Raw genomic sequence first — 144179 nt, forward strand, 5'->3', positions numbered from 1 at the left:
TTTCAGAAGATCTAAGGTGCCCATCAATGGGACACAGCTGCTGCATCAGGACACCCACATATGGGCCTCCCACAAAGGCCACGCTCTCACCCCTCTTGAAACCAAAGAGAAACCCTCCAATTTCAATCCTCAGTTTGAAAAGGACCATTCCCCCCAGGGGTAGTGCATAATGGAAGTGAGGGGAGACTGAGCATCCCCAAACCTTGAGCCACTTTGGGAGGGCAGTGGTGGATTTGGGGCCTCTGGAAAATTTTTCCTCTATCATGGCCCCATGGCAGGGACCCAGAGCTTTTCTGATCTTGGGGCCACAGCGGGGAGGAGATGGGGGGAAGGAGCAAGTGGGGGAGAAAACAAGTGAGGCCTCAGGGAAAGAGGAGCAAGTGAGGCCTCAGGCAAAGAGGCGGAATGGGGGTGAAACAGGGGTGGGGCTGTGGGGAAGGGGCAGAATGGGGTGGGGACATGGGCAGGGCAAAGGGCTTCGCCACTATCCCCACCAAGGCTGACTGGGTCGAGCTCTCAGCCTTGGTGGGGAAAGGGCTTCGCCTGACACATGGCGCTGACTGAGCTCTCAGCTCACCCCTGCCCCAGCCAGGGGGGAGTCTGAGAGCAGTGAGCAGGGGCAGGGCCTTGGCCAGAAGAGGTGGGGGCAGGAGGCTAGCCTCCCCAAGGGGAAGCTTCACCCGCTGCCCATGACTCCCACTGACACCAGACTTGTGCTTCAGGACTGGAGCAGAGGTCTAGAGGGAGAGATCTGCCCCAACGGTTGGAAGTGTGACAGTTCAATAATACCTCTGTAATCAGGGTCACTTTACCTTTGTGTGCACAATCCCAAATGGGACTCTCTCAGCTTCTGCCAGCCTATAGAATAATCTCAGAACTATGTAACCATTTTTTAAAAGAAAAAATATATCTTAAAAAATAAAAGGCAATGAAATTTGCAGCACCCTCTCCCAGCTTTGCTCCCAGCTGCAAATGTAAATCATGGCTGCTGATATGCAAGATATGTTCTCTCATGTGTACACCACAAAGAAGTTCTTATAAAAGCCTTTGTTGTAGGACAAAAATAGCTAATTTTATCACATTGTTCTGGAAAAAAATATGGAAATGTAATCTAAATTCATTGTATCTTAATGCATAAAGCCTTTGAGGAGAATAAAGGTAAAATGTTTAATGTCCTCTATACTCTGTGCCTACAGTTACACTAGCAACAACATTCCAGGATGATTTTCTGGACTAGGATGAACTGTGATAGCCAAGCATAGTGCAGCATCATACCCTAAACTAGGGCTCATTTGTGAGCCAACCTGTACTATCCAACATGGGCTCACAGTGAGGGAGCTGGGGGACACATCTCCAGTGCTGCTATTCTCCTCCTGGATATGTGGATGGGGCATGGATAGAGGCTTGATTCCACCAACCCCAATTCCATCACTCCAGCCAGCACAGCTGAGGGGCATAGAGGGTACATAAACAGCGAAAAAGAGCTGACATAGACTGCTTCTTTCCTGGAGCAGGGACTGTATTATGACTGAGTGAGGATTCAGTCCCTAGGCTGCTCTTTATTCTGGTGCCAGTCTAGTCCCAATGACTTGCAAAGAGTTTCAGGTTCCTGTAAATCTGGCTTCCCACAATGTCACCAAGGCCTTTATCCCGAGTGATGACAGTTAATTTAGAACATAGCAATATGCATGAGTTTTATTCCATCCAATGGCCTTTACCCTGAATTTGTCAGCACTGTATTTCATTTGCCAGTTGCCTAGTTTTGTTAGATCCTCTGGAGTTCTTCTCAGTCTTTTCTGCTCTTCATAAACCTATATAATTTTGTGTCATCTGCAAACTTTGCCACCTCACTGTTGATCACTGGAATAGAAGGAATCAATTGACCCAAACAGATTATTTGATCATAATAAAGAAACAAAACAAAATTATCCTTAGATGAGACTTTGGACGGTAGGTTTCAGTTCACAACAAACTTTTAGGGCTACATTATAAACCCCGTAGCATGATAGGTGTTTCTAATGAAAATGCTGAACCAGATCAGTTAAATTTGAATGGTGACTTCCTTCCTTCCTGGGAAGCTGTTCTTTTATTTTACTAGTTTGTCAAATCGCTGTTGACATATATCATGGTGCAAAGACAGTCTCTGCCCTGAAAAGCTAACTGTACAGCCCACAGTGGTTTTGTTTCCTATATTTCTGAAAAGTTGCATGTCATCTAAACAATGTAACATGCCACCAGATGCTACACTGACGTGGACCTCTATAAATACCCATCTTGAAAACAAATAATAATTTAGATTGGAACATAATGAGAAAAGACAGCAAATCAGATTGCAAAGGAGGTGTACAGCAGTAGGAGGTATATACCAGTAAAACATGGTGTGAAAATGGCCAATGATCACCTTTTATATGGGTAATCTGTTACCTGAATGATTTACTCACAATTTAAGAGTACAAAGGGCATTACACCATCTGACAGCTAATGGGCAAAGTGAAAGTTTGTGGTCTCAGCTCATTTCCTAGCAGACAAGTGTCCATAACGTAAAATCCCAATATTACAGTGGAGAGACAAGGTCGTCTTCAGGTCTAACTCTGTGTCAGTGTAATACCAACAGTCCCTGATCGTCAACCGGCAGGATCGAACTGGGGACCTCTGGGAGCTTAATGCATAAACCTCTACCACATGAGCTAAAAGCCAACTGACTGTAGAGCAGATTCATGTTCTTTCTGTCTTTAAGTGGTCTTGATGCTACTAGATGGGACAGAACACCACACCCAGGAGGTGTCTGCGTTACATACTTCCCCCTATCTGAGAAAGCGTGTCCCGAACTTCAGAGTCTTCCCACCTGAAAACCCGGATGAGCCCCCACTTGTAATGTCTACAGCGGTCGCCGGTGAGCAGAATCAAACTGGGGACCTCTGGAGCTTAGTGCATGAGCCTCTAACACATGAGCTAAAACCCAACTCGCTGTTAACTAAGGCTGTAGAGCAGACTCATTTAACTCGCTCTCTCTCTAAATGGTCTCGCTGCCACTAGATGGGACAGAATGCCACACCCAGGAGGTGTGTGGGTTACATCAGCTCAAAAGCTGGTCTCTCTCATCAAAAGAAGTTGGTTTGATACAAAATGTTGCCTCATATACCTTGTCTCTCTAATACCCTGGAATCAACATGGCTACAGCAACACTGCAAACAATATTACAGTTGTCATCCTCATTGGCAGTCTCAGCAGAGTAGCCAAGGATTGAGTGGGTCTTTACCCCTCCTGACACAGAAGCCCTTGGGTGAGGACACAGCAAAGCTTGTCTTTCTGAACCTGTTTTTGTATAAAAAAACTTTGTATTCCAGGAACGTCAATGTAGCCCTATTCACAAGAGCACCAAATTAACTTCCCAGGGAAAAAAGGACATCACTTTAGCATAAGCAAGTCCTACATTACTTAGTATTCCTTACACTAAGAAAGACAGAACATAGAGGCTTATAGCAATTCTATCCTCCTTGAAAGAAATGTAGCAGCAACATGACTTTAGCTGTCTTTATCTGCACAGTAATTCCAGATCCCAAATCCTCCAGTCTTTCCACCCTTTTTCCTTAATACACTTACCATGTTTCTGCTTCATATCCCCATATAGACCAGATTGAATTTAACAAACGTACGCAAAGAATGATAGCTGATTCTAATGTAATGTTCAGGAAGTTAAATCCAATCACAGTTCCTACGGTAATGGAGGTGGTAAAGGTATGCAGATCTTTGTAGAGGCAAAGAGATTAAATGGGACTAGACAGTTCCTTCAGCTATAGCCACTAGAAAGCTGCAATACCTTTTTTTAGATATGTTGCCACCAGAGTCCAAAGGGAATTTTAATAAACCAAGAAAGCACTATAGTCAAGCAGATGCAATAATTCTACAAACCCTCAAGCTGTTAGACTCAAGTCAGGAATGATGTTAGCCAAGACTCTTTATTTTGCATGACCTTCCCCCTCCACAGATACCGTATTGACCATGTACATCCCAGAAACCTGTCAATTTCAGCCAACGATAAAAACAAATTAGAATCAACCGACATTTGAATAGAAATCTTTGAAAGCAAGACAAAATCCAGTCAGTGGCTCTGTGGAGTATACATGTCAAAAATCTGAAAAACATGTGATTGAACATCTATAGATGAAAGCTGTGGACTAGTAGTTCCCCAGAGAGGCTACTATGGCCAGCATCTGATGGTAACGAACAGGGGACTGCAGCTGGAGCCTTTGCTAGCTCTGTTTGTAACAACCCTTCTATGTAGGATGGCAGGATTAGGGATAAGGCTAAGAAAATGGAATTTGTGCATGCCTGGTCTGATTGCTTGGCCTGACCAGAACATTGATATCATTGTGACAGCTGCTTTCTCAACACCCTCCCCCTGTAGCAAATGGTGGGCCAGTCTGTCAACTGCATATGTACATTTAGCAGAGACATATTGGCAATTAAGAAAAGAATGATTCACATTTGTATTATATATGGATAAGTAGTTTAGGAAGTATTTAGACATAGAATTTAAAGGTTTAGGATTGCTGATTCATAAAGGTTTAGGATCATTGTGATTTAGCAGGATTTTGTTTCTTTTACTAAGGTAATTGAAATGATCACTATATTTTAATATTGGGGTGCAAGTTGTGTATGTATGTATAACTATATTGACCTTTGACTTGAGTATCAGCTTCTAAATGGTCAGCAATTTTCTGGACCTAACCGTATATTTAGGTGCTATAATAGAATCAGAGGGTTAGAAGGCAAGGATCATGTAATCTAACCCCCTGCCAATATATTGTTTTCAGCACCCACTTTTGAAAACAATGGCTGTATATTTTGTGTGTCTCACACACAGGTCTGAGGAGGAGGATAGGCAATAATCAGTCCTGGACCAATGACAGGTTGCAGGTTTAATATCTACTCCTGGGGGAATTCTGTGCCACTGCGCATGCACAGAGTTTATGTCCACTGCAGATTTCGATGCTTCCCCACAAAAAAATGACTTTCTGATGAGGAAGAAAAGGGAAGCCACAAGAGTGGTCATGCGACCCCCCCCCAGCAGTATGCTTTGGGTGCCCAGGGCAGCCGGTAGAGAGGTAAATCACTGTGGGGCAGGAAGTGGGACTGGAGAAGACCCAGCTGGTGGCTCCAACCCTGTGCTGGACTCAGCTGCTAGTCCCAGGTGGGCTGGGGAGGACGGGACTTTCTCTTCTCCTGCACAGCATCCGGGGCTGGGTCAGACCCACCTCTAGATTTCTCTCCCAGCTGCAGGAATCTCTGAAAACTCTCTTCCCACACCCCTGCTTCCTGCACCCATTGCTCCTCAGCTGCAGGGGGAGGGATTCCTGTATGGGGAGCTGCTCCTCCATCCACTCAACCCCCATGCATCCAGACCCCTCATACTCAAACCCTCCCGCCAACCCTCAACACCCCTGATGAGCCCCACTCCCTCTGCACCTGGACCATCCCTCTGAGCACGTGTGCCTGGAGCCCCACCCCACAAAGCCACAACCATCTACCCCTGGATCCCCACCTCACCAGCATCTGAACCTCCCACTGAACCCCCTCTCCACTGCCAAGCTCTATCCCCACACTGCTGAGTCCCAACCACTTCACTTGGACCCCCCTGCAGAGTCCAATTGCACCCCAAACCTTCCAACAAGCCCCTGTGCACCCAGATCCCCCTCTGAGTTGCCAGCACCCAGATTGCCTCACACAGACCCCTCTCCACCCACACCTGTAACCCTCCACACTAAGCCCTTCCACACTTGGATCCTGCCTTGCTGAGCAGGGGTGTTTCTGGGGCAGGCCCGGTCCTTGCACTATGTCAGGGTTGGGTGCAGCCTCACCGCTGACTCTGAGTCCTGGGTGGGAGGGAAGCTGTACAGTGATCTCCTACCTCTGTGCAGCCAGTGGCCTGTGCTCCCCAATGACATGCTGGAGCCTCCACATTTATTTGACAAATACCTTTTGCAGAGTTTTGAGGAATTTTAAAATATTGTGTGCAGAATTTTAATTTTTTTGGTGCAGAAATCTTAATTTTTTGGCGCAGAATGCCCTCAGGAGTAAATATCTTGTGACTCAGCAGGGCTAGAAAGAAAAGCTTTAGATCATTGGGAAGGGTTTCTTGTTGGCTAAACTACATTTACCATAGAAAGTCTTGGGTATTGTGCCTTAATATCATAGGAACTGTTTTAGGCAATAACATTTTTTTCTAAAACCTTTTTCTCTCCCTCTGAAATCTGTGCACTGGGAGCGTGGCTTTGAAGGTGGAGTGTGTCACACTCCAATTGTAGCATGGGAAATGTGGGTCATAGATTCAAATACAGTGGAGAGAGATAAGGCAAAAAATGATCAGGATCTCATTGTCGTTAGTATCAGCATAAGGGACTTTTAATTTGAAAGCCCATAAAAAGTATATCTTAATTCAGAGAGTTCCAATACTAAAAACGTATAACCTAATTACCCCCTTTTGGACAAGGAGACAGTCATTAAAAACCCTTGATCTGAGATCTAAGCATTTCTAATCCTTATCTATGCAGAATTCCTCACCCGGGGACCATTCCTGCCCTGCAACAAATTCTAGGGCTCATTGGGCCCTTAAAATGGAGCAAGTTCCGAGTGTTGGAGACTAGCTTTGTCATTCCCAAGTTCCACTCTCCATTGGTTCTAGCCAGTCAGCTCCCTCTACCTTTCCTTGCAGTCCCCCACTTTTTTTTTTTAGTACATATATATTTTCCCCACCTCATTAAATCATTCTCCCATGTTACTCCTTCTAGCCAGGAAGAAGCCATCACCAATAAAGCACCCCAAACAAACCAACCCAAATAATAATTGGCAGTTTTCCATTCTTGAGTGGGGCACTGCAGTGCTGCTTTCCTTACATTCCTAACAGCATGTGGTGCCACATAAAATTATAAATAGCTGCTCTTACAAGCCCCCCTTGCCTGACCCAAAATGGAGTTCAGCACTTAGCTGTAAACATTATGGAGCCACTCTGACTCCAGAGAAAGACACAGTACACGTTGCATGCAGGTAAGAATCTCCAAATGTGTACTTTCCAAAATAAGAGGAGTTGGAAGATAGAGGTTTTCCTTTGTATCTCACCCTTAGAATGTTATTAGGACCTCAGTAAAGAGGTTTAATGCAAGTTACATACATTGTTACAGCAACCCTTGCACCAGTTGTCTCCTTGGGTTTACACATGGTCTGTTGTGACCTGCTTGGTCACAGAGGGTTTAAAAAAAAAAGCTCAAGTAAAATTTCTCTAGAAACTTTATAGAATCATTTTTCTGTAAATGAGGTAGAATATGCTAAATGCCTGGTTGTGCTGTAAGTTGGCACTCATGTGATAGTCTGTGCAACTCACACAACATGGCTTTGTCCTCTTTCAGTGCCCAGTAATGTACAGAGGTCTTGAGTCTTCTGCTGTCCTTGAACTGATGGACATAGTCCTTTAACTCAAGTGGTAGAGACTCATGCTTTTAGATACAGAGGTCCCAGTTGGTTCAGTCCCCACCGATGACCTATCCAGGAGTGTTACTGCATCTGCATAATTTATGTAATTTAAATAATGCAGCCACCCTAAATTCATTCCTAGATAACCTTGTCACCACAACTTGTTGTCACGTATTCTGTATCTCTTTCTGCTACCATTATTTGTTGTACTGGTTCTAACTTTCATTGGATGCCTTCACCTTGATCATTTCAGTTCAAGTTTGCATTTTCAGAATGTTTTCGAGAATTAGTCACAAAGCAGTTTCATTTCAGTAGCTACTTTTCAAAGTTTAGTATCCTGCATATTTATTCCACCCCCTCAATACTGGATGCACAATCTGTCTGACTCTTCCCTATTTTGATTTTAAGCTGCTTTTTTTTTTAACAGAGCACTGTCTTAGAAATAACCCATTGTATGTAATAGAAAAAGCAGTGCCAGCTCTAGGCAGCAACACTGAGAATATCAGGGTCTGGTTAAATTGTTCACTGTGAATTTTCCTGAACTGGGAGAGAGTGTTTACACACTTCACTAATAGATATATGTTACTATGAGGTTTTCTAGATAGTGGTGCAGGACATCCCCCAAAAGGCATTAGGGATTAATGCAAGAAATTCATGTTTTTACTTTAAGGCTAACTCTCTGAATAATGAACAATAACCAGTTCTGAATACGGTTTTGTAAAATCAATAAGGGTCTGATCCCACAAGGGCCAGATGGCCCTCATGCAGTAGCTTGCCATGAACTGCCATGCTAAGGTGACAGTCAGTTCACTAGGTTTCAGCCAGATCCATACTGAAACCCAGCATCAGTTTGCGTTCTTGGTTTCATCATCATGTGAGGCTGATGTAATGTGTATCTTTGCAATTTACCAATCTCTGTTGTTAACCAGGCATTGTGATTACTGATTAGATATGTACATGTGCAAAATTGCACCCATAAGGTTGCACAGCTGAGTACATATTACTCATCATGACAGATCCTTTTTATGGGTTTCTAAATTTTAGTAGAGGCAGAAGAAGCATTCTGCTTTCATAGATTATAAAGCTGGAAGGGATCAGTGTGATCATCTTGTATGACCTTCTGTATAACACAGGTCAGAGGACTCCCCTGAATGAATTCCTGTTTGAATTTGAGAGTAATCTTTTAGAAAAACATCCAATCTTGATTTCAAAATTTCCAGTTATGGAAAATCTACCACAACCCTTGGTAAAGGTGTTCCAGTGGTTAATTCCTTCACTGTGTTTTTTTTTAAAAAGCTTGTTTCTAGTCTGAATTTGGCCAGCTTTAACTTCCAGCCATTGGATCTTCTGATACTTTTTATCTGCTAGACTGAAGAGCCCTCTATTCAATTTCTGTTTCCCACATGTAGGTACTTATAAACTGTGATCAAATCATCCCTTAAACTTCTTGTTGTTAAGATGAACAGATTGAATCTTTCACTACAAGGCTTGTTTTCCAAACCTTTAATCATTCTCGTGGCTATTCTCTGAACCCTCCAATTTATCAACTTGCTTCTTGAATTGTGGACACCAGAACTGAACACACTATTCCAGTAGCAGTTGCACCAGTGCCAAATACATAGGTAATATCACCTCCTTACTCATGCTTAAGATTCCCCTGTTTATCTATTCAAGGATTGCATTAGCCCTTTTTAAGCAGCCCACCAAGGTTTGAATGGCATAACATTTCGAGGGAAATGTAATGTGATTTGTTTACATCTGTCAAGCGTTTTCCCCCCTTAAATGTATTTTCCATTGAATTAGGGTAGAGACTTAGATTCCTCAAGGAGCTTTCATATTCTTTCTTTTAAGGCTTTTTATGGTTCCCCCCACCTTGTTTATTATACAATTTCCAAGTTCTACAAAGCGTCTGAATATGATAACTCAGAGCCAAAATGTCTTTGGCATTAAACATTTGTATTTTTCACATTGCGCATTTATAGTTTGCAACTATGGTCTGTGGTACCTGGCTTTTGATATTCAACAATTTATTGTCAAGAACATATTACACAACAATAAAGTTCTGCTTATTATTAACCTTGCTCAAAGTGCAGCCTGCTCTTCCTTTTCTCCTCTTGCTCTCTCTTTCTCTTTTTATTTTAAAAAGGTTAAATAAAGGAACGTGACATTTTAGAACTGTAAGATCTTGATGTAACTGCAAGGTAAGACTTTGGATACAGAGGGACATCTTTTCACATTTAATTAATTCTTTTCTTTGACATTTTTTCCATCATGAAGCAAATTTGTTTGTGGTGCTTAACCTTTAAGTATTATATCAGTTTTCTTAGGAGTCATGCAGTGGTCAGAAGCATCTGGATAAAACAACATGTAACCTCTCTCCTAACTTGCATCCGATGAAGTGGGGATTCGCCCACGAAAGCTTATGTTCCAATACGTCTGTTAGTCTATAAGGTGCCACAGGACTCACTGCCGCTTATCCTAACTTGGTAATCAGAATAGGAAATATTTTTCTCTCTCTTCTCTATTATTTTGCCCAAGCAAGGGGATGTACAGTAGGTGCAAAGAGAACAAAAATTGGGAGCTCAGAATTTATGTCCCAGTCTGTGTTCTCTCTTTCTCTGTTTCTAGTCTTAAAGGGGGGAGAGGGGGAAAAAAAAGCCTTGTTGAAATAGTTACAGTTGTATAGTTTTCCATAATCTTTATGTTTCTGTCATCTGCTCCTATCATACAAAGGTAAATTAATATATTTTTCCACCCTAAAATCATTTAGTAAAAACATAGTACAGTAAAAGCTGTCAGAGTCATCTTGATAAAGCTACATGTTGATTGTGTCTGGCTCCATGGGAGGAAATGTGGCAAATTACCAGGAGTAGAAGGGGAGGTGGTAGTTCGTAGGACCAGCCTTAGGGGTGGGCCACCCGGGCGACCACCCAGGGGCACCAGTGGTCAAAGGGGCGCAGAAGTGTAGTGTCAGGAACTGCTCCAAGCCGGCAGAGGAGTGTTGTGTGTGTGTGTGTGTGGGGGGGGGAGGGGCACCCAGATTTCTCCCTGCTTTCTCCTGGCAGAGGAACTGGAGGTGCGGAGAGTGGAGTGGTGGCACACAGATACTGCTCACCCCCTCAATGTTCCTCCTTGCCCCCCTAGGGGTCGGTGTGTGTGTGTGTGTGTATGTGTGGGCAGGGAGAGTGAGGAGCCACACCCACAGGACCAAGGGCACCAAAATACCAGTTCACCCATGGTGCCATTTTCCCTAAGTCTGGCCCTGGTAGTTTGGATAATCACTGAGCAGCTATTGATGCCACTTCACAGTGCATGTGGTTCGGTATTCACTCTGTGTAAGTGTGTGCATTTGGGGGGTAGATGGCAATAGGGAGGGAACAGGATTTTTTGCTTTATGTTATTAAATGGGATCTAACACTGTTGACCACTGAAACAATGACATCAAAGCAAGGAATGGTGAATTGTTGGTTATATTGCAGCGTTGTCTGGAGGGCCCAAGCAAGCTCAGGCTTCCACTGTAAGAGAGAGTTCCCACCCTAATGAGGTTACACTCTAAAGAAGCAAGACAAAGAGTTGGAGAGATGAAGTATTATTCCCATTTTATGGAGAGATATCTAAGGCACAGAGAGACTTCTTTTGCCCAATACATAGTCAGAGGTGGAAACTGAACTCTGATCGCCTCAGTCCCAGTCTAGTGTCTTAACCAAAAGATCATTGTTCCTCAATATTGTCTTTTTAGCCCAGTGTGTTCTGAAAATCTGTAAGGCCCCTGCCCTGCAAAGATTTATGCATATGAATAACTTTACTCCTGGGAATAGTTTTACTCAGTCTCATTGGGACTATTGCATGTATTAAGAGTTTGCAGGATTCAACCCCAAGCTTCATTGTTACTTCAACAGTATCTTCTAAAGGGATGGCATGAGTACTCAAGGCAGCTTTTTAATGTTCTTCACCTTCATTGTGAGTTATTTGTACTTTGTGGCAAATAATTCTGATTTATTTCAAATTTGAAAATAGTATTTGATGCTTTTTTCTTCAGAGTGCTTTGCAGGCATTATGAAAACCAGGGGATAATACTTGTAGTATCTATGCACCTTAATGTACCCTCCAATAGTTGAGAGAGAGAATTTGGTATACTTGAAGTTTCTAAGCAAGTGAGATACTCCAGAAAAATTATGTCTGTTAACTTACTGGAACTATGCATTTTCCTGCAATATAAGTTCATAGAAACAAATCCAGGAAGGACCTCTTTGGTCATCTCATCTGACATAACAGAGGTGTCATAATTCAAGGTAACTGCACCTGTATTGCCCCTTCTTGGTTCACTCCAGGAGTTCCCAGTTAGGTTGCAGATCTCCACCTATCACCATGTCCCTTGTTCCATTCCTATCTGACTGGGGATTTTATACTATATCCTCACAAAACCAGTGTGCCTAAAGATCAGTGTTTGTGCTTTGCTTTCTGAAGGCTATGAACAGTTTATTGCCAGCAGTTACGACATAGCTCTTTAGAAGCAAGCATATTCATTGTTAAGGTAAAAGCAAAACTCAGGAAACATAATGAAAACAGATTTAAATACACACTAAACATAACAGAAGTCATCCATCAGTTTTATGGGACCCTAGTAGGCCAAAGTCTTTCCAACCCTTCTGCAAGGGTTAGGGTCCTCCTAAGACACAAGGTTCCATCCGTTTGTTGTATGAGAAAGAAGACCCCCAGTCAGTTTAAACACATCCTTTTTATGCCAAAAGCCCTTTCTTTGTCTGTTTTGTCTCTGGAAAACCCAGTTTGAACTAGTATATGTGAGCCTTCCCATGGGGGGTACCACTCTGGAGGTGTTTTCAACATAAGTGTTTCACCTTAATAACCCTTGTCCCTCCCCGCCTCACACACAGAGACTGGTTTGAGTTCCTAGAGGAATTGCGGTAACCCTTCCCTCTGGAGTTGCATACCATCCCTAGCCCACAATGATCCATAAACTTAACACAATACAGTCCCCAAAAGATACCACATGGGATTGCAATATCTGTCACATCAGATTTCATTAGAATTTCACTCCCTAATCCCTGCCATGGAGGGAATTACTATTCCCTACTATGAAAGTACATTTTAAAATTTAGATACTAGGGAATTTATGGAGGTACCAGCTATTTGGCCTGAAATACACATACTGTGGACCTGAATTGATCACTGGTATAAATTGGTGTCAACTACATTGATTTCATTGCACCTGGTTATACTAATGGGAAGTGTGACTACAAACTGGGTACAGTTGGAGAGGATGCAAATTGGACTTTATCCTGCAAGCTATCGGACACTTCTTGAGAGGCGATAAGCATGCTCAACTCATATGAACCAGTGGGAGGTGAGGGCACTCAGCTTGTCTCAAGAGGCCCTCTTTTCCCTGGAGGATCAGGCCCATACAAAAGTTACAGGGAAAGATGCATTACTTTTCTGTAACACTTGGGGAAATTGTTCACCATGATAGTTATTGTGGAGGGTGCTCTTCTGCACTGTGGAAAAGGCACTTATTTATTATTTATACAGAACTGTAGTTGTCCCTAGCATGTTACAGAGCAAATGAAAAGACAGGCCTCTGCTCTGAAGAGTTTATAATCTAATTCAGACTTCACAGCAATAACTCAAAAATGGGGTATGTGCGGGGGTCAGAGGTAGGTAGGTTTGTAGTTAGGCAGTGGGTGGTAGGTATGGGACTCAGATGACTTCTCAGATCTTCCTGGGAAAGGGAAGCAAGGAAGGAAATTTGCAAGCAAATTAAAAATATTAACATTGCTTTTTCTTTTGTGAAACTACTGAGGTATTTTGCCTGGCTTAAAGGGACATCATCAACTTGAAGTCTACTCAACAAAATCTACACCTACTGCTGACTCTCTCTGACAGTTGTGGGTCTTCAATTCAACTTTTCTACATTTTAAAATGATCTATTCTCCTCTGTTTCTGCATGGAAGACGCACACAAACAATGGGGCACTGACTTACCAGACACAGGGGAAACAATGAAACTAACTACACACACGCTGTGCTGTCAAATGCACAAAATATACTAGAAGAACTGGAGAGAAATATATTTTTTTCTCTGATCTCTTTCAATCATATTATTCATAGGTATTACTTCTGACGTTAGAGAGCAAAAAAATTCAGATTTTTTTTTAAAGTTGATTGTGTCCCTTAAATATTCAGTAACAACAATAGTATTGAAAATTCTATCATAAAACCAGGCCCTTCTGATTATAGTCTTGCTTTGACCTGCAGTTAAATTCTGGCATGACTGTTAGCAGCCATGGTTCTTGTGAATTGCTAGAGTGAGAGATGCGGACAAAAGGCATCACAAGGTTTTGGATGGTGGACAGCATTTGTTTTAGCTCCAAAAAGTCTTGTGACAATGAGCCCCGTAAAATCAGGTTAAACTGAAGTTGCAGAGGGAAAAGGCAGGATGGTAATCAGAATGACAAAAATTTAATATCCAGTATCTTTCTCACCAACCCTTAAAGAAAGTGCGTATAAATCTTTGGATAGCTGGGGCTCCCATCTTTCTCGTGATACATAGCATTAGTTGGAATTGCCAGTAATTCATGTAAAACCATTCTTTAAATTGGTCACTAATCCCACAGATCAGACTAAAAAAATAGTAGGCCGTTTACCAGACATGTTAGGGTGCTTTCAACATCCTGAATAGTCTGTCCCTGGTGGTACAACTGTAAACCACTGGTGAGTGTGTGTTACCGGGCCCCCTCTGCACCTGACCACAGAGGATACAAGTCTGTTACAGCAACCACCTACACAGCGTTGGCTTTTTAGCGTAGGCTATGGCCCCAGTTCAATCCCTGGTGCATCAGTCAAGATGGTGTCTCCCACATAAGGGGGAAAGAGCCAAGGCTGTTTAGTTGGGCTTGTAATAAACCCATGTCTTTTGTGGACTGGGCACAGAGGGGGACCTGTAACACTGATCAGTGGATTACATCACATCAGTGGCAAACAACCGAGGTAAAAGGATGCCACCTCTGTCAGAATGTTGTTGTTTTTTTTAAAAGCAGATTTTTAGGTCTAATGATAATTAACAAAAATTGAATTTGAAGAATTTAAATAAACATTTGGGGCAATTAATACTAAAAACAAAGTCTCTGATATATCTTGTCTTATGCCATGTAAATGCTCTACTGACTTAGACACTGTGGCAACCACAGTGTATGAACGCAGAGGCACAATAAATGATATATCTTGAGGGATTTATACATTGATGAGCCCCGACTGCATACAGGGGCCCTAATCCTGCATGTGACTCCATGTGAACAGACCTCAGTGTCTATGTGGAGTCCTTAATTTCCAGAGAGGGTGAACATAGTCCCATAGGAATCTGGTCTGTCCAGTAGTAGTTGTAATGTAAGAATTTCCCATTTATATGCTAACTGTAGAGAAATTAGGAGACGGAGCAGCAGGAAAGAAAGTAAATGGGAGGGGAAATATGTGAGAGTAGAAATGAAAAGTTATGAGACAACTGCTGTCACGATACTATCCTTGAAGAATTACCCCTAATTTATCATTTTATAGAGATCTTGCAGATCAGTAATTACTGAGGGTTCTTATTTAATAAAGGTGAGAGCACATGGGAGAATTCCTACTTACCCTGTTCCCATTGCCTCCTAGTGGAAATATATGGCTATGAATTCAAATATGAATCTAGGAGAGCTAGGTAAAAAGAACAGTTGAAAACAGATGGCAATAGTTATTACTGGCATATTCCCAGTTGGAGGCTCTACCATTTAGAAACAAGCATCTGTTCTACTTCCCCATTGCGAACTGGTTCTAACTCAGAGCTGTTAAAAATATGTAAGTTGCTGTTTTATTCCTTTTTTTGGTGTTTACTGACTTTAATGACTTGTATCCAATGAAAAGGACAATGTTTATCCAAGTGGCAATGGACTCAAAACACAGAAATACAGGTCTCTCTGATGTAGAACCTTGGATTGTAGAACACATAGGTATAGCTTTTATAAAAACCCCTCTTAAACTGGAAAAAGGGGGATAAAAGGCTGAAGCCATAGCAATCTGAGTCCTGTCTCTCTAATACTTGTACTTTCTTTAAGCATCCTTCTCTTTCCTGTAGCTATCAATAGATTTTTGAGTCTAAAGAGAACATGCATTTAACTGCTTCAGTGCTTGCCCAACCTAACCTGTACTGTATGTGGATTCAAACAAGTGATGGGTGCATCTCAAAAGGTCTGGAGCTAAATTTTGGTTTTAAGCTACAGCCCCAATTAGACAATGCTACTGAAATCATTTCTCTGCTCCACGTCCAGCAGAAGCTCCCAGAGACACTGTGCTTACGGGAGGCACTTCAGCAGTCTGGGAGAAAAGCAGCTGCTGCTAAACCTATTTCAGAGGATGTAGCATCCACTCTTATGAGCACAGACACAAGGGTATATCAGCCAGTGTGGAGGGGAGATGGGGCCACTCTCCATTCTTCCCTTCCCCCTTTGGTGTTTCTGGTACTACCAGTGATTAATGGAAACCCCTCTAGTTTTCTTGGCTGGGAAGGCTCAATGTGGGTCTGAAGTTGGTTCTCATTTTATCCAAGATGGACTTTAAAATAAGGTTGAGCTTATTAAAGTGGTGGCTGGGGGAACCTACTTGTAGCAGAATATATCCTGACTATATATGTTTTTTAGCTCCATCGAAGATTTGCTGCAAACACTATTCAAAACCCAGATTTTTAAGAGAATTCCTATGAATATATCTGTCCACTTTCAGCCGCAACAGCTTACAACAGGCAATAAGCCATGTAACCTTAGTTTGTTGTGTGCATGACTGAAATCATGGTGATTGTGCTCGTAGGCTTGGGCTTCAATCCGGCACCTAGACCTGTGTGGGTGCAGGGGGACCTTGGTGGATATGGTTGCAGTAATACCTGCATGACCAGAATTCTTTCCACTGATTCCTTTGATACTAATACTTTGTGGGCTCCCAATTTTTTGAATGTTTGTACCCAGGACATGGAGAATGCAATAGATTTGTTGACTAAATGGTATTGTTAATATGCTTGCAGATTCTGATAGGGGTAGATGGAGTTGTGTTTGCGTGGCTACCTTTTTCTTTATGAAAGGTGGGAAGGTAGCAATGGATGACTGCTCATCTGCTTTGAGTATTCTTTCATGGAAGGTCTGACAGGGCTCTGTTGTCTGACCCCTTCTGTTCACTGTCTATACAAAGTGTTGAGGGAGCTTTTGAGATGGTTTGCATTGCAGGGTTATCAGTTTCAAGATGATACTCTGTTGTTGGCCATTGGCCTATGGTTACTTGGCTTTCCCAGTGCCTGGCTGAGTATGGCTTAGCTAGCTTGTTAAAGCTGCATCCTGGTAAGGCAGAAGTAATGCTGGCTGGCTGAGGGGAACCAGGCGATATGATGGCAGTCATAGATACTACTTCAGTTCAGTAGTTTGCCTACCTATTGTTAACCCAGTTCAAGCCCTAAGGATCCTGTTGAATGTTTAGCTGTTTATGGATTCAGGGAACAGCAGCAGTCAAAAGTGCTTCAATCTGTCTTGCACTTGTTGAGGAGTTCGGTATCCTTTCTTTCAGATGCCAGCCTCAAAAGGGTGATCCTTATTTTTGATGCCTGGAGACTGGATTACTGGTATGTGCTATTCCTCAGGCAACTCTGAGGTTTCTCAAACTACAGCTTTACCCAGATTTTATTTGGGGAGGTTATTGGAGAGATGGTATAGGGTTTGAAAGAGGAGTTATTTTGCTTACTCTAACATAGTTTTGGCTGATATTAAATGGTGTTTTTGATTGTCAATGTACCTACAGGCTGGCTGATAGACACATTCTATATATGGAAGTATGATTAAATAAAAACAAACACTTAATTGTTTTCCATTTGAAATATTTTGTATCCATGACATGTACTATCTTTTATCCCTGCTTTTGGAATCCCCCAGAGGTAGCAGCATCTTGAGGATAATGCCAGACATGACCTGCTCCATAAGGTAGGCTTGTTTGCTTCTTGAATTAACTAGCCTCTCACAGTACACAGAAACAATGGTCTCCTAGAGACCCATTAGCATCCCCTTATTCTGGGAAGGATCACTTTACATTTATAATAGCACACTTTTTGGGTATGTGCTATGGCCGCTGCCTTCTTTCCTGCTATGTAAAGAAACTGTTTTCTCATGGAAACATAATTGGTATCAAAGTATTTGGTCAAAAGAATTCTGGTCATGCAGGTATTACTGAAACGAGTTAAATTTGTGGATTGATTGTGGGTCAGTAGCATTCACACCCATACTGGCCAGTGACAAAAGCTACCTATTGCGACATATAACTTCGATTCTACAGCAGCACCAATCACGATAGTTTCCTCAATGTTAATACAACAGTCATATATGGAGTGCTTGTGTTACTGTTCTTCCGAAAAGCACCTGTATACAATCACGACTAATTTGCTCACACAGTTACTGCCACTTGTAAATGCCCTCATAGAAACTCCGTATGAAAATGGCCAATTGCACATACACTTGGTTATTTGCACGTGCAATTGCCATGACTGTGTTCACACCAATGGCAATTAGCCATGAAAATGTATGTGCATATTTGCATACACACATTATATATCCATGCAAATTATATATAAAACTTTGTCCATGATACGCAAAATGGCTCAGCTTTTAATCCAAAAGCTGCCTTATTCTGCAGTGTGTTTAGTGGACTGTGCATACAATCATGGTGGAGGTGGACATGGTCTGTAATACTTTGTTTACAAGAATATCTTTCTGGTAATTGATGTCCTACACCCCAATGAAGTCTGTTTTCAATTTTCTGTTTGGCAACACTGTGCACTCTGGGTTTCAATCTATATTCCTCTTTGTCAAACAGTTGAGTTGGTTCAGAAGAGTGTGAGATGCCTCTTCTGTCTGCATTACTGCAACTGCATTGTTTTTATTTTTGAACTGGGTTCATATTAGTTCTAACAAGAGATGTAGGTGCCTCAGTAATGTGTTACAGTACTTGTCTTTGGGCTGTGTACATGCAATGTTGCATCAATTGAACTAAAGCTGCGATTTTTAAATTGATTTAATTAAAGCAGCTCAAAAACTTGTGTGCACACTTATTTCAGCCAAAGGAAGGCTTATTTTCTTTTAGTTAAAGTTGATTAGTAATAGGCTTAAGCTAAACTGAATAAGCCATTTTTAAATTGAAATCAAAGTGTCTACAAAGGTGTTTATACCTGTTTATCTAATTTGATTTGAAAACTAATTTAAATTAAACCAGTGCAACTTCTGTATGTAAACAAGATTAAAGATGCATTGTTGGTCTGATATGTATAGCTGTCTCATGTAGATGACAATACCCTGGCAGTTTGTCCAGTTTGTGCCAGCAGCATTAAAGAATATTAGAGTTACAAAACCTAGCTGGCTTAGTTGAATTTGTTTTTCATTTGCCTGGTTCATTTGAAAGTTTTGCAACTAATTCCAAAAGGGTTGTGTCCAAACTCTGATCTCCATACAGTGAGTAAAGAATGCACAAGAGTATGCTGTGTGCGTAACAGCATTCACCACAGACTGTCAGCAGATTTTGAGACTGGAACTTTCAGCACTGGAATCTGGTCTTCCACTTGAGCTACTGAAATAACTCAATTAGCAGATGGCAGTAGTAGGTTATCTGCAATGTGTATTGGCCAAAAGAGTGGACCAAAACACGCTTCACAAATGTATCATACATGCATGCTTCCTTTGCATAGATGTGGAATTTACTCAAAACCTAGGATATAAGTCTTGACTCAAGTGCGCAGCTCAAACATTCTCTATAATGGGCAGAATCAAATGCTGGGATTTAAATCTGGATTTTGCACCATCTAGTCTGGGAGCATTCAGATTCAAGGTTTTGTTTGTCCATTTTAGAAAAATGAAGTTTATTATCAGGTGTTTGGTGCAGGTTCATCTCTGCTGTTATAGCATGTGCAGTACTATGATGACCCTATTATTTGACAAGTTGTAATACCGTGCTAGAGACTGAAGAGTAAGCAAGACAGAAAATCAAGCTATAAAAATCACCATGGCCAGATGATCATTGGTGCCTATAAATGATGATGAGGACATTTTAAAAGCAGAAATAAATAGGTAGGCTATATATTTGAATGGCCATCCAAAATAGTAAGATCTATCTGCATGCAAATGAATGGGCAGAGCCAAGAGAATAACTTGTAATAAATAATGTAGAGTTGTGTGTCTCTTTTTATTCATGTGTATGAACAGATTGCCACTCTCTTCAATGTATGTGTTGTTTGAAATTATTAGTCAAATTTCTTCCTGTGCATTCCTAACTCTGACTTGCACTTTGAATTTTCAGCAGCTACTTATGATAGATCAGCTGAATCCATGGTATTGTTTCTGTCCTGGGATGGATGGGTGAAACACTCTTAAAATCAGGTTCCTGGTGTGAATGCTTGTGGAAGGTGCATTTACTTTCATGAACTTTAAAACAAATGAGCCTAATGTATTTCACTAGTACAAATGCTCAGTGTGCAAACAATTGCACGAATCTTCATGGAAAGAGTACACAAGAGGGCTGTGAATATGGCTAGTGTGAATTCTGTTTAAAATTCAAATGAATGCCGCTAGGATTTTTTCCCTCCACAAATCTCTCAGCTCTCTGTGTTTGATCTCTCTGCTTTATCACTGGAATTCAGTGCACTAAGAATAGAGCTTAGCAGTGTGTAGAAGAAGCAACAGCTTTCCATTCACTACAGTTTGCAAATGAAAAAAATAGTGCAAAAGCTTGATTCACAGCCACAGGTGCAAATGGCACTGACACTCTTGTAGATCACCAATAGAAGGGATAGATGGCAGATGTTCTGCCTCATGCTCTGGGCTATGCTAGTGCAATCCAGTATGACTCATGGTTGAATCTACACCTAAATGTTAAGTAGGAGGCTGTTCTTTAAAAAAAGAAAAGGAGTACCTGTGGCACCTTAGAGACTAACAAATTTATTAGAGCATAAGCTTTCGTGAGCTACAGCTCACTTCATCGGATGCATTTGGTGGAAAAAGCAGAGGAGAGATTTATACACACACACACACACACACACACACACAGAGAACATGAAACAATGGGTTTATTATACACACTGTAAGGAGAGTGATCACTTAAGATAAGCCATCACCAGCAGCGGGGGGGGGGGGGAAAGGAGGAAAACCTTTCATGGTGACAAGCAAGGTAGGCTAATTCCAGCAGTTAACAAGAATATCAGAGGAACAGTGGGGAGTGGGGTGGGAGGGAGAAATACCATGGGGAAATAGTTTTACTTTGTGTAATGACTCATCCATTCCCAGTCTCTATTCAAGCCTAAGTTAATTGTATCCAGTTTGCAAATTAATTCCAATTCAGCAGTCTCTCCTTGGAGTCTGTTTTTTTTTCCCCATGGTATTTCTCCCTCCCACCCCACCCCCCACTGTTCCTCTGATATTCTTGTTAACTGCTGGAATTAGCCTACCTTGCTTGTCACCATGAAAGGTTTTCCTCCTTTCCCCCCCCCCCCCTGCTGCTGGTGATGGCTTATCTTAAGTGATCACTCTCCTTACAGTGTGTATGATAAACCCATTGTTTCATGTTCTCTGTGTGAGTGTGTGTATATAAATCTCTCCTCTGCTTTTTCCACCAAATGCATCCGATGAAGTGAGCTGTAGCTCACGGAAGCTTATGCTCTAATAAATTTGTTAGTCTCTAAGGTGCCACAGGTACTCCTTTTCTTTTTGTGAATACAGACTAACACGGCTGCTACTCTGAAACCTGTTCTTTAAAAAGCTCTGAAGACCTACCTGAAGGGTTTCTTATCCCTCCTGTAAGCTAACCATTTTGTCAGTGGTATTGGAGATGAGCTTCAGAATTAATCCTGGCACATACCTGTGGCTCTTTCTTGATGCCCACAATGTGTCAAATTCTGTGGTCCTTAATCAAGTAAAACTCCTATTAAAGTCACTGCTGCAGCAGCCCTTGCTCCATTTTGGTATTATCCCTTTGCTTTCCAAATTCAGGCTTGGTTATCCTGTGCCAGTGGCACTGGCATTATGTCTAATTGTGTGTCTGTCAGAGCTGGGGCTGCATAGACAAGCAGACTGATGCAATTCCAGGGTAAGCAGAAGTTACTTATGTATTGACCTCAGCAAGTGACTCGTGGTTCCTGGAATGTTTTGTGAAGTCTGTATTGTGAGTAATACTGATCTTTCCATTTCCTACTATTCTTCAAGGAGTTGCTGTCATTAACCCTGAAGGGAACCCCAAAAGATCTCCAGTTTGGCAGTAGTGGGGAAATTGTTTGAGATCAGCTTTGATTATCAGTTTAAATTGGCAAGTTATGTGATACTAATGAAGTAATAGTGTAGTGTAGTGTAGTGTTGTTTGTTTGTTAGAAAACATTGTAGTTTTCTAGCACCTTGTATTTATTTTTATTTCTAGGCTTTCCTACAGCACTCATCACAGTTGACCCTTAGGGCTTTGTCTACTCAAGGAAATTTACCAACATTGTTATACTGGTAGAGTCCTACTGGTATAACTCCCCATGTGGACATTCTTACTCCACAGTGTTCATATGAGGAGTTATACTGGTATAACTACATTGGTATAGTTATGCTGGTAAATTTCCACATGTAGCGAGTCCCTTAGCAGCTCATAGCCATTGTGATATTTGTTTTTGCTCTTAAGAACCACTGTTCACTTGCTTTCATAAAGCCTGGTCCATCTAGCTCAGTATCCAGTGGTGAGCTGGAGCCGGTTTGCACTGGCTCCCAAGAACCGGCTGTTAAATTTAGAAGCCCTTTTAGAACCGGTTGTTCCGCGAGGACAACCAGTTCTAAAAGGGCTTCTAAATTTAACCGGCCAAAAGTGGCGCCTTGGGTGCCGACTCCACGGGTGCCCCAGCCCTGGAGCACCCAAGGAGAAAATTAGGTGAGTGCAGAGCACCCACCAGCAGCTCCCCACCCTACCCCCGGCCCCAGCTCACCTCCGCTCTGCCTCCGCCGCCTCCTCCCCTGAACGCGTCGCCCCGTTCTGCTTCTCTGCCCCCCCCAGGCTTCCCGCGAATCAGCTGTTCGCGCAGGAAGCCAGGGCGGGCTGAGAAGCAGACGGCGGCTTCGCACTCAGGCCCAGGGAGGCGGAGGTGAGCTGGGGCGGGGAGGCACTAGGGCGGCTGCCGGCGCTGCAGCAGGTAACCCGGTACGGGGGAGGGCGCAGGGGAACCTCTCCTCGGCTCAGCTCACCTCCGCCACCCTGGGCCTGAGCAGGAAGCCACTGCCTGCTTCTCAGCCCTCCCCGGCTTCCCGCCGAACAGCTGATTGGTGGGAAGCTGGGGGTGGGGGTGGGGCGCAGAGAAGCAGAGCGGGACAGCCCGTTCAGGGGCGGAGGTGGGGTGGAGGTGAGCTGGGGCCAGGGGTGGGGTGGGGAGCTGCCGGTGGGTGCTCTGCACCCACCACATTTTCCCCGTGGGTCCTCCACCCACAGAGTCAGTGCCTAAGGCGCCGCTTTTGATGTGATCAGTGGGAGGAGCGGCCGCTCTCCCCGCTCCCCGCCAGCTACGCTCCCCCGCCCCTAGGAGCCAGAGGGGCCTGCCAGATGCTTCCTGGGAGCTGCCCCAGGTAAGCACAACCTGGACTGCTGACCTCACCCCCCCGGTAGGTGCCTCTGGCTCTTAGGGATGGCACCCACTACTGTGGCCCATGAGACCCTCCTTCCCGGTTCTGGGGGCAGTCAGGGGACAGGGAGGGGGGTGGATGTGGCAGGGGTCCGGGGGGGGACTCAAGGAATGCAGGGGGTTGGATGGGGCAGGAGTCCCGGGGGGTGGGGCTGGGCAACGACCCCCTCATGAGGTGAGGAGGGAACCAGTTAAGATTTTGGCAGCTCATCACTGCCAGTATCCTGTCTTCCGACACCTGGCACTGGCCACTGCCCCAGAAGAAATGAACAGAACAGGTAATCATCAAGTGATCCATCCCCTATTGTTCATTGCTTCTGGCAAACAGAAGCTAGGGACACCATCCCTGCCCATCCTGGCTAATAGCCATTGATGGACCTATCCTCCATGAACTTATCTAGTTCTTTTTTGAACTCTGTTATGGTTTTGGCCTTCACAACATTCTCTGGCAAGGAGTTCCACAGGTTGACTGTACGTTGTGTGAAGAAATACTTCCTTTTATTTGTTTTAAATCTGCTGCCTATTAATTTCATTTGGTGATCCCTAGTTCTTGTGTTATGAGAAGGAGTAAACACCACTTCCTTATCTATTTTCTCCACATCAGTCATGATTTTATAGACCTCAATCATATTTCCCCTTAGCCATCTCTTTTCCAAGCTGAAAAGTCACAGTCTTATTAATCTCTCCTCATACGGAAGCGGTTTCATACCCCTAATCATTTTTGTTGCCCTTTTCTGCACTTTTCCCAATTCCAGTATATCTTTTTTGAGATGGGGTGACCACATCTGCACACAGTATTCAAGATGTGGGAGTACCATGGATTTATATAGAGGCAACATGATATTTTCAGTCCTATTATCTATCCCCGTCTTAATGATTCCCAACATTCTGTTCACTTTTTTGACTGCCGCTGCACGAGTGGATGTTTTCAGAGAACTAGCCACAATTGACTCCAAGATCTTTTTCTTGAGTGGTAACAACTAATTTGGACCCCATCATTTTATATGTATAGTTGGGATTATGCATTCCAATCCAATGTGCATTACTTTGCATTTATCAACATTAAATTTCATCTGCCATTTTGTTGCCCAGTCACCCAGTTTTGAGAGATCCTTTTGTAGCTCTTCACAGTCTGCCTGGGTCTTAACTATCTTGAGTAGTTTTATATCATCTGGAAATTTTGCCACCTCATTGTTTACCCCTTTTTCAGATTATTTATTAATATGTTGAATAGGACTAGGCCCAGAACAGACCCCTGGGGGACACCACTATTTACCTCTCTCCATTCTGAAAACTGACCATTTATACCTACCCTTTGTTTCCTATCTTTTAACCAGTTACCGATCCATGAAAGCACCTTCCCTCTTATCCCATGGCAGTTTATTTTGCGTAAGAGCCTTTGGTGACGGACCTTGTGAAAGGCTTTCTGAACATCCAAGTACACTATATCTAGTGGATCCCCTTGGTCCACATGCTTGTTGACCCTCCCAAAGAATTCTGGTAGATTGGTGAGGCATGATTTTCCTTTACTAAAATCATGTTGACTCTTCCTCAACAAATTATGTTCATCTATGTTCAATTATGTCTGACAATATTGTTTTTTATTATAGTTTCAACCAGTTTGCCCGGTATTGAAGTCAGGCTTGTAATTGCCTGGATCACCTCTGGAGCCCTTTTTAAAAATTGGTGTCACATTAGCTATCCTCCAGTCACCTGGTACAGAAGCTGATTTAAATGATAAGCTACAGACTACAGTTAGTAGTTCTGCAATTTCACATTTGAGTTCCTTCAGAACTCTTGGGTAAATAGCATCTGGTCCGGGTGACTTATTGCTGTTTAATTTATCAATTTGTTCCCAAACCTCCTCTAGTGATACCTCAATCTGTGACAATTCCTCAGATCTGTCACCTAAAAAGACTTGAGCAGGTTTGGAAATCTCCATCACATCCTCAGCCATGAAGAACGATGCAAAGAATTCATTTAGTTTCTCCACAATGGCCTTATCGTCCTTGAGTGCACCTCGATCATCCAGTGGCCCCACTCGTTATTTTAGCAGGCTTCCTGGTTCTGATGTATTTAAATTTTTTTTGCTATGACTTTTTGAGTCTTTGGTTAAGTGGTCCTAAAATTCTTTTTTGGCCCTCCTAATTGTATTTTTACACTTCATTTGCCAGTGTTTATGCTCCTTTCTATTTTCCTCACTAGGATTTAACTTCCATTTTTTAAAGGATGCCTTTTTGCCTCTCACTGCTTCTTTTGCTTTGTTGTTTAGCCACGGTGGCTCTTTTTTGTTTTTTTGGATGACTAATTTCCCTCCCAAGCCCCAAAATGAACAATTGTAGGTGATCTCTACTGATTACAAAACCATATTACCCAGCAGGTGCAAAAGGGAGTTATGGGGAGGCAAATAGTCTGAGATCTGGGTCTTAACTCAGGAGAGTTGGAATATGTTGTTCCCTTCCAGCGAAAACAAAATTCAGGCTAATGAAGATGAAACATTTAGTGCTAGGGGTTGTTTGTATTTTTTTACTAGGTTGGTTTGTTTCCAAGGAAATTTTGATAGAATCTCAAGCTGGAACTTTTTCTTATTTGTAGTCTGGATTCATTACAAACTGTTTTATAGAGCTACCATATTAAATATAGATGAAAGGAACTTCACACGGTAAGGTTCCTTCCTATGAATGACAGTTTGAATCCTTTGACAACTGCAAATTAATATGATAGTATTAGCTTGTGAATTAGATGCACTGTGGTCAGCTTTAGATCTCATCGAAAATTGGCCAGGGTAATTTTAGGCAAAGGATTTTTCTCCATAGAGGCCCCCCCTAGAGGCCTTTCTTCTTTGCTCAATACACTGTGCAAAGGGCAATGTGCTTCTTCCAGAAGAGTCCTTCCAGAAGAGTCCTTCATGGTTTCCAGACCCAGAGGGAAGTAATTTGTACCTTTCGTTTACTGGGTGCACTTTATTTTCCCTTGTGTGCCTTGCAGCTTTGATGGTGGGTTGCTTTGGATAGCAGTGCCTTGACTTGAACTTCTTGCCCTCCTGCCTGGGTAGGGAAGTCCCAGTCTTGCTCCCTCCTACCCTGAGCCCAAGTCAAGATGCAGGGACGCAGTGCAGGGAGCAGTTTTACTCCCCTTCTAGCCCTGCTATGAGGGTCATACTATGGTCTGAAGAGGTCTGACCCTATCTAACGAACCCTCACAACAATCCTCTGAGATGGGTAAGCATTCTTATCCTTATTTTACACAAGGAGAATGTGAAACAGGGAGGTTAATCCAAGGTCACACAGCAAATCTGTGCCAGGGCTAGGACTACAATCAAGGTCTCCTGTCCCCATACCCATCTTTTATCCACTATATCATGCTGCCTCTCAGGATCCAGAGCAATCTTTCCTTCTCACCTTAACCGCTGCCATCAAATTGTATCATCATCACAGCAGAGAGTTCTCATTTCAGGAAGACCTGTTTCTCTAAAACTGGCTGTGTCGATTTCCTTAAACCCAGAGAAATACATAAAAAGAAAAGGAGTACTTGTGGCACCTTAGAGACTAACAAATTTATTAGAGCCTAAGCTTTCGTGAGCTACAGCTCACTTCATCGGAGCTCACGAAAGCTTATGCTCTAATAAATTTGTTAGTCTCAAAGGTGCCACAAGTACTCCTTTTCTTTTTGCGAATACAGACTAACACGGCTGCTACTCTGAAACCAGAGAAATACATGGCACTGTCTTTACTACAGTCTCTTAAAGGAGAAGCAAGCTTTGTGTGTTGCAAGAAGGAGAGGGTGGTGTTTTTAAAGGAACGAGCTGTAAAAGGAGGTGATAGGTTAAGGCGCTACTGAGAAACGTTTGCATAAAATCCGTGATTGATTCATGAGAGACATCACAAAACAAAAATGGAGGAGGAAACGCTCCCCCTCTGTCCCCTTCCCAAGAGTTCTTATTTTTCTGTCGGAATAGCCTCATTTAACGGAACACATTGTGTTCAACCTTTCCTTTGCTTTTTTCCCTTCCTGTAAGTCTCATCATACTATTTTATGCCTAAATAGTTTATTTATTTTAAATGCCTAAATTTGAGTTTTGGATGTAAACAAATAATGACCTGACAGCTGGAACCCTGATATCCTCTTATTCCACCCTGCCTATCTGTAATCGTAGTGATTCAACGCCTTTAGGCTATCACCAGTCTTTTTGTACAATGTATCAATTAGGGCCCATAAAGAACAGGGTTTTTCGCTTTGTCTCTTGTAACATATTGTTTAGAAATGTGTCCAGAAAGGGCTTAGGAAAAAACAACAGGGACTGAAAGCCCAGCATTGTACATTCTACAGTTCTGCTTGTCTGTTTGGTTTCCTTTTTTTATTTTATTTTCAGCCATCTGACCAACCTCGCCGTACTGTGTTCAGCAGCTGAACAAAATACACAGGGCTATAGTCAGAAGTGCCCACTCATTCTTCACTGCTTTTATGACAAAGCTGTCCCTCCACATGTCTGTCTTGGCCTCTGACCCTACACGTTTACTTCAAGTAAACATGCCAGATGGCAGAGAAAAGTGGTAGGTCAAAGAACAACCCTCTGGGGGTCAGGAGTCATGAAATCCTTCTTCACAAAGCAAACTTAAAAGCAACAATTTCAACAAATGCCTTAGAGCAAGTTCTCAGTTGGAACTAAAGGAAGAGGGAGGAAAAAAAAAAGCTCAACCCAACTCTCAATTACATATTTTGCTTTCAGTGTCTAATTGGCTATGTTAGCACTAAAAAAATTATAAGTGACAATGGGGACAGATGGACTGGATGTTTAGATTGAGAGGTGGAGGCAGGTCTGTAGCTGGAGATGAGCATTCAGAGTTGGACTGTGAATATTATAACAAAACCCTGACATCTTTTTTCTCTGCCCCTACCCCTCCTCCACATGGGCATTGTTAGAGGGTGAGGGATGAAGTGACTGCAATTGTTGTTAAGTGTATTGCCCTTCCTTTCACAGTAGAAAGAATCTGAAAAAGAGGACCTCCCTAACCATCAAAAGTCACATGCCCCCAGCATCATGAGATATTACAGTGATTGGCATGGTAGAAATGACTACGGTAGAGAGTGAGATCTATATCCAGTTTATTCCCCATTTCCACAGTTAGGCACCTTGGTATTGGTTACCCAGCAGTTCCTGGATACACATTCCCTAAAACAGCGTTGCCCATGTCTTCAGCCTGAATCCTGGGATTAATGGTGCATAACACACCTTCAGACCAATTTTCAAATGTGCACACTTCAGTGAGCTAGTGAAATTCCCTAGCTAAGCAAATATCCATTTGAGCTCTAGATGCTGATTTGATTATCAACAGGTGGAATTGGATGCCCCTAAATTTGAAAGCGGCATTTTTTTCAGATGCTAAAAATAATTTGACCCAAGTGGAGAATTAAATATTCTATTATGTGAAAATAAGTGTTGTAAATAGCACTGTCATAAATATAAAGGGAAGGGTAAACACCTTTAAAATCCTTCCTGGACAGAGGAAAATCCCTTTCACCTGTAAAGGGTTAAGAAGCTGGATAACCTCGCTGGCACCTGACCAAAATGACCAATGAGGAGACAAGATACTTTCAAAGCTGGAGGTGGGGGGGAACAAAGGAACTGGGTCTGTCTGTGTGATGCTTTTGCTGGGGACAGAACAGGAATGGAGTCTTAGAACTTAGTGAGTATTTTAGCTAGATATGCATTAGATTATGATTTCTTTAAATGGCTGAGAAAATAAGCTGTGCTGAATGGAATGGATATTCCTGTCTTTGTGTCTTTTTGTAACTTAAGGTTTTGCCTAGAGGGATTCTCTATGTTTTGAATCTAATAACCCTGTAAGGTATTTACCATCCTGATTTTACAGCGGTGATTCTTTTTACTTTTTCCTCTATTAAAATTCTTCTTTTAGGAAAACTGAATGCTTTTTCATTGTTCTTAAGATCCAAGGGTTTGGGTCTGTGGTCACCTATGCAAATTGGTGAGGATTTTTGTCAAACCTTCCCCAGGAAGGGGGGTGGAAGGATTGGTCACCTATGCAAATTGGTGAGGATTTTGGGGGGAAAGACGTTTCCAAATTACTCTTTCCCAATAATAAACCCAGTTAGACGTTTGGTGGTGGCAGCGAAAGTCCAAGGGTAAAAGGTAAAATAGTTTATATCTTGGAGAAGTTTTAACCTAAGCTGGTAAAAGTAAGCTTAGGAGGTTTTCATGCAGGTCCCCAAACTGTACCTTAGAGTTCAGAGTGGGGAAGGAACCTAGACATGGTGGCAGAGCGGTGGGATTAACTTGAAATCATTTTGAGATCAATTTGAGATTTTTTTGAACCATAAACACAGATTTTAAAAGGGAATTTTTTTTCCTTTGGGCTGCTGGGAAGCAGATTTCCAACTGGAAGCAGTTGGAGTTTTTTTCTCTGCTTTGGGGCCAGAGCAGAGACAAAAGGGAATTGTCTTTTGTGAGCTGGAGTTTTCTGCACCTAAAGGCAGGGTAAAAAGAAAAGGAGTACTTGTGGCACCTTAGAGACTAACAAATTTATTAGAGCATAAGCTTTCGTGAGCTACAGCTGTTAGTCTCTAAGGTGCCACAAGTACTCCTTTTCTTTTTGCGAATACAGACTAACACGGCTGCTACTCTGAAACCTGTCATAAAGGCAGGGTAGTTAACCTCCTGCAGGGAAATTCACAAGTCTTCACAGACCTGAAGATTTTTGCTTTTTGTTTTTTTTTTCTTCTTCTCATAAGAGCAACTAGAGGGGTTTTCTGCCTATTTGCCTGGAGACAAAGGTGTTAGGGTTGTTTTTAAGGATTTCTCTGTAGGCTGACAATCACTATCAGAGAATATAGGTATCATATTTCAGCACAGCAAAATTTTACAAGCCAAGTTTTTTGTTTTGATTTGTTTTCTTTCTAACTCTCGGGTGTAAAGTTAGTTAAAAACAGAGAGGTTAGGATGACAGACTCCACGGTTCAACAAAAGCTGGAATTAGCCAGATTTGAGGCTGAGGAAAAACAAAAGGAATATGAAAGACGGATAGAACTCATGTGGATAGAGATGGATGCACATGCCAGGGAAAAAGAAATGGAGGCTGCCCACAGGAGGGAAATGGAGGCCAGGACAAAGAAATGGAGGCAAGGGACAAAGAGCTGGAGGAGAAGGAAAAAGAGAGGAAGCATGTGGAGGAGGAGAAGGAAAAAGATAGGAAGCATGTGGAGGAGGAGAAGGAAAAAGAGAGGAAGCATGCACTGGAAATGGAGAAGGCAAAGGCTCAGCAGAATATACCAACAAACCCTAGCAATCCTTCTCCAGGTACCACTTCCCAGAAAGTTCTCCACCTACAAGGCAGGCGTTGATACCGAGGCCTTCTTAGAAAACTTCGAAAGGGTCTGCCTTGGGTACAGTATCTCTACAGACCAATACATGGTAGAGCTCAGTGGACCCTTAGCAGAGGTGGCGGCTGAAATGCCTAAGGAACACATGAACCAGTATGAACTGTTTAAAATCAAGGTGAGAGTCAGAATGGGGCTAACCCCTGAGCATTCCCGTCGGTGGTTCAGATCCCTAAGGTGGAAATCAGATGTGTCATTTACCTGACATGCCTACCACATTGTGAAACATTGGGATGCCTGGATATCAGGAGCAAGTGTTAAATCTCCAGCAGATTTGCCCTTCCTAATGCAAATGGAACAGTTCGTAGAGGGTGTTCCTGAAGAAATAGAAAGATACATCCTAGATGGAAAGCCCCAAACTGTAATCGAGGCGGGGGAGATTGGAGCCAAATGGGTGGAGGTGGCAGAAAAGAAAAAAACTGGTCGCACTTGGAGCAGATACCAAAAGGGACAACCTCAGATCACCCCCTACTACCAGGGGCCACCCAAGGCCCCAGCTACCACCCAAGGAACCCTCCAGACATCTTATTGTCCCACCACACCATTCTCCAGCAACCCACCTCGCCCCAGTGACCCATCAGCTGGACAATGTTTTAAATGCAACGAGACGGGGCATGTAAAGGCCAACTGCCCCAAGAACCCCAACAGATTACAGTTCATTGCACCGGAATCACACTAGAGGTCCTCAGGCCCAGATACCTCCCAGATACCCTTGGAGCGGAGGGAAACTGTGAGTGTGGGCGGGAAGAAGGTCACCGCGTGGAGGGACACCAGAGCACAAGTGTCGGCTATCCATGCTTTCTTAATGGACCCCAATTTAATCAACCCAGAGATCCAAGTGATGATTCAACCCTTCAAGTCCAACTCTTTCAATTTGCCTACAGCCAAGTTGCCTGTCCAGTACAAGGGCTGGTCATGAATGTGGACTTTTGCAGTCTATGATGATTATCCCATCCCCATGCTGTTGGGGGAAGACTTGGCTAATCCTGTGAAGTCAGCCAAGAGGGTGGGAATGGTCACCTGTAGCCAGGCTAAACAAACCATCTCGCCTAGCTCTGTTCCGGAAATTTCTACAAGGACCGGGTCAGAGGTGATGGACCCGGACCCCAGGCCAATGTCTGCAACAGCAGTAGTGGATCCAGTCCCAGAGACCCAGACAGAGCCAGTCTCAGAACTGGAACCGGCAGAACAACCAGCACCAGACCCATTGCCCGCATTGAATCCAGTACTTGCAAGCCCAACACCCGAGGGCCCCACCGAACCTGAACTGGCAGCAGCCGATAACCCTATACAAGAGGCTTGGCCGGAGCCTGAACCCCAACATAGTGTATCAGCAGAGAGCAGTTCACAGTCAACGGAAACAATCCCATCCCCTACATCGCTTCCAGAGGGACCAAGCCTCGGTCCACAATCCAATGAGGAACTGATGTCTTCAGCATCAAGGGAACAGTTCCAGACCGAACAGGAAGCAGATGAAAGCCTCCAGAGAGCTTGGATGGCAGCACGGAGCAACCCACGTCTTCTAATCGATCCAGGTTTGTTGTAGAAAGAGGACTTTTATACAAGGAAATTCTTTCTGGTGGACACCAGGAAGACTGGCATCCTCAGAGACAGTTGGTAGTTCCAACTAAGTACCAGGTCAAGCTCTTGAGCTTAGCCCATGATCATTCTAGTGGCCATGCTGGGGTGAAAGGACCAAAGACCGGTTGGGGAGGTCATTCTACCGGGAGGGAATGGGCAAGGATGTTTCTATCTATGTCCGGTCTTGTGAGGTATACCAAAAAGTGGGAAAACCCCAAGTCCAGGCCAAAGCCCCTCTCCAGCCACTCCCCGTCATTGAAGTTCCATTTCAGCAAGTAGCTGTGGATATTCTGGGTCCTTTTCCAAAAAAGACACCCAGAGGAAAGCAGTACATAATCACCAGATGGCCAGAAGCAGTAGCTCCAAGCAACACCAGGGCTAAAAGTGTGTGCCAAGCACTAGCAGACATTTTTGCCAGGGTAGGTTGGCCCTCTGACATCCTTACAGATGCAGGAACTAATTTCCTGGCAGGAACTATGGAAAGCCTTTGGGAAGCTCATGGGGTAAGTCACTTGGTTGCCACTCCTTACCACCATCAAACAAATGGCATGATGGAGAAGTTCAATGGAACTTTGGGGGGCCATGATACCTAAACTCATAAATGAGCACTCCAATGATTGGGACCTAGTCTTGCAGCAGTTGCTCTTTGCCTACAGAGCTGTACCACATCCCAGTTTAGGGTTTTCACCATTTGAACTCGTATATGGCCACGAGGTTAAGGGGCCATTACAGTTGGTGAAGCAGCAATGGGAGGGATTTACACCTTCTCCAGGACCTAACATTCTGGACTTTGTAACCATATGTTTGGGGACAGCGTTTCTACGTGCAAACAGACCATGCTGCGCTACAGTGACTTCATACCGCCACGGGAAATAACAATAAAACTTATTTGGTGGAGTTTAGCTCTCCAAGATTTTGATTTCGACATCCAACACATCTCAGGAGTTTCTAATAAAGTGGCTGATGCACTCTCCCGTGAAAGTTTCCCAGAATCAACTGGTTAAAATCATCCTTGAGATGTGGAAAATATTGTTAGTTTTTATATATTTGGTAGTATATTTAGTGTGTATGTGTCTTATTAACTCTGTTTTTCCTAGAGCTCCAGGAAGAAATCCCAGCCAGCGTTTCACCCTATCTGTGATTTGAGGGGCGTGTCATAAATATAAAGGGAAGGGTAAACACCTTTAAAATCCTTCCTGGACAGAGGAAAATCCCTTTCACCTGTAAAGGGTTAAGAAGCTAGGATAACCTCGCTGGCACCTGACCAAGATGACCAATGAGGAGACAAGATACTTTCAAAGCTGGAGCGGGGGAGAAACAAAGGGTCTGGGTCTGTCTGTGTGATGCTTTTGCTGGGGACAGAACAGGAATGGAGTCTTAGAATTTAGTGACTAATCTAGCTAGATATGCGTTAGATTATGATTTCTTTAAATGGCTGAGAAAATAAGATGTGCTGAATAGAATTGATATTCTTGTGTTTGTGTCTTTTTATAACTTAAGGTTTTGCCTAAAGGGATTCTCTGTTTTGAATCTAATTACCCTGTAAGATATTTACCATACTGATTTTACAGAGGTGATTCTTTTTACCTTTTCTTCTATTAAAATTCTTCTTGTAAGAAACTGAATGCTTTTTTCATTGTTCTTAAGATCCAAGGGTTTGGGTCTGTGGTCACCTATGCAAATTGGTGAGGATTTTTATCAAACTTTCCCCAGGAAGGGGGGTGCAAGGTTTTGGTGAGGATTTTGGGGGGAAAGACGTTTCCAAACTCCTCTTTCCCAATAATAAACCCAGTAAGACATTTGGTGGTGGCAGCAAAAGTCCAAGGGCAAAAGGTAAAATAGTTTGTACCTGGGGGAAGTTTTAACCTAAGCTGGTAAAAGTAAGCTTAGGAGGTTTTCATGCAGGTTCCCACATTTGTACCCTAGAGTTCAGAGTGGGGAAGGAATCTTGACAAGCACATGCATAGCATTTTTCCTTCTTAGACCTCAAGAGGTGGGTAAACATTAATATTCCTCTTTTATGAATGGAGAAATTGAGGCAGAGAGAGAGCCTAGCATTTCATACTCCATGCCTGGTGCCCTGTCTACCACACCATGCAATTCATCGATAAAGTTGTAATAATTTTTTTAAAGATAATGTACTAACTAGTTAAGAAGAGAATAGTGCAATCTAAAGAACTGTGTTAGTTAGACCTAAGGCTGTATTTTAATTTTAATGAATTTTAATTCAGTGAGGTTAGACAGAATTCCAGCCAGAGCTCTGATATTTAGGTCAGGGCAAATCATTTTTCAAAGTCCTATCTTAAGCCAGATTGTTTTAGAGGAGGCTCGGCTGGCTCTTTGGATATCATGGCATGGCTACCTCAGCTGACCGTCTTCCAAATGGCCAGTTCTCATTGTGTCTCAGCTCGAGTTGTGGAAGGAGGGGCAGTCATGAGGAGGACCTGGTCCCTCCTTATGTAACTGACCACCACATTTATGGGTCCTTTCAATGTATGGATGGTTAATGTTAGACCCTTATACTGTTAGTCCCCTCCTTGGTGACTGACATTATCTCACTGTTGTTTCTCCCCTTCCGCTACTGGTATCAGACAGCTCCTTACTCCCATTGTACAGTTCATTTAGGACCCTTGGATATCTGTAGATTTTGTGTTCCCTCAGGGATTCCTCACTCTTGCAATCTCTATTTTAAAACCATCTTTTCACCTCTGATAGCAAACTTTGCTTAAAAAAGAGGCAGCTATGAATATAATAAAGTCCTGGGACCAAAATCACAGCTGCTGTAAATCAACCTACCTCCATTGACTTCACTGGAACCAAGCCACTTAACATCAGCTGAGGATTTGACCCATGTGGACTTATGTCCTTATCTTAACCCTCCTAGGTCAACATTATAAGGAAAAGAGTATTTTAACAAGGTTTTTAACCTTGCCAGAGTGTATTAGTCCACTTCACACTTTAGAGGCAAAACAATTAATCATTTTTATAAAAGCAAAAGCAATTTTTCTCAGAATAGATTTAATTGCTAAAATGTCTTGAAAATTGGAATAACAAGCTTCTAATTATGATTAGGGGCTCAGTATTGAAATACTGACACACTTGTTTAATCAAAAATAAATGTTGTTTTTTTCTTATGTGTTGTGATGAAAATAGCTTCGTTATTAACAAAATATAATGGAATAAGTAATGGTTAACTAATATGTTTTGCTTAGCAAGGTTATGATATTGCCTGACTATTGGTGTTGGTTATTTCATTATTTTGCAATTATATCTTTTACATTTTCTTCCTAAATAAAGATAACACATGAAGCAAGACACTTTTTGCGTATACGTACGTGTTAGAACATCCACTAATGTAAAATACCTCAGAAAGGCAGCTTCAGAGTCTCATAGCATAGTTATACATCTGGTCTGGGGGAGTGAGCAGGAGACATATGGAGTCATGTTGCTTAATGCACTACTGGAAGATGCTTGGATAGTGCAGTGATGAGTCTGTATTAAAAACAATACAGAACAGAACAAATGCCTGGAGAACTCAAAGGCATCCTATTGCCTTCTAATATCCTCAATAGCTGCCTCTGCCTTGATGCCAAGAAGAAACCAACAAGATAATAGAAAATTTAGGGACAAACCTTGGCACTTACCTTATTTATAATTATAGTTATATTTTGCATCTCTCTCTCCTTGTATAGCATCTATCATCTAAAGCCCAGAGTTCAATAATTATGAGTCAAGCCCCAAAATACTGAGATTGGCCTAAAATCATGAGATTTTTTAAAAAATGGTTCTTTTTGTCATGGTTTCTGAGCCTTTAAAGTGAACTTGAGTCATATTTTAAAGCTTTTCTCACTACCATGAGACCTGGAAACTTGCGTTTTTTTTAAAAAAAAGTGCTGAGAGTCTCATGTAATCACATGGCTACATGAGCTGGGGCTTTAAGACAGACATCAGCTATCATGAGACTTGCAACACAACTGTGAGAGCTGGTAACACTCTAGGCCCCACACCTACAACCCAGACCTGCTAGCGTGGAGCCCCATTCACTGCAGTGGAGTTCTGTGTGGGGGCAAGGGTCCACATTAGTGGCTCTCATTGCAAGGCCAGGACCTTGTATAGTAAGCTCTTCAGGGTAGAACTGTGTCACTGTTTGTATCTGCTCAGTGCAGTGGGTCCCTGTTCCTGACTGGGGGCTATAGGAGCTCCTGTAATATAAATATTAAAGAGCAATCGCCACCAGTGTGGTAGCTGACTTGAGTGAATTTAAAGAGGATGTGAGAAAAGGTCTATTTTATAAGAATATAGGATTAAGTTACTATGGCATGTAGTTTTGCCATGTGAGAGTGTAATCCCTGGGGCTGGTATATATTTTCCAGTTTTTTCTCCCAGATAGTGTTAATATTGATTTTTATTAGCCACAAATGATCAGATTTGCTTATGACTATATCACTTGTGGTTCTATCAGATAATTAGCTTTTCATCAAATCCTATAATTAGATACTTAGTTCTTCCTCTCGTTAGAACAGGATTAAGTATCATTGTACAAAACACTCAAATATTGCATTATCTTTTAGATGTTAACCCTTTTGCTCTTGACTTTTCTTTTAAATTCAGGATTTAGTGGGGTGGGAGGGGGAAGAACTTGGAAGTCTTTCTCAAGGGGGAATGGGGTAGACAGGCACAGCTGGTTTGAGGCTGCTTTGGAGGGAAGCTGGAGCAGTGTAGGCTAAACTCAAAGAGGTGAATGGGACAAGGAGATTCATTCAGGTGGACAAGAGAGGAGAGTTCAGTAGGCAGATGATCACGAGGAGCAGATGGCTGGTTGGGATTGCAGTAAGCAGCTGCAGCTCTGCTTTTAGTCTTGAGTGGAGCATTAGCTTCATGCAGCCCATACACAGTGGAAAGGCAGCATGGTGTTGTCATAAATATCAAGGGAAGGGTAACCAACACACAAAGATGGACTACAAGCCGTCAGGAACAGTATCCCCGATAATGTCACGGCTAACCTGGTGGCTGAACTTTGTGACTTTGTCCTCACCCATAACTATTTCACATTTGGGGACAATGTATACCTTCAAATCAGTGGCACTGCGATGGGTACCCGAATGGCCCCACAGTATGCCAACATTTTTATGGCTGACTTAGAACAACGCTTCCTCAGCTCTCGTCCCCTAATGCCCCTACTCTACTTGCGCTACATTGATGACATCTTCATCATCTGGACCCATGGAAAAGAAGCCCTTGAGGAATTCCACCATGATTTCAACAATTTCCATCCCACCATCAACCTCAGCCTGGACCAGTCCACACAAGAGATCCACTTCCTGGACACTATGCTGCTAATAAGCGATGGTCACATAAACACCACCCTATATCAGAAAGCTATTGGCCGCTATTCCTACCTACATGCCTCTAGCTTTCATCCAGATCATACCACTCGATCCATTGTCTACAGCCAAGCTCTACGATATAACCGCATTTGCTCCAACCCCTCAGACAGAGACAAACACCTACAAGATCTCTATCATGCATTCCTACAACTACAATACCCACCTGCTGAAGTGAAGAAACAGATTGACAGAGCCAGAAGAGTACCCAGAAGTCACCTACTACAGGACAGGCCCAACAAAGAAAAGAACAGAACGCCACTAGCTATCACCTTCAGCCCCCAACTAAAACCTCTCCAACGCATCATCAAGGATCTACAACCTATCCTGAAGGACGACCCATCACTCTCACAGATCTTGGGAGACAGACCAGTCCTTGCTTACAGACAGCCCCCCAATCTGAAGCAAATACTCACCAGCAACCACACACCACACATCAGAACCACCAACCCAGGAACCTATCCTTGCAACAAAGCCCGTTGCCAACTCTGTCCACATATCTATTCAGGGGACACCATCATAGGGCCTAATCGCATCAGCCACACTATCAGAGGCTCGTTCACCTGCGCATCTACCAATTTGATATATGCCATCATGTGCCAGCAATGCCCCTCTGCCATGTACATTGGTCAAACCGGACAGTCTCTACGTAAAAGAATAAATGGACACAAATCAGACGTCAAGAATTATAACAGTCAAAAACCAGTCGGAGAACACTTCAGTCTCTCTGGTCACTCGATTACAAACCTAAAAGTTGCAATATTACAACAAAACATTTTCAAAAACAGACTCCAATGAGAGACTGCTGAATTGGAATTAATTTGCAAACTGGATACAATTAACTTAGGCTTGAATAGAGACTGGGAATGGATGAGTCATTACACAAAGTAAAACTATTTCCCCATGTTATTTCTCCCCCCCACCCCACCCCACCCCCCACTGTTCCTCTGATATTCTTGTTAACTGCTGGAATTAGCCTACCTTGCTTGTCACCATGAAAAGTTTTCCTCCTCCCCCCCCCTGCTGCTGGTGATGGCTTATCTTAAGTGATCACTCTCCTTACAGTGTGTATGATAAACCCATTGTTTCATGTTCTCTGTGTAGGTATATAAATCTCCCCACTGTATTTTCCACCAAATGCATCCGATGAAGTGAGCTGTAGCTCACGAAAGCTTATGTTCTAATAAATTCGTTAGTCTCTAAGGTGCCACAAATACTCCTTTTCTTTTTGCGAATACAGACTAACACGGCTGCTATTCTGAAACGCACCTTTTTGTATACAGTGCTATAAAATCCCTCCTGGCCAGAAGCAAAATCCTTTCACCTGTAAAAGGTTAAGAAGCTAAGGTAACCTTGCTGGCACCTGACCCAAAATGACCAATGACGGGACAAGATACTTTCAAATCTGGAGAAGGGGACAAAGGGTTTTGTCTGTTTGTGTGATACCTTTGCTGGGAACAGATCAAAGATGCAAGCCTTCCAACTCCTGTAAAATTAGTTAGTAATCTAGCTAGAAAATGCATTAGATTTTCTTTTGTTTTTTGTCTTGTAAAATTCTCTGTACTGGAGTGAATGTATATTCCTGTTTTTGTGACTTTTGAAACTTAAGGTTTTGCCTAGAGGGATTCTCTGTTTTGAATCTGATTACCCTGTAAAGTATTTACCATCCTGATTTTACAGAGGTGATTCTTTTACCTTTTCTTTAAATAAAATTCTTCTTTTAAGAACTGGATTGATTTTTCATTGTTCTTAAGATCCAAGGGTTTGGGTCTGTGCTCACCTGTACCAATTGGTGAGGACATTATTATCAAGCCTTCCCCAGGAAAGGGGGTGTAAGGCTTGGGGGGATATTTTGGGGGAAGACATCTCCAAGTGGTCTCTTTCCCTGTTCTTTGTTTAAATTGCTTGGTGGTGGCAGCATACTATTCAAGGAAAAGGCAAAGTTTGTACCTTGGGGAAGTTTTTAACCTAAACTGGTAAGAATAAGCTTAGGGGGTCTTTCATGCAGGTCCCCACATCTGTACCTTAGAGTTCAGAGCTGGGAAGGAATCTTGACAGTTGTCTTGTTTGGTGAGGAAAGAGGAGACTTACTCAGTTTTGGAGGACAATAGATTGGCTAGTGGAGGAGCTCCAGAGCCATTGGCTTAGTGAAAGGCTTACAGCATAGGGGGAGCTTTGGGCATTTGCATCATAATGAGAGGTGTCTTTATTTAGTCTGAGGTGGTTTGAGGGGAAAAACATCTTACACAGGTGAAGAATGTGTGTATGAGAGTGTGGAGGTTTTCATTCTCCAATAAATCTGAAAAGAGCTAAAGTGATTAGCCTCAAACATCCCACAAAAAATAAAATTGTCAACTCTGAATTGGAACTGGCTTGGAAAATTTTATCCTCCTAGAAAAGCTTTTCCAGAAAGATAGGAACATGTGAAAATTGTGTGTGTGTGTGTGTGTGTGGGGGGGGGTGTATTGATAAGGACAGTCCTGAACGCCTGCAAAAGCTACGATGTTGCTGAGAGTGCTAATCAAGCCCAAAATAAGATGTTTAATAAATTTACTACTTATGTGATCACGAGTGCCAGAACTGCTCCACTTTCTGGTTCTAATGCATAAAATTACTCATGAAAACACTTGTACTCTAATTCATAATTTATATACCGTAATAGCTTTGTATCTTAGGAAATTTGACTAGGTTTGATGTAAGTGGCTATGATTAGAGAATGCTTATTGCAGCTAGCACCCAGCAGTGGTTGGCTAAATAGGAACATCCCTTCTGGGTGTCTCCACACTTCTAGGCATCCAAATATCACCAATAAATGGCTTCCTCCTGAGTGCTGAGTTATGTTTGGAGCAGGTCTAGCCACTGAAATTGTAGTGTCAGCTGGTTTTACATTTATAAAAATGAATAGGAGTTTTTTTTTCTCTCAATAGATACTGTAATGGAGAAAATGAGAGAGAGAGCCGGTCAAATGATACTCTGCAATTATTTCTCCCTCCCTTCAGACATTGAATGAACGCTTGCTCTTAAAATTTACAAAGAAGCTACACCAAGTCTTCCACAACAGTACTTGCAGCTCGCTGACTAGTCCAGCCGCCTCAGTAGAGGACTTTCAGGACTAAGTGGCCCTTTCAGACGTGCTCTTAATTGTCAATGGGAATTGCAGTTGGTATTCAGTTACGCACAGGATCAACGTCTTTACGATCTGAACCAAAGCCCATGGAGGTCAATGGCCAGATTCCCATTAACCAGGATGGGTCTGGATCAGCCTCTTGATGAGTATTTGTTCAGCTGCCTCATTTAATATCTTGACCAAAATGCTGGTGTGCATTTTGAAATAAATGTTTTTAACTTGTGCTTTATACATGGCCGTATCGTAGCCAGCCCCTGCCCAGCAACAGGTATGGGAGAGGATAAGGAGTCTTCAAACTCATCTTGCAACTCTGCAACGAACAGCCACAGGTGCAGCCCTTACCCTTCCTTATGCGTGGTAGCATCTCTGAAATATCTGGGGAGGAGGTGGGGGTCATAAGCTTCCAAAATTCTGTGCTGGCCAGTGGAGCAGCATGGCTGCAGAAGGGACCTTTGGAGTTTTCTCTGAGCTCTCTGAAGCACAGTGTGTGTGTTCAGGAGTGTGTTCTGGGAGGTGTAGCTCCGCACCACCCATTACTTGGGGACTGTGCCTTAATGGCCGACCTAAGGCCATGCTTAGTGTGTGAGAAAAATGAGCTACATTGTTCTGGCTGCTGTCCCTGACCCTGAAAATGTCACCCATCTTAACAAATGTAGTAAAATATGGAGAGGAGGTTGGGGAAAGAACACAGTCTGTGGGTTGTATCCCTAAGTCTCCCTTGGCTTCCTGGTCCAACTTGTACAAATCTCCTAATTTCTCTAGGCCTTAGTTTCCCTATCTCCAGTATCACCAAACTCTAAAAAATCATGGTTTTTTTTTTTTTTTTTAAATGTTGGGTTCTTTAATTTGCCTTCCAGTTTCTGAGCATTTAGGATGAACTCACTTCATGTTCTCCACAAACATCAGAGCCAGAAACTTTTTCAGTGAAGGCTGACCTTCTCACCTAATAACATGATTGAAGAAGCTAAGGATTTGAGAAAAAACCATAAATATCATGAGACTCACAATCAAAATACTGTACCTCTAAAATGAGTGATTTTTACCCACCTGTTCTACAGCGGCATTGTTATACTTAATTCGTAAATAATTGTAAAGTGCTTTGAGATCTTTGGATGGAAAATGTTAAAGTGAAGAGCATGATGTGGCAGGGACTGTCTTTGTTTCTATGTATGTACAAGGCCTAGCACAATGTGGTCCTGGTCTGTGATTAAGGCTCTTACCACAATACACGTTATTACTAATAATTGCTTTGAATAATAATCATTAATGATTAATAACATGACTATTACTAATGTTTTTATGTTGTTGTCATGACCTAGTTATGGGGCCTGGCACATTTCAGCAAAGCTTCTGCAGCATAAGCTTCCACTTCGTGTCTTAGGAACAGCTTAGGACTGTATCAGGCAGTAGCAATGTATGCCCTTTTCCAAACTAATAGGCCGATCAGGTTCTGTTGCTGGACCCCGCCCAGTGCTCCAACTCTCTTATTGTTTAGGGCAGGGGTCGGCAACCTTTCAGAAGTGGTGTGCCGAGTCTTCATTTATTCACTCTAATTTAAAGTTTCACGTGCCAGTAATACATTTTAATGTTTTAAGAAGATCTCTTTCTATAAGTCTATAATATATAAGTAAACTGTTGTTGTATGTAAAGTAAAGTTTTTAAAATGTTTAAGAAGCTTCATTTACAATTAAATTAAAATGTGGATCTTATCAGTTTAGTGTGATCCTTACCTTTGCTTTTCCTTGCTGAGTATTCCAGTGTTTGGCACGTATTTGGATACTTTAAGCTGCACACAGGCTTCTGAGTGGTCTGTTGTTAACCAGCTTCGAGAGGGACAAAGGATGGATTTTATGTGTGAAATTACCTTTTCAGATAGGTATGTGGATCCAAATGCTGAACGCATTGCAAACACAATTTTCTTCAAATAGTTAAATTTCACTGGCAGGGACATCCAGCAGGTCAGAATAGAGGCAACCATGATCTCACTTGGTAGCTTCAAGTGCACTCCACAGATCTCCAAACTTTGATGCCCACAATTCTGAGCTTTTTAACTGAATGAGCTGCATTTTGAAATCTTCAACACACATCCACTGAAATACAGACAAATCCAAGTAGTTTTCATTGAACTTTTCAGGTTTAATTAGAAAAGAATGCATTGGGCCAAATCACTGGAAATCTTGAAACCTGTCAGAAAATTCTGATTCCAGTTCTTGCATGTACATTCTAATCTCAACGTCAAATGCAGCGCGCTGTTCCATGTGGTGTGATAGTGATGTAAGCATCAAATCAGGACTTTAAAAATACCCCAGTACACTGGCGCTGGAACAATTTTTAAGGTGGGGGTGCTGAGCTGTGCCCCCCTCTTGCCCCTGTCTGCACTCCTCACTGCCACAGATGGGGGTGGCTGCAGAGCCCCTGGCCAATGGCAGGGCCCCCAGACTGGCAGCTGGCTGAGTGGGGCTGGCGGATGGAACCCCAGCTGTCAGGGAGCCGGTGGTCGGTACCCTAGGCCAGCAGCAGAGCCCCCGGGACCGATGGTCAGGACCCGGGCAGTGTGAGTGCCACTGAAAATCAGCTTGCATGCCGCCTTTAGCACACGTGCCATAGGTTGCCTATCCCTGGTTTAGGAGCCTTTTTTTTTCTTTGTGTTTGCATCAACAGCAGCCATGGCCTCACAGACCCACAAATGGACAAGATGGAGTTCACATGAGAAATAACTCAGGATGGATGAGCCATTGTCCCAAATTACACTCTTGCATCTCTTGGAAAGACAAGAATAAAGCTGGTGAAAGGCAGCCCTGTTAACTCCTGCTAGGGAGTTGACAGATCAAGCAATATCAGTATGGACACTACTGTCATCCATTACCAGGAGCAGATCATCTACCAGTCTCTGTGCTCTCCTCAGGACTTTATTGAGACAGCCAGATATTCCTGAGAATTGTCTTGTCCAAATCCTCTCAATAATCTTAACCCAGAGTGGAAAATTAACTGTCACTGGCAGGTGATGATTTGAGCAATGGTCCTATAACAGCTTCCTTAACAGAAGCTGACAAATGGTCCTTAAGGTTGATCTTCACAAACAACGGACCCAGTTGTTGGTCCAAAGCACGTGTTGTACAAAGTATTCCCATCACCTCTTAGTAATAGACAGCCTAAATTCAGTCAGAGATGTAGCACTTGTCCCATCAGAATTTGCCTTTGTGCCAGAGAGTTCTGCCCAAATCTGCTCTATTTTATCTGCAAAACATCAGTAAATTTCCTCACAATAGGCAAGACTCATTGGGGGGCTTCTCTACATAGGCGTGTCAGCACGCAACAAGCCAGGGTGTGAATCTACAGCTCACCAGCTTGCTATGTGCTAACTCACCATGTGGTCACTGCTGCAGTGCAGTAAAAAGTCTGGGATTGCAGCCCACCGTATTACTACTTTGCATTTTGCTACTTCACCTACTGTACTCATAAGAGTAGCTACATGGGGCTGAAGTGGAAATGTGACTCTTCTCTTTGTTCCCCTCAGTACAGAACTGATACATTTTCCCTCTGGGTCTCCCACACTAACTTTTCTTACTCTGTTGCAGCTCTGTCTGTAGTTTCATGTAATTTAAGAAATAAATATTTGCTTTTGTTCATAGGATTTAAGAAAAATATTATTATGGGCCCAATTTTCGACCTCTAAAAGGGCCTGGTTTTTGAGATGTTGTGCACCTGCATGTCTTCTTGAAATCAATGGGAGCTATCAGTGTGCAAACCTTTTGTAAACAGGCAATTTGATTTAGGTGCTGAGCTTTAGCTACATAAGTTAGAAATTTTTGGTCATACAATTTAACAGAATACCAGCACATTCCTACTCTCGGATGAAACAGGAAATAATTTTGCAGTGGGATTTGAAGGCAGGGAGTAAAGGTGGTGGGGTGGGATGTATTTTTGCAGAAATTGTGAATTTATCTCAGTGACAGCATTCCTATTTATTGGTTGTTTTGTTTATTTATTGGGGTCTAGAGCAAAACTCAGCTTGGCAGTGAGTAATTTAAAGCTGGAATGATCTCTCTGAAGAGTGTATTGAAAGTTACAAACATGCATGCAAAAACCACAGCATTTCTTTTTATAGAATTTGGAAAGTCTACATTTTCCCCTCAGTTTTGATTGCCTGTCCCCTTTAATTTATTCACTTTGGGAACCAGAGCAGAATCCATGAATGGTAAAGACGTACAGTATTTTTCAATTCAATCTTCCTCAGAGCACACCCAAGACAATGCTCTCCATGGCATGCCTGGGAGTAATTATGCTTGGTTATCCAGAACTGCTTCTCCCTCGGCCCCCTTTAAGGATTTTCCTTTTCTCTTTGATGAAGTTTTTTCAATGTTGTTTTATATTGCATCAGATTTTCTCTTCTCAAGCTAAAAATAAAAAAAGATAATTTCTGGTTGCAAGGTGGGACCCCTGTGCATAGGAGTAAGTGCTAAACTACACATCATGTGACTAAGGGTGTGTAAATGGGCCTTATTTTTCAGAGGCAATTATTTAGGATAATAAACCATTTCTGTAGGAGACAGTAAACCGTCACACTCTTTCCCTCTGGATTGTCATTTCCCGGCTTCTGTCGCCCAGTTGACTCCCTGCAGAGCAGCTGTGTTTGTGTCACTCACCCTAAGAGGCCAGACAACTTGCTGTCATCAAAGCCACTCTGTGGACTGGCCAGTGGCGAGCTGTGAGGAGCCATCTGCTCTTTTCTATTGCAGAGACTGAGTGTGTCTCCTCTGCAATATTCCTGGTGGAGAGGAGGATAACATGGTACTTCTTAATTTAGCTGAAAAAAGATGCACCAGTTCAAGTCAAGCAAAATAACAAAGATTCACCCAGAGCTAGTAGTCAGTTATAAATTAATAAAAAAGAAAAGGAGGACTTGTGGCACCTTAGAGACTAACCAATTTATTTGAGCATAAGCTTTCGTGAGCTACAGCTCACTTAATGGCAGGCAAGTAGTTTGATTGTCCAAGTGTGAAGGGTAACAAATAATAGCAGCTATCTGCTTACCTCTCATACAGCATTAAAAATTACAAATCCTCTGTTCCCATATGGTGTGGCCCGGTTTAAATCTGTTAGGAAACAGGTTTGCCTTCAGTATATGAAATGAGAGGAAACAATGCTTTAGTGCTAAACAGGGAGCTCCTGTCCTGCCTTGTGGCTGCTGGAGACAGTGCTCACTAGAAATCAAGTGCTCAACGAGTGTGAAGTGCTGTAGCTCCCCTGGCTTTGATGGAGTGATATGATTTATGCCATCTGAGCATCTGGCCCACCCTATAATTTGGCCAGATAAAAACCTATCTTCAGCTGATCACTTAAAAGCATTTATCTTCAGTGAAAGGCTCAGATATTAAGGAGAGGTGGCCAAAGAGAGGTTTAGCACTTCATCCACTAAACTTCTATCTCATCCATTTGTAAGCTAGATTGTTTTTTAAATAAAATGGCAATGAGATTAGAAAAATAATTACTGTTGGTTTGTGTGGCAGTAACACCTAGAGGATTCATTCTCGCTGTGGTTGGTGCTGTGCAAGCATGTAGTAAACAGCAGTCCTTGCACCCAAGAGGTAACAATCTAAAGTATGATGTGACAAGTGTGTGAACAAATGAGAGGCTGGATGTGGAAGGAGGGTGCCTGGGAGAACAACAACAATAATAATAATAAGAGATGAGGGTTGCCAATTCTCATGGTTTTATCATAAGTTTCAGGATAGTTGATGGTTTTTGTTAAACTCCAGCTCCTGGAGACAAGTGAATGTGAGAATCAAAAAGAAAAGGAGTACTTGTGGCACCTTAGAGACTCTAAGGTGCCACAAGTACTCCTTTTCTTTTTGCGAATACAGACTAACACGGCTGCTACTCTGAAACCTGTGAGAATCAAAGCTTTCATTAAAAAAAAAAAATTCTAGCCTTCATGGTTGTGGATAAAAGCTTGAATATGCAATCCAAGTGTACCCAGATGACTGGGAAAAAAAGAGAGAAGGTAAATAAAAATAATTAGGGCTGTCAAGTGATTAAAAAAATTAATCGCTCTGTTAAACAATAATACCATTTTTAAAATATTTTTGGATGTTTTCCACATTTTCAAATATATTGATTTCAACTATAACACAGAATACAAAGTTCCACAGTAGCAGCCGTGTTAGTCTGTATCCATAAAAAGAAAAGGAGTACTTGTGGCACTTTAAAGACTAACAAATTTATTTGAGCATAAGCTTTCGTGAGCTACAGCTCACTTGATGAAGTGAGCTGTAGCTTACAAAAGCTTATGCTCAAATAAATTTGTTAGTCTCTAAGGTAACACAAGTACTCCTTTTCTTTTTACAGAATACAAAGTGTACAATGCTCACTTTATATTTATTTTTATTACATTTTTTTACAGTGCAAATATTTGTATTTTTCAATTTACCTAATACAAATACTGTAGTGTAATCTCTTTATAATGACAGTTGAACTTAAAAATGTAGAATTAGGTACAAAAAAACCCTGCATTCAAAAATAAAACAATGTAAAACTTTAGAGCCTAGAAGGCCAATCAGTTCTATTTCTTGTTCAGACAATTGGTCAAACAAACAAGTTTGTTTGCAGAAGACAATGCTGCCTGCTTCTTGTTTACAATGTCACCTGAAAGTGAGAACAGGCATTTGCATGGCACTGTTGTGGCCGGCGTTGCAAGATATTTACATGCCAGATGCGCTAAAGATTCATATGTCCCTTGCTGCTTCAATCAGCATTCCAGAGGACATGTGTCCATGCTGATGACAGGCTCTGCTCCATAACAAGCCAAAGCAGTGAGGACCAACGCATGTTCATTTTCATCATCTGAGTCAGATGTCACCAGCAGAAGGTTGATTTTCTTTTTTGGTGGTTTGGGTTCTGTTGTTTCCACATCGGAGTTTTTGAATGTGTGGCATTGGCAATACTGGAATGGTTAGATGACGATAAATATGACTTTCACTCTCCTAATTCTCAAAAACAAGTGAACCAGTTGGGTTGAAATTTAAAAAAAAAGTCTCTCTTAGAGTCTCTCTCTCTCTTAGGCAGACAGTAGGCCTTTGAAGTGTCAGCCCAAAGGGTGAAAGTTTCAGCAAGTTTTGAGCAATTGGAAATTGACTTAAAATGTAAACACATTGACAATGGCATTGTCTGTTGCAATTCAGATGCAATTAAAAATCCTGAACATTAGTATAATCTGTGAATTGTTGCTTTGCAAGGAGCATCTTTTCACCTTTTTGCTACAGGAAAGAAGTTGCCCTTTGGGTTGTAGCTGTAGTATCTCCTTCAAAACAAACGAACAGAAAAAGAAATATTAAAATAAAATCTATGGGATCATTAAGGATCACCTTGGTCCTGCTCTTGTAGACCACAACAGGTCTAACTGTCCACTGTTCATGACATCAAATATCTACAGGCTCAAACACAAAAGTCATGTTACTTTACTGAGATGCTGTATGATCTCAAGCATCACATCATCATCAGATTCCTCTTATTAGTGGACAGTATGACCTAGTGGATAGCACACTGGATGGGGATTCAGGAGACCTGGGTTCTATTACTGGCTTTGCCACTGGCCTGCTGGATGATCTTGGGCAAGTCACTCCATCGCTCTGTGCCTCGGTTTCTACATCTGTAAAGTGGGGATAATGAGACTGACCTCCTTTGTATTGCCCTTTGAGATCTACTGATGAAAATTGCTATATGATGAACATGGTATTATCGTATAGTGATTTTTCACAATGGTCTTGTAATCTTGATAGTGTTCTTATGTAAATTACTGTTGTTCTTACTTTTTCTGGAGGGGAAAGATCCAGTGTCCACAGAGGACAATGGGAGTCTTTCTAATAACAATAGTGGACATTGGATCAGACTCTAGATGAGTAAATATTTTTCAACTAATTTTATATAGGAAACCAATATGACAAGTGGCACAATTTGGTTGACCACTTGCTGCACAACCTGTTTGCTTTTATGCTGTTCCTTCTTTCTTTGTTTTGCATTGCTTGATGTGCAGTTATTGAGTCACTTGAAATGCTGCATGGCATTTTATGATCCCTGTATACTAACTGCATGGCAAATCCACTATAAAATGGCAACTGCATAATATCTTATATTTAAGTGACATACATTATTTATGGTCTCACCATAAGATCTTCTTGTGGGTCAGAGTAGTACAAGTTGATTAACTTTATTGAAAAGAATGATTTGCAGACTTGTTGGCTCACATTATAATCTCTTGATAATACAGTTTCAGTAATGTATATCACCCCTGTAATGACACAAAGTGAGTTTTCCATATCACATATATGGCACCAGCATGTGCAAAGTGCTTTTATTACATTAAAGGACTGAAAAGGGGACTGGATGTCTTAAGGAACAGGTAATAGGATACACAGAGCCTTTTACTTCTACTTTATATGACTGGATCACATCCATCTCTGGTCAGTAATGATTATAATCCTTTACCCTCTCAGGGCTGTAAGTGGCATATATGACGCCTTATTGGAGTTTCTAATGGATAGGTGCCTCCGTCACAAAAATCACCGTCACTTTCCACACCAAATTGGACCCTTTGTTAACAACCTTAATAGAGATGCTGAGGAGTGAGAGGCCATACTGAAATATTCTTGCACTCCTAGAAGTGATCCCCTTAGATCAGGATTCATACACAATGGTATAGGTGAGGATTTCCTGTGAAATACGTATTTTAAGAATAGTAGATTTCATCTCCAGGAATGTCAAATTAGCACTAAAATAATGTCAAGAAAAATAAAAACCTACCCCAGACAGTACTGATGCTGGGTTAGAGTCTGTTCACAATTATGCCAGCGTAAATCCAGAGTTACTCCATACAATTCAGTGGAATCATGTTGGATGTACTCTAGCATAAATGTGAGCAGAATCAGGCACAACTTCAAAATATTAGCTCACGCTTTTCATTTTATACAATGAGATTATTTTAGGCCATTTCTTTTTGCAAATCAATTAAAAAATTGTTTTTATGTGAACATGTGAAAAGAGCTGTTAAAAATTAGACTCTATAGATGTGCAGTACTTCTACTGACACTTGAAAAGCTTTTGTAGGTTGGAACAGATGCTTGAAATGGAAACCAGAGGAGTGGCTTCAATAAATTCCTTTTTGCGAATGATTGCTAAATGCAAGCAGTAAACGCAAGATTATAAACTGTAATTAATTTTAAATAGGAAAAAAGATAGGCATATAAAATACTGAACATATACCAGTCTTCCAGTTACTGGTGTTCAAGTTACCTTAAAGAGTCATTCCTTACAGACTGCAGCTCTTATCAAAGCAAAGGCAAAGTGAGGTAAAAGAAGAAGTAGCACTCCCACCTGGGTATTATGCAATGACATTTTGCATTGCTGTGAAATAAGGCAATGTCCTCTTTGATAGAGGTGCAGGATAAGAAGCATAAAAATACCTCTATTTTCTTACTGGAATTCGGACTTCATGTGGCAAGCATCAAAGCTTCCACATTTTGAATTTTAATTTGATTATGTATATCAGACATTTTAGAACGGTATGTATGTGTGAATATGTATATTGGGGGGCAGATTATCTCATATCTGCCTACTGCAGAGGTCTGATGCCTTCCTCTAAGAGTCAAGCACTACTGGCTGCTGTCAGTGATAGGATACTGGACTGGATGGACCTTGGGTCTGACCCCATATGAGAATTCATATATGTGTGTGTACGTGCACACGAACACACACACACACATATGTAAGATACCTCACAGTTTAGAAAGGAGGTATTTGAGGCCGTCACAAGTATTATTTTAAATCTTTCCTCACAGCATACCAAGAGAATCTTTCTTTAATAGAGTGTATCTATGCTTCCCTCCACCCTTTTACCCCACCTCCCATCAGGCTGTCAGTGATAACAGTAAGAAATGCACGCACACACACACACTTTCTCTTTCTCTCCCATCAAAGGTAAGCAATGATCTCCCTCTCTCCCTTATCATTGTGGCAAGTTCTGGTTCTTCATTTGTCTAATGATTCTGGAGTCAAACCAACCTATGTAGTGTCAAGCCACAGGATAATGCCCTGTAGAGAAATCCTATCTGAAAATAAAAGTGGGATGTGTCGTTTTTTAAATAAATAAACCTATTTACAAAATAGATACTTTTTTGTGCAAAGCTCTCAGAAATATACTTTATTGAAGATGAGCTGGCAGTGGAATTTTTGATTTCTGCTGATAGCTGTGAAATATTTGCCTTTCATGGATAATTACCTACTTCTACCTTCTTTCCACTCGCGCATGTTTTCATGCACCGTGTGTGTGTGTGTATGTGTGTGTGTGTGATGCCCTGATTTTTCAGAAGTGACTAATTTCTGTGTGCCTTAGTTTAGGGCTATTCAGCCCAATACAACCTGAAACAGCCTGATTTTTCAGAGGGTGGGTGCTCAGCAGTTTCTGAAATTCTGACCCTGTCAGTGTCTCAAGTTGGGCATCCAGAAACTGAGACACCAAAACCCGGTATCCTTTTGAAAAGTTAGGCTCGATAGATATAAAATCATTCACTTATAGAGTTAGCCCCTGTAATGGGGCTCATTCTCCACTGTGGCACCTCCTGCTGGCTCTCTTGGGAATTAGCTCTGTGTGTGTTAGTGCACCCTCTTTGGGTGGTACCTTGCCACCGTTACTGCTGCTGTAGGACCAACATCTCTACAAGGACCACAGCATCCTTTTCAGCGACACCCTCCGGGCGAGTCACACACTGCTCCCCCGTTCCTGGGGACCTGCAGTCTGCTGTTCAGCCACTTCCCTTAGTGGCTACAGCAGCAAATTGTCTGGCCACTTCCTCATGGCCCCAGAATCCTCTTTGCCCTTGCCTCAGTTTGCAAACCCCAGCAGCTGTCTCTCACTCTCCTAGTCCCTGCTAGCAGCACTGCTCTGTCCAGGGTGCTGGCAGTTCTCTCAGCCCTCCAGAGACACTGTAATAGAATATAGAATATCAGGGTTGGAAGGGACCTCAGGAGGTCATCTAGTCCAATCCCCTGCTCAAAGCAGGACCAATCCCCAATTTTTGCCCCAGATCCCTAAATGGCCCCCTCAAGAATTGAGCTCACAACCTTGGATTTAGCAGGCCAGTGCTCAAACCACTGAGCTATCCCTCCCACCTGTCCTTCCTCCCTGGGCTCCCAGCAGAAAACTGCCTTCCTCTGCCCTGCTGCTCCCTTTTTGTATGGGCCTGCTTGGCCCTGATTGGCTGCTCCCTTCAGCCCATCTCTGATTGGCTGCCTCCTGAGCAGCCTTCCTAAGGTTCTATTAACCCCTTAGAGCCCAGTGTGGGGCAAACTCCCCGTCACAGTCCCCTATTTTATCTCCTGTACAAATTTACAGAAACCACACCATTTTTTAAATCAAAGTGCTTGTATTTTGTGTTTCATCGGGTTGCCTCATCTAAGGCAATGTAACTGGCGGGCTCATAGTTCAAATCACTCTTTGTGTTGTGTTGCATCAGAAACTCAAACACAGCTTTTAAAAAGTAGTTACCTAATGCCTCTTCTGGATAAAGAAAATGCCAAGATGGAACATAAAGCACTCTCTGTTGCCCAGTTCTGCATAGCTTCAGAATGGATTAGGTTTTGCTAAACCCTCATAGAATAGAAATACACTCCTTATTGTAAACCCAGGTATTGTACATAAACCTTCTATTGTATTGTTTCAGGGTTACCTACATTCAAGCTGCACTAATTCCCATTATAAAGCCCTCCTTCTCTTTTATAATGAGCCATAGAAAAGCTGTAAGTCAAGTGTGTGTGGAGGGGAGGCAGAGAGGCGAGAGCATCTGTTTAACTCTCCAACACACAGCTTTTCTATTCAAACATTAAGCACAGTCAAATGTGTCAATAAAAGCTACTAGAAATACTCAGAATAGTTCTTTTTTTCCTACAGTCAAAACATGGTGTCAATACTGAGGTGAGGTGACATCGAAAATATATGTGAAAGCCTAGAGAACACCAATCTTTCCAGGCAGGGGGTCTCTTTAAAAAGCAGTCTCTGTCAAAGATTCAATTTGAGCAATTCTTTTGAATTATACAGAAGACATTTTTGAAGAATCTGACCTGCTTTACATCATTCAAACACATCATCCCAAAGAAGATTTTCCTTTTCATCTGACCCTAAGGGAGATGTTGTATGCCCCAAGTGCATGTGCCCTGGCACCGATACACCAGATGGGACACAAAAGGAGTGACATCATTCACAACCAATGATTAAATACTTCCTGGGGGATTCACAAAATAGTTCAGGCAGAAATTGAAAATAAAAACTAGGTGGTAATTGGAGTTTTGATCATTCTTTTGATTATTTTTCTGAATATGTTTTTAGTGTATTTTCAGCGTGTAGAATAGAGCTCTGCCTCATTTACATAGTTTCTTCAAGTATAAATCAATTAAACCATTCAGTTGATTATAAGAATATAACTAATACTTTGAAGTTCCACAGAGCCTTTCATCCAAGGTACTTTACAAGGCTGCTTGCTTCATAAATGTTAGTTCTAACCACACCTCTGGAAAATATTATTATGCTCATTTTCCAGATAGGTAAACTGGGGCAAAGGAGAAAGTTAAGTGGCTTATCCAAGACCACAGAGAAAGTCAATGGCAATGTTTGGAGTGGAACTTGGGAGTCTTGATGTCTTGTAACTTCCTCTAACCATTGGACTATGCTGCCCCCTATATTTTTCTATGGCAAACAAAAGGTTTATCGCATTCATGACCTTTACAAAATATTGTTTGCCAGGGCTCCATGAGAGTGTGGCATGACTTCAAATGAACCCAACAGGCATGCATCCTTGAAAAACATCTTGAGTGTGGTAGATAATACTTCAGTGTTTTGATGTTAACATAAAATCTGATAATGTTTGGAGTTTTCTTCTTACTATACTCAAAATTAGTATGCAGATTGATGTGCACAATAAATGACTAAGAGATGCCCGGTTGTTTTATGATTAATTAAGGTATTTGTGTGTGTTAAAGCTTGTTTACTTGAGGTGTGATGGACACTTTATTGAGTATGTGAGAAAAGTTAATCCCTCTGCCCCTGACCTTTGGCATACAGACCTTGTGCTTCCAGGAGAAAGTGCAATAAATGCCAAGTCCTTTGGGTAGTGGATATTCACATTAATATTTTCTGTGCTGGATCCAAAGTAATAGATTTTCTGTCAGCAATTCTTTGCACTTCTGATATGTAATAGGTTGAGCTGTAAGTAGAATACAGTGCCTGATGCTGTCTGCCTTGACACATTGAATATTTTAGACCACACACACACATGCAAAAATATACTTTCTCCCTCCAGCTGCAGGATATTGAGGGTTGGGGGTGATTGCTCAATTTAACATGATAGTAAAGGGATTAGTTATTATTATATCAAGAGTAAAGTGAATACTCATTGTTATGAATGCAGGGGACCAAGGAGGAAAGGGAAGTGGGAAAAATCTGAAATTAATATACCCATTTTGCATGAAGAATTAAGAAAATACCTGAATGCTGAGCGCATAGTCTTTTGCTCACTTAAATTTGGTCTGCTTTTGGGAGAGGAAGAAGGTCTGTAGAATACTCTTTGTGTTCCTGTGAAAACGAGGACTGATGCTTAACAATACAGTGATTATATTCATAAGCGCGGTCCTCTTTCCCACAGCTACTCTGCTGGGATCCTTCAGCTCTTAGTGTAATGGTAGCCAAGCCCTCCTTGACAGCTGGAGGATTCCCTCCCTGTTAATTTGGTTGAAAGCAAGTTCATTTTGTAACTGTTTGAAGGGTACACTGAGTATATCCCATCCCATTTTGCCACTTTGCTTTCAGCTCCTTTATTCCTGGCTGCATTGTTGAGCACGTCTCATTGTCTTTCTGATTTACTCTCCAAAAGAACAATGGGGATGACTAGTACCTTAATCCCCTAGGATCCGTCTCTAGCTACAGTCATTACAGATCAGAGTACATTTTATATAATTTGACATAGTTTGGAAAATATTTTTTAACATTTTATGAAAATCGTAAGTTCTAGATTTTTGAATAGCTCTGGAAAGCTCTGGAAAGCTTTGTGATTCAACAACAGTTGGCAAAAGGTATTTTGTGGATGCTTTTTAATACAATATATTTACTCCTCTGGTAGGCCTAAAGGCAGAGCAAGACTTAAACACAGAGCTTTATGGGTAGCATAACACCAGCTTTCACACACAATGAAATTCTGATTTTTTGATAGTCTGGGGACACTCAAAACTTTTGGGAAAAAGATGTTTGCATATATCCAGGTTATCTCCAGTTTATAGTATGTCAACAGAAGTGGGAACACAGGAGCTGACAAGAAATTTCAGTAAAATGAGCTTCTACATTCTACAAGAGGTGGGCAGTAACAACAGGGGAGGGATGTGTGAGGCTTACCCAAGCAGGGGGCTGGACCAATTTGTATAGTGGGGTGCTGAGAGCCATTGAACCAAACTGTAAACCCTGTATATGATGGAAACCACTTCAAACCAGGTGGTGTTCCACCACCTATATACCCAAGGCTGTTTGTTTTGGCAGGAAAGAGGTGGAGGGGGAGACCACCTCCAGGTTCTGCCCTATTGAGCATGTAAGTACAAGGGCAGGGCTTTAAGCCCCAGTCTAGCAAAGTGTTTACATGAGAGCAGAATTTTAATCTTATGAATAATCCCATTCATGACTTTAGTAGTACTGACATGCTATAAGTTATACACGTGTGTACATTTTTTGCAGGATCAAGGTCTTAGTGCAATTTCAGGCCACATAAACTGCCTTTGGTTTACTGGGAGTGTTTTAATCAGAGTTGAGCATACTGGTGTTTCAGTAATTTGGAAAACATGGTGATTTATTTCTGGAAAAAACATCTTTTAAATATGGGGGAAATAATATGTTTTGACAAACCCAAAGGCTATAGGGTTCCCCTATTTCTTTTACTACTACCCTATTAGCTCTTGTGGTTGAATATTTGGAGTGAACCTTTCTAACCCCACAGAATCTTTCCAACCCAGTCTGGTGGCTGAATTTACTGCATTTGCATTCGATGCATAACTGCAGTAGAGACTCTGTTTCATGTACCATGTGCTGGGTAATAACATGAAATGATTCCCTGTTTCTAAAACTAAACTCTCTCTTTAACAAGGGAATTATTTACAGAGGTTTTGCAACTGTAGTTAGCATTCCAGCCATGAGTACACAGAACAACTTTATGATGCCTCCTTTAAACACTTTCCTCCTGCAATCTGTGTTCCTCCCTCCAAGTTCCATGCAGGTTGCTACAGACTCAAAGCTGGATCATTGTGACCGCAGGTAATCCAAGTGAAAGCATTCCTGAGGTGAAGTCATAACTTTGCTGAGCTTGTCTGGGCTGTAAATTGATCTATACAAATCTTAAGAGGAGGCAACAGATAAAGTTGTTTTAGGAACAATATAACAGAGCAGTTTTCTATATAGAGTACAGTCATATACAATAAATTTGAAAGGGTTATTTTCTTTCACCTCAATTATAAGAAAAACAATATAGACATACAGCTATAAAAAGTCCCTAATTTTTGCTGCTCATAATATCAGTGTAACATTTTGCTTGAGTGTTATTGAGTTTGCAAATTTATTGTCCTATTTTTAAAGTTTAATGCCTTTTCGTGTGCTGGTAAGAAGTGATTTCTATTCATAGTGGAAGTGGTCAAAACTGCAAAGTAAAGAGTGCCAAACTACATCAATCACTGGGGATGGGGGGCAGGGAAGGAGGTCTCATCCTGTTTAACTGGGTGAAACCCAAAATTCACCAGTTGGTTTTGACCTACTATAATATTCACATGGAACTAATCACTATATGTGGAAAAGTTGAGAATGAACAGCCCAAACTTTGTGCTACTGTAACTTCTTAGAACCAAATGGACTTACTCTAAGGATGAATTTGGCCCCATATATTTAGTCTAATGAAACTTTGCATGGCAATTTATCTCTCTTGACAGAAGGGTTCCTCTTCCCAAGGAAATGGCTTCTTCCAAGTTTCTTTCCTTGGGCAAATAGCAGGAGAGTGTGATTTATTTCCCAGCTAATATCAGCATCCATGATAGGAAAGCTATTTAATACATCAAACCACTCTCCTTCCTTTGAATACTAATATAATGGATTCTACAATTTATAATATACATTACAGTATTTGGCCCCATGGCATGAAGTCCACAGTAGTGCATGGCTATTATGGGTGCTGTAGGCAAGGGTACCTTCTCCACAGACCAGCAGAGTCCACTCACTCAGGCCCCAATATTGGAGTGTGGTATAGTACCGGTTTAGCCCATCAGCTGGCAGAAAAGAGGAGCCAGACAACAAAAAGCCCACAGTCTATTGCAGTGTCTTCTTAAATGTGGGGCTCTAAATGGTTGTCTGTGTGTAAAATTGGCCCCCATGGTTATGGCTACACCATATGCTTTATCTGGCTACAAGCACGTGCTTTACTCATCTAATCCACATTTCATTTTTTCTTAAAGAGAAATAGTAGGAGGCAATGGGTTTGTATTGAGACATATTAAGTCCTCCTTCCCCAGGGTGCTGGGCATAAGACAATGAACTGAACCCAGATCTCCCACATGATGGGCTAGGGTACTAATGCTAGGCCATCAGGCAAGACAAAATATCATTGACTTTATTGCATTTTAGAATACCAACGATGTAGCACTAAAACCTGTGTGTTGTAATAAAATTGCAGGAAGCTCCCTTGCCTCTCCCTTAGCCTGCTCCTTTTTCAATCTCCCTTTAGGGTCAATGATACTGCGCTGCTCTAAACTGGCATTTCCAGACAGGTGGTATTTCTGCAAATGCTGATGATGCATGGAATTGACAAACATTGCCCAAGAAAATGAAGGAGCAAAGTTCTTCAAAATGTGTAATTATCTTGTAATATAAAGTAGGATGATTTACAAGCTCATTCAGTCTCAGTATAACCAAGGTAGTTGAAAAAACCTTTTCCAATCCATCCCTTATGTCTTTCAGCTTATGCCATGCACTTCCTTTCTACTTGATGTCCAGGCTACTCTGCAAATAATGGCAAAGGCAGAATGCCATGAGTATTAATATCATATCAGTGGGAACCCTCAGGAGACATTTAATTTTCATAAAACTAAATCAGGTATTAGCCACTGTTGGGAAGCAGACTATATTAGAAGTTGGATCATGGTTATGATCCAGTATGACAATTCCTATGTATTGCATATAAAGGGTCTGTTTAAAAAGTTGTATGTTACAGTGCCCCTAGCATGAGTGGTAGAAAACACATACAATTGAATGAATGCTAATTTTAAAAATGGTAGTGTGCGATAAATAGAATGGTGCTATGACACTTACTCATTTAGTGTAATTTTTCCACTTAGAGCCAATTTAGCTGTGCCAAAAAGTTGGTTTTGTTTATCTGTCTTTCGTTAGTTTAAACTCAGCATAAATTGCCTTTAAATTGTCTTTAAACAGAGCCAACTATATTTAAAAACATTAACATGGACTTGCTCCTTATTTTGTATAAATGCAAATTAAATGTAAATGAACCAGAATCAAGTCAGACTGACCCATTTTTTTAAAGTAAGGAGAAGCATATAATATATTCTTTTGGATAGTGAATGAGCTAATTTTTCCAATCAACTTTGCATTTAAAAAAATGTTGTCTGTATATTCCTATAAATGACGCATGCTTTTACAAATGTAAAGAAATTAATTGAAAATCCATCACAGAAGAGGCATTTCAAAATATGGGAAATGAAATGTATGTAACAGCACTTCCTAGTTGTTTTGAAGCTTGTCCAGTAAAAAGTGGCCTCCGTAGAGGGCCACTGAAGACAAACATATTTAAAACCAGAATTGTTGTAAGTATGCACAATCTTGTGTGGATGCAACCAAAGTGTGAGGCAAGGTAAAGGCAGGTTGCAAATATGAGCAGGAGAAATTCTCTCTCACTAAATAGATAAGAATAAGTGACTACATATTGGCCTGTGGTGTACACTTTAAAGGGTCAATCTGTTCCCATTGCAGTCAGTGGTAAGCATCCTTCAAGTGCCTCCTCAAAACTTCCTTCCTCTAACGTATCTGTAAAATTTACTTTTTCACACAATGCACAATTAGGATGATTTACAATTAAGAACTCGTTGCCACAAGACACCAGAGACTTAACAGGATTCAAAAAAGGAGTGGGCATTTATATGGATAACAACATCAGAACCAGGATGATGATGAGTTTAAAAATGTGTTGTGGAAGCTTGCCTCATGCTTCAGGGTATAAACCAACCTCTAATAATGGCTGTTAGGAACATATTTTCCCTTTGGACAGTTTATTCCATAATTGCTTACTGCAAGGCTCTTGCCCTTTAGATTGAATCAGCAAGTGGTGGCAGGATATCAGAATATGGACTATTGGGCTCATCCAGTATGGCTATTCCTAAATTTGTCATCCTTTTTGCAGAGAAGATGTGGTAACGAAATAGCCAATAGCAGGTTAAAAAGAAAACAATAAAAAACCCAACTGATCTGTGTTCCTCACCATCTCAAAAGCTGAGGAGAACCAACCAAGAGCTGTGCTGAACTTCAGCATTTTCACATTTTGGGGGGGTTAAATCTCTTTCCTCCACTTCTTAACTGTTGGGTACATAGATTTTAAGTTCTTTGGGGGCAGAGACTTTTTTTCATATTGATCTGTAAAGTACCTAGCATATTGAAATCAATGGCATTACACACTGCAGAATCAGGCCCAGAACTTTATATATGAAAATGTACTCAGATTCTTTGTTCTGACTAAATTCAAGGGACAGGTTTCAAGAAGTGTATTTCCTTTTAAGGGCTTTGGACAAAAATTAACACCAAAATGTTAGTGACCTGGCATTTTCAGTATTGCCCACAGAGTTATGACCATCTATATTAAATATTTTCATGTTCATCTGAAGAAGTAGGATAGTCTTATGGTTAAAGAACAGGATTAGGCATCAGGAGATCTGAGGCCTCAGACTTTCTGTGAGATCTTGAGCAAATCACTTTAACCACTCTGTGCCTCAGTTTCCTCACCTCTAAAACTGGGGTCATAGTATTTACCTACCTTACAGGGTTAAATTCATGAGTGGTCTGTGTATAATGCTTTGAAATCCTCAGATAAGTGCTACAACCAGCTCCACTTGTACTCCCCTCAACTAATGGATACTATATGAGACTTTCAAAAGTCTCTGATGTAAAGAGTTAAATGAATGAGTTTCTGATTAATTGAATGCAGTTTTCAGTTAACTATGTCTTTTCAAATGTCAAGCTGTATGTCAAAGGGAGGATGTTTCATGCCCAGTTACCTGTGTTTCTGACTGGCATGTTAAAAGTATCAGCATAACCAGCAGTGTCATGTTGTTACCAGTCCTATGTCAAACTCAGGATATTTAATAGAAGGGTAACTCGTGAAGTGTGTGCCATTAGCCGCCATCATGGGGTCAGATCCTCAGCTGATATAATCAGTATAACTGCAGCATTACCAACTCTGCTCATTCAAATATCATGAGTCAAAACCCTCCAACAGCATGAGATTGGCTTAAAAACCATGGCCTATTTTTTTTTTTTTAATTTGACTTCTTGGTTTCCGAGCCAAGTCACATGTCAAGCTTTTCCCCACAGCCCTTAGGGCTAGAAGCTTCCTTTGTGTTGAAAGAAAGAAAGAGACTGAAATTCTTAGTTCCCGCAGGTGAAACTTTAAGAAAAACAATAAATATTGTGACACTCTGCTTGTGATAAAATCATGAGAGGTAGAAACACAGCCTCTCCCTCTCATGCTGTGACTCTTTTGTGGCTATGTAGAGGACACTTGGCTTCTATTGAACCCAGTCACCTATCACCAACTGTACAATAATATTCCCTGGGGTAAAGTTTACTCTTTTACTAGCAAAATAGATTTGTGTGTGCATGTGGGGAGAAGGGAGAACAGTAAGGTGATGAGTCACTCCTGTGCTAGGCTCCAGCAAATCCACAAGCCAGGAACTGGACTGGTGACTCACATGGCAGTTATATAAGCCACACAGGAAGAACAGCAGTTCAGTCTGTTCAATCTTGCTCCAGGAACTTTCTCCTACCTGACAGTGGCAACAGACTCCCCAAGCCTTAGCCTGCTCCAGCTCTTGCTCCAGCCCTGTTTCTAGTCTTGCTCCAGCCTTGCTCTGACTCCCATCTTGCTGCTCAGAATGTGTGGCTTCCCTCAACAGCATGGGCTGGTCATTTGCAGAACTGGATGGCCCGTCATCAGGCTGTTCCATGGCAACAGGGAATAACTTTTATCACATACAATCTGAGTCTAGGGTGTGACCCTTACTCACCCCCAAAAGGAGTTTCATTATCTCCAAGTTCACCTTAAGGTTATCTGGTTAACCTTCACCAGATTCCACTTGGTGTTTGTACCGTGTGCGTGTGTGCATGAATGTGTGTATATATCACTCTTGGGATGACCTGTGTAGTTTTCTTATAGGTTTGTCCATCGTAGTAGTAAGAGTATTTAGAACATAAGAATGGCCCTACTGGGTCAGATGAAAGGTCCATCTAGCCTAGCATCCTGTCTTCCAACAGTGGACAATGCCAGGTGCCCCAGAGGGAATGAACAGAACAGGTAATCATCAAGTGATCCATTCCCAGCTTCTGGCAAACAGAGGCTAGGGACACCATCCCTGCCCATCCTGGCTAATAGCTATTGATGGACCTATCCTCCATGAACTTATCTAGTTCTTTTTTGAATCCTGTTATAGTCATGGCCTTCACAACATCCTCTGGCAAAGAGTTCCAGAGACTGACTGTGCGTTGTGTGAAAAAAATACTTCCTTTTGTAATTGAATGTTTCTCCTCAGATCCTACCTGTATTTTATCATCATCCATCCTCTCCTCCTTACTAGAACATAGAGAATCTCCATTAATACATCCTCCCCTAAGGGATGTCTCTGTCCAAACCACATGCTCCTCCGCACCTGTCTGCTTTCCGGCAGCCCTTAGTTTAAAAACTGCTCTATGCCCTTTTTAATTTTAAGTGCCAGCAATCTGGTTCCATTTTGGTTTAGGTGGAACCCATCATTCCTGTATAAGCTCCCGCTTTCCCAAAAGTTTCCCCAGTTCCTAATAAATCTAAACCTCTCCTCCCTATACCATCGTCTCATCCACACATCGAGACCCTGCAGTTCTGCCTATCTAACTGGCCCTGTGCATGGAACTGAAAGCATTTCGGAGAATGCTACCATGGAGATCCCGGATTTCAATCTCTTACCTAGTAGCCTGAATTTGGCCTCAAGGAATTCTCTCCTGTCCTTCCCTATGTCCTTGGTACTTACGTGTACCATGGCCACCAGCTCCTCCAGTACTTCACATAAGTCTATCTAGATGTCTCGAGAGATCCGCAACCTTTGCACCAGGCAGGAAAGTCAACATGCAGTTCTCCCAGTCATCGCAAACCTAGCTATCTATGTTTCTAATGATTGAATCATCGATTAATAAAACCTGTCTCTTCCTAATAACTGGAGTTCCATCCTCTTGAGAGAGATCCTCAGTGTAAGAGGATACCACAATATCATCTGGAAGGAGGGTCCCAACTATGGGGTCATTTCCCTCTGCTCCAGTTGGATGTTCTCCTTCCCTGAGACTTTCATCCTCCTTAACAGAGGGTGTGGGTGGGACCATACTACTATGTCCCAGAAAGTCTCATCTACATACCTCTCCGTTCCCTTAGCTCCTCCAGTTCAGCCGCTCTGGTTTCCAAAGCCTGTACAAAGTCTCTGAGGGCCAGGAGCTCCTTGCACCAAATGCACACATACACCACCTGCCCATAGGGTGCAATAAACTAGATAGCCCCCACTCTGTTGTTGGACTTCTGCCTGCATTATCTTTGTACTCCTGAAGCTTGTTCCTTTGTTGTTGTTTTGTTTTTATCAGGGGGTGTTTTGGGCTTTGTTTAAAGAATGGTAAGAGTATCTAGCCCCCATCTCCACACTCCATCTCTAAACTCCCTCACAAAACTCCCCTGTTAGCTGCTCCTGTTCGCTAGCTCAATTATTATTAGAAGTAGTAGCATAATAGCAATAGGAGCCCTACTCGTGGATCAGAACCCCATTGTGCTAAGTGCTGTACAAACATCAATAAAACCTTTATATTTCACCATACACCATTGTGCATTCTGTGTATGTCATATAGGTTACAAAATCGCCCTTTTTGGAATGATTTAGTGAATCTTTAAAATTTGAATTTTCTATCCCTCCACCTGTAGAGCCAGATGTCTTAGTTACCATTAGATCAACTCTTCAGGGTGCGGAGAGAAACCCCTAAATGTGACCTAAAATAGCTTTTCTGAATATAAAAATGATGTTTGCAGTCTGTTACCTCAGGATGTTGCAGTGTTAGAAGCTAGTGCTGTAATTACCATTGGGAAGTGGAGAATGTCCCTCTTTCAGTGGAAGATGACTCCTGTTTCTGTCCATGCAGGGTGTGATATCTGACTTTGAAATGGGAACCCTTTTATGTCTAGAAAACTTGTCACTGATCCCCCCCCATGAATCTTGGTTGATGTGATTTTTGTTAAAGGAGGAAGAAATGTTTTCCTGGCTGGTTGATTTAAAACTAAGAGGGCAGCTATTTGAAGTTAGTCGGGGGGTTTAAAATGTTTCAAAAAGTCCCAGGAGATAGATTAGTGGGCATAGGTGAGGCAGCGAAAGGTGCATGACAAAGTCATTTATCACATGGCTCTGCAATTATCAGCTGGTTGTACAATTTATCACATGGATATCATCTCTACATAGGGGCTATACGTGTTTGTGTATTAAACATTGGAGATGCTCTAGCTGTTTAGGGGAAATATGTAATTTACTAAAAGACTGTTCAGGTTTCTTTCTGTTTCTAGAAGATTTAAACTAAGTTAGTATTGAACCAGCACATGGAGAAACCCTTATCCTTGAACAATGAAACTACTTGAGGTGGGTTTTTTTTTTGGCCATCTAGTGGTATTAAAAAAAATTAACTGTTCAAGGCATAGTTGTTTGCCATCTCCAATAGTGTCAGGTTCTTTCTTTTAAGATCATCTTTTCAAGGATGAAGCCATAAAATACAAATGGAGACATGAAACTAAAACTGACAGTTACACAAATGCTGCAAGAAAAGCCTGAACCATAATGCTTACACAGAGAAGTAACTTTGCTTACATAACCCAATCCTGTCAATAATGTAAAGGTTAATCTAAAGAGTGAAATGGGAGGTTTGGTTGTGATTGTTTCCTTTTAAGCAAAATTTACATTGTTCTGATTCAAGAATAGAAAACCACCTTTGTGCATAAAAATCAGTTGCTGTCTGAGAATGAGTCTATAGGTGATATTTTATGTGCCTCGTCAGCTAATTATCTGTAATCAAATAGGATTTGACATGGCAAAGGACACTAAGGAAGAAACCTCGGGCAGCTTTCCAAAGATGCTTTAAATTAATTATGAAGGACTGGTAATTAAGAACTAAATGTAATAGAATTATAGGGACTGAACAGGGTTCATAAGGTCACAGTTCCATCCAGATGAGATTGTATAGGGACGTAGGAATTTCTAGCTTAAGATAGAGCAATGGTCCATGTGGCATCCTGCCTCTGACAGCTATGTATCTGAGATGCTTCAAAGAATGGAAAAAGTCTCCATAATGTTCCTGTGCAGTTATGCAAAAGAGATATTCTTGATTCCAGGTTGTGATCATTGTAAACCCTGGTATGGATATATATTTTATATTTTCTAGAGTAACTGTCAATACTGCACTTATTCATAGAAGTGTCTTATCCCTTTTAAAAAAAAAAGTTGGACTAAGCTCTTGACCTCAATAATATTTTGTGGCAGCAAGTTGTGTAGGTCAATCTTAGTACGTTCTACATGTTAATGCCTCTAAAAGTACTCCCCAGATCAACTAGAAGGAATCTGTATTCCACCTTTTTTTATTTCTCCTTGATAATCCAGTGCCTAAAGTCTATTAGGGAACATCCATCAAATATTTAATGTCTATTTTGATAGGAGTGCCAGTTGCAAGAAAAGTCCTTACATGGCAAAAAGAGGAATTCTGAAGTGCAAGGTCACTATATAAAGTCTGGAGGGAATAGAGAGAGGATGGAATTAATCATTCTGAGTTGACATAGTGTGCATGTGGCAGGGGGTTCGGGGTGATGGTCCCAAAAGTCAGTACTTTAAATTAAATGTGCAGTTATTAGCTAGAAAGAACGCTCTAACATATGCACTGGGGCCCAAGTTGTAAAATAATATATTTTGAATCCATACTAAAGTGCAGTTGTCTATGGAAGAAAGAAATCATTAGAGCAATATAAGTGACTCATGTGACTGGAAATAGGGAATTTACTCAGTTGCTGATGTAATTGAAAATGCAATTGTGCAATCGGTCTCTAAAAACCAGAAAAATTTGCCTCTGCAGAGTATCCTCAGAGGCTTGCCCAGGAATGTATGCAATGTTTATTTCAGTATGCAATAGTTTTTTTTAGCATTAAGTGTCACTGTTGAAAGTATTAAAGTAGCTGCAAACCTGACTAGATGTGTAGTTGCCTTCACTTCTTAGTGTAAGCACAACATGCCTCAAGTGGCACGTGACCCTGATTCATCTCTGAATTTGGTCTGCTGGTTGGATCATTAGCTTCCCTGGCTGAGGCCAGGTACTGATGGGGAGCACGACGTGAACAGTGATCCATATCCCCTTTTGTCTTCACTAGAGTACTGGAGTCAATGTTCAGTTTGGAAAATCTAGCCATGGATATCACATAACAATATAGAAATGTCCAGAAAGTAGGTTTACTGTCCCTTGTAAATATTTGATGGCTGGACATGATCAAAAATATAATGTAACTAGCATAAAGTCAAAACTGAAAATTCACTGTTAAAAATTATTACATGCCGTCTGACCTGAGTGGAATAGATTCATTGTATCATGTATTTCATTTAATATGATTTCATTTAATATGATGGGATGAATAGCAAATTAGTGCAAATTTCATTGAAGTGACTAGTAAATTACTATTAGTAATACTTAGTATTAGTATTACTATTACTATTAGTAAATTACTATTACTAGAATTAGTAAATATATTCCTATAGGTCAGAAATTGGCTTAGATATATGAAATTGGGATGCAGAAGTATTTTACTGGACACGGCCAGAACTCAGATCCTTGATGGAAGGAGTTAGTGGATGAATTTGAGATTTTTAAAAAAAAACAGTCATTTGAGTCCATATAATTTTAGGAGATACTGTTGCCTTTAAACTTGAACATTTCCTTTTCCATGTCATACATTTTTCAGAAATAATGTGGCTAGTTCTATAACCTTGCTCCCAGGGTCTTAGCTGCATCCTTTCCCTATACAAAAGCGGGACTTTCTAGCCCAGCTCAGCTTTCAGTCCCTGAATTTAATCAAAAATAGCATCTCTCCCTATTGAGAGACACCCAATAGAGAAGGACCAACGTCCCTGCAAACTTAGATCAGTCCTTGACAGGTATTGTTGGAACATGAGCTCCACAATGACCCCTGAATGTGGAAGTTCAGCTCTTAAGGCCCAGAGAGTGCAGTGGCACTTCAGCCACTGAAGGCTGCTTTTGTTTTGTGAAGCCTGAAATAGAAAAGATAGTGGCCGACAAAAAAATGCCTCACTATCCCAAGACATTACAGTAGGGCTACAGGGCATTCACCACACCTATTCAGCCTTAGTTTTAGTTTTAAATAAAAGGCCATATTACTTTATGATTCAGAAAGAGAATGCACAAAAGTGGGGAATGTCACAGTCCTCAGGTTCAGAATTATGTATATTTTTGCTTGTTTAATTAAAGGGCTAGTTACTAATTCCCTTCCCCTTAAAAAACATTTAAGCAGAGCATATCCCATGCTTATGTTTCTTAGATGTTCCACTTTGCCATGGTTAGCAAACTTTAAATCGATCAAAGTTGAGTAATACCAGTAATAATTATGTATGCAGTGTATGGCTGATAATTACTATAGACGCAAAGGTTTTTCTGCTAAGTACATGAGATAGAGCATATATAAGAATCTTTAGCTTCATTAGTTGAGTCTCCATGTTGCAATTTACAGTTTATGTGAAGGCGAGTCTTCCTCTTGAAAATGCTGATTGTGTTTCAGCTCATTAACAAGAATACTTTTGTTAATGGAAGTTTCTCTAAAGTTTAACTGAAGCACTCAGTGACCTACTTCTAACGCTTCTGGAGTTCTCAGATTTTTCACTCTTATTTAAGTACCTACCTTGCATTTGATTGGTGACCGTGTAGATAGGCTCGCAGTCTAATTTTAGATGGGAAGATATGGGTTTCCTTCACTGAGAAACAAATTCAGAGGTAACTTCTTAGATCACAAGGTACAGACAAGTTATGGAAATGGTTCACGTTCTCATTCTAATTATTAAGAAAGGAGAGGTGGCAGTCACAGGAATTGTGAGCATTCATGGCTCTATTCTGATTCTTTGTATTTATATGAATATATATATTTTTCCCCATCTTTGATCCAGGAGGAGTCCCTTTTGCAATTGCCTTGTATTGCAAAAGCTCTTCTTTTGTATTGCTCACATTGCTAAAAGAAGCATTTCCTTATGGAGATGTTCTGTAGAACTGAATAGGGATTAAATCGGTTTTACAGAAATTTTAGAGGTTTATAGAGTAATTTCTACAGAATCCTACAGTATTGAATAGAGAATGAGACCTCTTCTATAGGGTTTCTTCCTCCTATCCTATAGAATTGTATTAACGGAATTTCATTCTCTATTAAAATCTATTAAAAGCAGTTGCAAAAACCCATCGGCAGGTTAACAATATTTGTTCAATTATATAGGACTTTTCCATAAGTGAGAAAAGCAGATTTTTAGATTAAAGAGGATTTGTTTATTTATATGGGGATTACCGGAGTACTATTGCCTAGCTTCTGCACCACCACTGGGCTTTGGACTTTTGGGGATTTCTAGATACGTATTACCTTTGTTGTCATGACTGGATATGGCACTTCTTTAGTGATTAGCAAATGGTCTTGATAGGGGCTGATTAGGTGATGTTCCCATTAAGTAAAAGTCCAGTCTAAAAATTGTTTGTGCACCAGGGAGACTGAAAGATAGGTTCTAAATAAGAAAGCAGTTATATTGCTTGTCACGCTGTCTGGAGGGGCTCATGACCATGAGTGACAACTTCAGGGCAGAATACCAAGGAACAGGGCATGAACCCCAAATTGTTTGTGTGTTCTATACTTAGATTTCACCAATCAAGTAACAAGTGTGAACTCCTCAGGTACTGTAACACCCTTAATAGAGAGCCACAGACAGTCCTCGTGGGTATTCCAGTCTGTCTTGCCACCCAGGCAAGCCTTCCTCTGTGATAGATAGTTAAGGCTGTGAGTCTGTCACAGAAGTCATGGATTCCTTTCTGTGACCTCCGTGACTTCTGCCGCTCCAGCCTGGCTGGCCTAGGGGCCACCTGAACAGCTCAGGCAGCCCCTTGGCCAGCCGCACCGGCCACTGCTGGGGCATTCCCAGGCCATCGCATTTCCTGCCCGCCCCCCAGCAGCAGCAGCAGGAGTTGGGTGTGGGAGGGGTCTCAGGGATGGGGGTTGGAGTGTGGGAGGGGGTATGGGATTTGGGTAGCTCTTACTTTGGTGCAGCTCCCCAGAAGTGGCAACATGTCCCTTGGCTCCAAGGTGGATGCATGGCCAGGTGCCTCTGCATGCTGCCTCTGCCTAGGCCACCTCCACCCTGAGCACCCAAGATTTAGTCAGAGGTATATAGTACAAGTCATGGACAAGTCACGGGTTGTTAATTTTTGTTTACTGCCCATGACCTGTCCATGACCTTTACTAAAAATACCCATGACTAAAATGTAGCCTTATAGAAGGTCCCTTACCGAAAATCACAATATTCAGGTTACTCCCAGTCTCAAGGGACTAGTCACTTAATCCAGGTTAATTGTACTTGGAGGTCAAACCAAAGACAATGCTAATAGCTAATTGTGTAACAAACTCACTAGAAGTTTATTAACTAGGAAAATTAAATAACAATGTTATTTACAAGATTAAAGCAGGTAAACATACACAGACAAATGATGTAAATGTTTAAGTTCAAAGGTAGTAGAAGCTTCTATAATAAACATGCTTTTATGACCTTTTGGGCTAACACAAGCCAAGCAATGTGGGCATCTCTTGTTTATGATTAGGAATATTTGCCCCTCAGAGTCTGTCTATCATTCTCTCCTTAACAGGCATTTTTATTTCCTTCCCCCAGCATTCAAGCTGTGATGGGATGAGGGTTTGTGCATGTACCTCTTAGGGGTGTGGGGGAAGCAATCAACCAAGCCTTTTGTCCAAAATGGCTTTTCTGATGTCTTTACCTATGCAACTTGGACTTACACTATTATGGTTAAATTGAGACTAGCCCTAATGCAGGTTTGCCGGACAATAAGACCCCTATCATACCCCATGTGATTGCACTACCTGGATCTTGGGTTTGGACCCTAGGAGTGGAGCTCAGGGTCTGTGTTCCAGAGATCCCACCAGGGAATATGTGGATGTAGAGGGGCAAGATGTAGGTGGCACCTTTGCTCCAACTCATGAGTATCAGCCAGTAGAACTAAAGGGGCTTACAGTTCCTTCTTTTCCTTCCCGCCTCCCACTCACAATGTCTCCCAGAACTGATCATGGAGTAGCACAGCTACTTACGCGGGGCTAAGTGCAGAAAGTGCAATCTAGTCCTTAGTTAGAAAATGGGGCTAATGATAACATTCACTTTCCCACTTCAAACTGGAAGACACTCCAATACTATTATGGTGAGGGTGGGATAGGACCCTGTATTGAATAGGATGAGTGCTCTGAGAATTAATCAGTTACTTGTTTATAAAACATTTGAAGAAGTAAAGGATAATGGAAATAAGTATTATTAATGGTGGAGTATTAGTAACTTGTATGTCAGAGGTACAGGTTGTGAATCTCTCAGAATCTAGCTGTTTCATAGGATTATGTTACCCGGAGACTGGCTTTTTCCAAGGTTTATTTCAACCACACTAATGGGGCAAGTGGGAAATTCTGGCTACTTTATGATCTTCACATGCCTTAAATGCTAAGCATTTGTTTATTATTTTACAATTTACTTCAGTGGAAGTTTTGCCATAGTAAGGACTGAAGGAACACACTTGCAGTACATAAGAGTCCCATGCTAATGCAATTACTTCCTTCTGTCTTGCAAATAAACCATTTAGGGTTTATAATTTTTAAGCACTTATTGCAAATCCAGGACAGAAATCTATAATAGTCTTCTTTAAAGGCCTCCATTCAGCTAGGTGCTTGGTTTGTGCCTAAATCTAAGCATGTGAAAAGATCCATCGAATCCCGTGAGATAGTTATCTGCTTAAAGATTGACATCCTTAAGTAACTTGCTAAATCAGTGCCGAAGCTATCAATGATTCAATTAACTTATATACACTCTTGACCAGTTAGGGGATCCAGAGAACAGGCTTTATGCTGCAATAGAGGCTTACCTAGAGCTGCATGAATGTTAAGAAATAAAATGTAACCTTTTTAGAGTATGACTGTAAAAGAGTGCTGCTTAGTAAGCAGAGAAAGTCATTGTGCATTCAGTCATATCTGATAGCCTTGATAGGAGCTGATTATGTAGTGTTCCCATCAAATAATAGCCCAGCCTAAAAAACGTTTGTAGTTGCAGTTTGGCTTCCTCCTGTCCCATTTTCTTCTATGGGTTGGGTTTCCCAGCTGGACTATATGTTCCATGATGTACCCTAATCAGGGACTCCCATGATGCCACTGCTTTCTCTACCCATGAGGGAAAACCCCTGAGAGATGTAATCCAAGAACCAGGGAGCCCAGCCTAATGAGGACAATAGGGAAATGAGACACTTGAATTACAATTCCCATAAGGCACTATGACAGCATTTCCAAATCAAAATACTTTGGTTTTTGAATTTTGGCTGAAAAGTCAAATTTTCTGTATTTTTGGCAAAAGTATTTTTTTTTTAAATTTTCATCAAAAGTCTCATGGAAAATATGCACCCATTTAATTTTTAATACCTTTTCTAGCATTGCAGAGCCAGTAGAAGTAAAAGAAGGAGAACAAGTTTAAAATCTGATAAATGAATCAATGTTGATTATGGTCTCCATTGTACAGTGATCTCTGTGCCTGGTGTGGAGCCTCGCTGAAGTCATTAGGGCTTTGTGTAGCCACATGGGGCTACCTTCATGGGCTGATTATAGGTACAGTGGTTGAATTGTGGGGGGCAGGGAAAGGTGATGGTATGCTTCTAAACTCCACCCACAAAATAAGCTCCACCCATATGAGTTGCCAAAATGAGATGTCCCTGCAGTAAATTGTGTGCATCTGTGATTCCCTCACAGGAATGAAATAAGAAAAGGAGTACTTGTGGCACCTTAGAGACTAACAAATTTATTTGAGCATAAGCTTTCGTGAGCTACAGACATTTAAACTAGTAGAGGGTCACACACATGGTTGCTCATGTAGGCTGAGTTGTAGGTGACATCCAGCTTCTTAAGTGCAAATGGATTTCAGGTGTGAGGATCATCTAAGAAGAAATTTTGGGGGCCAGAATCTTAATTTGGTTGCCCTCAGAAACTGAGAACATAGCTGTGGAATCTGAGGCTCGAAGAATTATGCCAATATGAATTCCCCATAGGAACACAATGGATGAAGTATGTCCCAGCTAAGAGATTGCACAGAAACAATAAACACTCACTAGCAACTCCCTGAAAGTAGTCCCTCCCTGGTTGGCTGCAAAGAAATCAGGCAGGGAGAGGAAAGCTCAAAGGAGATATGGAAGGGGTTAAAATAGGTGGTGGTGGTGATGTGAAAATGCTCTGTGAGAAACACTCACTTGCCTTGTAGCTTCTTTTAGGCCAAGCTCACTGCACACACCAGGGGCTCCTTGCATTCCTGTTTCCCTCCTGCCTTCCCATCCCCACACTTCCTGTTTGCTACTTTCTCACCCCCCTCTATTTCAGCCACTCCCTGCAACCCCCACAACTCCTCACTCATGCCACAGGCTGTGTGTGAACCCTGTTCCCCCACTGCCACATGCCAAAGGCCCCGTGTGTCCTCTTTCCACCATGTCTTTCCCCCGACCCAGGCTAAAAGCTCTGTGTGCTGCTCCATTCCTCTCCTCGCATACCAGGCCCTCTATTCTTCCCCCAATACCTTGGGCTTTGTGAGCCTTCTCTACATCATTATTTTTTCCTTCCTTTTTGTCTGGAATTTAAGTCAGCTGTCAACATTTTAAAATTGAGATGGAGGTACTGTTAGGCTGGAAGTACTGTTAATGGCTGCCATTAACCAGTTATTTGATTTATACACAACTACAGAGGCAGTTGGAGCTGAGGAGTGCTAACTGTGTGCTAGGAGCCGCGTGTCTCCCCCATTTCCTCCTTCCAGTTTCCAATTTGCACCAAAATCAATAGGGTTTTCCCCATTGTTGCCGAGAACATTCTCTGAAATTTTGGAAGTGATCAGATATAGTGTTCAAAAGTTATCACATCATGTCCAAACATAGGTGCCGACTCTGTGGGTAGTCCGGGATTGGAGGCAGGGCAGGGGAGGGGCCTCATTAAAGGGATGGAGTGGGGGCGGGGGTGGGGGCGGTCGAGCACCCAGGGGAAAGCGGGGAAATCAGCGCCTATGTAGCCAAACAGAGAAATGTATTCAGTTGAATGCAGGCTTCGCTGGGCCACAATTATCAGAGTTAGCATCACACTGAGAGGAATGAGGCAGTTCACACCTATCAAAGCTATTGTTCCAGGCTTCCTGAAGGCATCTCTAAATCAGTTACATTACTTCACATTTCTGAGATTTTCTTTGCAGCCATAATAGTGAGAAACTTGTTTTTAACATGAAAACTGAGATTCTGGAGAATAAGATAGAAGAAGTGCCACTACAGCTCCACACATGCAAACCCAGTCTGAGCCTAGGATAGGCTAGATTCTGCCCTCTGTTCTACCTGTACAGCTTTCCTGAGGGCAGAATTTGGCTCATATTGAAACTCCATGGAAGACAATGATGAGGTTGCACAGGTGTAAATAAGGATGGAATTTAGCCCACAGAATCTTTATTCTAGCTGAAGATGCACAAGCAGAATAGAGCACAGCTTTGACTTTCAGATTCCAGGCTGAGTTTCCAGGCTTGTAGCTAGATGGGGATGATGATGATAATAAAGTCTTCTACATTGCAAACTGAGCAAGTTTTGATCTGGAAATCAATACACAGAGAACTCTGTGATGCTATTTTTTGCATTCGCTTTGTAGAGCAGAAATACATTTTAAGGTATCTCAGCCATTACCATTTATTTTTAATTACTCTTTTGATAATGTGTCTCTTCCTGGTACACTAAGTGACTATATTATACAACACACAAACATTATTCACCTAACCTGTACTAAAAAGAGAGTGTCGGCACTTTAGTCTTCACACCACTCAGTGTAACTTAAAAACATGTTGACAGCAAAGTCATAGAATCATAGAATATCAGGGTTGGAAGGGACCCCAGGAAGTCATCTAGTCCAACTCCCTGCTCAAAGCAGTACCAATCCCCAACTAAATCATCTCAGCCAGGGCTTTATCAAGCCTGACCTTAAAAACCTCAAAGGAAGGAGATTCCACCACCTCCCTAGGTAACACATTCCAGTACTTCATCACCCTCCTAGTGAAAAAGTTTTTCCTAATATCCAACCTAAACCTCCCCACTGCACCTTGAGACCATTACTCCTCATTCTGTCATCTGCTACCACTGAGAACAGTCTAGATCTAGAGACCATTGATCACTATGCGTTGAGCCCAACAATCTAACCTGCTTTCTATCCACCTTTATAGTCCATTCATCCAGCCTATACTTCTTTAACTTGCTTGCAAGAATACTGTGGGAGAATGTATCAAAAGCTTTGCTAAAGTCAAGGAATAACACATCCACTGCTTTCCCCTCATCCACAGAGCCAGTTATCTCGTCATAGAAGGCAGTTAGATTAGTTAGGCATGACTTGCCCTTGGTGAATCCATGCTGACTGTTCCTGATCATTTTCCTCTCCTCTAAGTGCTTCAGAACTGATTCCTTGAGGACCTGCTCCATGATTTTTCCAGGGACTGAGCTGAGGCTGACTGGCCTGTAGATCCTCCTCCTTCCCTTTTTTTAAAGATGTGCACTACATTAGCCTTTTTCCAGTCATCCAGGACCTCCCCTGATCGTCACGAGTTTTCAAAGATAATGGCCAATGGCTCTGCAATCACATCTGCCAACTCCTTTAGCATTCTCGGATGCAGCGCATCCGGCCCCATGGACTTGTGTTTGTCCAGCTTTTCTAAATAGTATCGAGCCACTTCTTTCTCCACAGAGGGCTGGTCACCTTCTTCCCATGCTGTGCTGCCCAGTGCAGCTGACCTTGTTTGTGAAGACAGAGGCAAAAAAAGCATTGAGTACATTAGCTTTTTCCACATCCTCTGTCACTAGGTTGCCTCCCTCATTCAGTAAGGGGCCCACGCTTTCCTTGACTTGCTTCTTGTTGATAACATACCTGAAGAAACCCTTCTTGTTATTCTTACCATTTCTTGCTAGCTGCAACTCCAGTTGTGATTTGGCCTTCCTGATTTCACTCCTGCATGCCTGAGCAATATTTTTATACTCCTCCCTGATCATTTGTCCAATCTTCCACTTCTTGTAAGCTTCTTTTTTGTGTTTAAGATCAGCAAGGATTTCACTGTTAAGCCAAGCTGGTTGCCTGCCATATTTACTATTCTTTCTACACATCAGCATGGTTTGTTTCTGTAACCTCAGTAAGGATTCTTTAAAATATAGCCAGCTCTCCTGGACTCCTTTTCCCCTTATGTTGTTCTCTCAGAGGATACTGCCGTTCAGTTCCCTGAGGGAGTCAAAGTCTGCTTTTCTGAAGTCCAGAGTCCGTATTCTGCTGCTCTCGTTTCTTCCTTGTGTCAGGATTGTGAACTCTACCATCTCATGGTCACTGCCTCCCAGGTTTCCATCCACTTTTGCTTCCCCTACTAATTCTTCCCGGTTTGTGAGCAGCAGGTCAAGAAGAGCTCTGCCCCAGTTGGTTCGTCCAGCACTTGCACCAGAAAATTGTCCCCTACACTTTCCAAAAACTTCTCGGATTGTCTGTGCACCACTGTATTGCTCTCCCAGCAGATATGAGGGTGATAGAAGTCTTCCATGAGAACCAGGGCCTGCGATCTAGTAACTTCCATTAGTTGCTGGAAGAAATCCTCATCCCCGGGGTCCAGTGGTCTATAGCAAACTCCCATCACAACATCACCCTTTTTGCTCATGCTTCTAAACTTAATCCAGAGACTCTCAGGTTTTTCTGCAGTTTCATACCGGAGCTCTAAGCAGTCATACTGCTCTCTTACATACAGTGCAACTCCCCCACCTTTTCTGCCCTGACTGTCCTTCCTGAACAATTTATATCCATCTATGACAGTACTCCAGTCATGTAAGTTATTCCACCAAGTCTCTGTTATTCCAATCACATCATAATTCCTTGACAGTGCCAGTACTTCCAGGTCTCCCTGCTTATTTCCCAGGCTTCTTGCATTTGTGTATAGGCACTTAAGATAACTTTCTGACCATCCCACTTTCTCAGTATGAGGCAGGAGCCCTCCCCTCTTGCGCTTTCCTGCTCATGCTTCCTCCCGGTACTCCACTTACCTCAGGGCTTTGGTCTCCTTCCCGCGGTGAACCTAGTTTAAAGCCCTCCTCACTAGGTTAGCCAGCCTACTTGCGAAGATGCCCTTCCCTCTCTTCGTTAGGTGGAGCCCATCTCTGCCTAGCACTTCTCCTTCTTGGAACTCCATCCCATGGTCAAAGAATCCGAAGCCTTCTCTCCGACACCACCTGCATAGCCATTCGTTGACTTCCATGATTCGATGGTCTCTACCAGGGCCTTTTCCTTCCACAGGAGGATGGATGAGAACACCACTTGCACCTCAAACTCCTTTATCCTTCTTCCCAGAGCCACATAGTCTGCAGTGATCCGCTCAAGGTCATTCTTGGCAGCATCATTGGTCCCCACGTGTAGAAGCAGGAAGGGGTAGCGATCTGAGGGCTTGATGAGTCTCGGCAGTCTTTCCGTCACGTCATGGATCCTAGCTCCTGGCAAGCAGCAGACTTCTCAGTTTTCCCGGTTGGGGCAGCAGATAGATGATTCAGTGTCCCCTGTGGAGTCATCTGAAAAGGGCTTGCAAACTACATTTTTTAAAGGTTGCACTTTGGCTAACATTACTTTTAGGTAACTATGATGTGTTTTGTGCAAATGAAGCTTTTATACTGACATAGGACTTTCAGCTTTATGTGTGGTCAAGAGTTGCATGGCCCAAATGGTCTAAGAGCTGGTCAACACCACCACTACTACTACTACTAAAAAATTGGTATAACGATGTAGGTAGGGAGTGTGATTTTTTTAAAATTAGTATAGTGAGATTGATGCAAGTCCTAGTGTGGGCACAGTTATACTGTTATAATTGTGCCTTATATGTTATAGCATATGCCAGTTCCCAATACGGCACAAGCTAAATCAATATAAGCACTTTTATACCTATCTAACTTTTTACTGATATCACTTTTACCACTTTAATTATATTGGTATTGTTAAAGCAGCAACATTTTTAAAGCCTTATGATTTTTGTTTTAAAAATATTTTACTACGTATCCCCCATCCATACTTGCCTTATTTCTAGAGTTATTATAACATTGATTTGAACTCTAGTTTCCTGTAGGAAAGTGGAGCTAATTAAAGACACCCTTATTATAGCATCACTGTAGTGACTTCATAGTTTTCAGGTTGAAAGTCTGCTTAGTATCTCCCTTATTCCTCGATTTTGTCTGTCCAGACATAGGCAGAGAGAATTACAGCTACAAATTTGATTTCTGAAATTAAGATTAATGACTAGGAAGATAAGATTTCCTCATACGCTGATGACCTAATGTTATTTGTAGCTAGCTCTGAGGCCGGCCTGCTCCTCCTTCTCTTGCCTTGCCCCATTGGCCCTTTCTTATTAACGAATATGATTCAGTGTTTCATATGAAGACAGAAGGTAAGATTAATTATTTCAAGGCAGATATCTTCCCTGTATGTTTAGGAATATAACTGTGAAAGGGGGGAGTCTGAGAACTTTAACTGCTTTTTTAAAATTGCATCATCATTATCTGGAAAAATTTGTAACTGGTCCAGCTTGCTGGCCTACTCTACACTCTGTCCTGCTCTCTTTGCACTAACATAGCAATATAAAGGGAGTGGAGACTGGCTGTAGCTTCTCTGCTCAGACTACCCTATGCACAGTGGCATATCATGCGGTGAGGTGAAATGGCCAAAACACATTGCACTCCAGTTTACTCCTAGCATGCAGAGGATCAATTGTGCACCTGTGGCAGCTGGTGCCAGCTAGAGAAGACCGAGGCCACCTTAATTTGCAACTGGTGTCAGGCTGAAAAGTATGGTGTTGTAACTGACTGCTCCTCCATTAGGAACCATTGCCATGTTGCAAGTTAATGGTGCCCTGGTTGCTCTAATTTGTATCTGAGGCCCAGATACTGCAGAGAATTTGTCCCGATATCTTATATGATTACCCCTGTTCAGATGTACAGGTACTGAAGTGGATGAGAGGACTTAGCAAGTTGACATGATGAGATATTGCTATAAACTTAATAATTGCTATAAGCTTAATAATATGAAGGGTTTAAAAATAATGAAAGCCTGGACTGTCTTAACTTTAGAAAAAAATATATATGAAAGGGCTATAGAAGCTACAATGCCATTTTATAATGATTAAATGTGATTCACCATTTTGAATGGATCAAATTCAGTGTTCAAATCCTTTGTATACAACAACTTTATCTCAATGTCTCTCTTATTCTAGAAAGTTGCCAGGAGAAACCTATAATGATTCTAGGCGTCTTTAAGGATCTCGATAGCATTCAAGTGTGTGTACAAAGCAAGTGGCATTTACATGTGGGAAATACATTTTCTGATGCACAAAATGAACTTGGACTGAGTTTTAAATTTGAAATTTAAATGAGACCCCAATCCACGCAAATTCAGCATGGTTTCAGAAATTTCTCATAGCTTTTTTCTTGCTATGGCCAAAGAAATTTTAAAACACTGAACTGTGTTTTGTTTTTGATTCTTTTTGCTTGGAGGGAACTTCCAAGCTTTTGACATCTGTATCAGAATTTCCAACGGGCAGACAATAATCTCCCTCTGCTTTTAGGTAATGTATTTGTATTTCAAATTACTTACTGATGTAGCACACGTGATCATATTATCTTATTATGGATTGTTGCTAAGATGTTTTCAGCATGCCTGATTTCTATTCCAAATGTCTAATTGACTGTTTCATATTTTGGTCTTGTTAACCAATAATACTTCATCCATAGATCTCTCTAAGCACTTTACAAATGAGGAGGTTCTTTGCCTCTGTTGTACACATGAGAAAATCAAGGCATAGAGTGATATAACTGTCTCACCCAAAGTCACATAGGGTATTTCTACACTGGAATAAAAAACCTGCAGCTGGTCTGGGTCAGCTGCTTCAGGCTCATGGGGTTTCTTCAGGGCTAAAAATTGCTGTCTACATAAGAACATAAGAGCGGCCATACTGGGTCAGACCAAAGGGCCATCTAATCCAGTATCCTGTCTTCTGACAGTGGCCAATGCCAGGTATCCCATAGGGAATGAACAGAACAGGTAGTCATCAAATGATCCATCTCCTGTCACCCATTCCCAGCTTCTGGCAGCTTCTAGATATTTGGGCTCGTGCTGGAGTCCAGGATCTGATTCCGTCTCCGGGTCCCAGAAATCGTGCTCCATCCCAAGAGTCTACACCACCATTAAACAGGCCCACAACCTGAGCCCTGAGAGCCTGAGGCAGCTGACCTAGGTCAGCTGCGGGTGTCTGAGTGTAGATATATCCATAATGAATCATTGGCAGAAGCAAGAACCACGTCTCTTAAGTCCCAGTCCCATGTGCAACTCACTGAACCATGGTGCCTATCAGCAAAAATAAAGTTAGCATCAGAGACATTCCCTTGCGTTTGGATCATGTTTTATTTTGAATAGCATCTTTCATGCAATTTATATCCCAAAATTCTATCCAGGATTCAATAATACAATTAGAGTTAAATAATAAATAATTCATCTTTTCCTCTGTTATTCAGAGGCATAGGTAAAGAGTTTGGGGGCATGAGGTGAAAGTTTCCTGATAACATTTCTAATGAGATGGAGGGTTGATGAACTTGAGAGTTCTAGTAAAGCTCATATAAAGGGGAAGATTCTCTCTCCAACCATGGCCAGGCTCTGGGAAGAAACAGGGAGATAATGCTGGAGGGACCAGGAAGAGGAACAGAGAGAGGCAGAGCAGACGAACACTCTGTGAGGTGGGCTGAAGCAAGCTCACAGAAGGTTTTAAAAACATGCAATTTGGAACTGAATCCTAAAGTAAATCTGAAGCCAGTGGAATTCTGAGGATGATGGTTACTATGTGCTTGTGCTTTCTTGAAGGCAGTGTCTCTAAAGAACCACAGGTGGTGTGCCTTGGAGGCTTGGATAGGTTATCAGATGAATATCTACTGTGTGTGTGTGTGTGTGTGTGTACGTATATATAGATATAGATATAAAATATTCATAGCCGGGAAATGGCTCTTACGGTAAATATTTGGTTCTATGTCAACTACACTGCATAAGTGTGTGCAATTAGTCATCGTATTTCCATAATGGAAGAGACAACATACTGCCTGTCTCAGGGACAAGCTTAAAACTTTTAGCAGAACAATGAGTTAAAGGGTGTCATGTTTGCAGGACAGGAATAGCAACCAGATAGACATAGGGTGAAATTGATATCTGCGTGGGCAGGCTGGTTGGGGAAAAGAGTCAGCTAATTTTTTGAACCAAACATTTTTTAAAGGTTGGATATCGTATAATAGATCTTTATAGACTCAATAAGTTTTACACAGGGTTCCATTCATTTGTGACTGAAATGCAACCATCTTTGGGCTGGAACGTGGCAGTTAGTTAAGACTGAAGAGAAACATTGAACAATAGTTTAGGGCAGGAAAGGAAGGATGAACTAATTAACTGCAACAGTACTGGAAATGTAAGTAGACAGATTAGCATCATCTTCTGCTCCCTGACCCCCTAGAGGACTCTTAGCTTTGCTGAATATATATTCCAAGCTAGTTGTTGCTAAGAGTCACAAGGGCTAGTTCATTCTTCTGATTTAAAAGTGGCCTGCAAAGGACTTTAAAACAATCTGACTTTTTGTCCCCCCCTTCTTTTTTTGCCTCTGTGTTGTATGGAGTGCCTGAAAGGTGTTTATTTTTCAAGTGTTTTTATTTTTAACTTAGAAAAAATAACTTAGAAAAAAATCAAGAATGTCAAGTCTTGGTGGTCTTTGGTTTTTCTGGAGGTTCATTTGGAGTTCTCCGGGATGTTTGTGAGCTCTGACATTAGTGGTTGCTGAATCATTAACAAAGACTGCCTTTGTTCAGAATTTTATTGAAGTTAATAGGTGTTAACAAACAAAAAATTAAATCTCTCCCATCTCAATTACTTAACTTTTTTAGTTTCAGTGAATGTGGTGAAACTACTGCACTATTTCTCCAGTCATCATCTTCCAGCCTAGAAACAACCTAAGAGGGAGATTTTGAAAGGTACAGAAGAGAGTTAGGGACCCAACTCCTATTGACTTTCAGGACACATCTTCACTAGGAAAAAAGGTGTGTTCTTATCTTATGTTCGTTAACATAGAGTAACTAAACAGATAATCCTGTGAAAACAGGCAGTTTGTAGTTTTCATATGTTGGAAGGTCGAGGTAAAGAATATCAGGGAGCTTAGGGTTCACCTCAGCCTGCTAAAATGTGTAGCGAAGACAATTGTGGTATTAACACTAGGATTTTACCTCATTTTAGCTACCACATGTTAGTTAATGCAAGGTATTACACTTTTTTTTTCTCATGAAGGCAAGGTGTCAATGGGTAAGTCTACACTGCAATTAGACACCCGTGGCTGGTCTATGCCAACTGACTTGGGCTTGGGCTAAGGGACAGTTAAACTGCGGTATAGACATTCAGGCTTGTTCTGGAGCCCAGGCTTTAGGATCCTGTGAGGTAGGAAGGTCCCAGAGCTTGGGCTGCAGCATCTACACCCCAATTAAACAGTCCCTTAGCCCAAGCCCAAGTCAGCTGGCACAGGCAGCTAATTGCAGTGTAGACACACCCAAAGTGAGTTGAACACCCACTTGTCCTTTGTAATTTTGAAGATCTCCCCATAATTTCTAATGTTAAATCAGCTATTTTTTCCTCCTGATAGACCACTTTTATACATCATGGAGATGCCTAATATATGTTTAAAAATATTTCACATTTTATATATAGTAAATGAGGAAAATATTCCTGTATCTTACAGAATGGAGAATGGCTAGGATAAATATCTGAAAATCTGTGATTAACTGATCAGGGTAGGTCTACAGAGTAAATAATAGTCAGGACAGTGGCTTGTGTTGAAAAGGAATGATATGATTTGAGAAGCATAAGGGATCTATTTTCTGCACAGCACATAGGAATTTATATACAGAACTCCCATCATAACGAATAATAGGACTTGTCCATCTAAACCCCTGTATATGCCTCTAAAAATGTATCGTGTAGTGTCAGTAAAAGGCTTGGTGACATTTGAAAGGCTACAGTTCAGTGTATTTCTGGGCTGTGGCTCACTGAATTTTTTCCCTTGTCATACAGTAGCAGGTATTTGCAATAAATAAAATGGGTACTTTGCCATTTGTATCTTCTTTTTGCAAATTACACACACACTTTTTTCTTTTCTTTTTTTTTTTTGCAGATTTGTTTGTTAGAAATTATTTGATGAATACTCTGTACAAACGTATTTCAGCCTCTGGGTTGTTTGCAAATTATTGCATTTAACTATGTCTATGGCCATGTCTACCCTAGCACTTATGTTGGCAAAACTTCTGTCACTTAGAGGTGTGAAATTCCCCCTCCCCCTAGCGACATAGATTTTGCTGGCATAAGTGGCTAGTGTGCACAGCACTATGTTGGTGGGAGAACTTCTTCCACCAACTTAGCTACCACCGCTTGGGGGTGGTTTATGTCGATTGGAGAGCTCTCTCCTGTCGGTATAGAGCAGCTACATGGGAGATCTTACAGCGGCGCAGTTGCATTGGTACAGCTGTGCCACTGCTAGATCTTTAGTGTAGACATAGCCTTAGATGTCTCAACTGATCCTGGCATAACCCACTGTGCCTCATACCACTGGTTGGTGGGAGAGAGGGAAATGAAAAGTCCAGCAGGCACTAGGTCTCAGCAGTGACTGTGAAGGAAGGAATAGTCTCCTATCTCCCTCTATTGCCTCTGCTCCCTTCCCACTCTTCACCAGGCTCAATGAGGTTCTTCCCCCTTCATGACGCCCCTCCTTCACACACAAAATGATCATCTCTGGGGGTATAGAAGCAGCACCGCAAGAGGCTATGCATCCAGCTCCATCCACAAACTCTCCATCCAGCACCAGCCTCTACACCAGTACCCCCCACAGTCAGCACCACTTCCCTCCAGCCCCTGCAGCTAGCTTTTCCTCCTTTAGTCCCCACCAGCCTCAAACCCAGAACCCCAACTCAGCACCACTAGCTGACACCAGCTCAGCCACCCTTCCTGGCACGCCCTCCAGCAACAGCCCCAGCAGCAATGACAAGCCCCAGCAGCGATGACAAGCATATAAAGTGTCACAACTGAATCTTATTCCTTACTCAGCTCCTTGCTAACCCATCTAGTTCTGTTTACATGGCATTAAACAAAGCTCTGTTTTAAGGCAGAGGTTTAATCTCTTAACAACACAGGGTTGGGAGAAGACTATTAACTACTGTTGTCAAGCCATTTCCAAACTGTCAGGAGTAAATGGGACTCCAGAGAATTTTTTGAAACAGGAAATATTTGAAGAGAAAACCTTCTCACTTACAGCGGTTTGCAGAGATGCAATTTCTGAAATTCCACACCTAACAGCCCTCCAGTTTCTCCTTATCCATGTTGAAAGCTTCCATCTGTTTAGTCCTCCTACTGAAGGCCATTTGACAAGGAAGGAAGAGAAGCAGCATTTGCAATAGCTGTTAAAATGTAACCAAAGGTGAATCTCATGAGTTGTAATCTATGTTGAGATTCAGAATGAATAAGTGAATCCTGTTAGAAACTGCAGTGCGAACAAGACCCAGTGGCATCCCCATGATTGGGTTAAATCACAGGACAGTTCAAGGCTTTAGCTCAGTTTTAAAGATTGACCCTTCATCTTTTAACCATGTGTACCCATCAGGGGACAACTGTGATGTAGTTACGGTTGCAATGTAGTCAGACCTGTAGTGTAAATGTGACTCAGTAGATAGTTGTCATTTACCTTGCTTCCAGATGGTACAATATGGCATAGCTGACCTGATCCATCGTAATCTTTCCCTGTCTGTGAAGCATCAAGAATATGCTAGTATTGAGAACAAGATACTGGGTGTGATCGAATACAACTAAGCTGTTTTCATATGGTATTTGCAAATCTATAAGTGTTGATTATCTCCTTGGGGAGACAAGATGGGTGAGGTCATATCTTTTGCTGGACCAGCTTCTGTTGGTGACATAGTTGGTGAGTTTTATGGGCGCGCGGTGCCTGGGTTCCACCAATATTCAGAGCATGGGGGTCTGGATCCACCAATATTCAGGGCTGGGCCTCACCCCTGCACGCCTCCCCCTAGAGCATCCCTGCACCCTGGGCAGTGGCTGGCTGCTGCTCCCTGCCCACCTTCCTTCAGCCAGGGCCACAAGCCCACCCGGAGAAGCCCCAAGCACCCCCCCCCACCTGCCTGGAGGAGCCCCATGGCAGCCGCAGACGCGCCGACCTAACCTGCTCCGGGGAAAAGCTGCAGTATCTCTTGATTCAAAAACATTTTTGATATGTGCCATGCAGGGTGGCTGAGGCAGTGGTATTTGCTACTCCACTGCCTCAGGCTGCTGCCCCGGAACCTGCCTGGGGCATATCAAAAGCATCTTTGAATCAAGAGACGCCTTTCCCAGAGCAGGCAGAACTATCATGGCAGCGACCGGGGCCCCTGGACAATTGCCCTCTTTACACCCCTCTCCCCCGTCAGCAGGCCTGGCCGGCGGGGAATAGGGGGCCCCTCTCCCGGAGCTTGCTGCTGCTGGTGGGGAAAGGGCTGGGAGGAGTCCTCCTCTGGCCCCAGCACCGGGGCAGCCTGCCTGCACCCCAAACTCCTCATCCCTGGCCCCACCCCAGAGCCCACACCCCCAGCCAGAGCCCTCACCCCCCCTCACATCCCAACCACCTGCCCCACCCCTGAGCCGCTACCCACAACTTAAACCCCTCAGCCCCAGCTAGAGTCCTCATCCCCACATCCCAACTCTCTGCCCTTGTGTTATATAGGGAAACCGTTACACGCTTACTGTTCCCAGTCCATTTTTACATTATTTTAAAAATATATATCGACTTACAAGGCAGGGGTGTGGGGGGGAGGGGGTGGAACTTGGACCTGTTCTGGGCAGCATCAAAAATTCTTCAGTTCTCTGTGTAAGCTTGAAAGCATGTCTCTTTCACCAACACAGGTTGGTGCAATAAAAGATATTGTCTCACCCACCTTGTCTCTCTAATATCCTGGGACCAACATGGTTACAACACTGCATACAACAAGGGAAGATTATCTCCTTGTAAGTCATGCCTTGCTTTGCACACAAAGTTCGGAACATGATTTGGGCCTGATCTTGATCCCCTTTGAGTCCATGGCAATTTCCCATTTACTTCAGTGGGAAACAGGGTCAGGCTCTTCTGGTACTTGAACAAATTTCAGTGCTATTGTGATTGACAGTTAGCTGTAAATTGACATTAAATTGTGAGAGATCATTATAAGCTCTTTGGGACTGAGACTTTCAATGTTTGGTAAAAGTGCTATGTATGGTGCTAAACAAACTCTTAATGGCCCATGTTCTAAGGTCCTTACTCAGGTCCTCAGTTACTGAATTCAGTGGAATTTCAACTGAGTGAAAACTCAACAAGGACTTCAGGATTTAACCCAACCACCAGAAAAGTAGTGCTGGCATTCACCCATAGCAGTCCTTTATAACAAAGTACATGTTGGCTGCTATTCCAGATGCCAGGGCCCTCATATGACTCTCAAACCAGTATTAGCTAGATTGTATAGAGGGACCTGTAGGAAGCCATAGCTGAGTAAGAAAGAGAATAGAGGCAAAGCCCATAAGCTGGACTGTTTTAGCTCCAGAGGAGGAGGACATTACTCTCCTTGGTTTTTTGTTTTTGTTTTTTTTTAATAATAAACTGAATTCTTGAAGGGAATGAGGAATTCCATGCAGACATTTGAGGACTGGGATGAAGTGGTTGTGCTGCTTTGTGCATGTGAGAAGGCGTTTTGTACCTGAAGACATTCTTCCTACAGAAAGTGATCATAGTAGCTCAGATCTGAGGAGATGAAGGGAAAGATGAGGATTTTAGCAAAGAGTGAGTCGAGGCAGTGGTCTATCATGCATGGGCAATGTTGCTATAATACAGGCAGTAGCAGTTCATGCTTCCCCACATTGCCACACCGTTTTTGTAGAGCGTTGAATGAAAAGGTAACTTTGTCAGTTCAATTCTTTGCTGACACCTCTGACAATGGTGCTGATTGTGATATAAAAACCACCAGTAATCTTTAGACAGTAATCTTTATTGGAAACTATTAACTTGGAGTGGATTTCACCTGATTACCTGCAGAGGAAAAGGTTCATAATCCATTACCATTCCCCGGAGGTATTTAGTTACTAAAATTGGCACCTATACATAACTTCATTTTATTCAGTTAATAATAGGTTAATACTCAACAATTGACTCAAAGGAAAGAAACATTTTAATGGGTTCTTTGCACATAAACAGCAGTATTGAAACAGTGATGTAGGTTTTGTATTCCATAAGGGGCGTAGATCAATCAAATGCAAGTGAATGGAACTACCTGGTTGTTGTTTGCACACATTTGAATATCTCAGAAATCAGAATGATGAAAAAGAAAAGAGAGGACACAGACATGTGAGACTTCTACACTGATCATATTTTTTATCCAACAAGTGATGAGGAAAATTATGTTAGTTCATGCGTTCACCCCATGTAGATTGGATTACATCAGCCTTGCTCTGCATTGGGCTGACAACTTCCCGCACCGACTACAACTCGCTCAAAATTCTGCCTCGGGGGCATAAACACACATGCAAAATTGACTCAGCTCATTTCTCCCCTGCTGAGATCTCTGTACTGGTTTCTGTTAAACTACTGAACACATTCTAACGCTCTCTTCCTTATGTGCCACATTGGTACTAGCTTGGCATCTGTGCACTATTACAGGTTTCAGAGTAGCAGCCGTGTTAGTCTGTATTCGCAAAAAAGAAAAGGAGTACTTGTGGCACCTTAGAGACTAACAAATTTATTTGAGCATAAGCTTTTGTGAGCTACAGTGGGGAGATTTATATAAAGTTAAATATAACTTTATTTATATAAATCTCCCCACTGTATTTTCCACCGACTGCATCCGATGAAGTGAGCTGTAACTCACGAAAGCTTATGATCAAATAAATTTGTTAGTCTCTAAGGTGCCACAAGTACTCCTTTTCTTTTGTGCACCATTGTGAGCTTTTCACTCATCACATTCACACTCCTACTCCATAGCCAGCCATAGAGGAGCTTCTGGTCACTGCCAAGCTCAGCTAATCTTCTTTGTGGACTTAGAGCCTTCTCTTTTTATGCTCTCATTCTTTGAATTCCCTTGATTGTGAAGCTTGGCACATAGGATTATTATACTGGACAGGACAGAGATCCTTTTAATCCAGTGGCCAGTGCCAGATGTTTCAGATGAAGGTGCAAGACACTTCATAATGGACAATTATGGAATAACATGCTCATGGGGGAAACTTTTTTCTAACTCTCATAATTTAGTGATTGTCTTATAAGTGGCAGATTAAAGGCATATATTCTTTCTTTAAAATATCCTATTCAATGTAACTTGGAGTAAAGAAATATTTACTTGTTCCCACAAAGAATGGCCATCTGCATAGTGGATACCCATGTGTAATAGCCATCTACAAATGGATACCCAATTGTAAACAACATAATGGACTTGTGCCAGCATGAGCATAGGTCTGATGTAATAATGGTTTTGAGAACATGGCCTTTTAATTAGCAGTCTCAATCATATCTTAATGGAGGAGTGATCAGTTTGGATGTGTTGTATTCCATGGGCTTCCTCCCTCCATAAATTCCTCCCCCACCTGCTTGTGTTAGCACTAATGACATTTTTGTGGCATGCCAGGTCAACCTTACTGGAGAGAGCACAAGTGCAGCTCAGGCAGTTGCAATGGAAACAGCACTGCCAACAGTTCTGATCTGGAAAGACCCTTTCTTTGGGTGATTGTTAGATAGATTGCTCCTCCCATCCATTCAGTCACTATTCTTCCTCTTAAGGCCTTAGTGGGTATAGTTGGAGTTGTCTTCACTGGTTTCAATCTTTTCTTTTGGTGAGATCACAATAGGGAGTTATGAGCAATTGCTCTGCTTCTCCAAGGGCTCTCAAGTGTCTGAGATACATCATGTGGAGCCTCTTATTGCAGCTGAGTATGAGGCCATTAGGAGGAGAGCAGAGGAGGTACAGAGTGCAGTACCTTCAGTCTGTGGTTGATGATCAGTGTTATGTCTGTCATCACTGACCCAAACAATGCAATCAAGCACCTTGGTCAATGTTTGGCTGAGACTGAGGCATGGATCAGAGCAAAGTGGCTAATGTGCCATCCAGACAAGACTGTGGTGATGACACTGGGCTGGGGGAAGTAACTGAAGGACATGACTGTTATAATATCGACCTGTGTAATTCAGGGTGGTTGCCAGGGTGGAGTTTGGAACATAGGGGTGGTTTTAGATCCATATTCACTTTTAGATGATCATATTACATCAGTGGCTAGGGTCAGCTGTTTACCATCTGCGCTTGGCTAGGAGGTTGTGACCTTTTCTTCCTCAAGATTAGATTACTGTGCTGTATTCGGTAGGCGGGGAAGATTAGATTAGATTACTGTGCTGTATTCGGTAGGCAGGGAAGCTGTGTCTTAAATCCATTCAGAAACGGAAGCTTGTGCAAAATGCAGCAGCCCACTTAGTAAATGGTGTGTCTTGTCAGGGCTGCATAATGCTAGTGTTCCATTTTCTCAACTGTCTCCTGCTTTCTGGGTGGAGTTTGACATGTTGATTTTGAATGATAAAGCTTTAAATAGCCTGGAATCTGAAAGACGGTCCTTCTATCACTCCATGCCACATTGCCATAGCTCCAATTTCCTTTAGTAATAAAAAGAGAGAGCTGCCAGCAGGGTGTTCTCCATGACAGCCCCTTTGTTCTGAAGCTTGTTCAAACCGTTGGTCCCAAATAGCCCAAATTTGTTGACATTTAGGGCATGCTGCACAGACCATCTGGTTGCGAAGGCTTTTGGGCAGGGATGAGAGTAGGGCTGATGTGTATATTTTGTAGTTTTGCATCACTGGCTGTTTTAAAGATGATGGGATATTGTGTATCAGTGTTGTCGCATTTCTGGATGGTTATTCCTGTGTGGGCTGTTCTTCTAAACAATTGTCAGGATGCCTTAAACTGTGGATAGTTGTCTGGGTATTGAATAGATTGAAATAAATAAAAGATAATAACTTGTGTTAATTATGATGGTATTTCTTTTGAGATTTGGACACTGTATACTAGGAATTGGACTAAATACTCCGCTACTGTAACTGATATTCAAGCAATTACTTTGGTAGGAAAGAGATCTAAGTTCTACAACTTCATATTTACACCACATTTGATCTTTTACGTGCTATCAAAATAAACTAATGTATAATGGCATGATTTATGTATGAAATGATTTACCATGCAGCAAATACCATAAAGATTGTTGTAAAATTATTTTGTTACTGTAAGTATTCAAGACAGTGTTATATGCATCTCTTCATATGTTAATTTTGGTATAGGTATATTTAATATACATCAGTTGCAGTTTGATCACATTGGGCCACATTCATCCCTGTGATAGAGTGGTTCTCAACTGTGGTCCACCGCTTGTTCAGGGAAAGCCCCTGGCGGGCTGGACCAGTTTGTTTACCTCCCGCATCCGCAGGTTTGGCCGATCGCGGCTCCCACTGGCCGCGGTTCACTGCTCCAGGCCACTGGGGGCTGCAAGAAGCGGCGCGGGCCAAGGGATTTGCTGGCTGCCCTTCCCGTAGCCCCCATTGGCCTAGAGCAGCGAACCGCGGCCAGTGGGAGACGCGATCGGCCAAACTTGTGGACGCGGCAAGTAAACAAACCGACCCGACCTGCCAGGGGCTTTCCCTGAACAAGCGGCGGACCACAGTTGAGAACCACAGCTGTAGTATAATTTGTATAACTTGGCTCCTTATAAGGATAATACAGCATTCTTGAAATATAACGACAGTGTTATATTTTGTATATGCATAATGTTTTTACAAACTGGCAATACTTATGAAGAACGCTAAAATCATCAGATTAGTATATTCAACAGGTTACACTGACTATCCAAGTATAATTATAAGTATATAACTTTTTATTACAAAAGGTGACTCGATAATATAATGTAACCAATAAAAATAGTATAGAGGCTGATTCTTAGAGGTGCTGACTATTCTCACAGCTCCTATTGACCTGAATTGGAGCTATGCACACACAGCTCCTATGAAAAATCAGGCCCATTGTCCTTGCATGCATTCACCCACACTTCTAAGCATATGCTGTAGTACTTGTTCTAGAAAAGCACATAAAGTTCATTGGTCAAGTACATAGTTTGGTAGATGGGACCGAAACAAGAGCCTGGCTTTCATTCCCTAGTACTTATAGAAGAGTTGAGATCTGAATTTGAACTTCATGGCTGACTCTTGTCTCTCTTATGAAGCAAACCAAACTCCCAGATGTGAAACAGCCCCAGGCTTTGGCAAAGTTTCTCTTTGCAGTTCTGGCCCATTTCTACAATTTTTCTGAAAGGAAATCAAAGATAATACAACAAAGATAATTTTATTTACTTAATAAGGAAACAGAGAGAAAAAGTTTCTGCATATTTATGGCCAGCTAATCTCCTCATCCTGTACTCTAGAGCAGCACTAAAGTGTGTGCTTTAGTTTATTGACGAAGTACAGCTATAGAAGGCCTTTTATTCTTCATAACTTTTGACTTGCCAGAACTGTTCTCATTGAACTGCCCAGACAACCTGCATTATATTTCTTGGATGACTTTTCACTTAGGTTTCTTCCTGAAATGTGCTTTTTCTTTTTGAACTCCTTGTGCTGCTTATGTTCGAACATCACAATATTTCTAAAGCTTATTTGGTTAGTGCTAATACAGCAGAAAACTTTTACATCTCTGTAACCTCACTGAAACAAAAAAAAACCCTAATAAAGGTAACTAAACTGCCTATAAAGAGAAGCCAAACCTTCATGTCCATTTATTAATCGGCATTAGAGATGGCTCAGAAAGTTTAAATGACGAGGGGATTGCTGAGGGGGGAGGGTAGGATCAGTGCTGTCCATGCATGAAATTGGGTTTGGTAATTGGCTTTGGCAGTAGTAAGGTACTAAACCACTGTAGCTTTGCTAAATGTGAGGCTCTGAAGAGCAGGATGTGCAGTAATTAGCCAGTCACTTTGACTTCTCCAGCATGGCTTAGCATTTATTACTGTTTCGCTTACTATACTGACTTAATTCTATGACCTTTAAACTGGAATATATTTTGTGTTGCCAAAAAAAATAAAATAAAAAACCTCTTTTAAAACATGGCACATAGGTAACTATCTATGGACAAGATCCTATTTTTAATCTCACTGGAACACTGAGGAGCAGTGTAATGGGGTCTGCAAACCCCATACTGAGCACAAAGCAGGGAGGAGAGTCTCCCCTGTTTACAAGTATGCAACTTGATCACACCCCCATGCAGTTGCCAGAGCTGCTGATCATGGAGGCAGGCTCCCACAGCTAAAGCCAATAGAGGAAACAAGGGCTGCTATACAGGGGAGAGCATAGGGAAGGAGGGAGAGGCAGAAAGGTCTGGGACAGCCAAGGGGAAATACCCCTACACCCAGCTGCCTCCAGGAACACAGTCAAGAGCCTGAAGCAGACTAACTGCTAGGCTAAATTAGAGATGGGAGTCCATGAACTGCCTTGACTGAGAGCAAACTAAGGAGGGCCAGTCTGGAGAAGCAGAGACCCCTTAAAAGACCACACCAGGAGACACTGATAAGTAATTAGTTATACGGCCAAATTCATCTGTGGATTTGAAGTGTGAGACCAACAATTAATTCAGCCCATTATGACAATGTACACTACAGTCGGTCAAAAGTAGATGATATATAATAGAACCCCTACCTCACCAGTGTGTTGTCAGGGTAAATACATTAAAAATTTGGAGATACTCAGATACTATGGAAGTGGAGGCCATATAAGTATCTAAGATAGGTAGATAGGGGGAAACTATCATGGCATTTTTTCTATGCCAATGTGCAGGCATATGCTTTCAGTCTGAATGACTTTTGGTTTAGATCAAGGCAAACAGGTTGCAAGGATTCTGACAATGGGTGCACTCAGGAAGAGTTCTTAGGCTATCTCTAAGAGCTAGGGTATTGATTCCCAGAGTGAGTACATATCCTCATGCTAGCTCAGTGAGAGAGAGTGCTGAGTATATGTATGCAAGCTGAGAATCACACCCCTAGCTTTTAGTCTAGTTGTAGACTTAGAATTGTGAAGATGCAGTGCACAATGAACAAATGTTCATTTCATAACTACTTCCACCACAGATTCCTTTCTCAGACTCATTTCTTTCTGTTAGACTTTTACTGGATAGCATTTATTATCCTCCCGTGCTCTCTTTGTTGTGTCAAAAAACCAAATTCTGAACCCTCAGCAATGCACCTTTTCATGATTTTGTTCCATCTGCTCCTCCTGACTTTTGTACATTGCAAGCTCCCTTGGGTAGGGACCTTGTCTTTTTCTTTTTTCTTTTCCATTCTTCTCCAGTCTAGTCTTTTCTTTTTTCTGCCTTTAAAGCAGCAGGCACATCTGCATGCTATTGAAAGAGTAATAATAACTTCTTATAAAGCCTGAGAAAAAGATGGGATATACAGTACCATCTTTTTCTAGATTTTTTTTTTTGCTTAAAGAAAAAAAAACCTCAGAGTGAAACACATAACCTTGACTACTGCCCTCCTTTTTTCCTTACAAACAACCACCTTCCAAACTTCTACCTTGATGTAGACCTTTTAATATGAAGAACAAATTGCCATCCATGGAGGATTACATACAGGTTTATCATGAACGGCAACAACATATATGTGCTTTTCTGTAACTGTTATTGATTTGTAATGTTATTATAGCTGTTAGAATCTCCAAAAGATGCTCCTGAAATACTCCATTTTTCATCAGGGAAGAAAGATGTACAAGGGTTGTTCAATGCAAAAATCTGTTTTCATTAATGTAAATATTTTCATAGATTTTTCTTGGTTTTTTTTGTGGTTTGGTTTGTTTTTTAAATAGAGAAATTTTCTTTTTAGAGCGGGAGGGACAAAAAAAGTAAAAATTGAAAAATGCAAAAAGAGATGCAGCAACTCTCAAATAAGTATATTTAAAGGGGAAAAAGGTAGATCTGATGGGCCAAAGGTACATAATATTATGTATTAAAAACTACATTAAAAGGGCATTACATTTGCAAAGCCAAGCACTCAAATGTTAAGAAATACCAAAATTAACATTGCCAGTGCATGTACATTATCAGTTTTTAATTACATGGTCACATGAGTGTATTTATTATGATACAGTTTTTAATTGTGATCACATGTGCGTATGAATTATGATAAGTCTTACATTACATGCTCACATGCTATTTTTTGCACATGACCTCCAACTCTTCTTCTGCAAGGAGAGGTTTGAAATGGACATGCCAGCTCAGTCTTAATCATAGTAGCTCTAGTGGCTACTCAGCTGCTTCCTTTGCTAAAGAAACACACATTTCTTTTAATGTGAAGTCCTTTAAATCTTGAACCATTTTAGGTAAAAATTTAAGTTGGGAAAAAAAATGAACAGACTGTGTGACGCAAAGAAGTCTAATTTTAATATAATCATAGATTCAGCTGATAAAGAATAGATTTGTTTTAAGAGCACTGAATTGGAATACTTTATACCATGTAATCTCCTGAAAACAGTCTATCCTGTTGGAATACGTTTCATCTCCCCCTAGCTCATTCATTAAACTGAGGGTTTTTTTCCATAGTACCGGTACTTATCTGAGTCAGTCCCTTTAGGAGTCCGTCATTTTAAAACAATGTGTCGTGTTAGCAGTACAAAAGCTTTGTCTACCTCCTACCATCTCGGAACTTACTGAATACACCTTTACAACTTTACAACTAAGTAATTGCTGAAATGCTGTGCAATCAAAGTGTAGCTTGTAAGAGATCACATTCACTCATGGAAGGAAGCTAATTGTTAAGCTTCTCTGATGGAAGAGATGCATTGTGTCAGGATAAATGGGATATGTAGGGGTTATTTAATTTTTTTTTACCTTCTAAAATACATATATCTAAAACACTAGACATAAAACCTATTTACAACCTGTGTTCAAGTCCATTGGAACTAATGTCCATATTAGACCTTCCTGAGATACCAAAAATAATAATTTTCCTCCCTCTCTGCTTTCTTCTCTTCAGCCCACACCTCAGGGAAAGCCTGGAAGAATAGATAATCCACAAAGCATGCCTGGAAGACTGAAGAAAAGGGGCATTCACCAAAAACTCCAATATTAGCCACTTTGCTGTTCAATGAGGGAAGAGGCCGTTAGCTTGAGCACCTCAGCAGTTCTCCTGTGGTATCCCACAAGGAGAGAGGGAAGTCTATAAAGTAGCTAGGCTCCACATTCAGGATTGTGTAAGTGAAAGTCAACACCCTGGAAAGTCAACCTGCTCCTAGAAACTAATTAGCCATCAGAGCAGACTCTGGAGCCCACATATAATATGCATAGTTAGGCATTTGTAACCCCTCCAGATTGAACTACGTGAATGAACTCTATGTCAGGCAATACCTGAAGGCAACTCAGCCTTCAGCTGGTGCAGACTTCTGCAACCCATGTGCACAAGGATGTTTCTTGGTGACTTGAGACTCTTGGCCTGTGCTACATCACCCTCACCCCTAGTGGTCTTCTATGTACGGGAAGAGTAACAGAATAGGCATGCGTGGTACTCTACCTGAGCACTACTCACTGTATCGTCTCAGAAAATAAGAACCACTCAGGAGGAACCGTTTATTTCTACCAGTTCCTCAGGTTCGATGACAATGAAGGTAGCTCTAAATGAATTCAGCATAGATATCTGATCTTCATCTATCGTATATTGGCCAGTACGGATCTAAAAGCAGACTGATGGGGTGGAAGAAATGTGAGGCCTCATGCTGTCACCAAATTTGCTTTAAGGTTCTCAACAATTTTATTCAAGAGTGGGAGTCGAGTGACAATGTGATAATTGGTGAAATTTTCAGTGCCTAAAGAGGATTTAAGGTGGCTTGAGAGATGATTTCTTAAGTAAACCTTTACCAATCACTTTAAAGAGACTCTGGCAACAGTTGGTGACCCAGTGCTTTCCTGCTGGACTTTACCTCAAAAAACAAACACAGATCCAACCTTTAGGTGATACCCCAAAGCTCCCTGGTATTTCAAAGACCTCAGTGAATGACAATAGCTAAAATTCAAGCAAAACAAAGAGAAATCCCTCTGCCCTACTGTAATAATTGCAGCCTAGATGACATCCCAGACTGGGGGAGTGAGGTTCAGAGCAATCTGGCAGACCTTCAAGTCCCAAGAATCTGTCTGCAACTGACCAGCCATATTCTATCCTCAGAAGATCAACAAAAGTAATCTTTTCTCCACATTTACTATCCTACCTCTTTTTCAAAGCAGGGGAAAGTGACTATCATTCACAATTCAGAATTCAATAAGAATTCAATACTTTCTTTCTGACCACAAAGGGTTGCTTGACAAAATAAGAGACTAATGATATCTTTTGTCTAAAAAAGGGACTTTGATAAATTGTCATCGTTTGCTTTCCATACCCACTCAATTGCAAAATGCTTTGTTTTATTTTGATTCTTTTTCTCTTCTTGTATACTAACTAGTAAATTAATTTTCTTCTGTGTTTGTCCTGGGATTATGCAGGCCAAGGCCTCTGTACTGAAAACACCAAACCATCTTTGACTGTTTAGTGTTGTATAGTGACAGGATCATGTAAACACGTTTGACACTCCAGGCCCATTTATTCCATTAAAATTAACACAATAGCCTCCACCAAATTGTCTTTGGCCCCATGCAGGCTGATAATCCAGTCTGAATCGGAGCAGTTTTATCTATAAATTAGACTGTAACTACCTCATCATGTGAAATATCTGATTCTGCAACTGAGTGGAGATGGCAAGGTTTCACCAGAGCACAGCTTCTGTGACTGGGGCTCTATCTGCCTACCTTCTGCTTCCTCGGGTGACCTGTGAGGATGAAGTAGAAGGAAAAAGAGGTTAGGAACCAGTTTAGTTAAAAAAAAAATCTGCCTTTGAATATCAGAAGTATGGTCCTAGTAAAATGCCTGTAAATTAAGGATGCATGAGTCTGCATGTATGTGAGATACACACAGTGCTTTTTAATCCACAGCTCTCAGTGTTTTACAGAAGGGCCTTAGCGGAAGAAGCTCTCAGTGCCTGATGGTTTGTGACTAATGACCCACTTAGGTCATTTGGGTAGAGGAGTTTATTGTTGGCCCATCTTTTGTGTCAAAACACAAAACAGCCTTTCAAAGTGTATTAAGATAAAATGGTTCTCTCTCTGATGGCAAGTCCACCAGCTGGACTGCCTTTAAGATGGGAAGCAAACCAATTTGCTCCATGATCAGATGGCTGAAGTGGGGACCAGTTTTTGTACCATTACAGAATAGGAGGCAGTCCCAAGCTGCACTGCCCCAAAAGGAGGATGTGGGAAACTCTGTAGGGTGTAGTCATGTCACTGCCCTTTCCCCACCCTTTTGGGAGATTCTAGTGCCCATTGGGGCACTAGCCCTAAACAGCCCTTGCACACGGGGAAGTACGAGGGTTGTGATTTAAGCCATCTCCTGTTTGGAGAACTCAGGAAGGAAGACTTCTTGGTGCCCTTTTCCCCACTGACCCTGTTGTTCACATGACACAGGAGAGAGGGGCAGTCTAGTCTAGTCCAGAATGACAGCCCAAATAAACAAGGGTGTTGTAATGTGGGTGTGTCTAGGAAATGGACAGAAGGCAGCTGCTGGGTAAAGGCACGGAGGTGCCGCTGTTTTATCTGGAGTTTTGAAAGAAGAATTGGCTCCTGAATCTTTGCTGCTGCTTTTATTATCATTGTTTGAGCAAAGTAAGGCCTAACAATCAACTCAATGGCATTTGGCTGTCTCTTTTCTTTTACCCACAAGAACTTGGAGAACATTATCATCCTCAGCTGGGAGCTGGTACACACAAATTATAGCGGCAGAAATGAGGCTAGAACCAAAGTCTCTGATACTTACCCCTGGGGTAAATCAGTCTAGCTTCATTGAATTCAGTGGAGCTACTCCAGGTTAAACCAACTGAAGATCTGGTGCATAGTATATCTTTAATTTATCCTGGGTCCTTTGGATTCATCCTGGGCCCTTAGGATTCATCCTTTCTCCTCATCAGTACTGACTGGCTCTCCTGATTCTTGTCATGTGCAAATTTCAACATCCCTTTGCATGTCCCTCTCTGGGTCACTACAGATCCAGTAATTCCTGCCTTGGAGGGAACTGCTGTTCCCTGCTATGAAAGTGAACACCATCAATTAAAGTAATTTGCTTCTTTTATGTGATCTGCTTTCTTTCACAAATCTTTCAACTCCTAAGCAGCCTGCATTTCCAGTTACTCCAGATGCTTTTTATTCCCCCTCACATTCTTGTTCTTGTGCAGTCCTGAATTTTAGTTCGTTTTCATTTCACTCTCACGAGAACATCTCTCTCACTCTGGTATTAGTTTCCCAGCAATATCCACAGTTTCTGTTGCTTTTCCTCTCACCTTCCCTCAAGGAATCAGCAGCCTCACTCGCCAACCTCTTGTTCTTTATCTGTTTGTAAAATCATTTATTATTTATCATAATACTTTGTACTTTATTTTTCATTCATTTTTAGCCCTGGCTTTCTCAATCCTTGTCTCTTGTTCTTTTATTTTACCTTTTTAGGTTTGTTTCTGGAGCACTGATCCTTGTTATTATTGCTCTTCTTTTTCATTTAATTCACCCTCTGTTTACCTGATCATTCACAATGGTCATTCATTTTCCACAGCTGGTAGATTCACTTCTCAATTGTATGCATTATGGTGTATAAAACAAGGCTTGCTTGTGGAAAGTTCATGTGCATTTTTAATTTAAACTTAATTTGCAATTATTATTTCTTGCACACAGCATCCCACTTAACTACATGTAACAAAACGATCAGTGGTAAATCATGCCTTTACCAGTGGTAAATCAGTGGTAAAGCCATGTGTAGGGATGGTGAAGACTACAACCTTTTTATGAATTCACCTAATGCAAATGAGGGCAGGTGAACGGATTGCACGAGTTGCACCATCTTTTAAGATAATGTGGCTTATTTCTCCCACCATTTGTCCAGCCCACTATTTAGGCCAATGTCAGTGTCTGGACTCATCCCCTTATGGGCTGTGTGAGCACCCGAGGATGCATGGAGGGTGCATGCAAGTACAATAGTTCTTGTACTTCTGCAAGCACATGGCCTGCAATTATCAGGCATTTAAAAGGAGCATGCAGTGTTGGAGGTTTCTTGTATCCTCTCTTCCCATACACCTTCTCTCAAGGACCTGTCACAACTTAGTCCTTCTGTAGTATAAATAAATTCTATTTACGTTTTAAATGATGGAAAATAGTGAAATTAGACAGTATTTACCTCAATTTTTTGGTATTTATCAAGTCTTTGGAATTACTTTTGAAGGTGTCTCTTTCTCTTCTTGTATCCTTCCTGCGCGTTTGATTTCAGTCAGCTTTGGGTAAAGCTTTAGGGACAATCACCTTATATGAGCTGGCTTTGGGGGACAGAGCTAATCTATTCTAAGACTCTGTCTTTTGACCAAATTGAACATTCCTTAAGTATTGGATAAATACTTCCATTCCGTTAAGACTGTCATTCCCATGCAAGCAAAGATGCATACAAAACAACAAGAATAGTTCATTGGCAACAGGAAATGGTCCTACAAAGAGACACATGTGACATAAGAGAATAATCTGCCATGTATGTACAGCATTACTTGCAGAAAGTGAATAAATAGGCAAATCCATACTTTCCACTACTTGATAGATTAAGGAAAAAAGAACCATTCCAATGACAACATTGACTTGGCCAGATTGCATACATGTTCTCTTTTATAAGAAAAAAGAGAGTTAGGAAATACCATGTATAGAATCATAGGACTGGAAGGGACCTTGAGAGGTTATCTACTCCAGTCCCCTGCACTCATGGCAGGACTAAGTATTATCTAGACAATTCCTGACAGGTGTTTGTCTAATCTGCTCTTAAAAATCTCCAATGATGGAGATTCCACAACCTCCCTAGGCAATTTATTCCAGTGCTTAGCTACCCTGACAGTTAGGAAGTTTTTCCTAATGTCCAACCTAAACCTCCCTTGCTGCAATTTAAGCCCATTGCTTCTTATCCGATCTTCAGAGGTAAAGAAAAACAATTTTTCTCCCTCCTCCATGTAACAACCTTTTATGTACTAGAAAACTGTTATCATGTCCCCTCTCAGTCTTCTCTTTTCCAGACTAAACAAAACCAATTTTTTCAATCTTCCCCCATAGGTCATGTTTTCTAGACCTTTAATCATTTTTGTTGCTCTTCTCTGGACTCTTTCCAATTTGTCCACATCCTTCCTGAAATGTGCTGCCCAAAACTGGACACAATATGCCAGCTGAGGCCTAATTAGCGCAGAGTAGAGTGGAAAAATTGTGTCTCGTATCTTGCTTACAACACTCCTGCTAATACATCCCAGAATGATTTCGCTTTTTTTGCAACGGTATTACACTGTTGACTCATATTTAGCTTGTGGTCCACTAAGACCCCCAGATCCTTTTCTAAAGTACTCCTTCGTAGGCAGTCATTTCCCATTTTGTATGTGTGCAACTGATTGTTCCTTCCTAAATGGGTTTCAGAGTAGCAGCCGTGTTAGTCTGTATTTGCAAAAAGAAAAGGAGTACTTGTGGCACCTTAGAGACTAACAAATGTATTTGAGCATAAGCTTTCGTGAGCAATGAAAGCTTATGCTCAAATAAATCTGTTAGTCTCTAAGGTGCCACAAGTACTCCTTTTCTTTTTGCGAATACAGACTAACACGGCTGCTACTCTGAAACCTGTCATTATGCAAGGCACTGAATTTAGCCGTATAGCTTGGAAATCTATCAACTTCATGAAAAAACTCATACAGATACAGACAGACATCATCTTCCTCTCCAAATGCAAACAGATGGACATCATACCAAAAGGACTGAAGGTAAAAAATCCATTACAATCTACATACCACACAGACTATGCTGACAGCTTGTGCCACACACTCTCAAAGAAACTGCGGAACCACCTGATCAAACGATGAAGTGAGCTGTAGCTCACGAAAGCTTATGCTCAAATAAATTTGTTAGTCTCTAAGGTGCCATAAGTACTCCTTTTCTTTTTCCTAAATGGGGTACTTCGCATTTGTCCTTATTGAATTTCATCCTATTTACTTCAGACCATTTCTCCAGTTTGTCCAAATCATTTTGAATGTTAATCCAATCCTCCAAAGCACTTGCAATCTCTCCCAGCTTGGTATTGTCTACAAATTTTATAAGTGTACTCTCTATGCCATTATCTAAATCATTGATGAAGATATTGGACAGAACCAGACCCAGAATTGATCCCTGCGGGACTCCACTTGTTACATCCATCCAGCATGACTGTGAATCACTGATAACTATTCTGGGAACGGTTTTCCAACCAGTTTTGCACCCACCTCATAGTAGCTCCATCTAGGTTGTATTTCCCTAGGTTTTTTTATGAGAAGATCATGTGACACCATATCAAAAGCTTTTACTAAAATCAAGATATACCATGTCTACCGCTTCTCCGCCCCCTCCTTGCCCCTCCCCGCCCCATCCACAAGGCTTTTTACCCTGTCAAAGAGAGCTATCAGATTGGTTTGACACAATTTGTTCTTGACAAATCCATGCTTACTTAATTAACATCTTATTATCTTCTAGATGTTTGCAAATTGATAGCTTAATTATTTGCTTCCTTATCTTTCTGGGTACAGAAGTTAAGATGACTGGTTTGTAATTCCCTGGGTTGTCCTTATTTCACTTTTCATAGATGGGCACTATATTTGCCCTTTTCCAGTCTTCTGGGATCTCTCCCATCTTCCATGACTTTTCAAAGATAATCGCTAATGGCTCTGATATCTCCCCAGTCAGCTTCTTGAGTATTCTATGATACATTTCATCAGGCCCTGGTGACTTGAAGACATCTAATTTGTCTAAGTAATTTTTAACTTGTTCTTTCCCTATTTTATCCTCATTTGATCCTACCTTATTTTCACTGGTATTCACTATATTAGATGTTCAATCACCGCCAACCTTCTTGGTGAAAACCAAAACAAAGAAATCATTAAGTACCTCTGCCATTTCCACATTTTCTGTTGTTGTGTTCCCCCTTCATTGAGTAATGGTCCTGCCCTGTCCTTGGTCTTCCTTTTGCTTCTAATGTATTTGTGGAATGTTTTCTTGTTACCCTTTGTGTCTCTAGCTAATCTGATCTCGTTTTGTGTTTTGGCCTTTCTAAGTTTGTTCCTTCATACTTGTGTTATTTGTTTATATTCATCTTTGTAATTTGACCTAGTTTCCACTTTTTGTAGGACTCTTTTTTGATTTTTAGATCATCAAAGATCTCCTGGTTAAGCCAGGGTGGTCTCTTGCCATACTTCCTGTCTTTCCTATGCAGTGGGATAGTTTGCTCTTGTGCCCTTAATAAAGTCTCTTTGAAAAACTGACAACTATCTTCAATTGTTTTTCCCCTTCGATTTGCTTCCCAGGGGATCTTATCTATCAACACCCTGAGTTTGCTATAGTCTGCCTTCTTGAAATCCATTGTCTTTATTGTGCTGTTCTTCCTCCTACCATTGCTTATAATCATGAGCTCTCTCATTTCTTGATCACTTTCACCCAAGCTGCCTTCTACTTTCAAATTCTCAACCAGTTCTTCCCTCTTTGTCAAAATCAAATCTTATAACATCCTCTCCCCTAGTAGCTTTCTCCACCTTCTGAAATAAAAAAAAATTATCTCCAATACTTTCCAAGAACTGTCTCCAAAACTTCTTGTATAATCTGTGCCCTGCTGTGTTGTTTTGCCAACAGATGTCTGAGTAGTTGAAGTCTCCCATCACCACCAAGTCCAGTGCTTTGGATGATTTTGTTTTGTTAGCTTAATAAAAGCCTCATCCACCTCTTCTTCCTGGTTGGATGGTCTGTACTAGACCCTGACCATGACATCACCCTTGTTTTTTACCCCTTTTATCCTTACCCAGAAACTTTCAACAAGTCTATCTCTTATTTCCATTTCAACCTCAGTCCAAGTATATACTTTTTAAATATACCAGGCAACACCTCCTCCCTTTTTTCCCTGCCTGACATTCCTGAGCAAGCTGTACCCTTCTATACCAACATTCCAGTCATGTGGATTATCCCACCAAGTCTGTGATGCCAGCTATGTCATAGTTATGTTTATTTACTAGCATTTTGAGTTCTTCCTGCTTATTCCCTATACTTCTCACATTAGTATATGGACATCTAAGATACTGATTTGATTCCTGCCCCCGCCACAGTTCTGTCTTGTCTCTCCTTTATCCCTGCTATAACAGCCCATGCCCCCCCCCAAATTCCAAACCTTCTCCCAGGTCTCCATGCTCTTGACTTACCTGTGGGCTTTGGTCACCTGTCCCCTTCGAACCTAGTTTAAAGCTCTCCTCACTAGGTTAGCCACTCTGTATTCAAATATGCTCTTCCCCTTCCTTGATAGGTGGACCCCATCTCTGCAACAAAGTTTGACAGGGACCTTACTTCTGCAGTTCCTGACTTGGTTTATATTTACTCTGCAACACAACATTGCATTAACAATTTCCCCCATATAATTACTATGTAAGTTTCAGTTATACTGTACTCTGGCAAGAGTTGCTCTATTAGCAGAGATTAGGAAACAAAAATTTCATAAAAGCTGTTGGCTATAGGCCAAATGTTTGTTATTGAATGTGGATAAAACGTTTCCTCCACATTTTACACTAAAGATTAGAAGTTTTTCTTCCATTTGTCCAAAGAAAACAATTCTGGTATTTTTAATTTGTCCGCAGAAAGTGTGTGTTTGTGTTTGTGTTTGTAAAATCACAAAATTATTCTGATCCCATATATGATATAAATATAATTTGTATATGTGGTCAAAATAATTGTATACTTTAAAAAATGTGAAATAAGTTAGTATTGGAGGATATACTATAATGAATGTGGTTTTGTTTCTATTGGATAGAATGTCAGATCTGCTCGAGGGTATGTAGTTGTTGCCCTGTAGTGGCTAATTGACAACTAACACAGTTTCTCAAGTATAGCTCAGGTGATAGGAGCCTGTGATGTTTTTCTAAAGTATAAGGACTTGAGTTCTATTCCTGCCACAGTGAGGTCTGGTGCGGCCACAGCCTATGTGACAGTTGATAATTGTAAAATCTATCTGGCCACAGATCGAATATAAGAGGCTACCAGTAGCCTTCACATATAAGTGTTTATCGAATGGTATTTTACTATTCTTAACAAAGTGCAGATCTGCATGTCTTCTATACTTAAAGAAGTCTCGTCCACAGCCAGATCTTTAGAAGCTGCTCCAGGCTGAGCAGGATCTCAGATCTGAGAATGGAGCATGATTTGAATTACATTGACTTCATAAGGTCCAATCCAGTACAGTACTCCTCACCCAGGCCATTTCTTATCTTCTCTTTTTCTTCAATAGTGTGGAACCAGGTCTTTAAAATATAGGAAAAGTTGCCAAACCATTGAAGCACTTGTCAAAATTGGTGATTTATTGAAAATACAAATACCAAATGCAATAATAATTAATACTTAGATTTACTGTATAAATCTTGCCAGATGAACAATGTGGACTAGAATTGCTCCAGTTCCATACATAATTCCGTTGAAGTGGTTGAAATTTGGTAAGACTGTGTGTGTACATGTGGTTTCCTGTTTTAATCTACCCTGCCCTCCACTCTTCAGCTGCACCTAAAATGTTTGTAATGTCTGTGCACCTAAAAGAATCGGCATGATACAGCATGTGTAGGTCTTAGCAATGGAGCTCATTGAGAATTTTTCAAACAACGTTTATTAGAAAATGCCAGTTTGTTGAAATGGAAACTTTCTGAAGAAACATGTTGATTTTGACAAAGCTTTGAAATATTTATTGGGCCAGAGAGAGAACCAGGTAGAGCAGGGACTTGAACCTAGGTTTCCTACACTCTAGCTCAGGGCCCTAACCCTTGGACTATAGAGTCAGTTTCCCTCCATTGCTCCTGTTGGACATGCTCCACTTTGTATAAAAAATTAACTATTCATTGGGCCAGAGCAAGAGAGAGACTGACTATGATCTGATGGTTAGGGCACCGACCTGGGAAGTTAAAGTCCTTGCTGTGCCTGATTCAGGATCAATCACATTCCAGGGGAGTGCCCTAACCAATGGGCTTTTGGCTGTTCTGGGGTCTCTCGGTCCTGCACTCTTGGGTAGGTCTGGGTTTTTCTTGTGCAAAAAAATTTGAAAGGTCTCCATTTTGTTCTGATACAGAATGAAAACAAATGCCAAAACCTCAGCAATCTGGCAAACTGGATACTTGTTTTCTAGCTAGCTCTATTTAGTAAGTTGCATTTTTAAATAACTATTTAAAATAAGTTTTCTCTTTACTTTCCTGCCAGGACCCAAGTCCAGGGTTTTGTGATTCCCTCACAATAGCTGACACCCAAAGCAGAATATTTCCCCCCGCCCCCCATTTCTAGCTTCACTTAAGTGCCTTAGATGCTATTATCACCTGTTGCAATGGAAACATCCGATGTTGCATCCAATGAAGTGAGCTGTAGCTCACGAAAGCTTATGCTCTAATAAATTTGTTAGTCTCTAAGGTGCCACAAGTACTCCTTTTCTTTTTGCGAATACAGACTAACACGGCTGCTACTCTGAAATGGAAACCTAGATTCCTGAATTTAGGTAAGTAATTCTGGAAGGGTGTATTAAGATCTACACAGTGCTTGAGAGGGAGCTAGACCATCAGCAAACCACCTGCATGTCCCTAATTCTCCAACCCTACTCTCATTGTAAGTTAGAGCAGTCTAGGGACTGTTGTAATGTGCATCTGCTGACAAGAGCTTTAAGGGACTATTTGCCAATTCAGAATTGGTGGAGAACAGTGGGTTCCAACAGCACCCTTCCTGTCCCTGGCATACCCACTCATGCTCCCCCGGCCTGTCCTCTTACCCTGGAGCTGGAGGGAGGCTGGCACATGAGCTGGGTACATTGACTTGATGCCAAATGAGAGCTCCCTGTCACAGGTGGAATTTTCAGTAGGCTAGGTACAGCCAGTATCCAGTGACTTTGCGCAACATGAACAGGATCAGAGTAGAGAGAATACCTGTCCCTTTGTGTAAGAATGTAAATACATTTATAATTTTTATGTTTACATCTTTTACGTCTACATCTTAAATGTGTTAAAGATTTGCAATCTCAGATATGTTTTTTAAAACTTTATTTACAAAAGCTTTAAATGCAGTGTTGTGGGCATCCCTAAAGCACCCCTGACAATTCAAAGAGTACCACTAACTGGTGTTTTTTGTACAAGGATCCTTCATTAAGGTGAAGAGACATTGTGAGCTGACAGAACTTTGGCTCTTGATCACTAGCACACCACGAGACAGATTTAACAAACCGCCCTGCTTACCAACAGCATTTGATGACTTTGTCCCATCTTTGGTGAGTGTTTTTTCCTAAGTTAGAGCCCAACTTTGCAATATGTTTAAGTGCTTTGGTTCTTATTTCTGTAGATTACAGGCAGAGACATATAATTAAGGGCTCCATGGAGCCTTTGTGGGGATGAAATGCATTTCTGGTGAACTCCTCCCCCTCACTTTGCTCTGTTGCCCAAATACATTTCATTACATTTTTGTCAACAGTATGTAGTTCTACTCAGATCATACTGTCAACAGAAATGCAACAGCATAAAATCTTTTTGTCCACAAAAAAATAAATGGCACACTAAATTTATTTTTTTGTGAGAGTATGAAAGAAAGTGGGTATGTTTACAAGCTGGAAATATGACTTTCTACCTCCCTCCTTCCTGCTGAGAAAACTTGGTGAAATGGCCAGAATAATTAATATAGTAAAAACCTGCTTGAACATTCCTGGATTATGATTATTGTTGTTCAATATTTATTTATTTGTATTATTATAGCACCTAGGAGCCACAGTTGTGGGCCAGGACCCCATTGTGCTAACTGCAGTGCAAACACATAACAAAATGACAGTCCCTGTCCCAGAGAGCTTACAATCCAAGTATAAGACAAGACACAACAGATGGATATATCACTGATTGGGTTAGCTAATCATAGCTGCCTAACCTCTGGTTTTTTGTCTGAGGTGCAGGAATTTGGGTTTTTTTTTGTCCAGGACTGTAAGTTTGCCTCCAGTCTCCCTGGGTACTGTGGATACTACCATCATAGATACTACAGTCATGAAAGGGATGTTGAATAGATTACAGAAGGAATAGAGACTGAAATGTATTGTACAGGTAACATTTTTTTCACTCTGACAGGATAAGGTAAGATCGGGGACAGGTAAAAATTAGTCTTTTGATTATCCTCTTGTAGGTGGGTATAGAATGAAGAATTTCCCATCGTGATTGTTGGCATTTGTATTGTTTTACTAACTTATAGTGCCCTTGTCTGTACTGTCACACATTGATATAACATTGCTGTTTTCTTTTCCCTTTATTGCACTGTGACTTCAGTGTTGCACATCAGGTGGCCTGTGTGTGATGCTGCATTCAGCATGAGAGAACTGGTGGGGAGTTGATACTAGCAAGGTTTGTGTCAGCATGTAATATCACTGTATTAGGGAGATGGGTGATGTATCTTTTGCATCTCTGAATAATGTGACCGATCCAGAATCCAAGCAAAACAGTTTCCTGGCTTTTCTTTCAGATTTGGTCTTAATTTCGGGAAGCAGAATGGTGTAGTAAATGAAGTCCTGACTAGGACTCAGGGGACCTGAATTCTATTCCTGGCTCTGTCTTGGGCCTGCTGGGTGACCAGGGGTAAGTCACTCACCTCTCTGTGCCTCGGTTTCCGCCTCTATAAAATGGGAATAATAATACTTATCTTCTCTGTAAAGAGCATTGAAAGGTATGGATGACAATTGCTATTTATTATCATCACTTGGCTATAACATCACTTTTAATACAACCTGCAAAGTGAGGTTGTAACAAGTTGATGAATTGCTAATGGCACTCCAGAGACTTCAGCAATGGTGAAACGAATGACCAAAGGTGGCAGAGTTCATATGCTAGTTGCCATGCAAGATACTGGCAAGGTGAAGTTTTAAACAATAACAAGAGAACTTAGTCTTTCTCTATTTAAATCAATTTGCAGGTTTACCTTTCTCCATGTGCCATTCGTTTATGGCAACGGGAATAGCTTCATATGTAGCGTAGCCTCTAAGCCAAACTGGTGGTGATGAAAATAGTTCTTGCAGAGCTGGAAAACAGTGTAGGTTGTAAAATATGTGTTTTGTCAGCTTAGATGTAACAGTAGCCATCAAATGTTTGAAGCCTCTGCTGTTGACAAACATGGAGAACATCCATAAGTACCATAAGACATCATCTTACTGAACGCATTGACAGTCTGTTGTGAAATTGCATGTGTACTGTGGTGTTTTGCTCAGCTGTGGAGTCTGCTGCACTTGCTTAATTAGGCTAGCGTTGAACCAATAAAATGGAGAAGGAGTCACGAAAATAAGGAATTTGGTTAAATTTGTGACTGATTTCCTTTTGCCCTTGTGTCAGACACTTTGCCTAACGAAACTGCCTTTTGTAGGTGGTTCCGCAATTAAAACACATCTTGATTTTTTTTCCCTGTTCCACATTAACCTGCATCCTCTATTTTTGATACATGGGTATTTCTGTCCATATGGCAAGGAACAAGGGCACTACTTGGTACCCAGTGAAAAAGACGATAATTTTAGTTCAGCTTCCCCTCCCTTTCACAGGTGCTTCGGGGAAGGGATATATGGTTGCAGCTACATTAGAAAATTATAATCTGTATAGCATCTGCCATGACATTGCAACAGCACTGGCACGAGAATGGTGCAAACCCTAAATTAATCCATGGATTTATATTTCTGTTCCAGGAATACTTGCCCAAATATCTGGCTTCTTTATATGGTGGTAAACACAACTGAATCCTCTTTATATTAGCCGCCTACTGCTAAGGCAGCTGGACTATTTATGGTTGTTGTTAGAATAACAGGTGTTAACTCTTCTAAGGTAAATGCACTGGAATGGTTGTCCTGGGGCTGACAGAATACTTTTGTGAATGAGGGATTCCACCTCCATGTACATAGGAATGGGTTGGACTCCAAACTGGGGGATTTTCTTCTTTTAACTTGCTAGTTGTTGTTTTTATAAACATTGAACCTGGTAGAAAAGACCTTGCTTACTGTGGCTCTTCTTGTTCTCCTGCAGAGCCATTCCACCTTCTTAAGGTGCACAACTCCCTGAATGTGAAGAGGAGGCCCCCTGGGTCTCAGAACCCAGGCTCCAGCCCAAATCCAGATGTCTACACTGCAATTTTTAGACCTGCAGCCTAAGTCCCAAGAGCCAAAGTTAGCGGACCCAGGTCAGATCTTCTATTGTAGTGTAATGGTTTTCCAAGTGTCCAATAGATAGATTACCAGATGCTTCATTCTATAAGAATATTTAACTGAACATGCTGACCTGGTCATATTTTACTAAATGCTAACTTACTTAGCCCTACAATCACATATTTATGCAATGCCTGGGGAATAAGTAAAAATGTTTGAAGTAACCAAACATGGAATTACTGCATAATCCATCTAGCTGTGTAAATTAATAGCATTAGTTTACTATTTACTCTCTGTCTGTCTGTCTCCCAGCTATAGTAACTCTGCCAGGACCTCTCCTCTTTATGCTTTTTTCCTTTTGTCTCCTCTGCAAAGAGCTCTAGGCTCCTGACCTCCCACAAAACGATAGCTCAAGTGTGCTTTGATTTCACAACGCCACTACTGCCACTTCACAATGTAAAAACTCTTGCTGCCACTCGACAGCCATATTCTGTCCTACTGCCACTGCTCAGGGCTGTCTGCTCTCTCTCTTTCCCACTCCAACCTGAATTGCTCTTCTTTCCCTCGTTCATGGGTTATATATACCTACACACACATTCTTACAGTAGATGCATATGTTTGTTCATGAATGTTTATATTATATGTAATTTAATGGAGGGTAGTGACACCATAGTGAAGGTTGCATCAGAAATTTCATTTCAGCAGGTATATACATACTTGCAGTTGATATATGTACACCTGTGTGTGTGTGTGTGTGTGCATACACCCCTTCCCCATTGAAAGTGTATACTTACCCCTGAAATTAATCTCTGGTGCAACCTTAACTATGGTGTCACTTCCCTGCCACTTTACTATAATATGAATATGTATAAGTAGATAATGATACCATTTAGGTTGATTATGACAGTTGTTACACCAATATTTCCTTCAGCATTTGTGTAAACTGCTTTATTCATTTGACCCTGTCCTGATTGAGTCTGATGCACTTCTCCTGAAATGGAGATCTGCATTTGGCATTGTACCAGGATTTCTTTTTTCTCCTGCCGTTCTCTTCAACTTTGTTGAAATAGTCTCTCATTTACATATATAATTTAGCATTGTCTTTCAGCTCAGTGTGATAGTATCTGTATTTCTGACAGATTTGTCACAGTATTTGTCTTATTTCTATCAACTGCCTGATTCTCTGTCGTTGTCTTGTTCACTATATTTCATGTCTCAGTAGCAGCCACTGTCACTATATTTGTCTTCGTTCAAGTCATTATGCTCCTTCAAGCTTTGTCTCATTCACTGATATTGTTCTTGTGCTCGGTATTTTTTGTAAGCTATAGATGCAGTTGTCAGAATATTAGTCTTAGTCGCATTATATTTACTACTAGTTTAGTCATTTGCTTACTACTAATTGTTTGTTGTGCTTGGTATTATAATAAACATTCGCCTACTCCAAGGTATTTATTGTATGATCTACAGTAAATAGGCAAACAATGCAGCCCAGTCATATGAAGCACGAGGTGACCAGAAAAGATGTTTATCACATAGCAATGCTGGTTTTTTTTAAATTTCTTCCTCTTTTTAATAAATAAATAAAATAACACTTCTGGTTTGCCTCAGTGTTTGCCTTCTATCCTATATTTGTCTCATTCTCAGGACAGGTTTTAGTCCAATATATTTAATTTTTATCCCTCTTCAATCTTTTCTTCTCCCAGTGACCCGTAAGCATAATTCACTTTTCTTCACTGACTCTGAAAATGGCTGAATTGCATGTGCATCACTGAGGAAAGGATGCTGTGGGAGGTCAGAGCAATGGTGTCATGCAAGTGAATGCAAATATGTGAGTTCTTGCTCTGAACTTTTGTAAGTTCAATCAGGGAGCTCTGGAACAATGTGAATTTTTGCTTGTGGGAGGCCAGAGTGGTTAAATCTCCCCACTGTATTTTCCACTGAATGCATCCGATGAAGTGAGCTGTAGCTCACGTAAGCTTATGCTCAAATACATTTGTTAGTCTCTAAGGTGCCACAAGTACTCCTTTTCTTTTTGTGAATACAGAGTAACACGGCTGCTAGTCTGAAACCAGTGTTTCATCAGCTTCTCTTCTCAGTTTTAATACTGCATTAACCAGCTTGGCATCTGCTGCAATACGTTAAAAATCTCTTGTATATTTTTAAAGGACATTTATTAAATAAATGGCTTGAAAGTAATTGTGCAGGGGGAAAAATGTCTTTTTCCAGCTCCCCATAAAGGAATTTTATTGACAACAGATCTGAAGAAACTGCCAGTGAATGTAAAAAAAAAAAAATACATATGGTGCTTAGCAGAAAAAGGCAAGATGAGAACAAGAAACAATATATACAAAATCAAAACAACTTTTAGTTTAATGGTTTTTCAGCCAGTATAAGATATATAGTGAATACAGGTGTAACAACAAAACAAGTGCACAGGAATGGTATGTCTGTGTTCCATGTACAAACAGAAGCAATGCAAAGAGACTGTATTTATAGATGTTATGTACACAGCATACAAACAGAGTTAGAAAGAAAACATAAATACTCTTCTTGAAAAGTTGCAGTGCAACTGTTTTTTTCTTAGAATCCAGAAATCTAACAGACAACAACCAAAGAGAGAGGGAGAGAGAGAGAGACAGCAGGCTGCTACCTAAGGCAGAGGGGCACAACTAAACCAGCTCACCTTGCTTGAAAGTTGCTCTTTTGCAGTCTGATTGCTAAGAAGCCAGGTTGTACACTTCCCTGAGAACCTTCTAGCCTGCAAACAGGACCAGGAAGCCACTTAGGATTTAAAGTGATAGCTTGTAGTTTTATACACAGTTTTCAATACAACAGTTTCCATATCTGTCCCTTCAAATGCCCTGTAATCTCTCCCAGGCTTTATAAAATACAAGACTCCTAAGTAACGTAGGAGCAGCCCAGAAAAGTGATGTTGTGGAGAAGTACAGTGGCAGTAATCACAGGAGGAAAAGACCCAAGAAGTTAATGTCAATGGAGACAGCAAAAATTTGGTGTGAGGAAACAGAGTGAGATGACTGGAGTGGTTTGGAGACTAGGGATGCTGCAGCATTGAGCTTCTTTACTTGAAGGGCAGAGATATGTCTATAGCTTTCCACTTTCTCATTGATTTAAATGTGAAATTTTACTAAGCATACCAGCCTGCTATGTTTACTGTTAGGGGTTATCATGGTGGCTTTATTTGTGAGTGGAAATTCTCAGGCACAGTGCGCAGAAAGAGAAGTCAGGACTCCATGAAAGCAATGTTATTAATCCTTGGCTCATGTAAATGGATGTGACTGGAGCTCTACTAGTTTACACCAGAGCAGGCCCTATATCTGTCCATTGGAGATGCAATGTTATGCAAAATCAGTGGAACAACAAACACTGTTTCTCTCTCAAGGGTGAAGCTTCTGTAACCAGCTGATGGATATTTACTGGCCCTAGAAAAATAGGTTTGTGTGTACCAATGACAGGAACCATTCTGACCATAGTTCCTGTAGCAATGCACACAGCACCCTGTCCAAACCACACAACTCCTGAATTTTGAGATTTACTGAGCATCTGAACTCCTGCCAGACCCAAACACACACATTTTCCCTATGTGATCCCTAAACCTTAGATCCAACAATGTGTAACTAGCCTGCTAGATTACTGCACAAATACAATTCTTTATTGCATCTAATACTGCTAATGCTTGCTTCAGATAATTACTTTTTACTCTGTAACCAGCTGATGGATATTTACTGGCCCTAGAAAAATAGGTTTGTGTGTACCAATGACAGGAACCATTCTGACCATAGTTCCTGTAGCAATGCACACAGCACCCTGTCCAAACCACACAACTCCTGAATTTTGAGATTTACTGAGCATCTGAACTCCTGCCAGACCCAAACACACACATTTTCCCTATGTGATCCCTAAACCTTAGATCCAACAATGTGTAACTAGCCTGCTAGATTACTGCACAAATACAATTCTTTATTGCATCTAATACTGCTAATGCTTGCTTCAGATAATTACTTTATGTTGATATGTGCTACTGCTCCTCATTCACACTCCTCACATCAGAGTCTGTTTAAACTAGTAGAAAAGTGCTTTTTAAAATCAAGATAGCTAGCATGATTCTAAATGCCCGATAACACCTATTAGAGAGAGAAGGTGTGTGAAGTAATATTTTTTATTGGACCAATTTCTGTTGGTGAGATAGACAAACTTTGGAGCTTACACAGAGCTCTTCTTCAGGTCGTGTAAATTCGGTGTAAGCTCAAAAGCCTCTCTCTCTCTCTCTCTCACCAACAGAAGTTGGTCCAATGAAAGATATTACCTCACTCACTTGGTGTCTCTAATATCTTGGAACCAACACAGCCACAACTACACGTTAACACCTATTGACAGATTAACACCTTTGCAATCGTGTTAGCTGGTTGGGTCGAAGCCTACATTCAGGGCCGGTGCAACCACTTGGCAAACTAGGCAGCCGCCTAGGGCTCCAAGTGGTTGGGGGTGGTCAAAAGTGCGCTCCGGGGAGGCGGCGGAGTGGAGGTGAGCTGGGGCAGGGGGAGTGCGGGGTGGGCCCCCTGCAGCAAGTAACTGCGGGGGGGGGGGGTGGCACGCAGGGAAACCGCTCCCCGCCCCAGCTTACCGCCTTCTCCCGTGAGCACAAACAGTTGATTGGCGCCACAAGCCTGGGAGGCAGGAGAAGCAGAACGGCTGCGGGGTGCTCGGGGGAGGAGGTGAAGCAGAGGTGAGCTGGGGTGGGGAGCTGCCGCATGGCTCCCCAGGCTGGGTGGAGGGAGAGAGTGGAGGGCGGGGAGCTGCCTCACAGCTCCCCAGGCCAAGGCCGGGGGGAGCTGCCGGACAGCTCCCCGGACCGAGGGAGGGGGGGAGGCGGGGAGCTGCTGCGGGGGGGGTGCCTCTGGGTGGGGGGTGGAGGGGTCGAGTGCAAGGTGGAAGTTTCGCCTAGGGCGTGAAACATCCTTGCACCGGCCCTGCCTACATTTATAAAAAACAAACAAACAAACAAAAAAACCAAGCTAAGTGATGATCTTGAATTCAGAGATTCCAAGGCCAGAACGGCCCATTGTGTTCATCGAGTCTGACCTCTTGTATAACACAGGTCATAGAACTTTCCCCAATAAACTCCTAGAGCAGATCTTTCAGAAAAAAAATCCAACCTTGATTTAAAAATTGTCAGTGATGGAGACTCGAATGTGACCCTTGATAAATTGTTCTGCTGGTTATAATTTCTCTGTTAAAAAATTATGCTTTATTTCCAGTCTGAAGTTGTCTAGCTTCAACTTCCAGCCATTGGATTGTGTTAGACCTTTCTCTGCTACACTGAAGAGCTCATTGTCAAACATTTATTCCCCATGTAGGTACTTCTAGACTATAATCAAATCACCTCTGAACCTTCTTTTTGTTAAGATAAATAGATTGAGCTCCTTGAGTCTATCACTGTAAGGCAGGTTTTCTAATCCTTTAATCATTCTTGTGACTCTTCTCTGTACTCTCTCCATTTTACCAACATTCTCCTTGAATTGGACTCCAGAACTGGACATAGTATTTCAGAAGCAGTCACACTAGTGACAAATACAGAGGTAAAATAATCTCTCTTCTCTTACTCAAGATTCCCCTGTTTATGCATCTAAAGCAGTGGTGGGCAATCTGCGGCCTGTACACCGAACGTGGCCCATCAGGGTAATCCGCTGGCAGGCCATGAGACATTTTGTTGATGTTGACCGTCCACAGGCATGGTTGCTGGCAGCTCCCAGTGGCCGTGGTTCCATTCCTAGCTTCTGATTTATATCCATTAATATCAACTTCCCCTTTCCTTTGTTTTATATTGTTTTTTAATTTTTTTTTATAGCTGCCTTCATTTCCCTTCCAAATCTGTTCAGTTATCTAATCAATTCTGCTTTTTTCTGCCATTTGTGGCTTTTTGGGCATCTAGTTTTCTTAAACAATTCCCAGTGATCATTCACATTTGTCTGATTAAAATCTTTCTCCCAGCTGATTTGGCTCAAAATTGTTTTCAGCTTTGTGAATATAGCCCTTCTAAAGTACCGTGTGTGTGTGTGTGTGTGTGTATGTATATATGTGTGTGTGTGTATATATATATATATATATATATATATATATATACACACACACACACAAACTGGTTTGGACTTTATTCTGTTTGAACATTATAAATGTGATCATGTCATAATCACTAAGCTACCATGAATTTTTAGTTGTGTGGTCAATTCCTCTTTATCTGTCAAGACTAGATCTAATATAAAATCTGTCTCTAAAGTGTCAGTATCGTCAACCCCAAGCATTCAAAAATCATGTCAGGCCTCAAAAATCACAAGACTTGAAAAATAATATTAGACTTCTGTGTGCCTTTTGGCTTTTGAATCTTTAGAGTTCACATTTTCAATCTTATCTCTGTTACCATGAAGGCTAGTAACTTAATATTAAAAAAGAAAGAAAGCTGAGATTTGAGTGTATTCACATGACTGCAGGCTATAGGCCCAGAAGAAAAACACCAAACATCATAACATTTGTGATAACATTGCGAGAGTTGACAACTCTGAGTAAGTGTTAGGGGATGTTTTGAGTCATGTTTACTAACTTAATTTATAAAGTCACTTCTCCCCCCTAGTTTGGACAGATCCTGACAGAGAGTAGTCAAACTCTTGACCTTCACTCAGTGTAATTTCCCAGGTCAGGCATTCTTTCCAGGTAGAGAGGAACTTTGTTCATAGATCATAAGTAGTTTGATGCAAGTGTTCAGTATTAAAACGGTGAGCTGTTGGTCTGTTTTAATCAGGCATGCAGTTTGCATGACATGTTTCTCTTCTGTGACTGGATGAGCATAATTCTTAAAACAGGTTTCTGGAATGTTTACAAGTTTCAAATTTGTTTCCCTCAAATATTGTCTAATTCACTTAAATTCATTATTCCAGTGGGTAAATTCATCCACTAGAATATTCAAAGAAAGAAAATTAAAGGAGCTTGAATACAGCCACTCCTATTTTAGTTTTTATTTGTATGGGTGGATATTCATGGAAAATATTTTGAGGTATTCATTCAGCTCTGATTAACACTGATAAGTGGCGGATTAATTAAAATATAATATTTTCAAAGAACATATGAAATCATATTACTGGAAAACATGGCTATTGTATCTCATCAGCAATGTTTATTATCTATATATTGCTACATCTGAATATATATTAAAACAGTACACAGGAAACTGGTACATGTATTTAAAATGTAACCCTTTTGCTTGACCTACATAAAATATATTTGGAATATACTTTTTTACGTGGCGGACATTTTATAAAAAAATATACTTTAATAAAAATGAAATAAAGCCCAGAACTAGTATGGTAAACGATGTTAATCATTATAAGTACCTGTTCACTAGTAGCTATCAAAATGGTATGCTCTATGATGGACCAGTTGTTTCTGTTGGCCACAGTGTGGTTCTTCCAGTGGTAAAATGGATGGATGTGGTCATTTGACAGGTCTCCTGTGGATAGCCATTTTCCTCCTGTCATTAATAATGGTGAAGATTAGAAACAATGTAACAAAATACCAACAGAATCCCTGTGATTTTTTTACCCATGTGTTGCCTAAAGATTTCCTGATGGTTGCTCAGATATGTGAACAGCTGGCTTCTGAACATAATCTGTCACTTGCAGCATTTTTCAGGCTGCCCATCTAAAACCAACCTCACTTGGGACCTGATAGCTAGTGAAGGGGGCAGAAGAACCTGTGAGCCAGCTCAGTGCCAACAGAAAACATGGGCAAGAGTGTAGGCTGCCAAGAGACCATTACATGGTCAGTGAACATCAAGTGTTATTGGTAAAGGCAGGAGTCTCTGTTGGGACTATACAAACTACTGTCTGATCTCAGGTTATGACTCTATGGCAGTGGTTTCCAATTTTTTTTAATAGAGTGGGCTACATCTCAATAGAGAGGGAATCCTGTGCTTCAACTCCTTCCCATTTGCAATCCAATAGCCTCACTGTGCTATTTGCTTACAGGGAAGAGTAATATTAAGAAAATATGTTGTTTTATGCTTTGCTTCTGTTACAGTAATTTAGCAGCTGGAAATTGACCATGTGCCCAGCTAGCTCTCCACTAATATTGTTTCTGTATAACCAGTACCTGTGGACCACAGCTTGGGATTTAATAGTTTAGTGGACCATCAGTAATATATTGTATATATCAATTATAGAGTAAATTAAGAAAAATACTCCATCATCCCTTCAGCTCAACAAATGCAATGCTATGTCTTTGTAAAAAAAGAATGTCCCCGATATTCTTGTTCTTTTATTTTACTGTCAGACATTTAACAATTCTTCAAGAGATTAATAAATATCCCGGGGAGTGGTTGCTTCATTCTTTTCTTATGACCCCCAAATTAATCCTCTTTCAATCCATCAATCAGTGATTGGAGTTTCAGGCTGGCTAGTAGTGGAAAGACTCATTTAAGTTGATTGATAAACTGAGTAACTTTGATGAAATATGGTCTGCTTTTATTCACCTTTTTGCTTAATAATGAGCTGTCTGGTTGCCCGCCTTACTTTGCTATTTGCTGTATTATAATGTATAAGCACTTGCATTTTCTATATTCTGCGGCCTTATTTCTTTCAGAACTTTTCTGCTGTACTTGAATGTTTCTTCCTTCGTATTTTATGTGCTGTTATGTACATATGTATTTATATGTAAGCCATTTTTTGGCTTACATAAAAGCTTAAGAGTAGGTCTTTTACGGAACACAGGGATTACCATAGGGGATCAGACCAATTTTTCACCTAGTCTGGTACCATCTTTACAGCAGTGGCTAGTAGACAGGTGTGGAATAGTCTCCCCTAGTGGAAGTTTCTTCCTATATCTGCCTATATCTTTGAAGCATGAGGATTTATATTCCTGTTGTAAAGAAAATATTGTTTAATCATATCTAATAACTCTGGATGGTCTCATAATTGATATATATAGTGTGGGTTAATTATGCTTTGTGTTTAAAAAAACAAAAACTAAGGCCCTATTTAATTTGCAATACTGCAGAAGTTGTGGATCCCGCAAGATTAGGCTTCCACCTCCATTTTGTCAGCTGCCTATGGCTGACAGAGGAAACCTTGACTGCCAACTGCCTGGGGCTGACAGCGGGAGCCCTGGCTGGCACGGCCAGGGCTCCCACTGTCAGCCCCGCACATTAATGACTGTAATATAGTTGTAGCAAAATGTCTGGTTATCAAAAAAATTAGCAGGCATAACATAATACTTGAGTGTTTATATTGTTCCAGCAAATTTTTTCAAATAGCTCCACTCTGGCTTTTCCAGATTACCACAGTTAATAAGTGTCCATTACTACTTTTCCGCAATTTTCAATGTCTTGTCCACAACACAGCTGCAATTATTTGACAATCATCCCACGATTCAAGTAGGGCCTTAACAAAAACTTATTTCCTTTTATCCCTTTTACATTTACTTGTCATTCATTTTCATTGAATTTCTCCTTATTTCTTGCTTTATGACAGGGCCAACAGGAATATATGATTATCTTCGTTATATCATTTATAATTGTGTTATTTTATCATGCACTCTCTTATTTGTCTCCTCTCTAACAAGTCCTGCCGTTTTCAGTCTTTGCTTATATGGAAACCTTTCTGTGCCCTACTCTGAATCCCTCACATTTCTGCTGTCTCTCTACTTGAGACAGAATGACTGGAACTGAACACAGTGGGCCAGATTTTTCTACCAGTGTAATTCCGCTGACTGCGGTGAAGTTACACTAGCAGAGAATTTGATCTAGCATTCCAGGTGAGGGCGTATCATTGATTTATATAGAGGCATTATTATAATTTCAGTATGTTCTATTGCATTTCTTATATATGGGTACATCGTGTTTACTTTTTTGAACAGATGTTTTCATTGAGCTGACCACAGTGACGACTCAGGGCTTTCCCCAGAGTGGTTACAATTAATTTAGAATCCAACATGGTGATTTGGAATTACCCTTTCCAATGTGCATTGCTTTGCCTTTGTCATAATTTCTTCTGCCATCATGCTGCTCATTCACCTACCTTTGTTATGTCCATACATAGCTCTTCATAGTCTTCTGTGGTCTTAAAGATCCTAAGACATGTTCCTTTATTTTTTAGGTTTTCTCTTGTGTATTCACTCTGTCTTTGCTATTTTTGGTGAGGCATTTGTATTACTGTCCTGACCGTGTAATTATTCTCTACATGTATATTGTTGTGCAGTAATATATTTATGTATTAAATTCCTGTTTGTATTTCTGCATTTATGCTCCTGTTATATACAATTGTTAATTTTAAAAAAATCCATGCTTTTCATTTATTTTTGTGAGAGTTAGGACTGCTAGCCCCAATGTCCTGCCCAAATTTTGTTCTGAGTAATTGTATGCTACACATCTAAATTCCTCACACCCTTTATATTGAATAAAGTTTTCTTCTGCATTTCCTGTTCTTGACTGTTGGTCAGTGTTGCTGCATCCTCTTACAACAGCAATCCTGTTCTGTTCTGGAGGTGACTGCATTTCTGTGGGGAAATTAATCCCCACATTTTACGTATAGTGCCTGATCTTGCAGTCAGGTCTGCATAGGGATACACTTGTTCAAGCACAAGCACAGACACTTACTGCAGTCAGAGGCCTATAAATAAATAAACAAACAATTCTACCAGACATAGTCTTGATCAATCTGGCTTACACTGTATTTTCTCTTTCTAGTTGAAATCTATGAGCTCCATTTTGCAAACACTAATGGGCCTAAGAAACTTTATTCACATGAAGATTCCCAGTAGAGTCAAGGGGATAGATCTACAAAAGTATTTGGGTGCCTAAAGATGTAAATAGGTGCCTAGTGGGATTTTATGAAGTGGCTAAGTGAGTTAGGCACCTAAGGCCCATAGACTTTCTATAGGAGTTTGACACCTAACCTGCTTAGGAAATTTTTTAATTACCACTAGATACCTAGCTGCATCTTCAGGCACCTAAACACCTTTGTAAATCTGACCCCTATTCATGTGGGTAAAACTATACTCATGCATAGAAATTTGCAGGATGGGTCCTTCCTCCCATCCCTCAAAATATAATGTTTCTGAGCAAGTCTCAGAGCAGTAACTCTGTTACAACCTTTTATCCTAAGGAAATAAAACATTTTAGCTGCTGTTTTCATCATATTAATTTCTAAATTAAGCTAATACTTTATTGATTTCAACATGTCAGACCTTTTCCTGGTAAAATAATTTTTTTTTTAACAAATGACCCAACAACTAGAACTTTCAAGTGCCTATTCCCACTCTTGTGAAATGAAATCAGATAGTTTGCTGTTATAAAAAGGTCAAGTGATAGTTGCTGATAATCAACAAACAAGTAAATTTATACATTTCCTGCCCTCAGACATTAGATTTTTCTTGTTGATGATATTGCTCTCTGAGTCTAATCTCAAATGCCAAATTAATCTCATTCCTTACATTTTACCCATTGAATATTTCAATTCTGGCATTTATATTCTTGTTTCACAAAAAAGTTGTGTAAATAGAGTAGGGTTTTTTTCCTGGCTGTAGATATTATTTTACAAATCACTTATATTTATTAAATATGTTAATGTCTTTGATGTAATTTTTGCTATTTAACAGTCCCATAGCACATATTTGAAGCGAGTAAGTGTTCTGTCCACGGGAGGAAATAAAGGGTAAGCTAGAGTAGTTGTAACAGATTCATGACAGGTAATATTCAAAATGGATGACATCAAGGCAGATTTTTACTTCAGGGTTTCAATGCCTTTTCATGGTCTTTTCCAGCACCAAAGTTGAGTGCATCAACTTTGAGCCTTAGAGACAACTTATAAACCTGTCAATATAATTTGATGGCACTTCACCTTGGTTTCCCCATTTCAAAACAGAACTTGAAGATCCTTGGTGAAATCCTAACGTCAGTGGAGCTAGGGTTTCACCCTCTGTTCTGAAGCTGGACTGTATTGTTAAGTGTGAACAAAACTATATATCAAAAAGAGTGGTTGCTTTCCCATGCGCAGTTCAGGATGATGTTTCCTATTCATCTGAATTGGGTGCTACTAAGTGCAGGCTACCCTTTTTTTCATACACCACTGTTACAAAAGAGACCCAGGAACTAGATTCAGCTTGGGCATATGCTGATGGCAGGATAATAGATGATGAAGACTTCCATGGGGATTCTGCATTGGTGGAAAGCTTCTGCAGCCACCCCTTTCCCTGGGTGCCCTCAAAAATCCAGAGGAACCCCAAATGTGAGGAATTGTTGGGAGGAAGAAAGACTAAGGTGGCAGGTGGTTGTGCCTAATCATCTTTTTCCCCATCAAAGCCTTCACTGGTGGTGCTTTAATGGAGCTCCTGACAGAAACTAATGTGTCCTTATCTAATATTACTTTGAGGTAGAAGAGCAGAAGAAACACTTCCCTCTGGATGAATTCTCCATCAAAAAACAGTGGGCCTTGTTGGTACATAAGTGCAGTCAATGCCATTTACACCAGCCAAATTGTGATGGCAAATGGAGACCCTGGGTCTAAGCCTCAGTTAAATCGGTGTAGCTCCATTGAACCCAATTTATCTAAGCTTCTGTAAATAAGTGACCAATCTGTCCCCTCTTATTTTTTAAGACACTGTAAAAAGGTAATTCCTAGTATTTGGCCATAACGTTTTCTTTAAAAAAACAAAACCAAAAAAGATTGTATTTTAAGGGTACAATTTTTTAAAACTTTAATAATGTAGTGGGAAAATATCTTATCTCAACTCACCTTTTCTTACAAAGGAGTGACTTCCTTCAACACATGGGTAAAGACAAATGTTTGCTACTACACTAAAGTGTTGCAATCTGGTTTAAGAAAATTATATGGCTTCATCCCTTGATTTAAGATGATCTGTTTCCCTATGTTTATAATCAATGACTTTTGGTCAAAATTCATGTCCTGGACCAACCCTCATTCTTCAGGACATAAACCAACTTTTTCCTTCTTAGGTATTAATGCAAAATTGAACAGTATGATGTCTGATTCTTTTCACCTTCCTGTGAAGCATCTAGTACTGGCCACCATTGAAGACAAGAAAACAGACAGGAATAGGGTTGCCAGATAGCGACTGTGGAAAAAAATAGGACAGGTGGTGGGGGTTAATAAGTGCCTATACAAGAAAAAGTCCCAAAAAATGGACTGTCCCTTTAAAAACGAGACATCTGGTCACCCTAGACAGGAAGAACAATTGATGTGATCTGCAATGGAAATTCCTCACTCTGGTATAATCATAAAATAGAGTCACTACAGAGAATTCCATTGCATCCTGCTTTTCAATAAAAAGGGTTTCCATGGCAACAGACCATTGCTTTCCAAGTTGTAAAACTCCAATACTTTTTAGGGATCTTCTGCTTCAGAAGTGTATGTGATATCTGGACAGACGTCACTCCTGAAAAATCAGTGTAGTCTTTCCGAGGGATAGCCCTTTCCTGGAACTAAAATGTTTGAAAAATTAACATTAACAGGAGTTGTGTGGTTAATATCTTTACACACTATGCTGAAATAGACTTTTAAATTCCTCATATTTTCTGCTAAAAATGTGATCACTGATGGTACTGGATTGTGACAGTTTTAAGTTACAATGTCCTTGCTTCTATGCCTTTGTTTCTAAATCCAGCTCATTGCCCTTTTGGCCTGCTATTCCATGGAAGCAAAAGAAAGTACAATGCAATCTCTGAATGTGGTTGTAGGACTCAGGATGACAAATGAGTGAAAAAGAATAGAGTGTGGGGGAAATCACCTTGCTGAGCTTATGGGAAATCTGAACTGCCTTTAGTCCTTCAGCAGAGAGAGCTGCAAAAATGACAAAGTTACATGCAGACCTAGAGTTGGTGAACATGAGATTGAGAGAGGAAAGCTTGACTAGCATCCATGAAAGAAAGGTTAAGAGAAGACTGCAAGGAGGGCTGTATCACTATCAAACATATTTAGATCAGCCATAGCCAATTTTGGGTAAGTTAAAAATCTTCATAGGCAGAGACAATATAAATGTGCAAAAAAAGGAAACATAAGGCATTTGATGATACGAACAAGGTCAGCTCCCAGACTACTGCACTGGGCAGCACAGCATGGGGAGGATGTGACCAGCCCTCTGTGGAGAAAGAAGTGGTTCGGGACTATTTAGAAAAGCTGGATGAGCACAAGTCCATGGGGCCGGATGCGCTGCATCTGAGTGTGCTAAAGGAGTTGGCGGATGTGATTGCAGAGCCATTGGCCATTATCTTTGAAAACTCATGGCAATTGCGGGAGTCCCGGACGACTGGAAAAAGGCTAACATAATGCCCATCTTTAAAAAAGGGAAGAAGGAGGACCCAGGGAACTACAGGCCAGTCAGCCGCACCTCAGTTCCTGGAAAAATCATGGAGCAGGTCCACAAGGAATCAATTCTGAAGCACTTAGAGGAGAGGAAAGTGATCAGGAATAGTCAGCATGGATTCACCAAGGGCAAGTCATGCCTGACTAATCTAATTGCCTTCTATGACAAGATAACTGGCTCTGTGGATGAGGGGAAAGCAGTGGACGTGTTATTCCTTGACTTTAGCAAAGCTTTTGATACGTTCTCCCACAGTATTCTTGACAGAAAGTTAAAGAAGTATGGGCTGGATGAATGGACTATAAGGTGGATAGAAAGCTGTCTAGATTATTCAGCTCAACGCGTAGTGATCAATGGCTCCATGTCTAGTTGGCAGCCGGTATCAAATGGAGTGTCCCAAGAGTCGGTCCTGGGGCTGGTTTTGTTCAGTATCTTCATTAATGATCTGGAGGATGGCATGGACTTCACCCTCAGCAAGTTTGCAGATGACACTAAACTGGGAGGAGAGATAGATACGCTGGAGGGTAGGGATAGGATACAGAGGGACCGAGACAAATTAAAAGTCTGATGAGGTTCAACAAGGACAAGTGCAGAGTCTTGCACTTAGGATGGAAAAATCCCATGCACCGTGCACAGACTAAGGACTGAATGGCTAGTGTGACAAAGCTCCTCCTCTACCTTGGTGGGTCTTGCGCTTATTGGCAGATTTGCTCGCCTTGGAGCTTCACGGCAACCCTCAGTTTGGTCGTTTTCGTGAACCCACAGTCCAGGTCAACTCCTCCTTTGTCTGACCAGGAGTTAGGAGGTTTGAGGGGAACCCGGGCCCTTCCTCTACTCCGGGTTCCAGCCCAGGGCTTGTGGAATGCAACTGTCTAGAGTGCCTCCTGGAACAGCTGTGTGACAGCTACAACTCCCTGGGCTACTTTCCCATGGCCTTCTCCCAACACCTTCCTTATCTTCACCATAGGACCTTCCTCCTGGTGTCTGATGTTGCTTGTACACTTCAGTCCTCCAACAGTATGCGTTCTCACTCTCAGCTCCTAGCACCTCTTGCTCCCAGCTCCTTACACGTGCACCACAAACTGAAGTGAGCTCCTTTTTAAACCCAGGTGCCCTGATTAGCTTGCCTTAATTGATTCTAGCAGCTTCTTGATTGGCTGCAGGTGTTCTAATCAGCCTGTCTCCAGAAGGTTCCTGATTGTTCTGGAACCTTCTCCATTACCTTACCCAGGGAAAAGGGATCTACTTAACCTGGAGCTAATATATCTGCCTTCTATCACTCTCCTGTAGCCATCCGGCCCAACCCTGTCACACTAGGCAGCAGTTCTGCAGAAAAGGACCTAGGTTACAGTGGATGAGAAGCTGGATATGAGTCAACAGTGTGCCCTTGTTGCCAAGAAGGCCAATAACATTTTGGGTTGTGTAAGTAGGATACATTTCCAGCAGATCGAGGGACATGATCGTTCCCCTCTATTTGACATTGGTGAGGCCTCATCTGGAGTACTGTGTCCAGTTTTGGGCTCCACACTACAAGAAGGATGTTGAAAAATTAGAAAGCGTCCAGCAGAGGGCAACAAGAATGATTAGAGGACTGGAACACATGATGTATGAGGAGAGGCTGAGGGAACTGGGATTGTTTAGTCTGCAGAAGAGAAGAATGAGGGGGGATTTGATAGCTGCTTTCAACTACCTGAAAGGGGGTTCCAAAGAGGATGGATCTAGACTGTTCTCAGTGGTAGCAGATGACAGAAAGAGGAGTAATAGTCTCAAGTTGCAGTGGAGGAGGTATAGGTTGGCTATTAGGAAAAACTTTTTCACTAGGAGGATGATGAAGCACTGGAATGCGTTACCTAGGGAGGTGGTGAAATCTCTTTCCTTTGAAGTTTTTAAGGTCAGGCTTGACAAAGCCCTTGCTGGGATGATTTAGTTGGGGATTAGATCCTGCTTTGAGCAGGGTGTTGGACTAGATGACCTCCTGAGGTCCCTTCCACCCCTCATATTCTATGATATGAAAACATTTGGCTGCATTTATAAAAGTATTAGACATATTTATCTGTTTTGAATATTTGATTTCAAGGAATCAAGGGTTAGAGAGGGCCACCCTTGCCATGAAGTGTGAGGTCCAATGCTTAGTTGTCTCTGTCTGTTGACTGTGCCCTGCCCGAGTCCAGGACATCATCCCTGGTGATGATCCCAGTAAGGAAGTCATACACATGTATGCGGAGTCTCCTCTTTCAGTGAGGTGCAGGATCCACTGCAGGTTAGCTTCTACCCTCAAATACATCACTCTCCTGTAGCCATCCGGCCCAACCCTGTCACACTAGGCAGCAGTTCTGCAGAAAAGGACCTAGGTTACAGTGGATGAGAAGCTGGATATGAGTCAACAGTGTGCCCTTGTTGCCAAGAAGGCCAATAACATTTTGGGTTGTGTAAGTAGGATACATTTCCAGCAGATCGAGGGACATGATCGTTCCCCTCTATTTGACATTGGTGAGGCCTCATCTGGAGTACTGTGTCCAGTTTTGGGCTCCACACTACAAGAAGGATGTTGAAAAATTAGAAAGCGTCCAGCAGAGGGCAACAAGAATGATTAGAGGACTGGAACACATGATGTATGAGGAGAGGCTGAGGGAACTGGGATTGTTTAGTCTGCAGAAGAGAAGAATGAGGGGGGATTTGATAGCTGCTTTCAACTACCTGAAAGGGGGTTCCAAAGAGGATGGATCTAGACTGTTCTCAGTGGTAGCAGATGACAGAAAGAGGAGTAATAGTCTCAAGTTGCAGTGGAGGAGGTATAGGTTGGCTATTAGGAAAAACTTTTTCACTAGGAGGATGATGAAGCACTGGAATGCGTTACCTAGGGAGGTGGTGAAATCTCTTTCCTTTGAAGTTTTTAAGGTCAGGCTTGACAAAGCCCTTGCTGGGATGATTTAGTTGGGGATTAGATCCTGCTTTGAGCAGGGTGTTGGACTAGATGACCTCCTGAGGTCCCTTCCACCCCTCATATTCTATGATATGAAAACATTTGGCTGCATTTATAAAAGTATTAGACATATTTATCTGTTTTGAATATTTGATTTCAAGGAATCAAGGGTTAGAGAGGGCCACCCTTGCCATGAAGTGTGAGGTCCAATGCTTAGTTGTCTCTGTCTGTTGACTGTGCCCTGCCCGAGTCCAGGACATCATCCCTGGTGATGATCCCAGTAAGGAAGTCATACACATGTATGCGGAGTCTCCTCTTTCAGTGAGGTGCAGGATCCACTGCAGGTTAGCTTCTACCCTCAAATACATCGGTTTTTTTCAGTATATTCAGTCCATGAAGCTTTAGGACCTGATTTTTGAAAAGCCATCCTTGCATTTTCTGTTCACAAATTGAAGGCATGAGTAATTTCAGGCACAGTTTTGCACCTGAAGCTATTTACAGGTTCAGTAATGTCACCTGGATGTTTTACATACCTGATTCACAGGTGCAATCAGATATATTTATTGTACATGGAAAATACTGTGGATGCACAAAGTAGGGAAATCAGTCTCAGAATCAGACTCTTAATATTTATTATTGTATTCAAAACATCAATATGTCATTGGCATAGATAATTAAATAATTGTCCTGGTTATCAATGAAAGGAATGCCAGGTTGGATGAAGTGCTTAGTCTGTCTTTGTCTTTTGCTTTATCACATAGGTTAAAGAAGACACAACTCTGTATAAAACAAACAAAACTTTCAATTAATTTCTCCTCTCTCAGCATATAACTGCTCCACGAAGAAACAAAGTACTTTAGAGACGCAATTATAAATTTACTGTCCTCACCTGCCAGAGTGCCTTCTTACATCTAACTGTTCTGTGCTCAATTCTTCCTGCACTGCAGTCTAGCTGCCACCCTGCCCCACTTTTTTCCTTCTCTCTCTGTTCCGAGTGTGTACTGCAAGAGAAAGAGATCCTCTTTTTATTTATTTATTTTAATCAGCCTGTGTCAAATGTTTAAGTTGTTTAGTATTTTTTAATACAAGTGTTGTCTTCCCTCTCTCTCTCCCTCTCTGTACATATCTCATCCTCTGCTTCCAGTGAGGAGTATTTGATTTAAAGTAAATGAGAGCATAAGAGGTACTGTGGAGGTTCATGCTCCCCATTGAAGTGAGTTCATAATGCTAATGCTTATTCAGGAGATTACTTCTGTGTAAGGGTTTTCATCAGTGGCAGACAACCAGGGATATTGTCCTGGACCTCATTCTAGCGGGGCCAGGGAAAGAACAGCAAGGCTTGATTTTTATCCCATTCCCCCTCTGGATATTCCAGTCTCCTGGTCTGAGCATCAGGAGCAGTTTTTCATCTACTCCTCCCACTTCATCATCTGATCAGCAGGGAGTGGAAGTGCTGCCTGCTCCTGCTGAACAGCTAACAGGCAGGAAGCTGAGGGGATGGGAGGGGAGTCCATGTGTGGATCAGTGCAGTCTGGCAGCTTTCCTCTCTCCAGTGCAGCTGCAGGGAAGCTGTCAGGTTGGGCCCTCTGATATTTTAATAGAGAAGGAGAAGGAAGATAAACTGCAATTTCTGTCAGATCATAGGAGAAGGCAGTGACTGAGCAACTTTCTCAAATGCAGGTCTTCTCCCTTGCAGCCCTGCCTCTGTACTGCTTTGATGAAGAAGCCCTACACCAACAGCTCTCCTGTTGACTTAGTTACTGCATTTCCACAAGAGAAGCTCTCCCATCGACATAGTGCTGTTTACACAGGGTGTTTAAAGTGGGTGTTACTATTGCTCAGGGGTGTGGATTTTTCACCCCCCGAGCGACGTAGTTATATTGAGGTAAGTGTATAGTGTAAACCTGGTCTTAGACTCTCCTGTGCCTACTAGCTCTTGAGGTAACTCATTTTTCCCCCCACTGCAGTCTGTCCAGGTCAAGGGGACAGGGAATGAATCCTAGGCCTCCACCAACTGTTCAGAAGTGACTTGATGGGTGTGGGGAGAAAAGAGAATGGAGAACATTTTGTGTGTGGCGGGTGGGAGAAGAGGGAAGAAGAGGGTGTGTACGTGTGGAGTAACTGAAAAGATGCAGAATGGGAAAAGAAACAAGATGAGGGATGGGGCAAAAAGAGTGAGGGGAATGAAATGGAGTTGTGATATTTAGATGGAAGAAAGGAGAGAAGAAAAATTAGCTGGTGGGAAATCAGGTGCTGGAAAAGAGACGTAAGTGTTTTCTGCCATTATGTTATAAAGTGTATACATTAGTTATGATGCATGACATACAGAATATGAACATAATACCCAAGAACTTTATCATCTTTTAAGGTAATGTCATGGTGTAGGTTTATCTGGTATGTTGCGTGTGATGTCCAAAAATAAAAAAGCTGCCTTTGTTTGATGTGAATGGAATGGATGTTTCTTTCCTACACATGCAGATGCAAGATTGTAGAACTTCTCTTGGGTTTTATGCAGGTTAATATCGAAAATATAAAGGACTTTGTTCAGTGTTGTACAGAGTGCACAGAGGGGCAGTCCATGGAGGCTCTTTGGCTGACTCATTGAGATTGTTCTGTGGTTAGCACAGGGTGAAGTGGGCGCTGCAACACCATTTGCCTCTGCACACTTGCCTCTGCACTGCTCTTCTTCCTTGTGAGAAAGGAGCCAGGTCTAAAAGACTCTTAGGGTATGTCTACACTGCAATCAGACACCTCCGGCTGGCACATGTCAGCTGGTTCAGGTTCGCAGGGCTCGGGCTAGGGGTTATAAAATTGCAGTGTAAATGTTTGGGCTCAGGCTGGAGCCAGAGCTCTGGTGCCCCATGAAGGGTCTAGCATAGTTAGTGCTAGATAATCCCAGCCCTTGTGCACTAAGAGCACAGAATTTAGCTTGTGGCTGGCCCTTAATGCAAGTACCACTGTTTACTTTCATCAACAATAAGAGAAGCTGTTCAGAGGAATTATGCTTGGCCCCTTCCATTTAGCTTTGAGCTCGCATGTCAGTTTTACCTACCCACTTTCAGATAACAACCTCCGCAGCCTCTCAGAGCCTCACTTAAGCCTCTAGGGAACTTGCTTTCTATAGCTGATCACTTAAGTCCTTGCTGTGGTTTTGTTCCTTAGAATTTCACAAACCCTCGTTAATTCTACTCTTATTTGTCTATAGGAATCATAGGCTCACCTAACCATTACCTGGCTATACCAAGTCTCCTTTTTGGCCTTCCATGCAAAAAGCTAAGGCAAAAAAATAAAATAAAATAAAATGTGGGTGCACAGGGTCCATATACATACGTTTGTGGACAGATTTTCAAAACACAAGCATTCTGTGCCTAAACTAGTTGGTTAGCACATGGATATCTGCATGTAGTTGTGGTTAGGAACAGTCAGACTTCTTGTTACGTGCCAATCTGTTCTGAAAATCCAATCACACTAGTTACGCACATGTACATTGAGGGTATTGTGTGGTCATAAACTCAGTGAAGAAGGGACCAGTGCTTGTATGCCTAAATGTGAGCAAAAGTGTTTATGAAAGTAGGTTGTGCCTGATGAGTGGACACTGGAGGAGTCTGGTGACACTCAATTCTTTGTGTGTGCATTTTGTAGTCACATTTCCTGCTTCTCTGATGGTCACTATAGAATTAAAACTCTTATTGAACGGTTGCAGAAAAGAGCCAAGATCTCCACTCAGGAATCAAGCCCTGATGCACAATAGCAAGAGCTCAAGTTATTTATATTCGAGCTCTTTGCTGAAGGAATGTAGAAGTCAGAGTGAGTAGGGCAATAGGGAGGATAAATGGAAGGTAGAACTCCATACGTGACGAAAGAAAAAATTAGGCTGATGTATTCTTGATGAATAAGAGGGGAGATGATTAAACAACAGTAGCCACAATTATTAATTACTTGGGTGTGGCATGCATGATACTTTACAGATGGTTATAAAGACAGTGGCAGACAGGAAGAGAGGAGAACACAGGGAATGATTGGGGAGCATGAAGACAGTACCATTGTGCAGTCACTTTGGAGATTACTGCATGCACTTTGAGGATTACATAGTTTCTTTTTAAGTAGCTTTTGTTTATCTGAATATGGGAAGTATCCTTGAAGAAGTGGGTTTTGAGAAGGGGCTTGATGGACAAAGTATGGTGGTGTAGTGGAAAGAATTAGGAAGGAAGTTTAGAGAGGCTGCATGAAAACGTCATCAGGTGAAGCATCATGTGCTGAGTGAAGAAGGGATAAAAAGATGTGACTAGAAACACATGAAGAGAGGATAAGCTGTGGAGAGCCTGGAAGACGGGAACAAGGATCTTGAATTTGATTTGGAAAATGATCAAGAACCAATGGAGGGATTAATCGAGAGGGTGAATCTCTCTATAGAATTGGAGAAGGAACATGATTTTTGAGGAAGCGTTTTGGATCAACTGAAGAGGACTCAGGTGAGTGTGAGGGAGGCCAGGCTGTAGGCAAAGCAGCACACAGTAAAGAAGGCTGATGTCAAGAGGATAACAGTTATATAAGTGTGAGGAGTTGTGCCTCACTTCATAAAAGGATGGTTAGATTCCCATTCCCATGCATAGTGTTCAGTTTTGGTAATCTTGTTTGTAGGAAGTACTAGGTAAATTGGAGAAAGCTCAACATAGGCCTACAAAGTTGATGAAAGTAATGAAGGAGCCCATGTCTGAGGAAAGCGGCAAAGCTAGGATTGGTGAGTCTTGAAAGTAGATGAGATCACATGGTGGAAGTATTTAAACTCCATTGGCTAATGAAGGGCAAGCTACTGATACATATCCTACTCACCTTGAGTAGTACCTTTCCACTAGAATAGTCCCCCTGAAATCAATAGGACTCTACTCATTTTGAATAATACTTTACTTCACAAAAAGTTGGCAGATTCTACCCCTAAAGTAGTTATGATAAAATTAATTGTGATGAAGTTATTGGACAGATGAACTAGGGAGCATATATTTAAATTAAGAGGGAATAGATGGAAGAAGGATTTGAAAAATGAGTATAAAGCAAGACTAGCAAATAGGAAGATTGAACTTACAGCTGAGGTAATAATATTAATACCTAGCTCTCATACAACACAAAGATGAGTGGCAGAGAGATATTTAAGAATTAAAAGGATGATTATATTGAATGTAACAAACCAAGGGGAAATGGTTTTGTCTTTGGGAATAGCTAACCACACATTCTAGCTGGAAATGTTTCATGAAATTGGCTCTTTGGTTTGTTCTTTGTATGAGAATGGTGTTTTGCAGCTTTTAAACAGATGAAGAGGATTTTTTTTCCTTTGAGAAAAAAAAGTTTACATTAAGTTTAACATTTTAAAAAATGTTTTAAACTATACAGGCTAGCATCAAATAGTTCCAGAGAACAGAGCAGGGCACATTCGTGGCTCTAAGCAACTGATAAATGGCACACCCGGTTCAAATAACTGGCATGCCTGATCTACATAAGTGTCAGGGCTGGTATGGTTTACCAGTCCATTTAGCGTAGTTAGCATGTGTGAAGTGATATTTGCTGCTGGCATTAAGCACTCTTTTACTGGAGGGGTCCTTTGTTTGTCTCAAGCTTCTTTTCTGTTCCATTACAGTAGCTAAGCCAGCTAATCCTACTTGCATATAATGTTTTACTGCTTTGTACAATGGTTATTTTAAAGCAATTCATGAAATAAAAGTGAACATCTTCTGGAACAATGTACTCCTATGAGTCTGTGATAATTGGGGATCATTGCTTAATTGGCAGGTTGTTCTTTCCACTGGGCTGTGTGCCAATCAAGTGGAGTCTACTGTATTTTAATTAAATATTTTTAGTATGTCCAATATGAGACTCTTGGCTTTTGCCTTGTTTTATTCCATTTTCACTGGTATTGTAATAATTCAGGCATTTATACGTACAGTAGTAATAATTATATTCTAATAAATAGAATCCTTGATGTTCCGGAAGTCTGGCTTCAGCAGACTGAATACAAGAAGCCTGGGATTCATTTCAGTATTGGTTTTCCTTAACCCTTTATTAGCTTTAAAAGATAATTTCCCATAGAGGTTTTTCAGGAGGGCCCAAGTTTCAGCAGTGGCATTGATCACTTGGAAAAGCCTAAAGTAAAACTGAAAATGTGTTCAGCAAGAGTTTGAGATCTAAGTATTTGGCTAAGGAGGACAGATACTAAACAAAGCAACTATGGAAAAGCCCAACCTGAAATTTTCACAGAATTGTAGGGCCAAATCATCCACTTGTACCTTCATGAAAGTGCCTCCAAATGACCTCTTTGAGGTAGCTTGGATCAACCACCCACCATGTGTAAGGGAGAAACAGACAGTTTGATATCCTAAACTCATGGCTGTCCAAATACTTAAAGGGAATTTTGTATATCACAGAGAATCCATACAGCTCACCAACCTCTGTTCCCCCATGGCAACGTGGCTCCCTCAGGAGCTGTTCTCCCATTACATCTCAATCACAGTCCTCTCTCAGGTCTTCATTGTTTTGAAGGGATTCCTGCATAAAATAGTCTTGGTGGGAGCCACATTATCTCATGTGGGCCATTTCTCTGGCCCCACTTCCCTCAAACCCAACTGAGGCTAAACTCCATGAGATCAAGGGGGAACATGCTATGTGACTGCTGCCCTTCCCCTTTTAACTCACTGTTTCATCTGAATGGCTTCCCCTGTATGTTTGTGTGGGCATAATTATCAGCAGGAATGGGAGCTATCCACCCCAGCTTTTGTTCTTGGGAGGGCAGTAACATGGCTTTCTCTCCCTGTATATTTGGCATGCTGAGGAGGAAGGCAGCACAAGTATGGGGAGAAGAGTTTCTGAGGCAGCTTTGAGCAGCTTTGTCCAAAACCCTCCTTGAAAAATGTGATTATTTTCCCAAGAACATTTGTCAGTGATCAAAACACCCTCGAAACTTCACAGATCCCTTACAGCATATTGCCCATTTTTAAAAATAATCTACTATTTCAGCTCCTCAGAGGACTGGACTGTCTGTCAAAGACAAAGCCTTTCCTTTGCCACTTTCAGTGCCTTCATAAGATTTTACCTGAAGGAAGAATATTTCAAATTCAGCTTTGTTTGTATCATGGGCACTGCATTTGGGGCCTGCAAAGAAAAAAACTCACAATTATTTATCTCCAGAGCCATAAAATGTTGATAGCACATATAGGTGACTTCAGGATTCTGTTAATTAAAACTGAAACGTGCAAGTTCATAAATCTGGAGGAACTAGATGATAATGGGCATATATTTAATAGAAATTTCTGGAAGTGATAATCGAAATTGGTGGTTTTATTTTTTTTCCTTCAGTGTCTATTTCAATAAATCTGTTCGAATGATGATGACAGAGATTTGACATTAAGGGAGCCTTGGCAGGGAGAGAAAGCAGGGCCACTGGCATGGAGAAAGCCCAGTGCTACACAAAAATATTTACTGACAGCTTGCAAATAAAGCAGAAAGCCAGTATTTTTTTCCTCCTGTCCTGGATATATGCCTCCCTATTAATCTTTTAGAGCATACTCTGCCTTGCTGAATCCCTTATTAAATAATGTACAGACATGTAAGCATTGTTTGCTCTTGTTTAGAGTCAACTGTGAACAAAGGTTTTAGATGTAGTTAGCAGAAGCTATGTGAAGCCACAAATAAATCACAGCTTTAGAGAGCAGATCATCCCCTTGTGCAGAGGGCATGGAAACCTAGTGTATTTGGATTGATGTCTATGATGATAGAGAAATCCCTCCTCCATAATGTTGTCTTCTCCACTTCCCGATGCCCCTAAGCAGCCTCTATGCTGTAGCTGCAGTGGGGTTTGGGTCTGGGAGTAACAGGGAATCACGTACTCTTCACAGCCGTTGTTCTCTGCTTAGCCTCTAGGTTTCCAAACAGAGAAGAAACTCTGAGTCAAAGCTGTTTGAAAAAACATAAATTCCAACTAGTTCCCCTTCTGGAGAACTTAGTTGCAGATGTAATCTGTCAGGAGGAGAGTGCCTCCAGTCAAACTCCAAGAAGTCTCTACTGACTGTGTGCAAACTGAGATTTTTCAAAGGTTTATAATGTGGCCAAATTGAAGGTAACCTCCCTGCCAAATTTAAACTTCTGCCTTGGGGCAGGGATGTGCTAGAGCGTCTCAATGAAATGATTGTCAGAATTTTTTTAATGTGGGCAAAACAATGTATTTTTTCCTAACCTTGTCCTGAGAAACAAATCTATTTTTGATTCACATATATATTATGCATTTGAGTGTAATATAATATTGGAGTGTAGCGAAGTCGAAGACTCACCGGCACAGCGCCTCCTGCTGGTTGTCTGGGAATTAGCTCTTTTCCAGCATACAGCGCGCCCTCTGCAGGCCGGTGTTTTACCTGCCGCTGGCCCCATGTCCCTCCGGGACCCTGGTGCCCTTTACCTCGGGATTCTGCTCCAGCAGTACCTCCACGCTCTGTGTCTCCCCTCCCAGGGGAACCCTCAACCCTCTAAACCCACCTTGCCTCAGTGGCTACTGCCAGTCATCATATAGCTGCTGCTCACTGGGGCAGACTGCAGTCTGTAATGGCCACTCATCATTGGCAAGGGGGTTGGACCTGCCGCATCTGCCTATCCCCGGGCTGCACTCTGCAGCCCCAGTACCTGTTTAGGCCTTGACCAAGCCCTCAGCCTGGGGAGTTGCCAGGCTGGAGCTTCCCAGCTCCTCTTGCCCTTTTCCCCAGCACTGCCTGCTTCAGGTACCTTGCTGTCCAGCAGCTAGGCCCTCTCTCTTCAGGGCTGGAGAGAGACTGTCCTGCCTTCTGGCCCTGCAGCTCTTTTATAGGGCCCAGCCTTTTCCTATTGGTTCCCTGGGGCAGCCCTTTCCCAGGGCTGGTTTTAATCCCTTAAGGGTCAGAGAGGGGTGACCGCCCCGCTACATGCATGGATATCAAGAGTGATAGCAGTTTCAGGCTGCAAAACCTGAAATACACTTTGGACACAGCTGAATGTTGTAGACAATTTTTTTAAAAAGAAATTCAGCCTGAGGCAGACACCTAACATCGAAATTTTCAGCTTCAGCTATTTAAGTCTGGCAAAGATATATACAGCTGAAAACAGGGTTTTATAATGGAAAATATTGGACAACCTTAACGATAGAGAGTTACCTATAAGAAAACCCAAATTTATTATTAAATTTATCATGTAGAATGCACTACAGAACAAAATTATTGAAATTGATTGTAACCCTTCTGCCAGGTGGAGTTGGCAGGGACAATGGCATGGTTCATTATCTAGGGGTTCCTTTTTAATAATACAAATCAGAACTGGTTCAAACTTCCACCCAGTAACCTGGGAAAATTACACACCACCCCTAGCTACCTCTAAGAGGCAATACTTCCCCTCCCACAAGCACTGAGTCTGTGTGTAGAAAAGAAACTTTAATAAAAAGGGGAAAGTAACCCAGCATTAATTTGGGAAATTGCCACAAACATGATTAAGAAGCATATAATCATGAACAGATCAACCACCCCAGAGTATGGTGGGCAGTGCTCTTTGCCTCAGGTTCTCACCTTGTGGTGAGAAAGTCCAATAAACAAAAGTTCCTTCAATGTGCCACTCCCCTCTCCCTTCATTGCACCCCACTCACAGTTGTTGTCCTTGGTCAGCGAAGACCCAGAGTTCAGAGGTGCATTCACATGGTTTCACTTCCCACCTGGTGGGGGAGGTGGAGTGGGGAAAGGCACCCAGCAATGCTTCAGATGCTGCTCGACTATCCTATCTCTTATGCCATTGCCCGGCTGCTCCCTCTAGCAGGGAGAGAGCTCATTAACATCCTGCTTAGATTATTATTAGGGCTGTCAAGCAATTAAAAAAATTAATTGTGATTATTCGTGTGATTAAAAAAATGACATTGCGATTAATCACCCTGTTAATAATAGAACAACATTTATTTAAATATTTTTGGATGTTTTCTACATTTTCAAATATATTGATTTCAATTATAATACAGAATACAAAGTGTACAGTGCTCACTTTATATTTATTTCTGATTACAAATATTGCACTGTAAAAAACAAAATAAATAATATTTTTCAATTCACCTAATACAAGTACTGTAGTGAAATCTCTTTATCATGAAAGTACAACTTACAAATGTGGAATTATGTAAAAAAAATTTCATTCAAAAATAAAACAATGTAAAACTTTAGAGCCTACAAGTCCATTCAGTCCTATTTCTTGTTCAGCCGATCGCTCAGACAAAGAAGCCTGTTTACATTTGCAGGAGATAATGCTGCCTGCTTCTTGTTCACAATGTCACCTGAAAGTGAGAACAGGTATTCACATGGCACTGTTGTAGCTGGCGTTGCAAGATATTTAACATGCGTTAAAGATTCATGGACATAAAGATTCATGCTTCAACCACCATTCCAGAGGACATGTGTCCATGCTGATGATGGGTTCTGCTCGATAACAATGCAGACCAATGCATGTTAATTTTCATCATCTGAGTCAGATGCCACCAGGAGAAGGTTGATTTTCTTTTTTGGTGGTTTGGGTTCTATAGTTTCTGCATCAGAGTGTTGCTCTTTTAAGACTTCTGAAAGCATGCGCTACACCTCATCCCTTTCAAATTTTGGAAGGCACTTCAGATTTTTAAATTTTCAATTGAATGCTGGAGCTAGCTTCAGAAATCTCACATTGGTACCTTCTTCTATCTTCTTTTGTCAAATCTGCAGCGAAAGTGTTCTTAAAAATGAACAACATGCTGAGTCATCATCCAAGATTACTATAACATGAAATATATGGCAGAATGCGTATAAAACAGAGCCAGAGACATACAATTCTCCCCCAAGAAATTCAGTCACAAATTTACTTAACACATTATTTTTTTTAACGAGTGTCATCAGCATGGAAGCATGTCCTCTGGAATGGTGGCTGAAGCATGAATGGGGCATATGAATGTTTATCATACCTGGCACATAACTACCTTGCAATGCCAGCTACAAAAGTGCCATGCGAATGCTTGTTCTCACTTTCTGGTGACACGGTAAATAAGTGGGCAGCATTATCTCCCGTAATATAAACAAACTTGTTCATCTTAGCAATTGGCTGAATGGGAAGCAGGACTGAGTGGACTTGTAGGCTCTAAAGTTTTGCGTTGTTTTATTTTTGAATACAGTTATGTAACAAAAATAATCTACATGTGTAAATTGCATTTTCACGATAAAGAGAATGCACTACAGGACTTGTATGAGGTGTATTGAAAAATACTGTTTCTTTTGTTTATCATTTTACAGTGCAAATATTTGTAATAAAAATAACAATATAAAGTGAATGGCGTACACTTTGTATTCTGTGTTGTAACTGAAATCAATATATTTGAAAATGTAGAAAAACATTCAAAATATTTAATAAATTTCAACTGGTATTATATTGTTTAACTGAGCGATTAAAACTGTGATGAATTGCAATTAATTTTTTTGAGTTAATCGTGTAAGTTAGCTGCAATTAATCGACAGCCCTAGTTAGTATATGCAAAAGGATTACATTAATGCAACTGCATTAATGAAGCTGCAAAGTGAAATATGCAGATGTCAAGAAATGGCAAAATTAAGATTGCAGATTCAAAGGTAATCCCCATCTGTTGTGCACTATTCCTTTAATAATATGCTCATGTATCAGGTAATACAATGTTATGTTGTTTACCTCCATACCTTAAAGGGGAGTTTTTCCTGAGTGACGACTGTAGGATGGGTAGCTATTCCATAGTTAATTTTGCGTTGAGTTTTATAATCAGGGTTTATAGTTTATATGAGTATGTAGTAAATTATATAATACAATTTTAAATTATTAGACTAGTTATGTGGTCAGAATTTTAAAAAGACTAAGGACTGCATGTGTATTTATGTTCACTAGGGTGCAAAAGATGAATGCTATCATCATGTATCATATTTCCAGCAAAAATTGGAATGAGGGAAATATCCTCCCACATGGTATAGAATTATATAATTGGCTTGGTAGTTATAGATCAGGATGCAGAAGCTAGTGTCAAAAACAGAATATCTGCTTAAATGAAACATTGATCTGATTTGATATGGCACTTCATATGTCCCATGTTACTGGAACATGTCAGGTACAGGCCTGCATTCTATTCATTAAAACTGCCGCCAAGACATAAGTAGGGTCATTGGGAGTTGTGAGGGATACAGGATCAGACCTATGTTGTATTAGGGGAAAAAAAAGACTAATGCATAGTAGGGATTGGCTTCTGGACAGTATTCTTGGTAGGATGTACAGTGGCACAGAGAACAATGAAACTCTCATCTTGAAAAGGCTTCATTCTGCTTTGAGTCTTGTTCCCTTCATACATGCTAAATAATCTTTTGACCTTTTTTCTGTAACTACAGTATTCATTGCATCCATTAGTTACAATCATTAGAGGTCAGATTTTTATGTCTGCTGTTGATAGTTACCTGTGCTATTCAGCTTGAACGTCAGATAACTAATTTATTTTCTCTCCCACACTGCCATTCTGAGAGCTGTAGCTGATCTCATAGGCCTGCAACATGCATGGTCATCAAGAGTAGAAATTGCAAAGAATCACCAAAATTGCAGAGAAGAATGTACTTGAGACTCAAGTAGTCATTGCCAAATAATAGTCATATTTATCTGACTAGTAGTCATTGATCAACAGAGGGGCCTATCTAGAAGTGTGTCAGACAAGGGAATGGGGATGCAAATAAATTATACTGTGTGATTCTTGCATGAAGCTTGGCAAGAAAATAGAAACACAATACTGAGTCACTGAATGAGCTAAAACCTAAATCAGTCACTCAAAGTAAGTGATATTCATGCCTTCACCCAATTAGCTATCATGCAACAGGCATTGAAGGAGATTCAGTGGCCTCAGTAGGACTCATGCTGCCATCAACAACAGACTTGGAGAAAATATAATATTTGTACAGTGCTTTGAAGATGCATTAAGTGCTATGCATTATTTTATTTAAAAACTAGTAAACTAAATGGATAAATGGAGTAATCGGAATATAGGAATTGCCATACTTGGATCAGAGGAGGGGGTCTTCTAATTCTGTGGCTAAGAGGAAGGGGGCAAGAAACTGCAAAAAAGCTTTTACGGGATAACTTGCCCACAAAAAAAGTTTCTGTCTAATCACCTTAGTTAGAGGTTAGTTTATGCCTTGAAGCATGAAGCTTTAGCTTCCTTTCAAAATTCCTATTTTTTAATATTTAAATTTAGCTTTGGATATTCTTGTTATCTATAGACATACCCAATCCTTTTAGAGTCCAGCTGAGTTTTTGGCCTCAGTGATACCTTATAGCAGTGAATTTCATGGGCTTATAGCCCATTTTGTGAAATACAGAGTCAGACTAAGGAAGAGGAATCAAGTGGAGGCACAGGTGACTGAGAAAAAAAGACCAACAAAAACAAGAGAAGAACATGGTAGAAAAGAACTAACACAAAGGTCAATAGCTACCTGACAATGTACAATGGAGAAAACCTACCAACCCATTGGTGAGTTTGGAGGAGGAAGGAAAAGCAGTTTCTATTTTATGCAAGACCACCAAAATGTCTCTGAAGGCTTGAATGTCTTTTATGTCATCATATATTATCTGCCCCACCACAGAACCTGATACCCTACTAATATGTAGAGAACAAGAATTCTTCCACCAACTCCACCTCAAAGAATTTTTTCACAGCAATGATCACACCACTCACAATTACCATGTCGTCACAGAGAATCCATAAAAGAAAATGTTCATTCATCTGGACACCAGAGAGCAGACAAAACCATACCCTTAACCATTATATTACTTGCTTTAAAAAAATTGACTCTGAAATCCTTAACAAAGGTCACATCCACCACAACTTCTCCACTGCTGAGAGGACAGCTCTATAGTCCCTGAAATCTAACCACCAGATAGTGATCAAACCAGCGGACAAAGAGGGTGCCATCATAGTCCTCATTTGTAATGACTACATTAACAAGGCTAACTGACAACTTTCCAATATCACCTACTATAAAGAACTCAAAGAAGAGCCCACTCCACAATTTACCCAGGAATGTAAGGGTATCATCAAATCCTTCCCCAAACAACTCCAAGAGAAACTCTACAAACTCATCACCTAAGAACCCATCCCTTCGACCTTCTATATGCTTCCCAAGATACACAAAGAAGGGAATCCAGGCAAACCCATCATATCTGGCCATGGCACTCTTACTGAAGGGATATCGGGACTCTCATAAACCATCCTCAAACTAATCACCATGCAAAGGGCCAGCTTCCTACAGGACACAACTTACTTCCTCCACAAACTCCACAACATTAACAACCTCCCTCAGAACATCATCCTTTCCACTATGGATGTCACTTCCCTATACAGCAACATCCCTCATGATGGTATAGCTGCCTGTCTCAAATATTTACAAGACAATGGACAACCCTCAGATATCCACTCCAAACACATTGCCAAACTCATCCATTTCATCCTCACCCATAGCAATTTTACATTCAACAACAATCACTTTGTCCAAACCATGGGAACAGCCTTGGGTTCTAGGATGGCTCCCCAATATGCCAACCTCTTCATGTGCCACCTTGAAGATAAATTTCTGGATAAATGCACCACAAAAAATGATATACCTGAGATAGATTGATGATATTTTCATCCTTTGGCTGATGCTCTAAACACCCTCCTAGATTTCCATTACAACTTCAACAACCACCACCTTTCCATTAAACTCTCTCTGGAACACTCCCACACCAGCATCAACTTTCTGGACACCATGATCAGCTTTTACAATGGAACCCTACAGACAACTATATACAAGAAAACCACAGATCACCACACATACCTTTTATAGATCCAATAACCATCTCAGACACAACAAGAAATCTGTTATCTACAGCCAGGCACTCAGGTAGCACAGAATATGCTCCAAGGAGAAAGTCCAGATATACACAGTAACACACTTAAAACCACCTTCACCAAACAAGCCCACTCCACAAGAGAAGTAGATGGCATCATGGAATGGGCCACACACATACCCTAAGAGAACCTGCTTCAATACAGAAATAAAACCTCCTCTGACTGCACATCTCTAGTTGTCACCTACCATCCCATATTACAATTTATACAGGGTAAATCGTCAAATAACTGCACCCCATACTTGATGGGGACCCCACCCTGAAAGAAGTTTTCCCTGAACCCCCACTTCTGGCCTTCAAATGACCACCCAACCTCTCTAAGATCATTATAAGAAGCAAGCATCTCACAGACTAGGACACACCAACTCAAAGCAGTCCCAGATCCTGCCAGAACAACAGATACAAAACCTGCAGACGATCATTGTAGCGGTGGAGATACAACACCCCCCACAACACATCTTTCAAAATCCCTGGGTCCGACACACACCTATCACAACATGTGGTATACCTGATCCAGTGCATTAAATGTCCAATAACTATGTGGATGAAACCAGACAATCACTACACTATTGAATGAACTCACACAGGAAAATGATAAAAGACAAAAACACTGTATCACCTGTGAATGAACACTTTTCACAAAGTGTTCACTCGATATCTGCCTGTCCATCCTCATCTTTGAAGGAAACCTTTGCAACACTTTCAAAAGATGATCCTAGGAGCTTAAATACATAACTTTCCTAGTCCTTAAAAATCATGGACTGAATAGAGACATTGGATTTATTGCTTATTGCAACAATCTATAACCCACTAGCAACCCACCCGCAGCTGTCTTCCCTGTCCCTTCCTTTCTCCTCTATGACTGGAGGGGGTTTTAATGGGCCACATCACCTTGAATGATCCCTTGAAATATGTGTTAACTACTTATGCTACTACTTATGCTAAACAATCTTTTCCACCAGGTGTGACACAGAGTACATTTCCCAGACCTGAATGTCTCTCTCACCATTAGAAATTGGTCCAGTTAAAGATATTACCTCACTCACCTTATCTCTCATCATATATTTTGCTGAGAAAAAGGAAACAATATAACTAACACAATTCCCTTCGCAAAACCAACACCGAAACAGAAAGACACATAATAATATACCTAACTCTAACATCATGATTTTTTCATCAGTGGATCTTAAAGCACTTTACAAACAACATGGATCCAAGAGGTAGCGGTAACTATGACAAGGACAGGCTAGTGGGGATAGGGGCATTATAGTCTGTAACCACTACTGTAGATCCCCCTCAGTATCTTGGGAAGAATCTAGAATTCTGAGTCTCATCAGTATTCTGCTGTCAACATAGAGCTATGAAAACTACTGGCTGTGCTGTGAATTTAAAGGTTCTAAAACTGCTGATGAACCTGCATAATCAAGTTTAATTTTGATACTTCCTAACTTTCAAGTCCTTGATGTTGCAAACTTTATGTTCTTTGAATGCAGGGGTTTTTTTCTATATAGTAGAAGAATACATTGTGACACTTGTTTGATGAAAGATGGGAATGGGAAGATGTTCCATAAACTGTGAAATAAGAGAACTCCATATACAAATCTTTTTAAGGAGATAAATAAATCTTTGTATTTTACATAGTACCTTCTATCCAAGGATCTCAAAGAGTTTTACAAACATTAATGAATTGAGCAGCAGAACTTCTATCTATAGTAGCTATATTATTCCTATTGTACAGGTGAGATAAGATTTCAGAGTAGCAGCCGTGTTAGTCTGTATTCGCAAAAAGAAAAGGAGTACCCGTGGCACCTTAGAGACTAACAAATTTATTAGAGCATAAGCTTTCGTGAGCTACAGCTCACTTCATCGGATGAGATAAGAGACTCACACATTCAGGGGAAAACAAATATCATTGGTAGGTGAGGGAATAGAACTCATATCTCCTGACTTCTAGGTCTGTGCATTAACTACCATTTCCCCAACCTACCTACCTACCTGGATGTGAAAGTCTTTATCTCTCATTACAAAGGCCAGCTTAAATCCTGGTTTTAAATCTCAAATCACACTGATTGAATGGCCCTGGAAAAAAGTCAAGTCTCCACATATTAATTACATGCACGTTTCAGTATCATAAAGAGGCAAAATATATGAATGTCATTTCAACACAGAAAGTACATAATAAATATTGTGAAATCAGCATAAGACATTCAAAAATGTTCAAATGAGACTTTCAGAGCTTAATAAATGCCATTCTTACTAAATTCTATATAGTTGATTCTTTCTCTCCTCTAACGTGTGTAATACAACTTGATTATAGGAATACACTGTTTGCTTTGAATGAACAGAATTAGGAGGAACAGCGAGCTATTGATGAGCCAGAACATTTCTTTCCAAGTATAACGCTGCAAATATCTATAAAAAAGCTTCCCAATCTGTATGTACAGGAGTCCTTTCTGATATTATTTTTCATGATCTTCATCAGATTCAAAAAGTGCTGTTTTAGTCTTTGAACTCCAAAACACACCACAGCAAGCAGCACAGTGGGGGTTTTTTGTTTTGTTTTAAATAACATGGACCTTTTTGATTCTTTATCAGAAGTAGGTCTCTGCTTTGGATAGGGCTTTATACTCCCTTTGAAATTTGATCCTCTGTATTTGTTTGTCATTACGATCCATTCCTGGAAGTTTGATGCCATCTCCACTCTCTACATTCGTCCATAGTTGCTACCCAGCATTATTTGAGAGACCGTAGTTATGTTTAGCCTGGGAAATAACTGCCCAAAGATACCTTTGCAGGTAAATGCTGACTTTTTAAATAATGAACACGAGTGCATGTGCATACCTGCCTTCTCTCACGTGGTTATACCTATTAATCCAGATGTGCCAGTTTTAATAGGGGCAGTTGGCAGATGGGCAGTTCAGTTTTTTTATATTAGCACAGGCAAAGGGCCTGCATGCTGCTAACAATCCTGCTTAAGAAAACTCCATATTTATGCCTATTGCTGTATTTTGAAGGCTTCCAAAAAGACTGACGACATGCATGTTAAGGGGACTCAGGACTTCTGTTATCTTACCCATTAGTGATTTATTGCATACTCCAGGCCTTCCAATCTTTGTATTGTATGTACTTGATAGGTTTATTTTGGTAGATTTGGAGCACTATCCGACAAGGCATTGAGTCCCGACTATAAGGTGCTGAACACCCTTCAACTCCCACTCAGCACTTCAGAAGAAGCACTTAGCTCTGCACTTTGCAGGGGAAAGCTCTTGTTTTGGCTGCAGTTCAGCAAAGTACTTAAAACACATGCTTCAAGTCCCAATGGGGCTAAGCACATGCTTAAATTTAAGCCTGTGCTGAAATGTGTTGTTGAAGGAAGGAAGGAAGGACTGCTGAACTGGGCCTTAGTGATTACCCTATGCTATATTGTAAAGAGATTTCGATTTAGAAGGGTCAAGGCATGAGGTGTGAAGATGAATATTTTTAAGGCCTCTAGATTTAAATGTTAAGGTGCAGGAAACCACCAGTATTAAATAAAAATTAATAAACTCTGCATTTGTTCCTATTCTGTCAGCAAGAGGCCAGCTGTTGCATTATATGGTGCCATTGTGCCACTCTTTCATCAGTTTGGAGCTTCTTATTTTCCTTCAGATTTAATTAATTTTCTTAGATTTGATCAACTGCAATGAAAATGGAATCTTCTTTCGATTTTTCCCTTTGGTGTTATGCTGAAGATGAATGGTAAACAATAACCACATTCATATATTATTATTATTATTTTATTTTTAAAATACATACAGTATTTGGCATTATATATTAAAATCCCAAATATTAATAAAAAAGATGAACACTGTAAAGGAAATGAAAATGAAATTTTTATAGGGTCTGAGGCAGAGCAAATGCTCACCACAACCTCTTCTGAAAAATCTCTTTCAAGGATCCCCAGACTGAAGATTCACTCTTTGCTGTAATTTGCATTCTTAGGCCTATAAATGTTTTATGACCTCCCTCTATGAGCACTCACAGACAGAAGGAGGTAATGCAAAATTGATCTGTGTATTAAAACTGCTGAGCCAAGCAGGCCTCCTCTTGGAATTACAGTGATTGCTTAGTGGTGATTCAACAGGCCTTCATAGAAATATTTG

The 144179-nt window shown here is 41.2% G+C and overlaps 1 long non-coding RNA gene across 3 annotated transcripts; it reads left to right on the top strand.

Moving 5' to 3' along the window:
- The first annotated feature begins 6967 nt into the window (after nucleotides 1–6967).
- LOC122460352 lies at nucleotides 6968–109701 on the top strand. Of its 3 annotated transcripts, XR_006281606.1 has the most exons (8): nucleotides 6970–7047; nucleotides 17067–17121; nucleotides 17429–17476; nucleotides 104770–104900; nucleotides 105594–105714; nucleotides 106127–106239; nucleotides 107665–107818; nucleotides 109487–109701. It is a non-coding gene; the product is annotated as an uncharacterized LOC122460352 (long non-coding RNA). The 3 variants fall into 3 exon arrangements; XR_006281607.1 differs by lacking the exon at nucleotides 106127–106239; XR_006281608.1 differs by lacking the exons at nucleotides 17067–17121; nucleotides 17429–17476 and having other exon boundaries at nucleotides 6968–7047; nucleotides 109487–109692.
- Nucleotides 109702–144179: the final 34478 nt, after the last annotated feature.

Source organism: Dermochelys coriacea, chromosome 5, assembly GCF_009764565.3.
Source record: "Dermochelys coriacea isolate rDerCor1 chromosome 5, rDerCor1.pri.v4, whole genome shotgun sequence".
In the NCBI taxonomy this organism is placed as follows: Eukaryota; Metazoa; Chordata; order Testudines; family Dermochelyidae; genus Dermochelys; species Dermochelys coriacea.